Below are 143463 nucleotides of genomic sequence, written 5' to 3'. Positions count from 1 at the left end.
TTACCATCATGGTGATAAGTTAGATGATAGATAGATAGATAGATAGATAGATAGATAGATGATAGAGAGATAGATAGATAGATAGATAGATAGATAGATAGATAGATGATAAATAGATAATAGATAGATAGATGACAGATGATAGATAGATAGATGATAAATAGATAATAGATAGATGATAGATAGATAGATAGATAGATGATAGATAGATAGATAGATGATAAATAGATAATAGATAGATGATTGATAGATAGATAGATAGATAGATAGATAGATAGATGATAGATAGATGATAAATAGATAATAGATAGATGATAGATAGATAGATAGATAGATAGATAGATAGATAGATAGATAGATAGATAGATGATAGATAATAGATTGAGTCTGTCAATTCTGTTTCACTCCATGTGGAATAGATCACCACCAACAGATCTACTGTGTGAAAGTTGACTGAAGTGTGCAGTGTCTCAGCAATGGAAAGCTTTCTTTCCTCTGCACGCTAATTAGCTCCAATTCTCTATGACTACCTCATTTGCTGCTTCAGGGCACTGTATACGACTGGAAAAGAGCCAGCAACTGTCAGTTTACCAATAGCTTTTAGTTCTCTGTGTAAGACATGTCTCATATACGCCTAGCTTTGGGGGCTTGCCATTTGCCCCAGCACTGACCAATGCATGGACACTACTCTGTGGCGGGTCTTAACTAGCACTGTTGTCTTGGCAGTCATCCTCTTGGATGGGATTCTACAGATTCTCATCTTTCGCTTCAGTCCATGTCATCCTACTAAAGGGTCAGCCTTTGGGGTCCCCTATGTCTCTAAGGCAGAGGAACACGCGTATTCTCACCTCTTACGGCTGTGCCTACCCAAGCAGCCAGCTGGCACCCAATCCCAGGAATAACCTGATGCCATGGCAACCTACAGTAGCAATGGACAGCCGACTTTGTTGCTTCCTACCACAGTGAAAGGTTTTTAAGACCACCCACAAAGACAGCTTGGAGATGGATACCCAGCTGGGAGGCAAAGAGCAAGATGTTGTCCGAGAAATCTGCCATGAAAAATGAGAAAGGATATTTTCCTGACCTTCCCCCAGCCTCTGTCCACTGTTTTGGAGAAGTTCCACGCTTTCAGTCTCTGGACAAATAGGAGGCACTGGACCCACACCTGCTCTGCACGCTTCAGAAGTCCTTAAAACTGTCCACGTTTTACAGCTCCATGGCAGAGTGGTTGGGCACAGGAGTGGAGCTTCAGGGGGCTGAAAGCAATGAGTGATGAGCCAAGGAGGAGGGGAGAGGAAAATGGGAACTTTAATCAGGCTAAGATAGAGCCTAGATCATGCTAGCCTCACCCACAGGCTGTGAGGGCAAGGGAAACGTGGGCATAAACGCAGGCCTTTCAAAGGGGAACAACAAAGCAGGATCAGTGCTTCTTATTTTTACCCAAGTCCCACCAGGATAGCAGCCAGGACATTCGGAGAGATTTGAAAACCTGCTCTCCACATCCAATTCCAAGAGACAATTTCAATCTATAGTTGGAAAGGTCACAGAAGAAAGAATTTTCCTTCTTTTTTTTTCTTTTTTTTACAAAAGAGGTTTCCCAAATCTCTGACTGAAGCAAAAGTCTTGAGGCAGGGGATAATGAATAGGTTGCTATGAAACCGGACCAGCAGACTTGCTGTCTGCATTGCTGCAGCTCAGCAGAGAGTGTGCCCGTGTCTCTGTAGATGCATATGTATGTACATGTGTGTGCATATGTGTGTATCTTCCTGGTTGCATGCATATAATGTCGGGTGACAGAGGAAAGGGTGTTTTGAAGGGTTAAATGAGATTATTCTCTAATATGGTTTTCAGAGTTAGAGAGAATTTTTGTTTCATATTTGGGTGATTGTCTTGCTTTCCTAAATGTGGGATGCCAGCGACTTGATTCCTGAATCTCTGCATGGATTGGACTGCAGGTCAGGGATATGTCCTCTGGAGGCTGTGATCCCTCAGCTCACGACTCCCCCAGTCAGTGCCCAACAATTCTGTGATTGGGTAATCTTGGCCATATCACAGCACTTTCTTCTCTAAGGCCCTGTGCACATCCTAACAGTCCAGTCCCTAGGGAGAGTGCAAGAGCTGCTGTTTGCCACTAACAGCTCTGCTGTGCTTTAAATCTGGAACGTTTGCCCAGAGACTCTAGCACATGGTACTACTGGGAGGTAAGGGAGGAGCCTTAAAGAGGTTAGTTGGATGAAATTTGGTCATGGGGACATTCCCTGGATGGGAACAGACCCCTGAACACTTCCTCTCACTCTTTCTTTCTCTCTCTCTCTCTCTCTCTCTCTCTCTCTCTCTCTCTCTCTCTCTCTCTTTTGGCAATTGTCCTCTTGGATAGGATTCTACAGATTCTCATCTTTCACTTCAGCCCATGTCATCCTGCTAAAGGGTCAGCCTTTGGGGTCCCCTATGTCTCTAAGGCAGAGGAACACGCATATTCTCACCTTTTACGGCTGTGCCTGCCCAAGCAACCACCGTGAACCAAGCAATTTTGTGTTATTCTCCACGATGCTCTTCCTCAAACAATGAATCCAGATGACCATGGACTGAAGCCGCCGAAACCATAGAACAAAACAAATCTTTCCTCCCTATAGATTGATACCAGGCCTGTGCTAGGGCAGCAGAAAGCTGACTAACAGACCATTTCAACTCCTTCTAATGTTCATCCACAGTCAGTTCCCAATGGTCCCAGACAGAAGGGTTCTGAAATCCTTATCTTGTTACCCAGCATGAGCACCACCAGCTTCCTGTTGGATCATCCTGCTCACACAGCCAGATGCTGTGTGGTCCCCACAACGTGGTTCCAGAGACCTCTAATTCTCGGGTACAAACACCTGTGCAAGTCACTTCTCTTCTTTTAGTTTCCATTTCCTCAACTGCATAGTGAGAGGGTCACACAGAAGAGTCTGTGAAGGCCCCAATTGCTGCAGAATTCTAAATTGCAGCAATAATTTCTGGTCCATTTTCACACTGTATTTTTAACAGGCATGAAGGGGCACAACTCTAAGGCATATTACCTTCAGAGTTAGGGGGTAGACATGGAGCCACGGTCCAAATTCACCCTATCATAAAATCGTATCTTTTGATCATGAAAGAGTTTTATAAAGAACTGATGGAAGCAGATTGAACGGCCATGGTTTAGCATCGCCGAGGGAGAAGACAAAATGAAGCGTGAAGAAGCTAATTACGGAGCACTCTTAGAGCCCGCAGACTGACTGTAATTTCCTTGATAACACTGGAAATGGGCAAGTACGCTACAAAATCCCGGTCTGACAATTGAGAATGTGAAACCCATCAAAGGATTAGTCCATCAATTTGGCTTAAGACTCTGTGTCCCACTTGTCTGTAAAAACAGTATCCTGCACACACTGAAAGGAGTGTTGGACGAAATTCCTGGGTGTTCCTCAATCTAATCAACCAAGGTGACAATCATGACTAAAGACTACAAACCACACCCAGTCCCAGACTTCCAAGAAGGTTGAGGAGCTCTACTTCTACCACCAAGTTATGTACAAATTCAGATGATTCTTCAAGGACACTGAGGAGTCACTCTGGCCTCTGCAATTCACCCTCTGTGGGTGAAGTAGTATAAAAACAGACTGTGAGTTCATTTCCAATTTGTCTAGACCAAATAACCACACAGAACTATATTAATTACAACATTGTTTGGCCATTGACTAAGACATATTTCTAGCTAGCGCTTACATTTTAAACCCATTTCTATTATCTTATATTTTACCACAAGGTTCGTGGTTTGTTACCTCTTGCTTCTTGGGTGGCTAAAAGGTGTCTGCCTCCTTTGGCCATTACATGGTATCTCCCTGACTCCTCCTTCTTTCTCCCTGCATTCATTTTAGTTTTCCCATCTACCTATATTCTGCCCTGCCATAAGTCAAAATTAGCTTCTTTATTGACTAATGATAATAAAACAACATATTCACAACATGCAGAGGGGAATCCCACATCAATGTAGTATCCATAAGTCCTAAGCATCATCCCTCCCCTGCTCTAAGCCCTGAGAGGCAAAGACCACAATACTGAGTCCTTTCAGTTGTTAAAAATCACCCAGACAAGAGAGAGTGTCACATAAATATTAATAAAATAAAAGAATACATGTGCATAAGGATCATTACCTGTATTAGTCAGGGTTTTTTAGAGTAACAGGTCTTATAGAATAAATCTGTTTTCCTCCTCTCTCATGTATCTTTAATATATTAATATATCTTTAATATATTATTACATAAAATATTTAATATATTGTCACATTAGCCAATTATGATTTAACTTATGTTATATGTAAATATAGAACACGCTTTGATGTCAGTAAGAGCATAGTAGTAAGAGGAAATAAAGAAAGTTTTTTGTGTATATATGTATGTGTATATGTGTGTGTGTGTGTGTGTGTGTGTGTGTGATTTATTAGAATGACTTACAGGCTATGGTCCAACGCATTCAAAAATGTCTGACTATGAATGGAAAGTCCAGAAATTCAGTAATTGCTCATTCCACAAGGCTGGATGTCTCAGCTGGCCTTCAGTATATAAGTCAGAATCTCTCCAAAAATAGACTCCAAGGCTAGCGATGGAATGAACTTGGTAACAAGTCGAGAGCAAGCAGGGAGAAAAAGTTTCTTTCTTCCATTCTAGCATATTAAGTTTGGATTAAAGATCTGGATTAAAGGTGTGTCTTCCCACCTCAAAGATCTGGATTAGAAGTAGATCTTCCGACTTCTAATTAAGCAGAAACCTTTCACAGGTGGGTCCTCTATTTTTTGAGCTTTAGTTAATTATAGATGTAGCCAAATTGACAACCAAGAATTGCCATCACACTATCTTCCTGCCCCTGATTCCTAAAGAGATCTTCAAGTCATGACTCTGAAATACACTATTCTTTCTTTTTAATCCCAGAACCATAAGAGCCTGTCAGTCCAGTCTGTAAGCAGATAATGCAGGGTGGATAGATGAAATGATGAAGAGAGGAAGAATATGAGGGAGATAAGGAAGAAAGAAGGAAGGGAAGGAGGGAGGAAGGAAGGAGATGAGGGAAAGAAGGAGGAAACAAGGGAGGGGGAGAGGGAGGGAGGGAAGGATAGAGGAACGGACAGAGGGAAAGAGGGATATGGCTGAAGGAGAAAACAATGGAAGATTCATGTGGAAATAAGATAGGACCTAGAATAGGAGGCACAGGGTCAGATGGGTCTCCCAGATCCTGATGTGGATAGATGGGTAGAAGATTGGAACCCATCAAGGGTTTAGCAGGTACCTCTGCAACCGTCTTTCCTCAGATTCCTGTTAGATGCCATCACATGTATCATTCACGCATATCACTGTGCCACAGCTGCACCTCCCTCCAGCAGAGCACATGGAAAGAAGTCTGTGCACACGTGCACCTCTGAGTATGCCTTGGGAGTGCTGAGAGAAGCTGCTGATTCTGGAATGACCCTTTGGTCATGTGGGGTGGGAGGTGAAGAGTCAAGTGAAGCCATGTGCCACGGAGAGGGGCAGTGTGACCTATCACCTGGCCCCTTTTGTATGATGCTCACTCCGCCCTCAACCTGATTCTCCCCAGTCCTCCTACTCTTTGGACTTTGGAAAATGAGTACATCTACGCCAACAATGAAAAAAAGGAAAAAAAAATAATATTGGAAGCAAAAGGATAAATAGAGGGGAGGTAGAATGGAAAGACAAAGAATGAGAGACCACTCTCTGCAGCCATGTGTGCATCTCTGGGTGTGGTTTAGAACCCTGGTGCTCACAGATCATAGCACCTGTTCACCCACACCCACTTCCAAATACTGCAAGTACAGCAATGGGGGTCAGAGAAGAGTGAAACTGCAAAACAATGTGACACATGTATGCACAGAGCCTCCTCTGCACACCGCGTTCCTCTTTTTGTATGCACAGAGCCACATCTGCACACCGTGTACCTCTTAGTATGCACAGAGCCACCTCTACACACCATGACCCTCTTAGTACACACAGAGCCTCTTCTGCACACCGTGTGCCTCTTAGTACACACAGAACCACCTCTGCACACCATGTCCCTTTTAGTACACACAGAGTCTCCTCTGCACACCATGTGCCTCTTAGTAACCGAAAGCTGTGTTGCCAAGTTGCTCCCCCAGTGCCACAGCACACAGCTTTCAAGGCAGCTGCAAACTCTCTTCCTCAGTCCTAAATAAGCAGATCATTGTGCCATCCCATGAAGCTTGGACGAAGACATAAATATATAAGCGATTCTCTACTAATGTGAGTCGCAGTTGGCAAAACCTTAGCACAACACTGGAAATCACAAATGGGATTGTGTGTTGTCTTCCTCCAATCTGAGCAACTGAGGATCATACATAATGGAAGAGGGTAGATTGCAGCTGGTAGCCACAGGCTGGATCACAGGAGATGATTTCAACTCATTTTTATGATCATGAAGAGCTACCTCTTAATCAGGCTGTCAAAGCAAACACTACCCCTCAGTCGGAGGATGCAGGGGAGGGGGGTATGCAGATCACACTATAGAACAGTAAATAACAAGCTCCCTCAGAGGCCCCAGAGCCGGACTCTTTATTTATGTTCTGTGCATATTTTTAGAGTCTAAAAGGAATGCAGGCAGTGGAAGCAAAATGAAGCAGGAGCCAGCTGACCAGATGGGAAGTTTGCAGAGAAGCTGAGAACCTGCATGCACCTGGATTGGCCGGATTGTGGCTGGTTGGTCAGGAATGCCATCCTGAATATTCCAGTTCTTAATCTCAAATTAAGTCCTGCCTGGACTCGGGAAAGAGGTACTGCCTACAGCAATGCCTATTCATGGTTTCAGTCATGTGATGTCAGAGCCTCATCAGTAGATTAGGAAAAAGAGACATGGGGAAATCCCACTTGGCACCCCAGTTTAGCCTACCATTCTCCATCACCTGGCTGTGCTCAGCTATAATTTGGGTTTTTTTTTAACTCTATTGAGGCAGAATTCAGTGAACACATAATTCAAAATGTAGGCCTATAAATCAATAGTCCCTAGTATATTGCAGTATTACCTGTTAATTGTGTTAGGATATATAGAACAAAATATACCATTTTAGCCCTTTTGATGGGAATATATATATGTATGTATGTCTAGGGAGACCTATAGAGAGAGAGAACTCAGTCTATATATAACGTATGTTAACTATGTGCCGTGCAAGCATGAGGACTTGAACTCAAATCCCCAGCACCTGTGCAAAAGCCGGGAGTGACAGCACACGTCTGCAACTCCAACACTGGAAATGCAGAGATCGATTGAGCCTTGAACTTGATGGACAGCTGGTGGAGGAGGTTTTTCTGTTCCTGTGTTGCTCTCATTGGCTAACAAATAAAGAAACTGCTTTGGGCCCGACAGGGCAGAACTTAGGTAGGTGGAGAAGACAGAACTGAATGCTGGGAAGGACAGAGTGGAAGACGCCATGGATCTTCAGCCTGAGATGGACGCTGGTTAGAATCTTGCCGGTAAGCCACAGTCACGTGGCGATACACAGATGAATAGAAATGGGTTAAATTAAGATGTAAGAATTAGCCACTAAAAAACTAGAGCTAATGGGCTAAGCAGTGTTTGAATGAATATAGTTTCTGTGTGGTTATTTCGGGTGTAAGCTAGCCAGGCGGCTGGGACAAGCAAAGGGCCCCTCTCTATGTAACAGACAGCCATTCAAGTCAGTAAGCTCCAAGTCCAGTGAGAGACACTGTCTCAAGACCTGAGGTCTTGAGATGCAGTGAAGAGCAACTGAGAAAGATACCCAGCATCAATCTCCAGCGTCCATACACATAAATACATATATACCCTCCCACACTACCCCATCACAGTGTGTGTGTGTGTGTGTGTGTGAGAGAGAGAGAGAGAGAGAGAGAGAGAGAGAGAGAGAGAGAGAGAATTCATAATCAACTATTTTCAAGCATATCTTTCTGTGATGTTAAGAACATTCATACTAGCTAGGTGGTGGTGGTGGTGACATGCACCTTTAATCCCCGCACTCAGGAGGCAGAGGCAAGCAGATCCCTGTGAGTTCAAGGCCAGTCTGGTCTACAGAATGAGTTCCAGAAAAGTCAGAGATACACAACAAAACCCCGTCTCAAAAAGAAATGATATTATGCAGCCCATAGCTGCATATAGCACCGAACATCTCCAGAACATTTTCATCTTCTCAAACTCTGTGCATATTAAACAACTCCCCATGTCTTCTCCCTCAAACTTCAGGGAATTTTTGACCTACATCCATTCTCTACAAATTTTCATATTCTAGGAATATCACCTAAGTGGAGTTGCAGACCGTCTATCTTCTGCATAGTTTATTTCAGTTTAGCATCATGTCTTCAAGGCTTGTCTTGTATTAGAACTTCATTGTCATGCATAGAAGAGATTTATCCTTAAACTGCTTACTGTGTATCTTTAAAGAATTCTAGGAATAATGGCGTATATCAAAAGTATGGACAAAAAGAATCAATCAAAGCTAGCAGACAACCTGGGCATGATGGTGCATGCCCACAATCCCAGCTACCACCTGACAGGTAAGAAAATTGCAAGTTCAAGGCCCTGCCTGGGCTACAGAGTGAGACTCTGATTTAAATATTAAAATAAGTAAGCAGAAGACTGTGGATATACCTCAGGAGTGGGAATGTCTGTTTCCTTGGCTTCCTGCTTCCAGGACCTGCACGCATTCCATGTGTTCTGCTCCAGGTCCCTCATCTTCAAAGCCAGAGTCACTAACCCTGGCCCCTGCACAGTCATCTTTCTGGTTTTTGTCTCTCCCGTTTATGAAGATTGAAATGATGATATTAGATTCATTTGAGTTTTATCTCAAAGTCAATTGATTAGCAAGTTCATTTTGTTTAAAATTTAGATCCCAAAGCCTTATTTGCCCTTGGCTATGTAACATAACATAACTGCGGGTTGTATACGTTAAAGAATGGGCAACTTTGAGGAGCCAGGGTTTCATTGACCAGAACTATTAAAAAATAATTCTGATAAACTAGATTTTTAAGTTTAATAGTTATAAAAATATTTAATATACTGTTACACTGGCCAATTTACGCTCTAACTAAAGTGATAAGTAGAACACACTTTTCTTTCAGTAAGAGGGATAATATCCAAAGGAAACAAAGAAAAAGTTCAATCAATGTTCATAATCTTATCAAAAGCAATATAGCAGAGGCAATAAAAGCATAAAATGTTATTGTGCTTACATGATAAAATTCTATTGTAGAATAGAATGGAAATTCAAGTCAGAGAAAAAAACAAAATATAAAATTTCACAAGGTTTAGAAAAGGTTGTGTATATACTTATAAAAGGTGATAGAGTTTATCATGTCTTCATATTTATGTTCTACTGAATACATCAAAAAATAAAATTATCAGTATTACTTTGAGATGTTGATACAATTGAATGTCAACAACTAAAGTTGGGCAAAAGAAGCCAGATCATGTGACCCACTTGTATTTGCAAGACAGAGTTCCAAGGATGTTAGAACAACCCAATTCTTCCCTTTTCTTACCAGTATGTCTCAAGAATAATGACAGAACATGCTGGCAATGTAACATCCTGGAATGGATAGCTGCCTATACCAGCCAGGGCTCTATTCTAGAAAAAGAATTTCTTTCAACCCTTTAGTTTATGAAGCCCAAGTGAGCTACCTCTCTGGGTTCCTGAGCTGGAGGGACAGATAAGACTTTATCCACCTGGATAGCTTCCTGACCCTCATGAGCCAGTTCACAAATTCGCACTTTCTGTTGTTCTTTGCTACCTCTTTATAAGTAGAAAGCCCATTTCATGGAATTTGTTGGGTGAGGAGGTTTGAATCCTCGCCACACTCAAACAAGATGGTAAGTATGGTGATTAATCTGGTCAATTTGCTGGGATTTAGAATCACTGTGAAAACAAACCTCCAGGCAAGCCTGGACCAATGAAGTGAAAAACAGAGTTAAGTCACAGTACTCCTGTGTTTCTGCTTTCTGGCTGTGGATGCCATGTGCCCAGTTATCTCAAGCTCCTGTTGCCGTGACATGATGATGAACTACACCTCTGAAATGTGAGCTGAACTAAAATCTTCTTTCTTAAGTTGCTTTTGCCTGACATTGTGCCAAACTGATGCTTGCTGGGGACATGGGCATGGATGTGGGTACAGGGAGGGCATCTTCAGTGGAAGGAACACAGCAAAGGTGCTTAAGGGATCGGGGTACTATAATCCCAAATCCTCTGTTCTTACCCAATAACTGTCAAGAGTCTTCTGATGAAGACTCTTGCCCTTTTTGCCATGACTTGTCATTCTCTTCATGCTCTTTGTGAGTTTATGATCCATCCTGTTTCTTGTTTTATTTTGTCTGAATGTTTTTCTTTATACATGGAAAGCTCAGAGTTCAATTTGTTCTTTCTTGGCTTTCATGACTTTCCTCAGCCTAAAATTTCCAATTTAAAAAAAAAAAAGTCTTCTTTTTTTTTCTTCTATTATAAGGCCTTTGGCTCTTGTTTAAATGGTTGACATGCAGTATTAGACAAGAAACAGGGTCTGCAGACAAATAAATACAAAACATGCATGCATACACAAATGAACACATGAGTAGATGACATAAGATACAGGAACTAGGGAATCAGCTCAGATGGTAAAATGCTTCCCTCAGTCTTCAAACCACTAATTCTCCGTTGGAGGCCTTTTCACCCTTTTGCATTTGTTCTGATCAACATAAACAGTTTCAGGACAGCTAGAGCTACACAGAGAAACCCTGGCTCACTACACAGAGAAACCCTGGCTCAAAAAAAAAAAAAAAAGATTCTTGGTCCCATATACAAACTCTTTCACCAAGACATAAAACATTTTCACAAGCTCCAAGAATCAGGATATAGACTTTTTAAGGGGCATTTCTATCTATCGTCTTCTCTAAGTTTCACTAGTTGCAAAGTACATCCATAAAAGGAGTGTGTGTATGTGTGCGTACATGTGTGTACACACACGAGTGTGTGTGTACGTATTACTCATGCATGCATGTGCTTATATGTGCACCTGTTTACTTGTGCGTGAGTGTACACATGTGCATGTACATGTGGAAGCCAAAGATCAATGTCAGGTGTCTTCTTCAGTTGCTTGTACAATGTAGTTTTTGAGACAGAGTCTCTCACTGAACCTGGAGTACAACCATTGGCTGTACTGGTTAGTGAACAAGTTCCAGGTATCCTCCTATCTTGACTCCCTAGTTCTGGAATTAAGACACCCAGGGCAGTGCCCAGCTTCTTACCTGGATGCTGTGTGTCCAAACTCTAGCCCTTATGTTTGCATACCAAGAATTTTACTGACTGTGCTCTTTCCCTGTCCCAAAGTTATGTCCTTCTACACTGTACTAAGCCATGGAATTATCCTCTCACTGAATCCGTATTGTGATCCATCATCCTTCCAGAAGTTCAGGGCTTCATAATACCTGGGCATTCATCTGAAAAGCCGGTTTCTGCCAGTTCCATCCCCAGGGTCTTGCTACAGGCTAAAGTTTTTTGGCAATCATACAGTTCTCTAAGAACTGACAACCTACACCTCAAGTCCAAGCCAGGTAGACTGACCTCTATCCACCTCAGCCCCAGGATCCTGCATCAAGAATAATCAGAACCATCCCTCTGCCTCTTCTCTCCCTTACAGCAGCCCCCACACTCGGCTAGAGCTGATGGCAAAATAGAAAGGACAAAGAGTGTGAGGGCTGCCCTTTGCCTGTTTAAGCCATGAACGAGGAGGACCAATCTGTCCTTGCCGCTGCCGATGCAGTAAACACTCCTGATCGAGTCACATTTGTGACTCAGAGATGTTAGCAATGTGTGCTCCCCAGCCCTGCTTGTTCTGAAACGTTTCTGCTTGTGAAGAAATATATTCTAGCTCTCTTTTCTCTAAGACCAGAAACATAAACAGCACCAAGAATTTATATAATAAAGATTTAATGCTTCCCAGCCTCCTCATCATTTCAGCTCCTATTCCACGCATTTCCCAAGGGGCGTCTAGCTTCTTACCTGATTTACGTACATAAAACCTTGACACAAAAAGACAACCACAAAATCTATAATAGGAAAATGAGACAGGGAGGGTAAAAATAAAATTTGTTCTCAAATGTGAAACGGCAGGCAGGTTGTGTTGACCCCATCATGCTGACAGCTAGATAGCCAGGTATCTGTTCTGCCTCCCCTACTTGCCCTTCTGTTCCCACCTTCCCGTCTTAAATATTTTCGCCCTTGTAGTCTATCGTGGACTCATACACTGTGTCCAGCAGCCTGACTATTGTCTTTGTTAAGTCCATGTAAGTATCCATCAGTTACAGTTCCCAGCTCAGGTGCACGAGTGCCCCATCCTTTATTTGTGTTTTATTTGGATCCCCTTGCCGGTAATGCCAGGATGGCAGGAAGTTTGTCCTTCACCACCGTCAGAGTTTCTAGACAGCTACATGAGGATGCAGAGGGGGTGCTGTAGCCGTTCCCTTTTCTAATTACTGTGACAAGACACCCAGTAAGAACAGCTTAGGGAAAGAAGGATTTATTTTGACTCACAGCAGGCTACTTCGTGGTCTGGGTTGTAAAGAATAAACTGCCTGAATGGAGTTAGTAGCAGCTAGCCATTTTAGAGAGCAGGCGGTTTCCTTGGCTGGCTGTTGCCGACAAAGTGACGTCCTCTGGAACCGGTGTTGTAGAGTGGGCTCTGAGCTGTTTTTCTGGAGTCAGTTTGCTGGCCTCCCGGCTGGTTGCTGCTGCTTTCCGTGCAACCCTGTGTATTCAGACTTTCTTCTGCTGCTGGTAACTATTTGGATTCATGAATGTAAGATCCTTGAAGACAGGAGCCCAGTCTTTATATTCATATTTCCAATGCACAATGCCTCATCATTGTTTGAGTGGGAGGTTCCATTCCAGCCTCACTCTCCCCCATTCCAAACCCCGCCCCCTCTCAGAAAGCCCACCAAGCGGGGCTCCTCCCCCTGAGCTACTCAGGACCTTGTTTACAGAGTACTTAAACTGCCTTCTAGAGAGTGGCCACGTGGTTTTTGTCAGTCTCCTCTCCGAGTCTCATCTCTGGGGGCCAGGGAAATCACCTGGGAACGCTTTTCCTAACAAACTTGGTATTTTATTTTTAATGTGGCTGAATTCGGCTTACTGCATCGGCCGAGAGACAATATCTGGGGACAGAAACCTTCCAGTCATCCCTGAAAGAAATATTATACCCGTTAGCAATTACTCGTTGTTCCAACATTTAGACATCAGCAGTATATGTTCCCTCTGTGTATGTGTTTAATCTTGGAACTTAATATAAAAGAATCATATAGAATATGACTGACTTTTTCACTTTATGTAATGTTTTCAAGGTCCATCCCTATTACAGCATAATTCATCGTGTTGTACTGTTGGAGCGAATACTATTCCTCATGGATGCACCCCATCTGACTTCCACACTCATCAGGTAATGAACATTTGGGTTGTTTCCATCTTTTGGCTGTTGTGCATCGTATTGCTATGGACAGGACTGTGCAGGTTTTCATACAAATGTCTTTTTAGTTTTCTTGAGCATCATATGGTTGCATGATAATGCTACATTTACCCTTTTGCATAATCTTCTCTAAATGTAAAGCATGCTGTCCAGACGAACATGAAGCTGGACTGGGGAGAAGCGATTGGGCTGTCTGCATTCCAGACCAATCCTCCCTTCCCCCACAGCCTGCCGAGACCCAATTGCCCTCCAGTACACTGTATCAGATGATCTCTTTCTGGCCTTCTTAGCTCTGGCTGGCCCATTAGTCACTCTGTGGCAGAGGCTATGTGTTTCCGGACTTCTTTTTGGTAGCCACAGCGTTGGGTGCTCAGCAGACATCAAATGAGCAGATAAGCAGATAAGTGAGTACAGCCGATGAGAGGGCTCATTCGGTAAAAGTGCTTTCTGTGTTAGGTTAGGGTGATACTGTCACCAAGCCAACTCTTATAAAGAAAACTGCTCACTGAGGTGATGGTTCGCTTACGGTTTCAGAGGTTCAGTCAATTATCATTATGGTAGCAAGCTTGACAGCCATGGCATGCAGCATGACAGCCTGCAGGCAGACATGGTGCTAGAACAGAAAGCCCTACATCTGGACTCAGAGGCAATAGGAAGTCTACTGATTGTCACACTGAGGAAGGCTTGAGCAAAAGAGACCTAAAGCCCCACTCCACAGTGACACACTTCCTCCCACAAGGCCACACCTCCTACTAGTGCCACTCCCTTTGGGGGTCATTTTCTCTCAAACCACCACACTGTGCAAGCCTGGCAATCTAAGTGTCATCTCCAGAGCCCATGGTATAAGGAGAGAACAGACTTTCAAATATTGTCTTCTGACCTGCATATGTATTTTATGGTATACATGTACTCACACATACACACAATCATCATTATTATCATAACCATAATAATGATAATTTTTAAATTAATGATTAAACTAACTAAAGCATCATTCCCTTAGTGTATTGTTGCTTGTTTGACAAGTACACGACTTGTTTCTTACGTAATGTTTGAATATGAAATGCCTCCCCTCTGTAACCATGCTTTCAGGACTTGCTTCCTAGCCAGTGGGGGGTATAGAAAATTGTAGGATCTTTGGGGGTGGAGCCTAGAAGGAGAAAGTAGGTCACTGGAGACAGGTCCATGAGGGCACATATATTATCACTGTTCTTTTCCTGTGGGACTCTCTGCTTCCTGTCTGCGATGATGTGAGCAGGTTCTGCCCCACATTTCAGCCACCATGCTACTCTGCCAAGTGACCATGAGCTGAATGGTCTAAAACCACCTTCCCTGCCTCAAGCCATTTCTTTCAGAAGTTTGGTCAGAGTGATCAATAGCTAATACACTGCAGGCTGCTCACAGGTTGCTGCTGATATGGCAGCTCATGTCACCTGACACAAGATACTCGACACATCTTCAGAAAGCCATAAACCCCACACACCCCGAAAACCACAGTAATCTCTGCTCCACAACACTGCATTTAACTTGTTTGTAAATTCAGTGAACGCCTTTGAATAGGTCCCTGTTCTGAGCACAAAGGTTTATTATCTCAGACAAAATACAAGCTCAGTTATCACTGACAAGTAAAGCTGAGCACCTTGTCTGGATACATGGGTTGTGTTGTGTCTCCATTGTTCAGAGTTCCTGGGTCTGACACTCTCCCAGGCTGCTTCTGTGGAATGATTAGTGTGTCTCAGAATAGAAAAGGAGGGTGCAGTTGAAATCTGAGATGGCTGTGAACTCGGCCCTCCTGTCAAATGCTGTGTGTTCTTCAGTAGTAAGATACTTATGGCTTGAGGCTTTGTTGGCGGCAGGTGTTATCTAAATGGAGGACCACGCCACCAAGAATCTGTTCACAAAGGGATTCAGTGTGCAGCTCCGGGAGCCTCCGTGTCACTGTGCTGAGGAAATCTCTCTTTTTTTTTTTTCTCCCTGTAAATTCTCCCTTGCTGTTCAAAGGCTGAGGATAAACATGCTCAAAAAGCAATTAAGCCATAATGATCTCGGGATCATGTGATGTGGTGACTTGGGAAGCTGGCCTGCTCCTGAACAATAAACTGAGAGGAATGCAAGGGGGGAAACGTACTTTCTGAGCAGGGGAGGTGCCTTGGCTCCATGGGCTGCAACCAGAAATCGAATGCTCAATTCCTTCTAAACCGGTCTTCTCTCTGGACTTCTAACTTTTGCTGACAGTTAACTCGGAAACCTGGGATCGGTAACAGTACATTCCTCTCTCGTACAGTCGGCGTGAGTAACAGTGTCCCGTGCACCAGCACAGCTCCACAAATCTGTTTGTGTGTGTCCCCAAGCCCCTCTCTTCTGCTGACGCTTAGTGAGGCAGTTTTCTAGCTGGCTGCATGCTTCTGTCTTCCTCCCCCTTTAATTTACGCATCACCCTCCTCGCACGGGCTTTAATACTCAGTTCAGAAACGGCAAAGAACATCCCTTCGCGTTTTCCAACCAACACTTTGCCTGACTATGACATGACAGACTTACCTTTCTATGCTACAGCTAAAATGACCTCTTTAGGATCCCCCTCTGTATCAGTTACCTTTGTCATTTCTGCAACCAAATACACAACAAGAAGCCACCGAATGGAGAAGCTTGTGTGGCCTCACAGTCTGAGGGGGACTGTCCATAATCGCATGGCAGGTATGAAGTATGTGACATGTTAGCAAAGCAGGAATGCGGGCTGAAAACAGGGCAGGATTATTAACCTCAAGGCTCGCCCTCCCCACGGCGACCCATTTCCTCCAGCTTGGCTGCCTTCTAAGAGTGTCACAACCTCCTCACCAGGCAGAGCTGCCAGCTGAAGACAATATCGTCAAATATGTGAGCTGTGAGGGACATTTCATATTCCACACGTGACACCCAAACGCACTCCCGCCAGCACCAGTGCATCCCCATGGGCTCTGAGATGAAGATGTGTGAGTAAATAATTCACTGGGGAAACTGAACACAAAGGAAAAGTCCACACAGACTGCAATGTCCCATACGAGAAGAGAAGCGAGCGGCAAAGACCTGAGAGGGCAGAGAAGTCCTAAAACTTGTCCCAGCCCAAGAAACACAGAGCTGATCCCACAGACTTCCCACCAGATAGATATTGCCTGAGAATGGGGTGGGTATGGGGCAGGGAAGGTAGACTATAAACTGTAGCAGCCTGTGGCCTCTGTGTGAAGAGGTAAACTAACTCCTGAGCCCCAAGGAATCCTGGACCATTAAAGGGTCTAGAGATATCAGAAGCAGAACAGTCAAATCTATGCAGAGGATAACTGGATCAGGATGGGGCAGAAGTGCAAAGGAAAAAGGTCCTGGAGGCTTTAGGAGAACGTGGCAGGGCCTGATGCTCTCCCTTCCTGACCCAAAAGTCCGGTGCTGAGGAAAGAACAGGCCCTCGATTACATAGAGGTTTCCCATGGACTGAAATATTCCCTGGGCCCACAAGGCACTTTAAACTCAGACTCAGGGAGTTCACAAAGCTCACAAAATCCCTCCCCATTGTCACACAAGCAATGAGCAATTGCTGGGGGAGAGGAGAGGCTTTGGGAGATCTGCCTGCAAGTTGTGTAGGAACTCCCAGGGATGTGATTTTTGTAAGCCATCACCCATGCTGGGGTGAGGCTTTTTGAAGATACTGCTGCCAGGGTCTCCCATGGTTTTGTGAGTAACCCCAATAAGCCCACTGGATCACTGCGCCAGGCTTGTGTAGAGCTGTCTCCCTCTGTCATCAGGGCCCAACTGGCACACAGAAATGTCTGTTCATTTTTCTTCATGAAAAGTTATGTGACCTTTTCACCAATTGTTCAAATCTTGAGCATCTTTCACAGTCCAGCTCAGAATCGTCAACAAGCTTTTGCTAACCAGCCCATACTCACACACAAAGATGTGGCATCACAGAGATGGGGCCAGCTGACAGGACCAGACATTTTGCAAACTGCCCAGAGCATTTCTAGTCTCGACCATGGAAGACGAGTATTGAAAAATATGGAGGGGTCAGCAAAGCAGAGGGCACAACAGCGTGGATTACTGTGGGTGAGCAACATTGGAGGAAGGCCACTTGTTTGTCCCAGCTGCCCAGAACTAAAATCATCACACAGAAACCATATTCACTAAAATACTGCTTGGTCCATTAGCTCTAGTTTCTTATTGGCTAATTCGTACATCTTAATTTAACCCATCTCCATTAATCTATGCATCACTACAGGGTCATGGCCTACCAGCAAAGCTTCAGCATGTCTATCTCTGGCGATGGCGGGTCCATGGTGTCTCCTGAATCCACCCTTCTTTCTCCCAGCATTCAGTTCCATTTCCCCACCTACCTAAGGTCTTTCTGCCCTATCAACAGGCCGAGGCAGTTTCTTTATTCATTAATGCTAATCACAGCACACAGAGGGGAATTCCACATCATCAGGTTTCTCCATAAGGATGAAATTCCAGCATCTGAATTTCTAGGGAAACGCCAATCAAATTCCTAGAAAGCAATGCAACTACATGAGGCAAAAACGAAATAACCAGAAATACAATCCTGTGAATTTGCACCAAAGGGAGAAGAAAGGACAAGTGAACTCACGTGGCAGCCTGGGAACTGACCAGGAACCAGCAAAACTTAACCAGCTAAGTCAGGTTAGCCCAGCAAATGGTCAGATACTGACCTCCTCCTGAGGCTGGAGGCTAAAGCTGCCTGACCCCAAGCAGAGTCTCTCAGGGATCAAGAGATAGGGATTTTTTCCTCAGGGAAATACTTGGGAAAATATTCTAAAGAGATTTTAATGTAGTCTCCAAGGACGTTAGCTTAGAATAGCCCATCAGAGATACAGATGGTAGAGCTGATAACAGAAGAAGAAATGTTAGAAGTAAGGGGGGAAAAACCTTTAAAACCAGCCAATCACAGCAAAGCAGCTGTTGGGGGTTGTACCTTATACTCCCAACATTCATACATTGAAATTTAACTTCCAACGCCTCAATTAAGACTTGAGGTAGGGCCTTTAAAGAAGTGATTGCATTGAAATGAATGGAGACGTTCCTAACCCATTGTGTCTTTAACTCATTATGTGGAAAGAAAATTGGCATATAAAGAGAAATAACAGGGGCACAGAAAAAAGAGCACATGAAGACAGCATGGAAAGACTGCTAGCTATAAGTCATAAATCACCTTGTTGTCAGGGCCTCTCGTACTTGAGGAAGTACATTTCGGTCTGAGTCCCAGTCTGGGGCATTTTTCCAGAGCAGCCTCAGGAAGCTCAGTCTACAGGAGGTGACCTCATTTCCCCACCTAGGAATCAATGCTGGAACATCCACGGATGCTCTCTTAGAGATAAATAGCAGGCGTGAGGGAGAGGGGTCCTGGAGAGGGGGTTGTCCACAACTGAGATGATACAATTGCAACAATTAGCATCCAATCAAAGCCCACACTAGAGTAAGTGAGGGAAGAGAGGAGGCCTCAGTGGTCTCAGCTCTTGGATATGAGAAGCTGGCTCAGCTTGACAACAGATTCCTCTGCAGTTATGTACAGAGCATCCCTCATGACTGGCTTCATTAAAATTCTTCAAGTCTTCCATATGATGTACTGTCTCGTGAGAAATTCCACTGGAAGGTACAGTTGATGGATTTATTGAAAGGTTTATTGCCAAAGTTTAGAACTGCAATCTTCTCCTACTTATTTAGAAATATATTGCTGCACTTGAGCCAAATATGACAGCATTCTGGCAGGTATTAAGAAAGTAATTAAAAGATCTGGGCTTAATTGGGTTAATTGCCTGCTATAACTGTCTGGAGACCTACTCAACCGGCATCTCCTCCTCTCAGCCTCCACCCCTACTCCAACCACTCTGTGTTTACCTATGGGTAACACAGCCAAGACTTAAGGACACTTAGGGAGTGGGGAAAGAAAACACTTGCTGAGAATTTTGTCACTCTAAATCTGGCCTTAAAGGCTCATTTTCCTCCCTATAAACCTCTCAGATCCTGTTACACCTCAGGGGAATCCAGTGTCACCACTGAGAGAGAAACAGGGTATCAGAGGAGGCTGGTGTGGATTGGGGTGAATGAATGACAGATGTAGATGAGTAGAGAAAATGGGGACAAATTAGAGAACAAGAAGCAGACAAGGGGGCTGGAGAGATGGCTCAGAGGTTAAGTGCACTGGCAGCTCTTCCAGAGGGCTTGAGTTCAATTCCCAGCAACTATATGGTGACTCGCAACCATCTGTAATGAGGCCAGGTGTCTTCTTCTGGCCTGCATTAAGATGAAGTTGTTTAGAGTAAGCACTAACCAGTACTAATTGGTTTCTTCTTCTTCTTCTTCTTCTTCTTCTTCTTCTTCTTCTTCTTCTTCTTCTTCTTCTTCTTCTTCTTCTTCTTCTTCTTCTTCCTCTTCCTTTTCCTCCTCCTCCTCCTCCTCCTCCTCCTCCCCTCCTTCCCTCCTCCTCCTCCTCCTCCTCCTTCTCCCTCTCCTTCTAAACTTCTTATTGATTCTTTGTGGATTTCACATCATGTTTCCAGATTCCATTCATCTCCCCATTCCTTCACATCTGCCCGCCGCACTTGTAACCATCCTTTTCCAAAAAATAAAATTAAATAAAATTTAGAAGAAAAACATCAAGAAAGAAGCAAAACAAACAAAAATCTCATCTTGAAAGCTGTAGTGTGACACAGTGAGTCACGCAGCATACCCTGTAATCTGTACTTCCAAGTGTTTATTGTGTTGAGTCGTTGGTCTGGTTAGAGGCCGCTGGCTTCTGCTACACCTTTGATACTGGCCCTCAGTAGGATCCCTCCCAGATATCCTACTGTTGTCCTATGTCATGGAGGTCCTGAAGCTTTGGATCTACAGATCCGGCCTCTTCACATGTTCCAACAGCTCACAGATGAAGTGGATGTTGGAGTGGGCTAACTCATAGCCCTGGTTCTGGGCCTGAGTGGGTTGGTCAGCCTACCAGCTATCCCTCATTGTCACCACCAGGGTTAGTCCTCCAGCACTGTTTGGGATAACTCAACCAGTGCAGCAGGCAGCAAGAATTGGGGCCAATTCTCCTGCTCTCACACCCTCAAGGCTGTCTCACCTGCACCCTGTCAACAGGGCCAGCTCTATTGTGCTGCCTACCTGAGGTTCAGGGTTTGCTCTCCCTTATGATGCAGCCCAGAGACGGGCAGAATCAGCTCTCTTGCCTGCCACAGGTGGTGAGGAATGGGGAGGGGGCATCTCTTCCTCATCCATTCCACCTCATGGCAGACAAGGGTTGAGACCAGATCTCCCACACAGGTTTGTGAGGACAGCTAACCCACATCCGCACCACCAGGGTCAGTTCTATTGTGCCAACCAGGTGAGGTGCGGGCTTCTTATCCCAAAAACTGGTATCTCTTAAGAGGAGGCGGATTTGGATACATACACGGACACGGAGGCATGATCCTAGAGTGATAACTCCCATTAGCCAAAGAATACCAAAGGCTACCAGAAGCTGGAAGAGCTGGGGAAGGATCCTCTTAGAGAGTTCAGAAGGAGAACGCCCCTTCCAGTATCTTCGGTGTGGACCCCGAGACTCCAGCACCCAGAAAGGATAAGTTTTTCTTTCACCACTTTGTCTCTGGCGCAGGCTATGTGCGGCGCATCACGACCGTCTGCGCCCTATGCGCCACCATACAGTTCATGAACCCGGCAAGGGGCTGGAGTTTGAAATATACACAGACACAGAGACACGGGTCATCCTTGATTCCAGAATGCCCCCTTTATTGTGTCCAGGGGCAGCTTATATAGGGTTAGCCACGCCCCAGCCAAACGCACCAGAAACCATTGCCCTGCCATCAGGAAACTCCTGAGGGTCTCGTGCTCAGAGCAGCTGTAGGCACTCAGATCAGGGGAAAACAAGCTGTTTACAAGAGAGTCAGGATCTGGGGCTTCACAGCTCCCAACAACTATGGTAGTCCAACAAGTAAATACAAGGAGGGTCATAAAGCGTTGAACCCAGCTTCCCACCCCCAGGATACTTCCATTCCAAGTGCCTCACGGGAAACATACCTAAATTCATAGACTAGTTTGACAGTTGCTGCTCTGTCTCTAAGGAGCTGAGACTAAGTGACTGGAAATAAAGTGTGAAGCGATATCATGACAGAGGGCTTTTATTTTTCTTCTCTTGTTGGCTAGCTCATGGCTGAATCAGTGTGTTGATAGACTGATTAATTAGTCTCTAACATTTACATGTGGACTCAGGGTACACACTACCGCAGTGAGATAACTTGCTTTTTGACAATGGAATAGTTGTTGACAAGAAAACTTGAACTAGGCGGTTCATCACTGGCAAGGGAAGATGCAAATGGAGAAAGTAGAAGAAGGGACAGAAAGACATACAAACAAGGAAGAGTACCGTGGTGGTTTGAACGAGAACGGCCCCTGACCTGAAGCTGCAAGAATAAGGGTCCTGAGTGGTGAGGACTGGGCATGGGAAGTAACAGCGAGGACTTCCTTCTCTGAAGAGGAAGAAGGAGTGGATGGGGAAGGGAAGGTTGAGGGAGGGAAGGAAAACTGTGATCAAGCTGGAAAATAATCGATTAATCTTAAAAATCTAAAAATAAAAAACCAACTCATGAAAGCAGTTTAACCGGTTCACTTGAGTATTTGGTTTTAGAAAAGCATCCCTTTTTTCTCCTTTTCTCCTTGATACTTGAGGTATGAACTCAGTCATGTGTGGTATATACAACTGTGGAGCCTGTCTGGTGGAAGATACAACAAATTCCTGTCTCATAAAAAGCCAAGCCTAAAAGTTTCAACTTTTTACTTTGTAGGACATTAATCAGTTTTGTTCCAAACTAATAAATATAAAAATGTCTTTTCTGGTAGAAATAATTCCTGTCCTTTTTTCATTTAAATCTGAATTATCACCATTGTTCTATTTCCTCACTAGAAATTTGAATTAAGCCTTTAGACTGTTTCATTCTATATATGTATGAGAACCACGTCTCTATTCTTTTGAGAATCACACTTTGCCAACACCCTGACCTTCAAGGTCTGCACTTGCTCAGGAGGGTGTCTACATCAACATCCCTTTGAAAGAAGTCAAGTCTTTCCTTCAAACATTCCTCACTGGCAGGGCCTGGCACAGCCTTTGCTTGAGGGGGCATTCAGGGCTGCTTTTGAGATATCTGCTTTGTTGTCAGGCATCTGTCTAGTACAAAAATAACCTCCCATCTCTTGCTTGGTGGTTTGACTTACGATTTCTTGAGAAATAAAAAATCTCACTGACTGCTCTTGGGATATTCTAGTTTCCTGTTGTCCTGTTCAAGTCTCAGCATGGGCTTCTGCTTCTGCACGAATTTAAACAAACTACCGCACATGTGTAATATTTGCTTTCTCACCTGCGTAGCTGATATTCATAACAAACTTCAATGCTGTAGAGCATAGGCTCCTGAGCAAAGCAGCCACCATCCTCATCAGATTGGTGCACCTTCCTGCAAAAGAAACTATCATGATGGGAGATGTTGATATTCCTTCACAGCAAGAGGGTGTGAGGCATGTCAGTGGACCCTTACTGGGGTTTCCGCTGCTCCTTTTAGCCATTTGTAGGCAATTTTACACTAATTGTGTGTGACTTAGAGTAATTGAATGGCCCAGAGTATAAGACTAGGGAGAGTTAACTGAAGGGAGCTTCATCCATGTAGATATAGGGAAGCCATCATCAATACACAGTGAAGACTTTCTAGTGGGGTTACTTTGGGGTCACCCATGCTCTCTTAGGGAAACCCGTAACCAATATTCTGTAAGTAAACCAATAAACTCACAGGTTCCCCGGAGTGAACTGTGGGGGAACTGTACCTTGGTTTGTTGCTGGGCCCTTATAAGGAGAGGTAGGTGTTGTTTCCCTCTCCCAGGGAAAGGAGTTCTCACAACAGGGCATGAAATTCATATAAAATAACCCATACAATTACAGTTCATGTGCCTGACACATGCTGGACGATTGGCAAAGATGAATTTTTATTGTTATTGTCCGTGCAGAATGTAAACAAATGCACAACATAACATCTACTACATTAAAAGGAATAAGAAATCATTGACTCTGAAGTGAAATTTGAGTGTGGTCCATGCATTAGTCAGGGTTCTCTAGAGTAACAGAATTCATAGAAAGAATCTCTCTATATGTATATAGAAAGGAGATTTATTAGAATGACTTACAGGCTGTGGTCCAGCCAAACCAACAATGGTTGCCTGTGAATGGAAGGCCCAAGAGTGCAGTAGTTGCTCAGTCCACAGAGCTGGAAGTCTCAGGTGGTCTTCAGTATTCACCAGAATCCCAAAGAAGTAGGCTCTAATGCCAGTTAAGGAATGGACTTGCTAGTGAGATGAAAGCAAGTAGGCAAATACCAAAATCTACCCTTTTCCAGGTCCTTATATAGGCTTCCAGAAGAAGGCATGGACCAGATTATAGGCAGGTCTTCCCACCTCAAAAAATCTGGATTAAAGATATATCATTCCATTTCAAAGATCTGCAGTAGAAATGTATCTTCCCATTTCAAATCAAGTAAAATCCCTCACAGTTATGCCCTGCCCATTTGGGGGTTCTAGTTAATTCCAGATGTAGCCAAGTGGACAACAAAGAATAGCCTACAGCCCAGAATCCACAGATATAGGTTATTCCAAATTCCATGTTCCAACGTAGATACAGTTTCATGAACTCGTATAGTTTTATTGAACAAAGAAAATCATAAATAAAGGCAAGTTTAAAATATACTAGTTGAGATATCAAAGAAGAAAATGCAGCAAGATGAAAGAAGTGAAGTGTTTACCTAAATTGTTCTATTATCAATAAAAATTTGGGAGTCAAATACCCGGGTGAAAGGCTGTTATATCAAAGAAGCTACAGCAGAGTGACCAGAAGACCATCTCTTCATGCTTCACAGGTGAAAGAGACCATGAAAAATCCAAGTCTCTCCATCCTCTTCCCTGTTTGTTCAACTTCTCTATCCTAATTTTGGATTTCTCTATGGATAATTCTGGTCAGCTAGTGACTGACTCTGTCTCCTGATTCAAAGTTAACTTTATTAACACAGTCTTGTAGTATGACGGTGCAATCAAATATCCTGCAACATTTTCCCTTTTTTTTTTGACTAAATAAAAAGAAAAAGTTTTAACTCTAACAGAGTAAAACTATATACAATGAGGACAGTTATCAGGATTATCTTCATAATGTCCAGTCCCTTTGTATTTGGCAAATTTGGAGAAAAAATGCTCTATTACCTATCCTATCTTGATGAATCCAAAGTTTTATATCTAAAACACTTTCTACAATAATTTGTATTCCCGCCTAAAATATTCTTTTATACCTTAAAACATCTTCTTGGATAAACAACTTAAGCTTTTATGTCTTTTGACCTTATAAACTTTACATCTCTTTTGGAAGTTTCGTTTCTGAATTTGGCAACATAGAATATGGTCTGACTATCTAGTCTTCAGCCTCCATCAGAGACCTGAGAAGGATAAAATATTACAGAAAATAGAGCAAACAGCTTCCAAAACTATAACAATGACAGAGACAGCTGGCTACACAGACAGTCATCCAAGGTTCTTCTGCAACATTGGGGCATCCATATTTGGCCTCCAGGCTTAGAATACCTGACAGACTTTTCTATGAAGCAGAAATTTTGAAGGACTGTCCTTCCTTATCCTGGTAAAGTCCAGCAGTCACCTTCTTTTTTATCCTTTTGTCCAATTTGGACAGAATACTGTCAGCAATCGAGGCAAGGACAGTTTCTTGTGTCGTGGATAACTGTGTTAAAGTGAAAGCAACTCCATATGCAGTATCTTCAAGGCCCATCTATAAACAGAGTCTGTGCTTTCACTTCCCAGCCATCCAGACCCGAATAATCACACAGAAACTGCATTGATTACAACATTGTTTGGCCAATGGCTTACATGTATTCCTAGCTCTTACATCTTAAATTAACCCTTTTCTAGTAGCCTATGTATTGCCATGTGTCCATGGCATTACCTCATTTTCTTCATGTCTTATTTCCTCCGTGACTAGCTGGTGTATTTGAATCTGCCTACTCTATTTATCCCTGTTCAAATTTTCTGCCTGGCTCCACTCTGTTAAGTCAGTGGGCTAAACAACTTTATTTATCAACCAAGAAAAACAACATATATTCAGAAGGACATCGCACATCATCTCCCCTTTTTGTCTAATTAAAAAGGAAGATTTTAACTTTACCATAGTAAAATTACATATACAAAATGATTAGCAAGCAAGAATTATATTTACAATATTTAGTCCATTTACATTTGGCAAATTAAGGAAAATATTCTATCATCTATCCTATCTTTGTAAATCTAACGTCTTACATCTAATTAATCTTTTATCATAACTAAGGAAAACTATAATTATAACTTTCTAGTTTTCAGCTCCATCAAAGATCCCAGAAAGATAAAATATTACCAAAGTAAACAGAAAGTGCTCCCATACCAGCTGTTCTAGTGCCCTGGATTTTTCTAACCAAAAGACATTTTTCCACCCATACAAAGTTATCAGTTAACCATTTTAAAGGTAGGGCTGTTGGTACCCCAAGGCCATTAGCTTTTGTGCCCTGTCTATGCACAATGAAACAGTCTATGACTGTTCTTGATAATATCTTTTAATATCTCTCTGAGAATCATTCTTTATTTTATGGTTTGTTTCTGAGATTGGAGGAATGTTTGTCTGTGCTTTCCATTGCTGTAACAAATCACATCCCCATAAACACATTGCTATGTTAGTCTCTTATGGTTTTAATTTTCCTGTTTGTCCTTCTGGTCATTTACACTCAACCCATGGCTGTAAGTTTTACCAGAGATAAAGTTCTAATCCTTAAAGATGAGTATTTACTGCCTGAAGAGGTCAATCTGGATGCCAAGATTTTGGTGAAATTATTGTTAACACCTGCACCTATGTCAACCAAAACCTCAATTTTAATGCCATTTATATATTTTTAAGCTTTAGTCTCCAATCACATATAATTGTTTGCCAAAAGTTGTTTTCTGGTCTCTCCTGTACTTTTTGTTCTATTTATAGACGTTGTTCTGTCTTTGGTCACATGTAGAGCAGTGTGGTTTTTATCTGCAGATAATAAGTTTTCTAGTTGCTTTGTGGATGAGTTTCTTTGATGCTGACAGGGAATAATTAATGCAAATGTGGTATGGGTGCCTGTAGGAGGCCCCTCAGGGTATATTTCTGATGACAAAGGTTTCTCTTGCCTTTTCCTTGTGGATCTGCATTCATTAGTCCAGTGGCAAACTTTGCCCCACCTTCTGCATACTGCATAGTGCAGAAGGTGGGGGCCTTCTGTTTGGATTATTTGTAGAAAAGAAAAACATTGTTTCTAGTAGCATATTACCTGCCATTCCTTTTCTAGTCACCTTGTTTACCACAATCAAAACATCTGACATTTTGATTATTCTTAAAATTTTCAGAAATTACTTCTCCTATCAAAGCAGCATCATAAGATCCAATATCAACCATATTTCTAATCCATTTATCTATTGGTACCCATCTTGCCTTTAAAAGCCTAATCACCCATTTGCATTCTGAATTAGGATTTCCAAAGTCAAAGATTCTATTAATATTTGTCTAATTTCTGAATCTGATATCATTCTATTTACAGCTGAAGTCAATCTTTGCAAAAAAAATCAGCAAAGGCTTCTTCGGGCCTTGTATAATTTTAGTAAATGACTCAGTCTTTTCTGATTCTTCAGTCCTGTCCCAAGCATTCAGAGCTGCTGTACAACAGAGCTCCGAAGTGTGATTATCAAATCAAGACTATCTTTGCCAATCAGCATACTGGCGTTCACTAAGAAGCTGGTCTTGGGAAATTTCCACACCTCTAGCCCTACCTCAATTGTTCTATGACCCTAGCTTCCTCTCTCCACCATGTTTCCCATTTTAACTCAGGGCTAGCTTCCAGTATTGCTCTAGCTAAATCTTTCCAGTCTTATGGGATAATTCTGTTCTGAGTTGCCCATGCATTTAACATCTGCTTCACATAGGGTGAATGCATACCATATGAAACAACTACTTCTTTAAAAAATCTTAAAATCTAAAACTTCTACAGGATCCCCATCAACTTCTGCAAAACCTCAGGATTCCTATCATTCGGTGGTCAGTCTTGTATGGCAATTGGGTAAGCAGAAGTTTGTTTTCTAATAACCTTGGGCTGCTACTCTGCTCCTCTTCAATTTCATAATGCAATGTTGTGGTAGGTTTTCCTCTAAATTCACTCTCTGTGTCTGAATATTTTTCTTATTTTTGTTAGTAGGTCTTTCTAAGACTTGTATCTTATCAGTCAAATTTTTATTATGTTTATTAATAAATCTTTCTAAGGCTTGTATCTTTTCAGTGGTCTTTCTAAAGTTTGTATCTTATCACTAGTAGGTCTTTGTAATGTTGTATCTTATCAGGCAAATTTTCATATTTGGCACAGTTATCAAATCATTTTTTTCCTTTATTTGAGACAAGGTTTCTCTGTGTAACTTTGGAGCCTGTCCTGGAACTCACTCTGTAGACCAGGTTGGCCTCGAACTCACAGAGATCACCTGCCTCTTCCTCCTAAGTGCTGGGATTAAAGGGGTGGGCCAACATCACCTGGCATCCAACTATTTTTTAATGATTAAAATATGAATTACGAAACTGGTAGTAATTAAAATCTATATTATGTCAACCCTAGATATGTGGTTTAATCCCGTATTTATTTTTCCCATTTGTAAGCCATCCATAGAACATTAAACAACGTTCTAACTTCCTCCATTGTGATATTTCTGATTCTTCACATAGGAAAGCTTCCCCCACCCCTTTTAAAACCTAATTCTCCTTTTAAGACTTCCCCAGTATCCCATCATATCTGACGACTTTTTACTTTCTCCATAAGAACAACTGCAGCGATGACAAAGCTGAGGGGTGGGGGCAGCTGTAGCGGCAGCACTGGGGGCGCGACTGTGCTCAGGCAGGCAGAATAGTGCCTGGCTGCTGGGATGGCACTGGCTGGTGCTGTGGTATGCTCGCTCTCTCGCTACACGGGTCAGCCACACGTGCAACTGTTTGCAACTGGTAGTTACAGCAGCAGTAAAAGCCTGAGCAGGTGTCAAGATCAAGCTGGCCTAGGATGGTGGCTTGTGGAAGGGGTCCAGAGAAAGCCTGCCTGGCAGGAAGTGAGGGCACAGGCTAGTGGTGGGTGGCTAACCCCAGATGTATATTGGGAGAGGGGTTGACAGGCAGCAGCTGGAAGCTGTTGTAGAAATACTTCAGTAGAAAAAAAAACCTAGATTTGTACAGAAGGCCTGCGGAGTGGCGGTAGAGAGGTGGTTTTATGATACCATGCCTTGGACTCCAGATGTAGCATTTACCTAAATTGTTCTAGTAGTAATAAAAACTCAGGGTTAGAGGGAGTCAGAAATTGAGTTTAAAAACCTGATAAATCCAAGGAACAACAGATTGACCCTACTCCCCATGTTTTCCCAGCCCAAACTCACTAGAAATCTCTGATCCCCCCCTGCGATTTCCTCCATCATCTCTATGGTTAATCCCAGTCAGCAAATGGCTGACTCCATCCTTGATTCAAGGTGGCTTTATTGGCACAGCAGACTGGCAATGTGAACAACCCTCCCGCAACAGACTGTAAAAGATTCATCTAGAACACTTCAAAGAGAAGTTTGGCTTCTTCTCTGTTCCTGGGAGATAACCTCTAAGCCTTCAGAACATGCTCTCTGACAAGCCTGTACTTGTTTTGTTGGGTCATGCTCGATCATGCTATCAGTGTAATTGATGGTAGAGGCCTCAGCTTTCATCAGTTTGGCCTCTGGTGGGTAGCTTAGGTGGTTAGTCCTGTCTGTGTGACTAGCCTTTTATATCATCCTTGGGCACTAAGATTTAAAGAGATTCCTAAATTGAAAATAAATTTTATGGTTCCTGTCATGCTTTTTCTGAGAGAATCAAGTGTTGTCTCTACGACTAAGGCAGTGGCAGCTGGAAATTTGTGATTGGTATCCCCTCGGTCCTAACCCTACGCATCATGTCCCCTGTAGATTTTTATCTGTATCTCCAGCTCTGATAAACTAACTAGGAAAGGGAGCTCTGCCCACTTCTGTGAGTTCTTCCAGCAGATCTCTGAGTCTGGGGATAGTCTTGGGAGTACCCAAGTACATTCCCTTGGGGTTCTGGATTAAATGTCTTCTATTGGAAGGGCCCTCCCAGAGTTAAGTTGTCATGTACGTAACTACAGCTTTCCTTGTCTGTTCTTAGATCTGTAACAGCATCAGAATTCTCTCCTGAGATCTCTGGACCAGAGTTACCACGCTCCTTGTTTGTCTCCGTACATCTCATGGGACCCTCAAGCTTTGACAAACCAACAACTTGTCTGTGCCCCCAGGTTGCTTCCTCTTTCTTTATTCCTTGTCTTCTACCCTTTATTCAGCTAAAAACCTGTTTCTTCCCTGAGGCAATGAACTTTTTCAGCTCTGAAATCCAAGCATCCGGCAAAGGGACTCACACATACCTAGCTTTCAACACATTTTTGTAAAAAGAATAAAAGGGTCTACACATAATTATTCTTCCATGTAAGTAAATTTCACTTCATATTGACAAGAGCATGGCTATTTTTTGAATATGCAAACAAGAATTTCACTTTAAAGCTTTAAAATAAAGGGAATCATTAAATAATACACCTACTTTATAGAGGGAAGAGATACAATTTGCCATAAATGGAGATTAAATTGAAGTTTATTCATAGGAAAAGATGGTTGTGCCTATTATAGTTTACTGAAGAGTGTGGAGAGGTCAACATAAAAAAATACACTGTTGTTCGAATAAGGTGAAGGAAAAGAATCAGTATACAAAATGTCTGAGTACCTGTACGTTCCAAGCTGTGACACCCCAGGATTCAATTCCATGATTAGCAGGCTATGAAAAGAGCTCACTTGCTGACAAGTACTTTCCCTGCCCACTTGTCAGGGGGTCCTCTGTCCTACTTACCTTAAAATCCTGTCGTTGACTTTTTGTGGGCCCTTTTCCTTGTGCTACAATCACTGGCTCTTAGAATCCTCCACCTGAATATATTAACTTCTCCACGGTCTGGGTCCTGAGCACCACCCTGCTGGTCTGCACCATGAACAAAAGAATTCAGAAGCCTGGGCCACCCTGACTATTTACTTATGATTCTGCTCAGACAACCAACATGAAAAAATATGGCAGGAGGAGAGAAGTGGAGATAAAATTCACATCAGAGGTATGCTGTTGATGCTAACTCGATTCGTGAAATAACCAGGATAGCTAAAAGATAAAACAATTATATTTTTGTTTATTATAAGGGGCAAACTCACAAAACAGGAACAAGAAGTCCAAGCTCAGCTGTGCTGCGAGGGAACCACACAGAGAGAGCACCTGCTTGTGTGCACCTGCTGTTTTTCTCTGGGTCCCAGAAAGCCACATCCTAACTTGGTCCCACCTCTTAAAGATAACTGGTTGACAAAGATTCCCCATCAGTATGTGGTACCTTGCCTGATACAAATAAGATTTTCTGTCACCTTTATCTTAATCAAAGTTTCTTTATCTAATCGGAAGTAAAAGCTACTTGAGTTAATTCAAGAAAAAGTAAAAATACATTGGAAGGAAATGGGGGTGGTACAGATTTGATATGGTTTGATTGATACAGTTTGAAATTTGATTACCATATGGTAGTGGTGTTGGGAGGCGAGGACTTTAGGATGTGAAAAGTTCTTCACTAAGGGATTGGGTTAATTTTCACAGGACTAGATTAATTATTCTTAGGAGTGGGTTGCTAAAAGGAGACTGCCTCTTGCCTTTTAGGCACCTCTCTGGTTTCTGGAACTAAGTCTTTCTAAATAAATGCCTTTTTTTGTCTTTTTTTTCCAGCAAAATATTTTGCTCATTTCAGAAAAACAAATTACAGCCTTGTCCTTATTTCATCTCACTCTGTATAGTTTCTGGTAATTAATCTCTGTAAATATGACTTGACTAACTCATTCACCGTAGAAAACTTAGGGGACCATCTACTGCCTATAAACTCCTAATTCCTTATTATAACATTCCAGGTGCTTCAATTTAGAAGCTTGAAGCCTTTCCAGTCCATTTTCTACATGTGTCTAAGCAGCCCCACTTGCTACAATGTTGCCCCTACCCTACGGGTCTCTCCAGTTGGATCACAAACCTCTGAAATCATTTGTTTCTGGTCACAGGTATAAACTGTATCCTCTTGCCCAATTGCAATACTGCTGTTTTCTCAAATGAATGAGAATGCATGTCACTCTCAGGCCTACCCGTCTTCATTGAACAGTGTGAAGGAACTAGGAAGCCATAACTTGAAGGCAAAGACAGAAGCCACATCATGGGTAGAAGAACCTGAGTGTTATGATTGCTATGCTGGCCTGCCCAGTCACCTGGGTACCCTGCCCCTTTAATAGACAAGCTCTGCCCATTCCCAGTCTCTCTCTCTCTCTCTCTCTCTCTCTCTCTCTCTCTCTCTCTCTCTCTCTCTCTCTCTCTCTCTTCCCATTACTTCCCTCTCTCCTCTGCTCCTCTGTTTCCCCCTCCTGCTGTTCTTTGGAAGAGGCAACTTTCTGTCTCTCTTCCTCTTCCCTTCTCTCTCCTCTCCTCTCCATTTCTCTCCCTCTCTCTTTCTCTCTCTCTCTCTCCATTTCTCTCTCTCTCTCTCTCTCTCTCTCTCTCTCTCTCTCTCTCTCTCCTCCCCATACCCTTCTACCCTTCTACCCTCCCAATACCCACTAAATAAATTTTCAATATCCAAGCTCTCTCTGTATGGTATAGCTGTCTGTCCCTAACCTGCCACAGTCCCCCACATCAGCAGTGGGGTCTGCCAGGGTCAATGGCCTGTAAATCATAATGCTGAGTCCATGAATGACTTTGTGGAGCAGACTACACACCTATGGCATAAGGGAAGGAAAAGTTTTATTGGGTTATGTCTCTGAGAGCATGGCTCATTACAGTATTGAACCTTCTCCAATGTTACAGCACTTCTGAGATGGCTCCATTTTATGGCACTTTCAGAACATAGTCCCTCTGTCATCTGAACCTCCCGCCCTCACACTGTCTGTAGTACTCACCATTTAATTGTTCAGCCTCATGGGCTACAAGTATGTGTTTTGTCTCCTGTTTGGGGCTGTAAATTTTTGAGAACAGCTATGCAGGGGTTTTGCTGCACTTCGTTCTTTGCTAGGTGGACTTCAAGACGCCTACCCATTCTAAGTGGAACTGTTATCTAGTGAGCTAGGGTGAACAGAGCAAAGGAAACCTGACAGGCTGCAGAGGTGGCTCAGAGGTTAAGAGCCAGGACTGCTTTTGCAGAGGATGCAGGTTGAGTTCCCGACCCATGTCAAATGCCTGAAATTCCAGCTCCAGGGGATTCAATGCCCTCTTCTGCACTCTGTGGACACCTCCGTCTATACAGAGAAATACTTTTCCAGAAGAGAAACAACACACACACACACACACACACACACACACACACACACACAATTAGAAATCAAAGCTTTCTGGGCTTTTGTTTGTTTTTTGTAGAAGAGAAACTGAGTTCCTTATCTTCTTCTTTGGGTCAAGAAGATCTCAAGAGTCAGTGCTACCTGACTTAAAACATTTCTAGTCACACTAACTGAAATGTACCTCGACTGTAAATATTTATGAGCCCAAAGTCGCCTTAAATACCAAACATTATAACCACTCCTCCAAACTATAATCAAATCATTTCAGTCCCAAAGGTTCCAAAACTCAAAATTGATGATTTATTAGGTTTTAGAGTATTTTAAATTCTATATTTTCAAATATAGTGGTTTACTCAACTTGTACTTGTACCAGTGTGAAGGGCACGGTCTGTAGGCTGTAAAGCGCTCAGCAGTGAATATGATGCCCACACCAGATTGTCTTTCATATGCTTGGTTTAATCACTCAAACATTCCTTGTAATATCAGGCTAATATTAAAGCTAAACAGACATCTCGCCGGGCAGGGAACAATTGTCTGGTTCAGAAATGCTGCTGCAGGTTCCACCAGGGAATCTTCTCCAGTGAGGACTCTCTGGAAGCTTGCAGGGGTGACTCTCATCTGTCACGAAGTCCTTCAGCTGTGGCAGGCTAGGAGGATAGCATTTGATGGACGTCCGTGGGAGCACAGGCCAGTGACTGTCAGTCACTGGTGGGCCTATGTGGGTCTGGTGACAGGCAGTGCCAGAAGTCCCAAGGTCACCGAGGCCAGGGCCATACATAGCCAATCTCAAGCCTTCTTGCCGGTGGATATCCACACAGAGGCTAGAGAAGCTGAGTCTCTGGGTATGGCAGTGTGATCCTAGAGCCCATTCACAGTCTCCCAATTTTCCATTCCATTGGGTGGTAGTTTTGTGATATCAGTACTCACAGTTTGGGGCTAGCTCACCAGAATTTTAACTAACCATCTTGGGGGTAGTTCATTAGCATATTAAGGCCTGTCCTGGGCTTGGGTTGTAATTGAGCTGGCAGGAGGCCTGCCTGGAGCTTGTTTCTGTAGTCTAGTGACAGCTAATTTCTATCTCAGATGCACCTCGTTATTCCAAGTCACACAAAGTGCTTACTAAGTTACACAAAAGGTTAAAAATAAAAGCTTATGTTCCTAATACCAGCCAATTGGAGGTGAGCAAGGGTGGAGCCACTTAGGAATCAGGATCATGGTGGTTTTGTTGGATGCCAGGACTGAGGCAGACTTGGGAAATACTAACAAGAAGGCAGTGCCCTGGGCATCACAGACCAGTAGAAGGAAAGCAGAGAAAGTGTGTGTTGCATGCTCTGACATTTGAGATGTGGTAACATATACCAGGGGAGAAGCTAAAAAGGGAACTAGATAAATGGGTTTGAACTCAGATACCAAGGAGCAGAAGTGTAAATCTGAAATATATTGACTGGAGTGTCAGCAGAAGATTAAACCATACTGGGAAATTGGTGGAGTAAAAGGATGAGATCTTTAAAACTCATAGGGCTCATTCTGGGCAGGCAAGCCTGCTAAGCAGACCAGGTAAAACAGGAGAGTGGTAGGTCCAGGGAAGAGGGTATTTTAAGGAGGAAGAAGAAATCTTAGGATGAGCTAGCATTGGGAAGCAAAATGTCCTCTGGCCTTCCTAAGGGCAGAAAGCAGCAGGGTTGACACGCAAACGCAGTTTCACTGAATGAGAGCCAAGTGAACGGAGTTGGAGAGAGCTGCGGGTAGGGGAGACAACACTCCACTTCAGAGATGAAGGGCAGGGGGAGGCAGCAGGACACAGAGCAAAGGAAAGCTTCGAGGTGACTTGATGCAGATGGTGTCGACTCCCGCCCAAAGAGGGGGCCAGATCAGAGACTGACACTTTTAAGGAGGGTCGGAAGGAGGGCGTCCTTGGTCATTAGAGGGTTGACAGGGGTAAGTACACTACTTTTCTCTTCCTTGAAGGTGGCAGCAAAGATAAGTACTGAGAGTGGGAAGTGAGTAGGTGGCCTTCCCATCAGAAGGGAGGTGTAGCATCTTGTGGTCGTGACTGGAGTGTGGAAGCACGCTGCACGGCTCTGCAACGAGGAGGTGGTGCGGTCCTGAGGCTGCAGGGCCTAGGGACGAAGAACTCACTCTGCGTTTCAAGAGAGAGAAAGTAGAGACACATCTTCAACAACTCCTCCCAGACAGGAAGAAGAGTGGAGATGGGGGTTTTCTGCACGGATAAACACGCTCTCCGCGGAGCGCGCGGGACAGGTCGGGCACAGGTTCAGAGCGCGCGGAATCCCCGGGGAGCAGAAACCAGGCCTGGGCCGCGCCGCCCCTTTGCATCCCAGCGGCGCTTTTTCCTCCCTAGCGAAGCCCGTCCGCCCCTGCGCCTCCTTCGCCCAGAGCTTCCCAGTTCCGACGTCAGCCCCACATGTACCAATAAGCTGAAGAGCAGCGTGTGAGTGACGGGAAGGACAACCGATGGGAGCACGGTGGACGGCGGGACTAGGCATCCGCGGGCGGTCGCGAGTGGGGAGCGGCGCGGCGGGGGGCGGGACGCGGCGGGATGGGAGGGGGACGGGAGGCCCCTCCCTTGGTGGCGGCGGCGGGTTTGCGGAGCCGCAGGAGTTTAAGCACGCGGGAGGGAGATGCGACCGCCGCTTGGGCTCCTTGCAGGTAACGCGCCGGGCAGCTCGGTGAGGGCCGAGCGCAGCTGCGGGGCGAGCGCAGTTGGGCGCGGAGCGGGCGCGGGCTCCCGGGCTCTCAGCAGAATTCCCAGCCCAGCGCGGCCCGGGGGCCTGGGGGCGGCGCCCGAACACTGCACCTCTACTGGAGGAGTTAGCTACGGGACCCGAGCTGCCACCGGCGGACGCGGGCCCCGGGCACTGTGCGCCCCGATAGAAGCCGCACCCCGGACAAAGAGCGCGCGGTAAGGGGTGCGCGCCCCGGGCTCAGGCTCCGGTCCTGCCCTGCCACGGCCGAGGTCACCGCACCATTCCCGTGCCTGTCACTGTCTGACCCAGCCGCGCAACAGCTTCGTGACCCGGGAGTGCACCCGGTGCAGCGGCCACCTGGCCGCGGGGTCCCGGTGCCTGGTCGCCAGCTGGCCAAGGCACGGGCGACGGCTGGACACAGCCAGTAGCTTGGCCGCCTGCCCAGGGTTAGGCGGCGAGTCACCCTGCCGCGTTTAGAGTGTCAGCTACTCCGCTCTCCGCTGTGGAGCAAAGCCGGCACCACTGGCCTGGGAGCCTGGAGCGACCGAGCTGCCACGAGTTGGGGAAACCAACCGAGCAGGTGGTGCAGCTACCGCCTCACCTCCGGCGAACTCCACGGGGAGCCTGGGTTGTTGATATTGTGGCTGTGGGCTGTTTGTGTTTTCTTTCTGTTTTTAACTACACACAAAAGAAAGGAAGAGTTAGAGGAAAGATCTAGCCACTGAGTCATCCACACTTTGCTCTCTCCCCGGGAACAGATGGATGGGGAGAGTTCCTTGGGAAACAATTATAGTCAGGATTGATAAAATCCCCTCATTGTCCCGTGTACCTGCACCCCCAATAAGCTGTGCATCCTAGGTGGGGTGGGGTGAGGGGGGACGGCCCCGCCTAGGTGGGAAAATGACTACAAGCTAAGTGGAAACTTTCTGAGGCAGAAATTCTGTGAAATTGTGTGAATCCTCCCAGGGCAGTCACTTGAGTATTCTTGAGTTAAGGTGGGTCACAACAGGGTGCACCTCTCTCCGCCTTTGGCTCAGCCTTGCAGAGGATGGTTGGCATCCTTTGCCTTGGGCACTCAGGGTGTTAGCTCTCCCTGCATTGTTCTGGTCAGAAACCATCACATCGTTTTATTTGATTTCCAGAGGCAAAGTCATGCCCCTCCATATTGGAGGACAACTGGCCCTAGATACATTGCCCTTAATGTAGGGAACAAGAGCCTTTCCAGGCCTGAGGTAAATTCTTCTGTTAGGTGGCTGCTGCTGGTTTTCCAGGGCGAATCATCCAGGTTGGGTATCCCTGCTGTATTGAAGCCTGGGCTGGGCTGTTGTGCCCAAAGTTATTAGGGGTTTATGGTACACAGTTCCGTGAAATTTAGCCTTTGGGGAGACCCTGTTTGACCATTTGATTGACAGATGGATTTGTTTTAAAGTCCTGAAAGTCGAGGCTTAATATTAGGAGTTTTAGAATCAGGGATAAAGACTACTGGTTTGTTCCATATTGAACCACTCTTAGGGAGCGAGTTCAAATAGGAGTTCAGTAGTCACTAGAACACCAGCTTTGTTAGGGTAACTGTCTCTGTTCAGACTACTCATAGTAGGTTCTGTGTAGGTGGGTCATTACTGAAACTGAAGCCACAGTAGGTATCTTGTTTGGCCCCTCCATAGAGTGAGCTACCATCCAAGGTGTGGCTGAGGAGCCAGGGCTCCCAGGCAGGGTTTTACCTGGAGAAGACCGGTAAGACAGGTTGCTTAATCAAAACCAGAAAGTCCTTTCCTAGACGGCAATGTGGATATAAAGGTCTCCTTCTCTGCCTCATTTACCCTTGCACCACGCCTTGTTGCAGAACAAGGGTCATTATTTCCTGGTGGAGGATGGGGAGTTGGGATCAGGGTCGTTGTGCAGTATACAGTTAGTATAAAGCACAAAGTTGCTTCACCAGGGATGCCCAAAAGAAGGGTTCCCTTTTTGGGAGTACATCCTGTCACCTGATGGGTTCTGCTGGTCGTAAAGATAGCAACATAAACATTAAGACAGGGATCAGTGGGGACTAAGAACTGATCAAAACAATATGGATATGGAGACTAGCTGTTTATACTACCTTACTCAGTCCTTACCTAAGAACACAGTGGTAGCCGGGCGACCGTGGCGCACCCCTTTAATCCCAGCCCTCGGGAGGCAGAGGCAGGTGGATCTCTGTGAGTTCCAGGCCAGCCTGGTCTACTACAAGAGCTACTTCCAGAACAGGCCCCAAAGCTACAGAGAAACCCTGTATCAAAAAACCAAAAGGTAACTTATTCTACAGATGAAGAAACTGATCTTTAGGAAAACAATGTAGCTCAGGGAAATGTAGCCACCAGTTCATGCTCCTCTGTCTCCGGGACCTTTGCTATGGACTGCTGTAGTGGATTCTGAGAACATCACGTAGGTTTCTAATGTGTTGTAACCTTTCTTGGCGTTTGCTGATAAAAGGCATAGTCTGGACTGTTCTATGTTTGTGAGCACATATCGGTTAAACATATGGGAGCGTCTGAATATTTTCACTGCAGAGCAGAGACGCTTCCATGAAATGGCAAGAGCCAGGGAGGACTATATTAGGGTAAAGGACACAGTGCCTGCACAGTAGGTCCTATGCTTTTGCTCCCCACCGGGAAAGAGAAGATTGTTTGACATCAACTCATCCTTTCACTTGACTTCCCAAAAGTGGGGACCTGGCCCACCAAGGCACCCCAAATGTTGGGGTCCGTGGCCCACCCTACATATGTGTGGGCTGTTGCTTGAATGATGGTTGACGTGGGCTGTGAATATGAATAGCCAGGAAAAGCATAGCAGCTAATTTAGAAACATAATTTCATCAGTCAGTGAACATAAGCCCATTTGAACTTCATACTAAACTGTGATTTCATATTTAAATGTTTAGGGCTCAACCCAAGAATATCAGAACCAGGTCTATGACCTTTTGTGGCTTCCACACAGTCTGTGGAAGTTTTTATGCCTTTAAAGTTGGTTTAAACCATTTGTTTTCTTGCACACTGATTTTCTATATAGAGAAACACATTTATTCTTTCCATTTTCAACGCCATCGTGTCTTCCTGAGTACTCGGTCTTGTTTTAATTTTGAAGCGGCAGGAGTAATTTCTTCAGCTAGAATGTAAAACAGCAATCAGGGTCTTCATGATGACCTGGCTGCAATTAGGATTTAAAGAGTGGTTTACCTTTTCAGTGGAAAGAAAAGAAAGCTGCAGAAAGTAGGTGACTATTCCCCCAGTGCTGGCTAAGAGCAAGCCTTACATCAGGCAATGATGCTCAGGGGACAAGCAGAGAAAGAGTTGCAGGTTTTTCTGGCTGGGTTGTAAGTGGGACTCTGCCTCTGGGAAGGGTCAGTGCTGCCACTGAAAGGAGTGCCCTGCTGCCCATCAGTCTGTCTACTTTTATTCAGACAAAAGACTCAAAGAAAAGAAAAAAAGAGAGATGTCTGTGGCCTGAGATTCTGAGACTTCTGTTTGCCTGACTTCCTGTGGATCTAGGTATTTACTTGGAGATCTAGAACCAAATATACCTAAGCTGCAGCCCGGCCCAGGGGGCAAGAATTTTCTTTCATTGGCTTAAAAGCAGAATGGAGGCTATTCTCTTAGCAGGGTGGACCAGAGCCTTTACACCAAAAAGCCAGTACTAAGGGAGATTTTGCAAAGACTGTCAAACTCATGGAAAGTATAATGATAGCTTGCCTTCTCCAAAAACCCATTAAAACCCCAGGGACTCTATTCAAAAGATGTCTCTATCACCTTGGCCTGTGGGGGCATTTTCTTGATTGATGACTGATGTCGGAGGGTCCAGACTACTGGGTAGTGCTCCCCCTGGACAGATGAGCCTGGGCTGAGTAAGAGAGCAGGCTGAGCAAGCTAGTAAGTAACATTCCTCTATGTCCTCTACAGCTAGGTTCCTGCTTTGAGTTCCTTCCCCAGCTTCCTTCAGCCATGGGCCTACGAGCCAAATAACACCTGCCCCCACCAAAAAAAACCAAAAGTACCCAGTGACAGCTTCAAGGTAGGCAGTGCCGTTTCCATTTCATAGTGAGGAAGTAGTTTCGGAGAGTTTTATTACCTCTCTAAACGTACAAGATTGGACCTGAGCATCCTGGCCAGAAGGTAGCACTTGTAGAAGATGTGGTGGGAATAAGAACAGATCACCTGATTTGCAGATGGTTTCATGTTTGAGTCTTGGAATTGGCCCTGGCTGACACACAAGTCCTCTCATGGTTTGCCTTGTTCCACAGGAAATGGAACATACAAGGCCGCCAGCTAATAAATGGCAAGGCTGTGGCAAAACCACTTTGTCTGTTTGGAAGTTTGTATTTCTGACATGGCTCTTCCCGGTATTCGCAGTCAGCTCTTTGGACAGAATTGAGGCAGTTTAGTTCTTTCTGGGACCTTCCAAAGAAATTGGTTATTCTCTCTCTATGTAAACCCCAGTTCAATCAATCACTGTCATACGCCCTCACCTCGCGAGTCCCCTCTCTAAGATTTTCAACTGACTGGCATCTGCCCTTGTGTCTACACACATACTATAAGGTCTGTCAGAGTCGGGGTCACAGTCGTATTTCATAAGCACACTCCCCTGCTCCCCAGTGTGCCAACAGTGAACAGTTACTGATTTTTTTGGGTTGATGAAGTTGACTGTTAACTTTTTCTTAAAGCCATGTAAGCTGGCTCTGAGAATTAAAAATGACTTGCTTTATGGGCCTAGTAAGTACAGGATTCTGTTAAATCAGAATTTCTGAAAGGAAGCATCAGAAACCCAAGGGCTTTAGATTTCATAGGTCATGTCAGGGTTGGGAAATCTGCCCGAATCTCAGATCACTTCTCTGCCCACTGAAGTTTCTGCCTGGCTTAACATGTCTAGCGATCACCTATAAAATCACAACTGATGTGGCTCTTGATTACGGTAAAGGTATTCACTGCAGAAGTGTGCTTAAAGGTATTTACGTGATGTTATTTCCCTTGCAGATTCCTCAGCATAATGCTGCAGCCGGAGGCTGACAGCCAGCAGTTTGCACGATGGCCGAGCTGGACGCTGACTTGGGCCACATCATCCCGTCTTCTGTCCTTCCCCCTTTCTGGGCTAAGCTAGTAGTCGGATTTGCTTCCCTCGCGTGCTTTGCCAGGAGCTATGATGGAGATTTTGTCTTCGATGACTCTGAAGCTATTGTTAACAATAAGGTTGGTGCCTTAATCTTCTAAGGAACTTAAACATGCAGTTTGCTTATGTCTTAGTAATCATCCGAGTTGGTGTTCTCTGATAAGCTTGGGGTTGACTCTTGATCTGGGTCTCCCTTAAGATACAGAGTTCCCATTTCATTTTATGTATTAGCTTCTAAATTTATTGCCTCGGGTGTGCAGCCCCTGCCTGTGCTGAGGAGATATCATCCACACATGTATCAGAGAAGTCATTCTGCTGAGATTGCAAGACCAGGGGTGTTGCAGAGCAAAGCAGATTGAGTACTTCAGGTTTTATGAAACTTTTCAGAACTATGAGAGGAAAGAAAGACATCACCATTTGTTCTAGTGATGGATGGGTCTAATCACCTATGGAAGTGTGAGGCTGTGACTCTGTCCTCCACTGTGTGAGGGCAGCTGGCTGACAGCTGCTGAACGGAAGCCATGTGCTGCTGAGGGGTACAGGGTTCCCACTCATTTCATGTTTGGAGACTCAAGTTTGCTGACCATGCAAAATCCTAGTCCACCTTGTTTATCAGTTGCTGCTTTATAAGTTTAGGAGAGTAGTCACCCTTTCTTATTGTAAAATGGAAAGGCAAAGATTCAGATGGGCCCAAAGACAGTGAGAGTAAGAAACTTGGAGGCAGGCAGAACAGGTGCTCAGAAGTGGTATGAGGTAGAGCCTGTGTGATCGTCTTACTCAGCACACAGGTTGCAATGCTTATCCTTGGCTGGGACTTGAAGGAATGCACCTACCTGTCTCTCTGGGGCATGTCATTGAAGGAGCTTTTGCAGCACCATTGCTGCATGCTCATAAGAAATGAAGGTCACTGAGATGACCCAGCAGGGTAAGGCATCTGCCACCAAGCCCAATGACCCCCCCCCTTGCGTTCACCTGCCACCCATGATAGGTGCCTCCTTAAAAGAGGCAAGTCTCTGAACAGCTGTGCCACCTTGATGACTTGCTAGACACAGAATAACTTTTCCAACAAGGGTTCACCTCTTTAAGTTCTGTGATTGTGGTGACTTTCATCACACCTCTACCTGGGTTAATTCAGAACCTGTGCTGGAAAGTTCCATTGCGCTGGGAAAATGGAAGCCTGGCTGTGGTGTGTAGGGTGTTCTGATGGTTACTGCGGTTATCCTCAGGTGGGAGGTGGACAAGCATCCTGTGCCTTTGCCCAGTGTGGTTTGAGCAGTATTTTCTGTAATAGCACCTCTTGCCAGCCCCCCATTCTCCTTCTTTGTTGAGTGGAATGCACACCTCCACTCCTGGAGCTGGGTCTTCATGATGTAAGCAGGCGGTTGCTGGGGCAGGGAGTTGGCTTCTATCTGCTAGATGGCTCCTTGGGCTGAGTTGCCATTTTTTTGTTCCACAAGAGGATCTCTGAGTCAGTGCTGTTAGGAGAGATTTCAGATACAGCCTAGTGTTCCCATAAATCATTAGAAGAAAAACTTGACCTTTCCCTTGCACACTCTGCTTCGTGTAGGCTGTACCTTGTTAAATATTTAGAGCTTCTTTGGTGTTGGTTTCTGTTTGGAGGGAGGATGAGACGCTGCTCCCAGCCACCTCACAACTGAACAAGCCCTTCTGTGGCTAAACACCAGGCCTTGGGCTCCTGTTTTTGTCGCTGAGTTAGCAGATGGATCCTGTAGTCTTTGCAAAACATCCAGCTGTCTTGTTGGGTGGATGATCTACATTTTTTAAGGCCACTAAAGCTGGTAGAAGGGAAAGTCACATGAGAATCAAGTGATCGACTTTGCGTCTGTTCCTCCTCTTGAGGCCTTCCCTGTGAGTCGGCAAGCACTTCATTCAGTAGCAAGTACTAAAGTCCATATTGCAACGTGGGTATTTATTCTTTGAGGCCATCTGTCATTTAACCAACTCTTCTGTGTGAGAAAGAAACTATAAAGTGTGTGTGTGTGTGTGTGTGTGTGTGTGTGTGTGCGCGCGCGTGCATGCATGCCACATGTATGCAAATGCCTGAGGTGACAGAGGCCATTGAATCCTCTGGAAATGGAGTTGCAGATGGTTGTGAGCCCCAAATGGATGCTGAGAATCAAACTCAAGTCCTCTGAGAGAGCAGTATGCGTTTTTAGCCACTTAGCCATTTCTTCTGAGTTTGAGCATCCTTCTGTGCTCAGAAGACAATTTTTTAGAAAGCCAGTAATGATGTAGTTTCTCCAATTAGGTGCACCCACCTGCTGGAGTTCAGGACTAGAAGGAGTCGTGAGCCACCCAACATGGGTGCTGAACTGAACTCAGGTCCTCTGAAAGAGCAGAACATGCTTTTAGCTGCTGAGCCAACTCTCCAGCCCCCTTGTTGAATTTTTACAGCCTTTAGTTTCATATTTTAAATGTAAGGAAAAAACGCATGTGAGCATGCTTGGTATAATATAAGGCCAAATTATCTCAGCAGAAAGAAAGAGTTTTGTTTAATATTTAGTGATTTCATATTTTAAAATTGTATGAAAGGTTTTTTTCCTCTAGTTTTACAATCTGCTTAACTCATGACCAAAAGTGGAAGTTTTAAGAATTATATTTGCCCATACTAGTTTAAACTGGATGCTTTTCTGATACTTCACCTTATTTAATTGACCACGAAAGGCTAGTAGTGGCCATATGTCTGTCCTTTCAGCATGTTTTAAGCACCTTTTGTACTTCAGCTCATGTGGTCCAGGCCTTGTGGAGCGCCAGTCTAGTGATAGAGATAATTAAGCCATAGCTGTGAGTAACCAGTGAGCCAGGTGTTATGGGTACAGATATGAGATGCCATGGAATCCACAAAAAAGGATTGAAGTCCACTTGGGATGTCAGAGGGTTGAAGATGACTGTCTAGGGCAGATTTGCCTATGCAAAGCCTCTGGGAAGGGCACTCAGGAGAGTTGGGCAGAAACATGGAGTCAGACAGATGTGTGCAGAGGCTATAGCAGCCCTAAGAGAACATGGACTTTGACCCAGGAAGGTGAGCCACTATTGAAAGGCTTGTAACCAACTGGAAGGTTAATGTGCAATTAGAAGTACTTTGTGTAGAAAGTGGGAGGATATGGTGGCTCTTTTAAGAAGCTTGCCCATATCCTGGAGAAGAGATAGTGGGGGTGGGGAGAGCTGGGCCTGTGGCTAGTAGGAAGAGGAGGGGAGGGTCTTGACTCCTTGTCCAGACGTCCCTTTGTGTTCCTGCAGGACCTTCAGTCAGACACACCCCTGGGAGACCTGTGGCATCATGACTTCTGGGGCAGTAGACTAAGCAGCAATACCAGCCATAAGTCCTACCGGCCACTTACCGTCCTGACTTTCAGGTAAGGTGTAACAGTAGAAACAGGAACTTCATTGGAGGTTTCCACATGACATCATATATGGGGGTTCAGTTGTTAGTTTTTAGGTAGGTGGAGTCCATTTGTATTGTAAGATTCTGTACTTATTTAAGGTCTTAGGAAGTGTGCCACAGGAAGGTTAAGAGGCTGTGCCTGAGGAATCTCCATATCAGCTACACAAACTAAAACTGGAATTATGCAGATATTAGCCTGGTCCCTGTGCAAGGATGATGCTCAGACCAGCAAAACGTCTACGTCTCTCTGGTTCTCAGAGAGCCCACCCTTTACTGTTTGGGTAGCAAAGCACCAAGGGACAGTACGATACTTATCAAAGCAACACAGGCATCCCATAAAATCATGGGTTTTTTTTAATGACAAAATTAAGCTCTTAATTGTCCTACCATTACCAAGTCAATATGTAAAATGAAAATGAAGTTTAAAGATGACCTCTAGTCCCCATTAACTAGAGTTACTAGTCACATAACAGTTCTTATACCTGTTTGTGGGATACATTTAAATTCTTGTGTATAGCTCTTGCAGAGAAGCATTTAAAAACAATTAGAACCACCAGCAATTGAGTAGTCAAAAGACTCACACTAACAGTGGAAAGCTATCCTGCAGATGAAGGCTGGGGATACATAATGTTAAGGCTCTTTTTGTGTGTGTATGGAGAGGGTTATGTGGCTAGCTTAAATCTAGCCCCCTTTGGGGTAGCCTTGAAGGATTTGTGATTTATCTTGTCCTTGGGAAATAATCCCTTAAACTTAAAATGAAAAGGTCTAGTTCTCCTTTTGATTTTCCTCTCTCTGTATTTTCGGTGCCTTCCCCTGTGACATGGCCATTTCTCCTACTCTCCTCTATGGATAATTGTTTACATGGTTTCTTCAGGCTTCTTAGCTGGACAGGTGTTACTGCCTTGATGCTCTTTTCACGAAGGAGGCACCAAGATCCTTCCACAGCCCCCATTCTGTGTGTGTGTATTTCATGCATCCGCTGTGAGCAACCACCGTCTGTTGCAGGATCAACTACTACCTGTCAGGAGGCTTCCACCCTGTGGGTTTCCACGTGGTCAACATCCTCCTGCATGGTGGCATCTCCATCCTCACGCTGGACGTCTTCTCGGTGCTGTTTGGTGGTCTGCAGTACACCAGTAAGGGCCGGAGGGTACACCTGGCGCCCAGAGCTTCCCTGCTGGCGGCTCTGCTGTTTGCTGTCCATCCCGTGCACACTGAGTGTGTGAGTATCCCCCATGTGCGACAGTCTGCGTGTGTGTGGGACGTGTGTGTGCCATCTGGTGTTCCGAAATGGGCTCTTCGTATGTTCCTCGTGGTGACAGAGCACACATCACAGTGTTTTCAGGGAATACATGATACTTTCCCTGTCAGATATTTGACACAGTGGGTTTCTGGGTCAGAGAACCCTCTCTTTATGGGCAAATAACGGCTACCAAACTGAAAGACTGTCTCATCAGAGTGTGCTGTGGTCTTGGGTGGCACTGTCTGTCAAGCCTGTGGATAACTTCAAGGGCAAAAATATTAATATTGCCTCATTTTGCAGCCTAAAGACCAGCAGTTAAGAATCCTTCCTTGGTCCTGAGACTGGGTGGGGCAATTTTTCTTTTTATTTATTTTATTTGTTTTTGGAGGGAGATAGGATCTTATTTTGTAGGCCCTGACTGGCATAGAGCTCCCTATGTACACCCCAGAGATCCATCTGCCTCTGCCTTCTGAGTGCTAGGGTTAAAAGCATGCACCACCACACCTGGTCTGAGGCAGTTTTTCTATGGTAGCTGACTGTATGATTTGCAAAACACTTTCTTAATTTAATTAGCATAAAAGCAGTATGACATCAGATGGTCTGGTACAACTTTATAGGCTGTGAGATCCCAGGAGGATAAAGAAAAGTGAGTTTGGGGTATACTGAAACTCAGAGGTTCCATGACCCAGGCAGGTGTTGGGGAGCTGCTCCTGAAGTTTCCCTCCTCCCTCCCTAGGTGTCTTCCCCTTAACACCCTTGGCCAGGTAATGTACAGCAGTGACAGGAGCCTAGCCTGCTGCCCTGTGGCCGTGTCTCTGTGCCTAGTACATGAAGAGTATGCTGTAGACATAGACTGTTGAGATTTAACTGGACACGTGTGGGGTCGCCAGAAAACCTGTGTGCACACATGAGATTTAACTGGACACGTGTGGGATCACCAGGAAACCTGTGTGCACACCCGAGCACTTGGAAAACGTGAGGCGCGTGGTGCTGAAGTAAAAGATTGGGTTTAGTCATTCTGGGAGCACAAACACCTGGGTTAGAAGCTTCCTAGGCTGTTCCTCTCACCGTGGGCCTTGGCCTCCAACAGACATTTAAATGCCTATGTATAACTGGTTACCCTATTGAGGGCCTTAGAGTCAACTCTAAAATGTTAATCAGAATTCTTGGTTTTAGAAATTATGACTTGTCATAATATCTGTTCTTTGGTTTCAAGAATGCCTTGGAATTTTTATTCTTGTCTCCTGTATCTTTTGTGAAAGGTTGTGGCTGATGCTGCCGGAGCCCACTTTTAAACCCTTTTGTCTCTTATTTGTGCACAACCATGGCCAAGTTAGAATTGGTTGCAGCCTCACTTCTCTGGTCGATGCGGTGTGTGCATCTGACACAAACAGGGCTTTCTGGGAAAACCTGATTGACTGTTTGCTTCTTGTCTTATTGGACATAGTTGTAAAACCAAAATAAAATCGAATGATTAGCCAAAGGTTTTCCAAAGTTAAGATTTTACATATTGAGAACTTGATTTATAAAAAGGTTTCAGGCCCTGGGTATGCTTACACATGTTTGTGTTTGTGCATGTACGAACACACACAGACACACATTGCAGATCAATGCAGTTTATCTGGTAATCTTTAGAGGCCATGTTTCAGATCTTTGGAAGGAATTGAGGGGAATGGAGAGAAAGCACAGCTCGTAGAGTCCTTGCTGTACAAGCAATGGAGACCTGAGTTTGGCCACCAGCACCCACAGAATACCCGGCATAGGGTGTGTGCCTGTAGTCCTAGTGATGGGGAAGGAGGGACTGACTGTACTCAGGGCTGCCAGCCTAGCCTAATTATCTCATTATGGACCCATGAGAGACCCGGACTCAACCAAGATGGTCCACCACTGGGAAATAATACCCAGGATTGGCATCTGGGTTTCACATGTGCACACACATACACACACACACACAAATATAGAGGGGGTGGCTACTCATGGGGAGAAAAGAATATTTGAAAATTCTCTTCCTCTCTGTCACTCCATAACAGCCATTTAAACCCAGATTTTGGAAAATAAGGGATAATTAAAAATTAGCATTCACAGACAGATATTCCGCATGTTTACCTTTCATTATTTTGACACACTATCCAATTCCCTCTTATCAGCTTTTCCCTGTTAATCGCTCACTCCACATTTTTTAAATGCCAGCTTTAAACACATGCAAAGAGCAAGACACCTGGAGCTTATCTTCAGGAGGCAGGGGAAGCCTCGTGGGTGTCCTGCCAGGATGGGAGAGAGCTGCTGGGGTGTGGCCATGACGGTCCCACCTTGCATGTGGCTCCCTATGGCATGAGGACAGGGCAGATTGGAGTAGATGTGTGTCTGTTTATATGTTTTAAGAGGATGGATTAGCAGCATGAGCCCTACCAGGTTTTAATGACATGCATTTCTTTTAATTAATATGAATGTATATTGTGCCTTTACTCTACCTCCTGCCTTAATACTGAAGATATTGTTGCACACAGTTAATAAATACTTTTATTTTCTCTTTTATGTTATTACTGGGGGTTTTGTTTTGTCTTTCTTTTCCCCCCTTGAGACAGGGTGTCACATAGCCATGGCTAACCTTGAATGCCTGATCCTCCTGCCTCCTTCCAAGTGCTGGAATGAAAGAGGTGTTCCACCATAACCAACTTAAGCACCTAATATTTCCTAGCCATCCAGTGTGCAGGGGTAGAGGGTTCTGACTAAAACCAAGGTGGCCCCAGGCAGCGTGGGATCAACCGGTCACCCTTCAGGCTGAGTCCTATCTGCATTCTGATTGGTAGGGAAATCTTTACAACCAGGTTTACTTTTCCTCAGATGATATAAACCAAAATCAATCAACACCCCCTCCCTCAAATATGCCATCTCAAATCACTCTGGGTTGTTGGCAGGCACACGAGGCCACTGACAGGGTACTGATTCCTATGAAGGGAGAGGAGCAAGAACAGATATTGTAGGCCTGGATCTGGTTTTGGCTCATCTGTCAGGATCAGATACTCCCCAAGGACTGCTTGAGGGCATGAGGTCCCATTGTGCTCAAAGTGTGGCTAAAGATGACAAGTTGCCTGGGTTCTGGTCTCTTCAAGGCTTCTACCCACCCATTACTGAACCCAGATGTTTTGCCAAGGATGAGACAGGGGCCAGATACAGTCTTTCCATCCCAGGGTGGTCTCAGATTCACCTGTAGCTATTTAGATGAGGCTGACTTTGAACTCTTGTCCTCCACCTGCCTCCACCTTCAAGTGCTGGGATTGTAGGCACAAACCATCATACCCAGCTTCGAACACTTAGCCTTCAGCACAAAGGGTATTAGTAAGGGAACCCTTGCCCACCTCCTTCCGACCCCCAAATCCTTAATTCTTGTCTGTAGTAAGGAAACTTAGATACCAGCTGTCTAATTGATTGAGGATCGGTATGTTGATTTTTTTTTCCCAGAAAAATCTTGACAGGAGTGTTTGAGGTACCCTGAAAGAAACAAAAACTGTTGGAGAGTTTACCTGAAAATACATATTTTGCAAATATCAATAAAAAAAGGAGAGAAAAAGAAAGGAAGAAAACAAGAAAGGAAGGAAGCCTTGTCCTTATTTCTATTCTCCAACGGTTAGAGATAGCCTATTCTCGAATATATCCTTTGACATTCTATTCTGTGAGTTCTCTCTTTAGTTACTCTTGACAAACACTCACTGAAGTGCTGAATCCTTCCTAAAACACTTTCCATGGGTTTGGTTTTTCATTTGTTTTTTATGTCAGGTAGTATAACCTTCATCACTCAAAAACTGAGGTTGTCTTTAATATTTACCAGAGTAGGGTTGGAGAGATGGCTCAGCTGTTAAACACAGAGCTCACAACCAGAAAGTACAGCAGTTTACCAAAAGAAAAGCTAAAGGAATTTAGAAAATAAGTTCATTTGTTTCAAGTTTGTTTCCTGGCGGTTCTTTGCGTGCACCTTTAGCACCCTGGTAGAAGAGGCTTCAACAGTCTGGTCCTTTTGGCTCTGTCCTTGGTTGGCTCTTGCCCAAACTACCCCTTCCCCTTCAAGTCCTGGTTCTCTTCCCTGCCTCTTCTTGGCTTGCTGGTCAGCATTAGGTTTGGGGTTCGGTCTGTCCAAAGCCACAGCTCTAACAAAGCTCCTTTCCTTGTATCCCAGCTGGAGGCCCACAAATTCCTTACTTGCCACCATGCCACAGAAGCAGCACCCTAGCCCCAAGGTGTCCTTGTTCCTTTTCCTGCCTGCCACTTTGTCCTACGTCTAGAAGCTCTCTGGAATTCATGAATGGAACTAACAGGGAGCCACACTTACCATGTTCCAGGCTTTGTCTGTAGCTGCATCTCTGATTACTTAGTGTGCCCTTGATGGAATCAACTTCCCTCTGAGCATCCATAACTCAGTATGTATCCATTTAGCCCTCCATGAACGCCATGTTCTCTTCAGGCCCAAACTTGCTTCCTGTGCTGGTTGGTTGTTATTTTTGTGACAGAAGCAGCTTAAGGAAGGAAGGGGTGACTGTGGCTCACAGTTTGAGGGCACCGTCCATCTTGGAAGGGAAAGCCTGGCAGTAGATCATAAGCTAGTCGGACACATCCAATGAACGATAGTGCTTAGCTTACTCTCTCCTCTTTATTTAATTAAAGTCACCAGCCCCCTAAAGTGGTGCTGCCCATATTAAGAGCAAGTTTACCTTAGCTAACTAGTTTATGAATTCCTTTACAGACATGCCAAGAGGGTTGTCTCCTGGCTGACTCTGGATTCAGGATTAACCATCACACCTGCCTCTCTGTACATCTCCTCTCACACAGACACTTGCTAAGATAGACTCATCAACTCATTCTGTCCTCTTAGCCCTGCATGACACCATAGATTTCCCAAGACACCTCCCCTAGGCGATTGATTCCAGCTACAGTGGACAGTACACCTCAGCCTTCTATGTGAAAGGAAGACAATTAAAGGCATTCTTGTTTAGCTGTTGACCATACAAGCCCTTACAAAACATATGTATGTGTGCTAATTTCCACAGGCATGATATTTTGTCTGTCCTTTGAGAAGCGATTGGTCTTCCATCCATTAAAGGGATTTGCCACATTTGGGTGCCAGTTAGTAAAGGATACCCCGTAAACTAGAGCCGTCCTCATGAGTAGAATTCTGTGTTTTTCCTTATATTTGGAAAACAGCTACTGGGGTAATCAGCCTGCAAGAAGTGAACACACACTTTATACAGCTTCGTTCTCACTAGCTGGGACTGAGAGAGAAATAATGGGCACTGTGCTCTGTTTCATCTCACTGGTCACTTCAGAAGCATCCTTCCTTTGCAGAGTGAGGGGGCGGGATGGAGGAAAAGATGGCAGAGGCAGCTCAGGGCGTTAAGCCTTTTCTTTCTGCCTAAACTTTTAACATATTTTGTACTTCTATGCCCTTTGTGTTTCCAATCAGATTTAAATTTTTTTATTAAAAATTCCCACCTCCTCCCCTCCTCCATTTGCCTTCCCTTCCCCCCCTCCCCCTCCCTCTCCAGTTCAAAGAGCAGTCAGGGTTCCCTGCCCTGTGGGAAGTCCAAGGTCCCCCCCTCCCCGCTCCATCCAGGTCTATAAAGGTGAGCATCCAAACAGACTAGGCTCCCACAAAGCCAGTATATGCAGTAGAATCAGAACCCAGTGCCATTGCCCTTGGCTTCTCAGTCAGCCCTCATTGTCAGCCACATTCAGAGAGTCCGGTTTGATCATATGCTCCATCAGTCCCAGTCCAGCTAGCCTTGGTGAGCTCCCATTAGATCAGTCCCACCGTCTCAATGGGTCGGCGCACCCCTCGCAATCCTGACTTCCTTGCTCATATTCTCCCTCCTCTGCTTCTCATTTGGACCTGGGAGCTCAGTCTAGTACTCCAATGTGAGTCTCTGTCTCTATCTCCATACATCGCCAGATGAAGGTTCTATGGTGATATGCAAGATATTCATCAGTGTGCAGATTTAAATTTTTTAATTAGTCAATTAATTAGCTATTTTATTATTTGTGTATGTGTGCACGAGCATGCATGCTTGTTGATGTATGTGCATGCCTGATATTGGGGGATGAGGCATGGATGCTATAATACATACGCATAGAGGACTCCCTGAAGTTTGTTCTCTCCTTTCCCCTTTGTGTGGGTTTTGGAATTGAACTCAGGTCTCCAGTCTTGGGCAGCAAGTACCTGTACCTACTCTTCCATCTTGCTGGCCCCAGGATATATTTTTTAAATACTGTGCACTCTGAGCTTGTAACACTTTCCACTGAACATCTCCTATAGAACATGAGAATCCTGGGTTGCTGGTGTTCTTGAGCATAGTGTGTTAAATAACACCACTTTTGCTAGATATGGGCCGTGCCCAGAACAATCTGTTCAAACAGCCTGGTTTTTCTTAAAGCAATGAAGTGAAGTCCTGCTCCGAGAAGGGTGCAGAGAACAAACCAGCTGTAAGATAACACGGCCAGATCTGTTCAGCACTGCCAACATGATGTCATAGGTGGTGGGGTAGAGTAAGTCACTTGTTTTGTGTCTGAAGGATGTTTTGTATATCCAAAAGTTAGGAATGCTGTAATGTGTTTTATGTAAATCTTTCTCCCCTCCTTCTTTTAAGGTCGCTGGCGTTGTTGGCCGTGCAGATCTCCTGTGTGCCCTGTTCTTTTTGTTATCCTTCCTTGGCTACTGTCAAGCATTTAAAGAAAGTAAGCATCATGTTTGCCTTCCTCCTTTGCTACCTTCTTCTTATTTCTGTCCTTTGGAGCAGTGTTTTAACAGATGGTGAATTAGTCTGTTCATATCGGGTTATCATTTGAGGCACAGTAGGTCAAAGGTTTAGACTCTTCGTACGTGTGTTTATTTCATCACCCCTTTGATGATACTGCATTTACATCAGTGATACAGAGTTCCCATACCAGTGTCCTGGTGAGTAACAAAGCTTCAGCAGAACTACTAAAGCACTTGTGTTAGGGAGGGAGTCTGTTTGATTTCCTGCAAAATTACACAATAGCGCACTGCCTTGGAACTCTGTAGAGATCATATGTGTTTATGGCCAAGCTGCCCCATCATAATTCCCAAGGGTGGACTAAACCCGTCCTGTAAGAGTCTTTACTCCACTGTCCCTCCCCCTTCCTTGTGTGTAGGCTAAACCTGAGCTCTGGTTGTGTCTCTGCTTCTCAGACCTGCAGCTCCATTGTGACATAGGAGAAGGGGGACTCTGCCCCCGTGCTGGTGACGTCTGCGTTGGGTAGGCATGGCCATGCCCCACACCCTTGTGCCGTTTTTTTTTTTTTTAATCATGCCAAGAGAAAGAAATACTGAATATCAGTGCATTTATCAGAGTTGGGAACAAGTGAGTGGAATAGCTTCAGGTGCAGAGAAGAGCAAAGGACCGCTTCTCTTCTTGAGACCATAGGTGAACCCAGCAGAAAGACATACCTCCATCAGTTCCTCGCACAGGGTCTCCCATTGTGACAACTCATGGGTATATGGTCTGGGGAGGTTGTACCTGCCCCAGTCTCACAGCAAAGCAGATAGAGATGGCGCCACTAGTCACGTTTTTGGTAAGATTATGAATTGGGAATGGTACGGGGTCTCCCCCTCACGGACATGGTTATTACAGATAATGTCACTGCATGTTCTAACATTGGCAGTCAGAATCTGCAGGAACACAGGGTAGGAGCTTCTCAAGTATTCACACTTTTTCCCCAAGGAAATTAGAACTTCAGACTTACAGGCTTTTTTTTTCAGAAATGTCGCTTTAAGTCATCATTTATTAATTTTAACCTAACCTTATTAAAGCAACTAATTGCAATTAAGAATGGATTTGAGTCATCAGAAGTGCTTTTTGAAGAAAGTATATTAAATATTAATTATTGAATATTAAACATCGATAGATTTAACATGTAGGATGCACCATATAGAACCTCCCACTGCTTTTAAAGATTGCTCTTGTGACGTCATAGGGAAAAATCACAGCACTAAAACACCTTCTAATGAGTGTATTGATAAATTTGTCAGGCTTTTGAATGAAGTGTTTTTTCAGAGTGTTGAGAAAAAAACTAAAGCTACTTTGTATTCGCTTCCTGGATTCTTCACTCTCCTGTGTTCCAATTTATGAATTTATGTATTAATATTTATATAGTATATGTGTATCTGTTTTGAGTTCCTTTATATTCATAAAATTATTTCTAAGGGCCATCCATACAAAAAGTAATTGGTTTGTGAAGCATTTGGAACTGAGAGTTTAGCTTGGTGGTGGATCACTTTCTGAGCATTGGCGTGGCCCCAGGTTCTATTCCTAGTGTTGAAAAGGCAAAATAAATACCCATGGAATCTTTAGAAACTGATAGTGAGGGTGAAGGGACTTTGGTGTGATGGATTTTCAGTTAATTCATACTTTGATTCCTAGGAAGTTGGTAAAGAACTACTGGCCATATACTTTTCTTTTTTGGTCCAATGACACTATCGTTTATACTATATTTGCTTTAGCATGAGAAAGAGGCGACTATATATTTTCAATAAAGTTAACCTGGACTTGTTTCATGTTTGTAGATCAGTAGCAGCGGTGGCGCTGGTTCATGTGGAACCCTGCTAGGATTATGAGTAGATATTGATTTGTTTGACTTTCCTCCAACAGAGAGAAGACAGGATGGGTGTGGGAGCCTTTACAGAAGCCCTCTTTACTGATTAACTTGAACTCATTTTAAGACAGGAAAGAGTAGATCAGATAGAGCCTTTGGAGTTGCTTATACTTTGTGGTTACTTGGTCTTTGGGGAGTCTGAAGCTGAGTAGTTGGTGTACTCTTTTCAGGCCTCAGTGCCTTGATCCTGAAAGTTACTCTCAGCCTTGGATCTCTGCATCCTTTCTGCCCCTAACTGTTCACTCGCCTTGGCATGCTTGAGTTGGAGATACCATAGTTACTGCAGAGTTTAAAGTGAGTAGTTGAAATCCCCATCTCTAGAGTCTTCATCATTGTGAATTAATTCCGCTGCTGTTTGTCTGTGTCTGGTTTTCCTGTCTATATAAGGATGGAATTCTGCCTCACATTTCAATGTCAAGTCTAGAGGTTCCAAGTAGTCTGAGAGGGTCTCACACTGATTAGTTTCCTTGCAGGGAAGCCCTTCTCTCTGTTGAGCTAGGTCGTAGACCTGACCCCCGCTGTAGTCACCTAAGGACTTTATGTCCTGATGAGCAACCTTCCTTACTCCTCCGGACCAGTGGGATAATCCTCTTCTGCACCAGCCACTGGGTCTCCTCCTTATCACACTGCCCCTCTATCCCTTGTGTACCAAGTGTTCCCTTGTCTCTTGACGAAGGTCCCTTGTTTCCAGTAACTTTTCTTTATTTATGATTTCTTGACTCTTTTTCAAACATGTCAAGAATAGAATGTTCTGTTGGAGTAACTACCAGTTCCTTGGAAATACCCTTAAACACCTTAAGAACTGATGTTCAGGTCAGCATATGTCTTACCTAAGACCTGTCTCTTGTAAGAGGCGTGCAGAGTTCATAAACGTTCTCAGAGGAAGAACAGGAAGTTCCCTCTGCCTGAAAGATGTTAGTGAAACATGCTTGTGGTCTCTGATACTGTTCAAAAGTATCACAGGGGTTCATCAATTTAGATCATTCATTTCCTCACCAATCAGTCACATTTTAAAACCTTTTCTTGTACCAGAAATCTAATGCTGCATCTAATGCTGGGATTACAAAACCTAGGAAGACCAAGTCTGTACTCCCCTCGTGGTGGGATATAGCCACATGTATTATATGTAAAAATACTTTTGTTTTACATGCTGGAGATCATTCCTAGGGAATTTACATAGGTCAGTCAAGTGTTCTACGACTGACTTATGCTAGCCCCAGTCCAGCTTGTTCTGATTAGAATAAAGCTGGCATTATTTAGAATGCCCAAGTTGCTGAGCGATCCCCTTCTCCACTCTTCCTGAACTGGTCCTCCCTCTCTGTACCTCACATGTGCTTGAGAAAAGATACCTTTTTGTGGCATTTGCAGAATAGATGGGGGTGGCATTTGCACCCCTAATACTTTAGCATGTTCTTGGGTTTCCATCAGTCCATAGCTTTTCCTGTGAAGAGGCATTAGAGCATCTATATTTCCATGTGTCTTAAATCATCACAGTATTCTTTCCCCTTGTCAGTTCAGATGAACCCAGGCCACGTGGTCCCTATGGCCTCACACCATAGCAAGATGCTTTGCCTGTGTTTGTAAGTACAGCAGAGACGTAAAACTCTTTTTGTAGTAGAAGTGCAGTTTTTATTGGAATGAAAATAATCATGCTGTTTAATGTTGAGGCTTAATGTTTACAGCAACCAGCTTAAGGACCTGGTCTTTGTACTTTTGAGAATTTGAATATATAAAGTCAATAAAAAGGAGGTCCGGTTTTAGTTACATGTAAATTTAACATCCAAGAGAAGTTTTTTACGTTGGAGCTGAGTTAATAGTATTTTATAAGGGAACAGAAATTAAGTGCTCTGAGTTGGTTTAACTCGTTAGAAGGCTCTCTGAGAGGCTATAGCTCCTTTTGGTAACCTCATTAGCTTTTTTTATAGGCGCAGTCTGTATTATTGTAAAGTCCGAACAATGTTTAGCTGCCTGAGTTTATTAGGAGGTAACTCTGCTAGGCTCTGACATCCTGGCAATTTCAGAAAATGGAGAGAAATCTCCTCACTGTCATTCCCAGGGCCCTGCCTGGTTTTCTTTTCTTCTTCCTTGTGCTTTCATCATACAAGCTCTTTTGAAAATGATTTTTTTTAAATGAAAATGGTCTTATAAAGGCAAGAGACATTTACTTTAAAAAAAAATCACTAAATCACATGAATTAAAGGTACATTTTTTTTTAAATGCCATACTAAGAAAGTACTGTTCTCGTGAGATGTTTTGTCAATACCAAAAGCTCTCTTAAAGCCTGTTTGTGCAGACGGGACACAGGTATGCACTGTACAGTAAGCTAGAATGGTGTAAACAGTTCCATCCTTTAGCCAGTGCCTTACATGAGGACTGGACGTCTCATTCACATTGGGAGGGGGGCTCTTGCTCTTCCAGAGAGGGGTGGTCTTGCTACATTGCTATAGCACATATTCAGCTCAGCCAGACGCCAACAAGATCTCAGAGCTTGTTTCATTTTAATCGTTAAGCCTTTTTTACTCTGCTGCTGTCCAATTGTAGCTCAGCCAGGAACCCAGAGTTTTCATTCCCTTTCATTTCATTTAAGATACATCTTTTTTTCTTTGACTTAGAATCATGATGCTTAAAACAAAAAACTAAGCCCCCAGCCACTTGGGTGACCCGCACCTGTCACCTTGTACTCTGAGGCTGAGGCAGGGCATTACAAGTTTGAGGCCAATAGTTAACTGCCCAACTGTGTCATGGATATATGGAAACCTGTTTTTAGGTCTGAGGTCATTGCCAGTAGACTCTTAGGAGTGGTGTCCTACATGTATTTTCCCTGTCTGCCTTCATTCTCCCCGGTTCCTCCACATCGTCCCCTGTCTGAGGACAGTGAGTCCGACTCTCTATGCATGGACGCAGGCTTGGTTGGTTCCACACTTGGAACGTGAGTCTGATGCTCATTGTGTAGCGCTGGCAGCCACAGAGTTGTGACCACCTGTCGTGGTGGCACGGTTCCCACACACACCATGATGTGCCAGTTTCGCTCGGCGGAGCTGCCAGGCAGAGGGTGGTGACGAGGGCGAGCTCGTACAATGTGCTGCTTTTGCTGAAAGGAGAGCTTCCCTCTGGAAGGAGTGCCAAGTCGGAGGCACATGCTTCATTAAATTGGTCACATCTGTTGGCACTTGTGGGTGTTAGTGCTGACAAGTGTCTTTCTGCTGGTTGGAGTTTTTCCTCACTCCTTCAGCATTTGCCTCCGTTAACCTAAGGGACCGCAGCCTCTTAGATAACAGAGACACGGGCCGAGGCAGGGGGAGCGGGGTGAGGCACACCTCCCACGTTCTGAATCTTAGCTGTCGATGTTGGTTGTGCAGGGTAATTGTCCTGGAGAGGGATCTTACTCGAGGTGAAAGGCACAGGATAGCTACGAATGGTTCTGTCACACTCTCCTGCAGTCTTCCGAGCTTAAAGTCTAGTAATCTGGACAAAGTTGGGGCAGTGAACTCCAGTAAAGGAACTTGTATAGAGCTGTGTACAGGTTAGAATTACCTGTCTTAGGGAGACCTTATTCCTGCACAAAGATATTCATAAATGTCAATGTATTAGAGGTAACATTTGCTTCAAGATTCATTTTTACTGTTTCCCACAGCTGCTTCAAAATTTAAAATTAATCTGTTTTTCCTTATAATGTATTTTTAAAAAATCAAATGGCCTCTTATATGTTAGGAATACTTCCGTCCTGAAGATGTTTCAAGGCTAACTTAAGTTTCAAGTCTTAATGAAAAGACTTGAGTTCCAATTGTATTTGTTTACACTGAGAAGATTACTGATCTTTTGGTATTATTGCATAATACATAAGAAATGTATCAATATAAAAGATTTCTGATAAACATGAACCTAAAAGAAACAGTTAACGCAGTGTTATGTGCAGAGTGGCCTAGTGTTTCTGTCCCTGTTCTGAGATGTTCATACTTGGGATGAGAGTTGGTAACGTTGGCTGCCTGGTTAAGAACAGCCTCGGAAACAGGAAGTCCAAATTCACCTAGGTTATGTTGCCTCTTGGCCATCATTAGTGGTAGTTGCTTTGACAAAGGAAGATTAGTAAATCTTAGTTTGGGGGATTGTGTGGATAAAACTACACTAGATAGGAGTTGTCCCAGAACTCAGAACCAGTTTCCCAGTTTAGGTTTTTACCCACCACTGCTGGGTAAATAGAAGCATTTTGCTAATGCTGTGTAAGTTGCTTGACCTTGGTTTATAATGTACAGAGACACTCCGTGTTTGTAAAGAAGACTCCTTGACTTAAATGATATGATTTTAAAGATTTATTTGTTTATTATTTTGTGTATGTGTCTGAGTGTATGTATATGCAATGCATGTAGGCAGGTACCTTGTGCAAAACCCAGAGGGTGTGGAGTCTTTCAGAACAGGAATTGCAGGTGATTGTGAAATGCCTCATAAGGGTGCTGGAAATGAAACTTGAGTCCTCTGAAAGAGAAGCAAGTGTTCTTAACCACTGAGCCATCTCTCCAGCCCCAGACAATGGTGTTTTCAAAGATTAGGCTTTCTAGTTTAGATTCCGGAAGACACCCTAGCACATGAGCTTGCTTAGTTATATGGCTCCAGATAAAATACAGGTAACTCTGTAGCAAAGCATAGATGAGAAAAAAAGTTGTATTTAAATCAGCAGATTCGTTTCATACTTTGCAAGATTTCAGAGGTTTGGTTGGAAGACAGGCATAGTAGTGTGCGGGTCTTCTCATCTGTGAGCTGAGACTCCCTGATCCTGGGGTCTGCAGACACTGCCATATAGTGGAGCGAGAACCGGAGTCCGCTTATCCTTTTCAGTTTCCTATGTTACAGACAGAGGCAAGTGGTCTGGAGGTGTAGCTTAGTTGGTAGGGTGCTTGTGTATCACTCACAAAGCCCTGAGTCCAGTCCCCAGTTCTACGTGAGCCAGCCCTGCCATCTCGGCACTGAAGAGGTGGAGGCAAGAAGATCAGAAATTCACAATCACCCTCTGCTACGTAGTGAGTTTGAGGCCAGGCTGGGATATGCATCCCTGAGTGGAAAAAAAAAAAGTGAGATGAATTTTAGTCTATCAAAAATATAATGTTATATAGATTCAGTATAAAACGTGAAATATTTTATTTTAGTTTTTCATCTAGAGTCCTCAGAATCTCAGCTGGGACTAGATACATTTCAAGTGCTTATTAGCATTAATTGACTTGCTTCTAGGTAGTGGCGAGTCTGGAGTGTGGCTCTCCGCAGGTGAAGTTGTCTCTGGGTTAATAACTGACCGTGGAAGGGTTGCCTTTGATCTGAAATTGCCACTAATTTCAGAGGCGATGCCTAACGGTGAATGGCGAATGGCGTGTCTGTACCGCAGAGGTTTTGTCCAGGGTGTGTTATGTCAGAAGCCCTTTAGGCTCAGGAGGATGCAGTGAAGGAAGTGGGGGGGGCGGGGGGGGGGGGCTTGCAGGGCTTTCTCCCGCTGTGATGAAGCATGGCCAAAGCAAGTTGGAGAGAGGGAAGGGTTTGTTTCAGTTTACACTTTTACCTCACAGTCCGTCCTTGTAAGAAGTCAGGGCAGGAGTTCAAGACAGGAACCTAGAGAGAGGAGTTGAAGCAGAGGTAGTGAAAAACACAGCTTTGTGGCATGTTCCTCCTTGGTTACTCAGCCTGCTTTTTCATATGAGCCGTGACAGTGACGCTGCTTAGAATGTGCTGGCCCTCCCACATCGACCATTAATCTAAATAATACACAGCCGACTTGCCTTCAGACCCAGGTGATGGCAGCATTCTCTCAAATCATATTCCCTCCTCCCAGATAGGTCAGATTTGTACCAAACTGACAAAAACCAACCCAGCCCAGGGCATGAGAGGTATAGTACAATCGTGGACTGACTCTGGGGGAAAAAACGTGATGAAGCCACAGGCTATGTTTTCTGTTGTTTTTATACATTCCATTAAGGCTGTGTTAGCCAGCCATGGAGGTGGCTGTTTGGAATTCTAGACTAGATGAATAGAACATGATTCCTTCATTTTTACAAGCCCGTAGTATTTAGCTTTGTGTTCACAGGGTGCCTTCAAGGGTCAGCCTTTGCATGTGGGAGGAAAATTCATCCATATTATATTTAAGTAAAACCCAAAGTAATTCTGTTTTTCTAGGAAGATATGTAAAATGATCAGGGGGTGTGCTTTTAAAATTAAGAGTTTGGGAGGTCATATATGTTTTGGGGAGAAGTATGAGGAAGACAGAATTGGGGGTGAAAGGCGAAGCTCCTCAGTTTCAGGGTGGCTGTGCTAACTGTTTAAGTTCATCGAGACACACAGACTTTGGGTCTGACTAATCTCACTGTATAATGCGTTTCATTGCAAGTTCTTTACATGGAGTTTTAATAATTAAAAAGAATTGAAATCCAGGTCACATGTTGAGGTAGAACAGAAATAGGTGTATTGGCAGTTCTAACTGTATAGGACAGTTAGGCTTAGAGGGTAGTGGACACAGTTTCAGTGGACTGAGGCCGGACTGCAGCCCCCCATGCTGGGCCTGGAACACACAAAGCCACAAATTGGGATCCTTCTTAGCGTAGTAGCTTTTGGTAATGGTGGTGGTTCTAATTGTGATCTTTTGGCACTGTATACACATAAGTCATTTTTTGTAAGGAAAGCCATCCTTCATTTGTTTGCTAGAACTAGGTAAATATGTAGTGGATTTTTACTGGAGAAATGTTGAGTTCTAGGCCCTCTGCAGTCTGAACAGCCTGGAGCTTAAGCCATGAAATTCAGAAAGGCAAGCTTGCTGCTCAGTGTAAAGAGTAATATTCCTGATGGACCAGCTTCAGTGAAATGGGCTGTGTTATGTAGGAGACGCTCGCTCATGCCTCTGCTGGAGTTACTCAAGTCTAGGCCAGGTGGCCCCCTGCTGGAAGCATCCTGGAAAGGATCCTCCTTCATCCACCCGACATGTGTTACCACTCAGAATCAGCTGGGTACCGCGGCTGTCTGCTCAGTACAGTTCTCTAAGCCAGGCAGGGTGCCGGCAATGTAGCTGAATGCAAGCTTGCTGCCAGGGGTGATGGTATGGGTCCGTATTGTGTCCAGAAGATCTGGGAAGCGTGTTAAAAGGGCTCATGACTTGCTAGTTGCCATCCTTAGGATTTTGGACTCAGTAGGCCTGGAGGGGTTGTAATTCTACATTTTTAGCAATGTCTAAACTGTCTAAATGTCAGGCCCTCAACCTGAGTAACTCCCAACTGTGGTTCCGCCCACCAAGGCCATTTGGCAATATCTGTAACACATTTGGTTAGAGATGCTTCTATTGTCTAATGAGTAGATGTGCACACAAATTTCCTGTGATATGTAGCATTGTCCCTGCAGCAAACCATCGACCAACCAAATGTCTAATTTTGAGAAATTCTCGTTTGGGGCAATAACAAAAAACCCAGTCTCCATAAAATGCTGAAGAATGTCCTGATGGGTTGGGGGTTATGATTATGCAGTTTATAGGCTATGGCTCCTCCTAACTTCATCCGGAGTGTCAGTTAAAGACACCTACCCACAGGCAATCGGACAGGCGGGCCACTTGCTGTTGTAACTGCAGCAAAGCAAGTGAATTTGCGAGGGAGACTGTCTGGGAGAGCGGGGGTGTGGCTTCACAGCTTAAGTGACATTTGACAGCTTCATAAGGGTAGGATTTTGCCAGAGGCGTACTAGCCCAGGGGAGCGGGTAAAGCAAAGCTGAGTGGGAATCTGTTGAGTTGGCTACTGTGCCTGGGATTGAATATAGACCAAGGAAGCCAGAGGGGTGCCAGGTGCTGACAGTAGCCAGGCCACTAATGAAAGCCATGCTCACAAGGGTTACCCTTAGCTTGAAGGCAACAGCAGGTGTCAGTCCTGGCAGAAAATGGTGCTGCTCATGCTTTTGTGAGCTTCCAAAGGGTTCAGCTAGCTGTAGCCTTCATCATCTAGAAGGGTATCTTAGCCCACACGCAGAGGGTGTAAGGCTGAGGTCACCTCTGGCGCATTTCGGGTCCTGGTGATTATTGGCAGGACGTGAAAGACTTCCATCCTGGGGCTTTGCCAATCAGTCCTTAATAAATCACAAGGCTTATATCCAGTCAGGGTATGCACATGCACGTACACACATATGCGCTCACACATACTCACGTGTGTGCGCGTGCGCGCGCGCACACACACACACACACACACACACACACACTGCTGGTTTCTGCAGTGAGCACTTTAATGAGAACCATGGTGTACCTTAGTCTGGGTATGCACACACACACACACACACACACACTGCCAGTTTCTGCAGTGAGCACTTTACTGAGAACCATGGTGTACCTTAGTCAGGGTGTGCACACACACACACACACACACACACACACACACACACACTGCCGGTTTCTGCAGTGAGCACTTTACTGAGAACCATGGTGTACCCTAGAAACTGCTCTCTCTGCTCCACACATTTTGTGTCAGGAGAATTCACCAGCCACTCCCCTTGACTATTGCATTGGAGCCCCATAGAAATCCCATCGCGCTGACCTGAGGAAATTGTGGTTTACATACAGCATTTACCAGCTGCCCCTGTGGTTTCCATACTGTATCAAGTGATTTTTTTAAATGTTTCGTGTTTGATCTGGTTTTTATAGATACATATGGCCAAGAACTTGGTTCTATAGTGAAAAGTATGACTTCTTGACTCTATTTTTTCCTTGCTCACTAATTACTATAGTCAGTTTCTTACGTATGTCGAGAGATATGTTTTGCCTTCACGTTATTTATAGCATAGTGGCACGTCATTCCCCTGTAGGTTTTCTGTCTCTCCTGAGATAGGTTCATTACCCTATCTTAGTAGATGGGGGGAGTAAGTGGAAGTAGCTTGCGAGGTGCTGTGTGTTAGTAGTGAATGGCAGAGCAGAAGTTAGATGTAAGGTCCTTGTTGTGGTATTCGATACGCAAATGATTGATTCTCCCAAGAAGATGTGGTGTGGTTGTTTCTTCACTTCGGTGAGGACTGAGGGCTTCAGAGACGGGTCAGGGATGACACCTGCTTGTGACACCCGGTCTTCCTCAAGATGTTCAGCACTGACCACTAGATTGTGTTTTCTGTTGACCACAGACAGCAATGGCCGTACACCTGCCTCCTCAGAAATCCATTTGGTGGTCACTGGCCACCATCCCTGACCTGGGTTTCTCATTAGTTTACATATTGAGTGGTCTTTTGATTTGCTCTTGAATGCTAAGCCTCCATAAGAGTTGTAGCCCACACGTACCCACGACCTTTACCAGACCAGAGTGCTAGGAAAACAAGCCATCCAGCAGTAGCTACGCACCCTTCAGTCAGAGCCATTGCTCACAGAGAGCCCAGCTTGAGCCCTCTGGTGTCCGCAGCCCAGTCCTCATTCCTGACATAAGAGGCTGGGAGATGTGTGGGCATTCCGAACTCATTTGTTGTGATGGCAGTGGAGACCGTTGAGTCATTCTGCAATCAGGTGGATTGTTTGCAGTGTCAGAGTTCTCAGTACCACTTGTTAGAATGACCCTGTAGCGGTGAGCAAGTAGGGAAGAAGAAACTTACTCCATGGGGACTCTGGGTTGTGGCCAGAGCTTACTTACAGTGCTTCTTGATGCCCTAAGATGGGACATGTGTCCTCTCTCGAGAGTATTGTCCAGTCATAGTGTAGAAACACACATTCGTTCATCAAGGGACCACACTCAGGTTAGTGGCTCTGTGAGGTGCATGCTTAGAATTTTACTTGCTGGCAAGATGGAACGTATTATTACATAACTTTTGTGTTTGTCTGTTACTGGCAGGTAACAAGGAGGGAACATACTCTTCTACCTTCTGGGTGTTGCTGAGTATCTTTCTGGGAGCAGTGGCCATGCTGTGCAAAGAGCAAGGAATCACTGTGCTGGTAAGAGGTCAGACACTGGCCTGTGTTTTGTACACATCCGTTCCCTCCAAGAGAGACACTGAACATCTCACTCCTGGGGCCTCATCACCAACCTATCTTAGTCCTCTCTGGACTAACGATCTTGGCTGCCACGATGCCAGCATTTCAGATGGGGAATTAACTGGTTCTTCTGACCATGACTAGTGAGTGGCAGGAACTGGTCTGTGGAAGGTTCTTAGGGAGAGGGAGTATGGTTCCTCCTTGTGGAGTGGTCCCTTAGAAAAAGATAAAGGTGTGCTTTGAGTTTCCTGAGACACTCTCATCCTTAGCAGTCCTGTATATAACAAGGAACTTTGCCAGCCACCAAAACCTTCTAGACAGCCACACCCTTGGCTCTTCTTCTCACCCCAAAGAGACTTGAGTCAACACCTGAGACACCTTGACCTGATTAAGCCCAGTTCAGGGCTTGTTTTCCTTTTGTGGGTCCAGCAAGCAACCCAGGCAAGGCAGGCACTATATCACCAAAGGGAATCCTTAGTCCCTGGTTTCTTTAATATTGAGCATTCACAGCCCATTTCCACCAGGGACATTTTTACACAACCCCAGGTATATAATATTGGCGTACATGCATTTACTGATAATAAATCATAATTTATTTTAGAGCAATTCTTTGGTATATCACAGTTTTACCATCTGTTAATTAAGAAGGGTATATTTGCATGCTGTGAGGTGGGTGTGTTGGTCTAACAAAATCCAACCTAACAAAACACTATTTTGATACTTTAATGCTTTTGAATGATGGTGGGGAGAGATTAGAAGTGTTTATTTTCCATAATTAAACCATTGTGTTTCTATAACAGCAGAGAACTTGGTATGTTCATGTCATGCAGAAGTCCAGAATCTTAACCATGGTGTTTTGGACATTGTGTGGTGTGATGGAGCGCACAGTTGTGAGAATGCATTTTGTGTGTTCAGAACCCAGGCGTCATTGAAGTTGCATAATGGACCCTGGGCAAGGCCTCTATAAACACATTGGATTCATTATGTGTTTTGATTTTGAATTAATTTTTGGTTATTGTGTTTTCAGAAACTTTTGACATTGCCAGTTTTTTGTTTGGTTGGTTTTTTTTTTTTCAGTTAATTATACAGCCTCACATAGGATCATGACCGCAGTTTAAGAAGCTTTGGCCTAGTTACTGTAGTATTTAAAGAGGTGTGTACAGCAAGTGAGATGGCTCAGTGGGTAAGGGTGACTGCTACCAAGGCTAGTGATCTGAGTTTGATCCTTGGGGCCCACATGGTGGAAGAAGCGAACTGGCTCTTACAAGTTGTTCTCCCACTACACACAGACTGCAAGGAGTACATGCCTATCCACGCCCACATAAACTTCTTCTATGCAGCTGTGCCTCGTTACACATTTTACAGTTCTGAGAATTGACACTTCCGTGTGTATGTGTAGTACGTGTATCATATTCACTGTGCTTATATTGTGGGGTGCATTCTACTTAGTAAAACACAAGAAAAGCCATATTCATAGAGCAAATTCTCAGTGGCGGAGAAAACCGGTCTTAAATGACACCTCTTATGGATGTTAAGTATTGAGTGTGTTATTCTGTGTCCAGCCTCAACTGCCAACGCAAAGTAGGCAGGACAGGGCTCCCTAAGCAGGTGGGCACATGTTAAAGAGCCCCCATCCTCCTCCTCCCATATAGCCTCTCATGGCCTTGTATCACACAGGAAAGCTTAGAAACCAAGGGTGTGAGCGAAGAAATGAAAAGTAAAATGTGATAGTTGAGTGGCCACATAGAAATAGGTTGGGAGAGAAAGAGCAGTCAGAATCTGGGGCTTGATACAAGTCAGAGCAAAGATTGGTTCTTTTATCCAGCTCTGTCTGCAAGGTAGAGGTTTGCAAGTAAAGGGTGTGGCTAAGAATGACTGCGTGAAGATACTTAAGTCTCGAGCTGGAGACAGCTCCGTGATGGAAAACACTTCTTACAGAAGACTCGGGTTCAGTGCCCAGCACCTGTGTCTGGCACCTCACAGCTGCCTGCTTTAGACCCAAGGGAGCCTCTGTGGACAGCAGGCATCAGAGTGGTACATATATACACATGTAGGCAAATACTCATACACACAAAACAAATAAGTATGGTTTTGTTGTTTTTATTGGGGGTGGGGGTGGTTTGGGTTTGATTTGGTGTTTTGAGACCGGGTTTTTCTGTGTAGCCCTGAATGTACTGGAACTCACTCTGTAGACCAAACTGGCCTCGAACACAGAGATCTCGAGCGTTGGAATCTTTTAAAGGCTTGCATCACCACTGCCTGGCAGTTTTGTTTTTGTTTCTGGTTTTTTGTTTGTTTGTTTGTTTTTAAGATACTTAAGTCTTCTGAGTTAGTTTTTGTTATTGTTGTTGTTTTTGTTGTTTTTTAATTTAAAGTTTACTTTAGAAATGAGGCATAGGGATTCAAGCCTATAGTTCTAGTCCTCAGGAGATTGGGTTGGAATGGTAGTTTGTCTGGAACTAGTCTGGGCTGTATACTAAGTTCCAAATCAGCGTGAGCTGTAGCATGAGTTCCTGCCTTCAGCTGTTTTTCTTAACCTTTTCTCTGTGGGTATTTTGATAAGCGGATTGCTTCTTGTGGCAGCCCAGTCCTATGCATCGGAAGTCACTTGGCAGCATTCTCACCCGTAGCCAGCAGAAGCCAGTAAGACTCCCTTAGCTGTCCTGAGATGCCTGTGGAGGCTGCTAGGCCCTCCTGTGCAGAGACATCCTAGCAAAGACAGCTGCTCTGAAACCTGATGCTAATACCAAGTGTGGCTCCAGGACCAGTGGCCTCCACAGCCACAGCGGCATCCCCAAGCCGCTGTTCAGGGTCTCTGCCCCCTCTGCAGTCCTGCTGAGCAGGGATCCCACTTAGCTAGGTCTGCAGCTTGCTCCAGAATGTATTCACACATTAGAAGTGCTGATGATTAGGTTGAATTTAAATTAACTATGAGATTTCGACACTGCCTTTAACTTGGATGAAGAAGTGAGTGCCAATCTTGTGTTTGGCTCAGCCCTCCTGGTCACATGATTCCGTCACCCCTCAGCGGCAGTCCCACAGCCTTGGGTAGAGAAGTCAACAGTGCCAGAAGGTAGTTGTAGCAGACCGGGAGTTCCTGTGTTCTGGAAAGCAGTCGAAATGGTCTTCTGTGACCCATGATGATCGCGTGTCACGTTAGTGAGCAAAATCAGTATTCTTTGAAATGTTTAACCCGGCAGTGGCCTGTGGAATAGATAATTAGTGACTCCTAGCATTTGTGGGAGAGGGTTAAGCAGCCATGTCATCCTTGCTCTGAAAACCACAAATTACCACTGACTTATGATGATTTCTGATCTTCTGTGCCACAAAACCCCATATTAAAAGGAGCCCAATCCACAAGGGCAGCTTTTACCAGACACACTGTGGATATTCCAACCCCATTATGCAGATGGGGCAGGGGGTTCCTTCCAGTAGATGATGCTGCCTTCTGAAGTCATCTACGCAGGAAAGACTAGATCCGAGGCATAAGCAAACTTTGAGTAGCTGTCAAAGCAGCCTGACCATCATGGTGTCATGGGAGCCGTGAGTGTAGGCGGAGCCATGGGAGCTCTAGTGGTTTCACACAAGCCATTTGTTGCTCACCCAACAATAGTGAGCAGTCCTGCACAGTGTCTGAAGAGGCTTGCTTGTGCACACATGCGCGTCTTTTATGCGTGGTGTCCAGAGTTGCTCTAGCAGCTGTATCACAGCCAGAAGAAAGGGGACATTACAGAGAAGAGAGTCCAGCTTTTAAACTAAGTGTAATTCCTTTCTTCCCAAGCTCCGTATGCCACCCACATGACCTGACCTTTCCTTGGAGTCTCTCTTCTGTAGGGCAGACTTGGGGTAGAATCCAGCCCTGTGCCCAGGGAGCAGAAAGCACTACTGAACAATTAGAGCTGTCCTTCAGAGAGTGATGTTTGTCTGCCCTGTTCATCTGACCTCGCTCAGCCAGTTGGAGTTTGTGTACAAGGCTGGGTTGGCGAGATTGATAGCTCATTATTCTCTTTTTATGCCTAGTTATTGCCCAGGTAGCTAACCGCTCTTATAGACAGGGAGGGAGCAAAGACTTCTGGGGAATTTCTCACAAGAGCCCCCACGTATAAGCTATTCTGAATCTTATAGTGTTCCTAAATGTAGGCCATGGACTCATTACTGCCAAGGACTCATTAGATTCTCACTGGTGGAGTCCACACTATGGGTTAGGGTCATCCAAATGTGCAGCTGTTTGTCTTAAGTACCTGGGAGTTTGTCCATGGCCATCTTCAGGTTTCTTGTCTGGGTTAAATAATGAAAATGTGACTATAATTCTGCCCCATCAGAGCCAGACTCTGCAGACTAACTGAGACTTTGATTCTTAGGGCCTGAATGCTGTGTTTGATATACTGGTGATAGGAAAACTCAACATTCTGGAAACTTTCCAGAAGGTACTACATAAGGACAAGTCATTAGAGGTGAGTTACATGCTTTTATCTCAAGCCTCGACATGAAAAATGTCAAGTACCAGCAAATTTCAAATGCTGCTTTCCAAGTATTTCTCGTGATTTGAATTCTAAAGTAGGGAGCTTTTTAATGTACTGTGTCAAATGGCTTACACAGAATAATCATACTTGGGGTTGGTATTTTTATTTATTTTTACAGTGCTGATGATTAAAGCCAGGGCCTCCATCATTCTGGGCAAGTGCCCAATGATTAGCCTATATCTCCAGCCCTTTTTTTCTAGTTTTTATTTTGAACCAGTCTTACTAAGTTGCCTAGACTAGACTCTGTAGCCTCCAGGCAGACCGTATGGACCAGGGTGGCTACACGCCTGTCTCAGACTCCTAAATACTTGGGATTGCATGCTATGCTTTAGTTGGAAGTCTTCAACAACAGAAACTTTGTGGTGTCCTTTCAGAATGTTGGTGTGCTCAGGAATGGAGGCCTCCTCTTCCGAATGGCCCTACTCACGTTAGGAGGCACTGGCATGCTTTATGTACGCTGGAAAATCATGGGTACAGGTCCTCCGGCATTTACTGAGGTGGACAACCCAGCCTCCTTTGCAGACAGCATGTTGGTTAGGGTAAGTATTGAGCCCGGACTTCTTTTCGGTTACAGTCGTTCTCAACCTGTGGGTCTCAGCCCCATTCACAGAGGTCACATATCAGATAGTTCCATTGTGATTCATAACAGTAGCATGAAGTAGCAACGAAAATAATTGTATGGTTGGGGATCACCACAGTATGAGGAACTGTATGAAAGGGCCGCAGAGTTAGGAAGGTTGAGTACCACTGCCGTAGATCCTTCATCCTCCCCCATCTTCATCCCTGCCCACCACCACATTCCCAGGTCCCTAATAAACAGATCCATCCTGTGCTGCTGTTATCAAGATAAAACCAACTTTTTAATTATGCTGTTGGGAAAGATATGTATTGGGTCTTTGGGCGGTTATCTTTTGGTATCCATGAGGAATTAGTTTCAAGAGCCCTCTTTCCCCACCTAGTTCCAAAACCCAGGGGTGCTGGAGTCTCTTTGATAAGCCAAGAGTGTTTACATACAGCATATACTCATCTCCCTATGCTCAGACTGTCCCCAGCTTCTGCACTGTAGCTAACGCAATGCCTGCTCTCTTTCCTTCTGTAATCAGTGAAGCCCTCACTGCTCAGCATATTTAAGCTTTGGATTTTCGAACTTTCTGAATTTTTTTTTCTTCCATGATGGGGAACCTCAGCCAATCACATTCTGCTTAGGGTGTGTCCCCCTGGGGCCACACAAAACAAATAAAAGATCGAAGTACTCTTGCCACTTCCTCTCTTTGCCCCTGCATTCTCGGACCGTTGGGACCCTGGTGTAAGTTTTCTTTTCTTCTGTTTATTAAAGTTATATCTTTTATATTAAGCTAGTCTGGTTGATTTTTAATTACCGATCAACCTCGTCCCTTCACTTCCAAATCTTTTCAACCTATAGTTAAATTCTAGGTCTCTGGGATCTGTGGATTCCAGGGGAGATAGGGCCGACCATGATCCCTTTCTTGAAAATCAGGAAAAGCGGCCCCCACGTGATGATGCCCATCTTACTGGTGTCCTTTCTGACCCCGCCTCTGTGGCTTCACGGAAACAGGCATGACTGAGTGAGGACAAAGTGCAATAGCACAACGCTATTGCAGGAGTCTGCAAAATATAGTAACTGTTGCAGGAGTCTGACAGCATCAAAATGGTTCACTCAGGCTCGCCTGTTTTTCTAAAGATCTCAAGCCAGATTGCTAGCTGCACACTTTACAGAGCGAAGTCAAGAGAATACCCAGGGCCGAGGTCCATTTTTAAATTGTTAGGTAGGTGCGCTGTTGACACTCGGGCCTTACGTTGACTGTGCCAGACGCTTTAGGTAATGCTATGTAAATGAGCCCTAACCTGGGCAGAAATACAACACCTGCACTGCCTGGCCCAGTGACTTGCTCTGTTTCTAAAGTATAAAAATCTGGATGCATTTAATAAATTACAGATTACAGTCCTGTGCTCAGAATACAAATGGGCAGTATTTCATTTTTACACAACTGCTCCCTGGAACAGGAGCTTATGAATGCCTCGGAAGGGAAGTTAGGATAAGCGTGCTCTTTCAAGTTCAGCGTCAAGTAAGTGTTTGTTTTTCTTTTGACTGACAGGCCATAAACTATAATTACTACTATTCACTGAATGCCTGGCTGCTGCTGTGTCCCTGGTGGCTGTGTTTTGATTGGTCAATGGGCTGCATCCCCCTCATTAAGTCAGTTGGTGACTGGAGGGTAATTGCTCTAGCCGCACTTTGGCTCTGCCTAATTGGCCTAATATTCCAAGCTCTGTGTTCTGAAGATAGCTGCAAGAGAAGGTAAGAGGCAGCATGGCATTTTAACTTAGACCCAGAAGCACTTTGCTGGATCCAGTGCCCATCACTTCTAACTGCTCTGTACATAGGATGTCTAAGGGCATGTTTTTGAATGTATGGTTACAACAAGATGGGAATCTGAGTGCCTTCAGTTTGTAGGAAGGGAAGTTGGAAGAGCAGAAGCAGTAGATATGACTGCCAGGTGCCCCCCCCCCTTAAGTAGCACTTGGAGATCTCGCCGTAGGGGTTGAAGTGTAGTTTATGGTCAGAACAGAGAGTGTAATTGACGTGTAGAAGCCCTTGCAAATCCTGTGCTGATCCATTCTGTTGTCAGGCACAAAATAATTGCTGCCCCAAAGAGATACTAGACTTCAACAGAAAAAAAAGATCTTTTGCAAAGGGTTATTGAGGAAATCATTGGAGAAAACAAACATATTCCATGCGAATGAAGACTGTTTACAATGATTTCCATAAAGCCTAAGTGCACGTGATATTAAATGAGTAATTTCTCCAAATAAATGCATGTTTTCTGTTAATTGTGTGCCAAAATTGGTTGGTGATTCTAAAGAGCAACAAACTTTAGTCCCAGTCAGTGAAACAAAATACTGTAAATCATGGAAGGAGCCACCAAATGTGACCTCATTTCTTCACTTACACCTTTGCATCATATGAGACAGAGAGACATAGAGAATGGTCTGCAGGTAGATGCTAGGTATATTTCACGGAATCCTATGTTTGTGCTTTCATGGTTGTAACATAGTAGCAAGAAAAAAATGATACTTGTTTCTTTCAAAGTTTAATCTATTTCTGTTTTGTTCTGATTGGTCGGGGAGTCCCATTAAAAACTACATGGATTTATTTGGGACTAGAGTTCACTAGTCAAGGAATAGATTAAATGTAATCTTTCTGACTTTATTGATACAAACATGGTGTGGATGTTTTCCCCATGTTCTGGCTGCTGAGGACCTTGCTCTTTGCCGTCGACTAACTCCCTCTACTGATGCCTTTTTCCTTGCTAATGTCTTTTCTAAATTGATAACAAGAAGCCAAGAACAGTATTGTTAATATGTCAAGTAAGGAGCGTTTCATGAGAAGTCTAAAACTAGCTGTTTATATAAATACTTTTCCTCTTCCAGAATCCTTACTCTGGGTCTGGGGTTTCTTGTGATTCCCTTCCTTCCTGCAAGCAACTTGTTTTTCCGAGTGGGCTTCGTGGTTGCAGAACGTGTCCTTTACCTCCCCAGCGCTGGGTACTGCATGTTGCTGACCTTTGGATTTGGAGCCCTAAGCAGACATACTAAGAGAAAGGTAACGTGGGGCTGGGGAGACGATCCAGTGGGTAAGGAGTTCGAACCACAGCGTTGGTGTAAAACGCCTGGCATGGCTCTGCATGCCTGTAATCCCAAGCTTAAGAGCTTTAAGCCGGGCAGATCCTGGGAACAGCCAGCCTAGAGGAAATAGCCAGCCTTTGGTTCTGTGAGTGACCCTGTCTTGAAGAAGAAAGGTGAAGAGCAATGAAGGAAGACACTTCATAGCCTCCTGTGGCCTCTACGTGGGCACAGGTGGATGCTCACAGCTGCTTACCCATGTACATGCTCCCTACATATGTAGACACCAAAAAGAAAAGAAAAATGTACCAACCCAGAATGCTGCCACCAGGAAATGCAACCACCGCATGTGACTTACTAATGGCATCTGCCAACTCTGTTCAGAAAGCAGTTGCTGCCGTTATCCTGGGCATCCTGCTCATCAACACCCTGAGGTGTGTGGTCCGCAGTGGCGAGTGGCGGAGCGAGGACCGGCTCTTTCGGAGTGCCCTGTCGGTGTGTCCCCTCAATGCTAAGGTACCTTGCCCGCCAGGTTCCTCTTCAGTACACCTCACTGGAAGACGTAAGTCCTCCAGCAGAGTAAGAGCGTTCAACGTGGAGCAGGCCCTACTGTTAACCATCATCAGACAGTTGCTGGGGGGGTATTGTTTTTTTTTTTTTTTCAGTGAGTTTATTATGATGCATTGTACTCAGCTAAAAGAAATTCTTATATCCAAAAGGAATCGTTAAGACCACACAGTATCAATAGATTGATTTAAAGTGGTGCCCATCCTCCAGCTGTCTGACTTTGAGGAGGCTGGGAGTGGGAGGATGTCTCGTCTGCAGGCTGGGGCTGCCGACAGCTCCCGCCCTAATCATTCAGAGCAAACCTTTCGGAATCCGCATGCTGGTGATAGGAGCTGGCCTCTGTGAAGCTACAGTGTGAAGGTGGGAGTACCTGTGCATAGGCTTGGAAGTTTAAAGTGGACGGGTGCACACCGGTGCACATCACCCCGTTCTCTGCTTGGTGATGCCTCTTGGCAGGTTAAATAAGCGTGGATGTATGTGCTTTTAAAATTGGCAGTGTTTTTGTTGGAGAGACCTAGAGGGGATTTATCTCGCTTGTATTTTTGGTTAAAGCTAAGCTTTCTACTTATCCAGCTGTGCAAACTCTCAGTGTTCTTTATTTTATTTTGTTTTATTTTTATTACCATTTTTTTTGTAAGGAATAATGCCTGCCTGCTAGGTTTCTTGTGGGGGTGGAATGAGTGATGGCACCATACACAGTGGTCAGCACATAGCAGGCGCTCTGGAAATGTCAGCTTTTTAGATTTCGTGTTCATTTGGCTTCATGGATCAGTAATAAGAGAATTCCATTTGCTGAAGTTGGGCCAAGACTTTAGGGTAGAAGTTCTCCTGTTAGTATAGAGATTATTGTGTCTTAGCTCATTTGATGGGAATTGCCTAGAATGTGTGAATGGAATCCTGAATGGGGGGCGTTTTCTCAAGTTCTCCCGTTCACATTCTATATTAAGGAAAGCAGTGATTTCAGACAAAGTTCTATAAATAAAACTAAGGAGCACCTCACGTCTCACTGTAATCACAAAGTGAAGGCCAGCCTATAAAAGCTGGGACTCTGTACCTTTCCTTTTTCTTATCTTTTCTTTTCTTTTTCTTTTTTTCTTTTTTTTGGGGGGGTCATTCATTTTATAGTTAAAAGTCTTAGAAAAAGTGATTTACCTCCAGCTTTTATCTTTATTTTGCTGAGCAATCACTATCTTTTGTAAATGAATCTTTCATAGCAGTTGAATTTCATAGATGTAAGATTCCCTTTGCATTTTCTTCCCTGCACGGACAGCAGTAATTGCCTGTTCTGTTTATGTAGTTCCTCGCTGTGGGGAACTCCAGTCTCTGCACAGGGCATTATAATTAATCCCATTGTCCTCCTGCTAAGGACTTTGATAGAGGCCATTGCTTTCTTTATTTTCCCAGATGGGAGAAACTGAGGCATAGAAAGGGGTAGCTGGTACTGTTTAGGTTAGTAATTTGAGTGGCTGGGTAGAGATCCAGCGTCGTGTTTTGCTGTGCCCAGGTGACCGTGGTAAACAAGGGACGTGGGATGTATTTGCTATCTTGGTCTGAAAATCTTCCCAGTGTGTGAATTCAGCCATAACAGACTGGAAGACAGAGAGTGCACACAGGGGCATTACGTGGTCATGAGTATGTGTGCTTCTCATTTTAACTAGGCTGTACAGAAAGACCTCAGCTTCAAGCCAGTACTATGATATCCTTTTCCAGGGCTTTTCTCGATGTCATTTAATGGAAGCAGGACAGAGTTTCTGTTCCTTTATGTACTGAAGTGTCTAATTGTCTTCCTTTTATTTTTATTTTTTTATCCAAAAAAGCTATGTTGATCTCGGGGAAGAATGCTCCTCTGGAAACTGTTAGATCCTTTCAATCCTTTTCCAGGGGATTCGTTTTCTGTTCTGGTCTCCACTTGAAAACCTCTGAGAATTAAGTCAACGCTTGGCACCTGGCTGTTGTTCAGACCCAGATTTATAAACTGAGACTTGCCTTCTTTTTTGACTTTGAAAGATTGAGATATCAGTATAGGTGGTGCTGGTCCCCGGCCTGCACTGAAATTACCCACAGTGCCTTGCATGTGGTAAGTGCCTAATATTAGTTATTGAATTGGGCCAAATGGAAATTGTGTTCATCAAGCCTACCGTGTGTGAGATTCCAAGTACTGAGTTTATTGGCAGTCATTTTAGTTTTTAAGACTTAAACATATGTTGCATTTAATATCAACCCCATGATACAGCTCTAAATTATTTTAACAATGAAAGGACCATATACCACCCCCAAGGGATTTCCTTAAAGATGATTACTGAATTCTTTTTGTGTGTTTAAACATTTTAGGCTTAGCAATTTTCAACATCGGCAGAATATTTGAAACAGCCAGTTTCTAAAGCAACGGTCTTAAAAGTGCCTTTCGTGGTGGGTGCTGTTACTTTTCCCCCATGTGTTTGTCATTTGATGGCGATGACTGTTTTAATCTGGCTTCGCTGTCTCAGCATATGAGGTAGAGAGACTGGAGGGAAAGGTGGATAAATGGCCTCTTCCAGTCTTTATATACCACAGTAATGAAAATCACTCATTCTTAAACACTGTCAACAGTAGCCTGGTCGTCAGGTCTGTTTTCTGCGTTCTTTGGCCCAGTGTAGGCAGCCATTTTCTTTTCACAGAATTCTCTGTCGAATCCATAGACTGAGAATGTCTTCTTAATTTTGGACTGGCTTCTAGGCCTGAATCAGATTTCTAACTCATTCTGTTTAAATAGCTGCTCTCCAATTTTTCACAGTGGCCTGTGAATCCCTCCTGGGATTCTGGCCTGGTGTTCTAAGTGTCTGGCAGAACCCCGGCCGTGCTGCAGAGGGCAGCTGAACTCTTCTTGAGGGCTGCTTAGGGCGAGAACAAAGAAAAGCAGCAGGAGCTGTGAGTAGAAGAGGCCGGAGCCGTACTGACATCTGGGTAGAAGCTGTAGTTGTGTCCTGGTGACCAGGAGGACGGTCCTCTTGCTTTCTGTTCTTTTGTGCATGGAATGGGACGAGACCACAAATACCGTGACCTGCTCTGGCAGTAGTGCGCACAGAACTGCTTCTGAGCTGCCACGTAAGAATGAAAATACCTATGAGTGGACAGTACTGTGGTCCAGGAAGTCTCTGTCGTGTGTGTGTGTGTGTGTGTGTGTGTGTGTGTGTGTGTGTGTGTGTAGGGTATTACATCACCCTAACATTTCTCTGCTTCCCCGTGGAGCTAGGTACATACAAGTGTAGCTACTTGAAAACTGACTTCATGAAAGGAGTTGGTCGCACATGTGCTCATAGGATGGCACACTGCCCTGGACCCTTCCAGAAGCCCAAGCCTGTCTGAGGCAGTGCTGTAACTGGGTTGAGACTAACAGCGCGGGGCAGGTTCATTTTCAGAGTGTAGTGCTCCACCCCTGCTTGAATGCTGTTTCAGGATCCATCTGTTTCCTTGAGTCACCACTGCCTACTGTCTGAGACCAGGAGCCTTCAGCGGCAGAGATTAGTTCTAAAGGCTAGACGTCCAAGACGAAGGTGCCGGAAGGGCTGCTTTCTGCAGAGGCTTCTCCCTCTGTGTGTCCTTGTGTGGCTGTTCCTGTGCATGGCCTTCATTTCTGTCTCTATCCAGTCAGGTTGGGTTGGGGCCCCTGTGTGGTCACTGCTGTAGGAGGCTGCTAGTTCATTTCCCGGCCACCCAGACTCCCGAAATAATCATACAGAAACCATATTATTTGCAATACTGTTTGGCCAATAGCTTAAGCATATTTCTGGCTAACTAATATCTTTAAATTAACCCATCTCCATTAATCTGTGTATTGCCACGAGGTTGTGGCTTACCAGGTAAAGTTCCACCGTCTGTCTCTGGCAGGGCTACATGGCTTCTCTCTGACTCCACCTTCTTTCTCACAGATTTCAGTTTAGTTTTCCCTGCCTAGCTCGGCTCTACCCTGTCACAGGCCCAAAACAGCTTTTTTATTAACCAATGGTATTCACGGCATACAGAGGGGAATCCTACTACTTTCCCTTTCCCATTTAAATGAAAAGAAAGGTTTTAACTTTAACACAGAAAAATTACATATAACAAAACAGGTACAATTACAGATTCAATATTTATATCTACTTTATCTTTTATTATAACTAAGGAAAACTATAACTATATATTCTCCAACTCCTTCAAAGACTCCAGAAGGATATAATATTTCCTAAGTAAACAGAAAATGCATTGTAAGCAACTTCCAAAACTCTAGAATTGACAGACACTTCTCGCTGCCTGGACAGTCACCCAAAGTTCTTCTGTACCGTTGGGGCATCCATCTTCAGCCTACAGGCCCATAGTATTCATCAGACTTTTCCACAAAGCAGGAAATTTCAAAGACAGTTCCACCTATATTGGCAGTTTGTCAGTCACTTTCTTCTGTGTCCTGCAGAATGTCTTGCAGACTCTTAGCAGGAACCCTGAAGGACTGTCTCACCTTTAGGCAAGTTCAGCAGTCATCTCTCTATGGGTCCTGCATGTCCAGTTCATACAGCAAACCATCAAGCAGTTCAGGCAAGAACAGTTTCTTGCCCAAATGGCTAACAAACTCCATATGGAATCTCTTCCATGCCCTTCATCCTCTTGAAGTAGATTCAAGCTGCCAGGAGCAGATGTGTCTCATAAAAGTCCTAAGTTCTTAAACATTTTAAATGCCATATTCTGAAGTCTTTGAAAGGTTTGAGGAATGCCTATACATCTGAAATACATCTCTGTACTTCTAGAAAATCTAACTAGCATGACTACAAGCTTGACTATTATGGATGATTATCTACTAACCTATATTTCTTAATTATACATTACATTTTTAAATGAGCTGCACAAACACAATACCTTAATCGAGAGCAGAAATACACATATAATAACATTGACCTTAAATTTGTATCAATAAACGAAGATTCATACCAATGCAAATCTCAATAGCATATCCCCCTTTAAATATAAACAAACATTTATAAACAATCATTTAAGGAATTTGGGTGTAGTTCTCTCCAAACTGCTTCCTGCTTTTTGTTGGGTGAAGTAATTTTCCCCATCTAGCTCTGCTCTACCCTATCATGGGCCCAAATCAATTTCTTTATTAACCAGCGATATTCACGGCACACAGAGGGGAGTCCCACATCACCACTTCTCCTTTATGACACCTTAAAGGCCAGGTCTCTACAATCACAGTGAAAGGTCCTGGCCTTTCTGTATGAACACTGAGGGAACTCTGTTCTGTGACACAGAGAAGACAGTAGTTGGTTTCAAGAAGAAAAACAGGCAGTGAGGTGAGGCATCCAAGCAGCCTAGAGCAGCCAGCCGTCTTTACCCAGAGCCTGGGAAGTAGGTGGACTGTGGTCAGATCAGGGCTTAGGAACTGGGGTTTAGACTCAGCCTCACAGTTTCTAATAAGATGCTTAACACAGAAGCGGCTTATCTACTCCAAAGAGAAGGCAACTCCCTCAGCTCAGAGCTGCTGTGGGGAGAAGATATTGGCAAGGAGCATGTCAAATCTTGGTGGCCCTCAGTATGAGGTGATAACTATGGTCTGTCATTTGCCCTGAGTCTTTCTCTCTAAACAATGTGTGGTATCCCTTCCTGGGCTTACCGCTGACTTTTATAGTTCTGGGAAGAGCTTTTAATTGCCAGCAGAGACCTCTGATGATCTTCTCAGGAGCAAAGCCATCTGTTTTTCAAGTCCAGGTCCCAGCTCCCTTTTATTTTTTATTATTATTATTATTATTGTTGTTGTTGTTATTATTATCATTATTATTATTATTAAATGATGTTTTTAAGATAAGGTCTCAAGTAGCCGTGACTGGCTTTGAACTTTCTGTTTAGCCAAAGATGTTGTTAATCTGATCCTTCTGCCTCTGCTTTCCAAGTGCTAGCATTGCAGGCATTCACCATCACATCTGACATTTCTCTGTAATATATTCTGAGCCCATACATAACTGAGAACGTACTTTGCATTGCCCCCAGGTGTCCTCATTCTAAGATGGTTAAGAATGTCTCATTGATTTTCAACTAAGAGTCCTGTCTCTTCAATCTTCTTTGTTCATTAATGATTATCTCATGTTCTCTTTCATTCTTGTTTGTTTGCTTTTGGTTTTTCAAGACTGGGTTTCTCTGCATAACCCTGGCTATCCTGGAACTCGCTTTGTAGACCGGGCTAGCCTCAGATTCTCAGAGATCCTCCTGCCTCTGCCTCCTGAGTGCTGGGATTAAAGGTATGCACCACCACTGCCTGGCTTCTCTTTCATTCTTAATGAACATAGAACTTCCATCATATAAATTAACCTTTGTAAGACATGTTAACCTTTGTAAGACCAACAAGATGTGTTAGTAGGTAAAGGGTGTTTGCTGCCAGGTCTCAAGTGAGGCTTGATGGTAGACATGAGGCTATGACTTCATAAGGTGAGAGACTTGGTCTGCACACGGTTAGAGTAAACCAGAAGTGGCCTTCTCTGAAGGAAACTCCAGGACACACACCACACGCACTGTCTTATCATATGATACCTTCCACTGTGTTCTGAGTTATCCTCCAGGCCAGCTCCCACCCCATGTCCTGAGTTATCATCAAGGACAGCCCTCCACCCCTTAGACTTCACAACTTCTCTCTTAAACTGAGTAACACACATTTCTGTACTAAAAACGGGCAGCCTGTGTTATATCAAAGGGAAGCAGGAAGGCAGGGCTTACTTACATCAGGGTAGAGGAGAGACATGGAGACAGGGAAGTTGGATGTGGTGAGAACAGCAGTAGGGAGGTATCTGGTTACGGATAAACACCAAAGACAGGAGCCAGGCTGGAAGAGCTCCTCTCTCAGGCTTGGACTTTAGAACTGAGACTACCACTGCTATGTGGGACTGGATTGGTGGCCTTTTGTCGTGACAGCCCAAGGGCACTGACCTGGTTGCTCCCAAGCAGTGCCTCAACAACCTGCTGCTGCCTAGCTGCTGCTGGCGGATGGAAGTCCTGCCCTCAGCACGCCAGCAGCGCTGAGCCTCCTGTCCCAACACTAGCTTCCGCTCATCCCTGCACTCTGGACTGCCTCTTCTTCCTCTGTGGCAAACCCTCCCTAGTAGCTAGGTTCAGATCCCAGCCAGGACATAACCTTGCCTGCACAGCCCCTGTAGTCTGTGCAGTGACTCAGGTACTGAGGTGGTTTAGTCATTAGCTAGGAGTGCTGTGAGGACTTTGGACTTTTGCCTCCGTGCTGTGCCCAGCTGCTTGTACAGCGCCTTTCTCAATCATCATCAGTCACTGCCTGAAGGATGCGGGATGGTGGATGTTATTTGGCACCTTCTTAGTTTAGGCTGCCATAAAAGAACCCTGTGGACTGTGGTTTAAATAGTAGATATTTACTCTCAACATTCTGGAGGCTAGGGAACGCACAGTGAAGGCACCTGTGGGTTAGTGGTGGCCTGGGAAAGACCTTCTTCTGGTTTGGGGACGGCCATCTTTTCAGTGAGACCCTAACATAGTAAAGAAAGTGAGAGGGTCACCTCTGTGACCTTGTCACCTTCCAAAGTCCCCACCTTCTAACTCCTTAAAGTAGGAGTTAGGTCGCCATTGTATTAATTTGAGGATGGGAAACAAAAACATCCCACTCGTGATGCAGGGAGAAAAATGTTTGCAGATGCTACCAGAAGAATATGCCAGATAGAAAGGACCGGACTTAGAGAAGTGACAGCTGTCACCTCTGTCGCAGGTCTGTAGGTGACTGGCCTGGGATCTCACTCTAAGGTTTGTAAGAGAGGAGGGCATGGGGCTTTCCGGACAGCATAGTTTTGTGACTTTCTGGTTTTCTCTGGGGGTGATGTAGACATTTTCCTTCCTGTCATATTTACAGCTGTCTGCTTGTTACCCCCTGACTCATAGTCATAAACCTGTAACCTCCCCCTCATAGGGCCTTTTGGTTCTGGAAGGTGGTTTTTTATTGGTTTTGTTTTGTTTTAAATCCCTTCCCTTTCTCTCTTCAGTTAGAAGATCCAATAGATTTCCAGCTTTGACAAAGAAGTCTGTGTGCTGATAGCCAAATTGTTACCTGTGCTTTCAGGTTCACTACAACATTGGCAAAAACCTGGCTGATCAAGGCAACCAAACAGCAGCCATCAGATACTACCGGGAAGCAGTCAGGTACGCACGTGTATGCTTGCAGCCTTGCTCTCCAAGATGCTGGCTCTTCCCCGAAAGACTCTTCAGTCTTCACTGGTTTCTGAGCGTTGGGAGAAAATAATAGAGCGGTAACAGTCTGTTTGGCTTTTCTCTCCATTTCCAGATTAAATCCCAAGTACGTTCATGCCATGAATAACCTCGGGAATATCTTAAAAGAAAGGAATGAGTTACAAGAAGCCGAAGAGCTGCTCTCATTGGCTGTCCAAATACAGTAAGCATTTTTTTTTCTTTTCTTAGCTTTCTGCCAAGGACAAAGAATGGATCTCTGGATTAGGGCAGTCATCTGATCTTCTCTTTTTTTTTTTGTTTATCTTTTGGTTTTGTTTTTTTTTTTTTTTTAAAAAAAAATGCTTTTCCAGGCCAGACTTTGCAGCTGCGTGGATGAATTTGGGCATAGTTCAGAATAGCCTGAAACGGTTCGAGGCGGCAGAGCAAAGCTACCGGACAGCAATTAAACACAGGCGGAAATACCCAGACTGCTACTACAACCTCGGGCGGCTGGTAAGGACGGGCAGGCTGCTCCAGTTTCCCATCACCTAAAACAGAACCCTCCACATTAGAAAAGCCCTCTCTGTATGTTTATCTCATTTGAAAGAAGCAATTTTATTTCCTTGAATATACTGCTGAAGTCCTAATGAATGAGTCTAACTTATAAAATCACAAAGGCAGTAGAATAAATGAAAACTCTGTGCATCCCTTCTGCCCTGGAAATCGTACTCCAAGTACCCACTTCCTGATAAATATTGTTTTGTTTTGTTTTTAAAACATGAACTGAATTGAAACTAGGATTTAAAAAACAAGCCTGTAACTGATTTCTGAGCTTCCTTGTTCTCTTTCCCCAAGGGAGCAGATTTCTTCTTTTGCAAGGGGACGTTCTTCCCAAAACGAATGCTTTATCTGACAGGGCCTTGAAGTTACTTAATGGAAATAGAAAGTAACATATTTGAACTAACCTATATTTCTGGTCGCTGACAGAATATTTGAGGCAATCTGATTGCTCTTAATTTTCTTGACAAAGAAAATTATGACCCAATTCTTTAAACAGGAGTCATTAGATTTACCAGATGAAATTGATAAGGGATTGCTAAGGGAAATGCTTTTTGTTCATCTGTGCTGAACTGGACCGTATACAGAGCAATGGGACATCTGAGAAAAAGAGAGTGTACGACTTCACAAGTAGGTAGCATCCACAGGTTCTTTAAAAAATAAGATAAAATTAAAAAGAAAAAGGAAGAAAAAAGCTCGTGTATCCTCATTTGCAATACCCGAAGCATTGTCATTGTAGGCAGTCTTTGTGTAGAAATCAGTGGTTCCCCCCACATTAGTTACTCATCCAAATAACCATCTCATATTTGATCATTAAGAGGTTCCATATAACATTTGTATTTTCCTTGAGAGATAATAAATATCCTCCTTCCTCTGGGAAGCATCCCTCTCTGAACGCTGAACTTTGACCTAAAGACCATGTCAAAGCAGAAGGGAAACTCAGAAAACATTAGATGTGTGGGTTTTTTAATAGGAAGAATAGGCTTCCGTTTTTGCTGTGATATAAATAACTGTGGCCTTCAATGTGTTTGTCTCTGGAATGGTGTGTAGTGATTTTGGGAACTGCACAGGTAGAATGGACTAAGAAAATAAAATGGCGAGACCCAGGGCAGTGAGCAGTAGGACTGATCTCCTGATGGACAGAGGGGGGTCCCTGCAGGCATCACACAGGAAAGCAAACCTGGGAAAGATGAGAACGGAAACCCAGTGCAGACTGACTTCGTCAACCTGGACCAGACTTCCAGGAGTCAGATGCCAGCATATTTAAAACACAGTATAATTTGGGAAAAGGTTTCCAGGCAACAGTCAGTCCAGTTCTGGGTGCCCAATAAAGCTTAAAGTGTGACTATATAGAGACTATAGAGACTCCTTTACAAAGTACTTGTGACCTTGAGGGTGGGTTCCTTAGTTGAAAGGCCTTGTGTGGTCTCTGAACCTTAGCAGAGAGGCCAGCAGGCCATGAAGTACAAGTGACTGACGTCTCCTCTACGGATGGGTAATGGACTAGGGAGGGGAGAGTCTGGGATAATCATTCTGGGGCATTTGGGTGAGATCTGCTTCTGTCGCAAAAGGTGATTGAGGCCTGCTTCCACAGATAGCAAAAAGGTCACCAGGTCATAAACAACATCCACTCCCAGCCTTCTGGGTAGGAAAACAGGTGTTTTATCTCCTCCCTTGAGAAGAGGCCCCTGTGTGTTACATTCCTGGTTTCCCTAGTGATCTGTGGGCACAAGGACCTCCGTGTCCCCAACACTGGTCAAGTCACTTTCAGTGAGCAGATAATGTTTGTATTATAAGCTTCAGAGTGATGTGGCTGCCGTGTTTTTATTTAAAAAAAAAAACTCTAAACTTGTTTTAGTTGTTAAGTGAATACAATAGGAAGATGCCATCTCTAGAAGTCTACCTTCCTCCAGGGCACGTGACTGTCAGGAGACATTTGGACAGTGGTCGAGCAGTGTGAGCTCTCTTGCCTTCATCAGCTGTCTTCAGGACTGCTGGGCCCTGTGAGCTTTGCATTTCAAAACACGCGTCTTAAAGCTCCTCTAGGGATATGTGGGGGCAGAGGACACTTTAAAACCTCGTGATAATGGACCAAAACCTCAGTCCTGTGCAAAACAGGGCAAGTCCTCAGAGTTGACAAAGGAAGAAAGTGTTGCTCAGAGGGAGCAGATGTATTACCCTAAACCTGCTTGGAGGTGGAGTTACTGTCTGTTGCTGGGATTTGGTCCCTATGAAGTCCTCAGTGTTTCCCCTCATAGAGAGTAGTTCCACATTAAAGCTCCGGTCTACAGTTCTTGCTTCCTCCCCACTCACTCCCTGTCGCTGCTCCAGAAAGCAGGATTTATGTTAAATGAGCCCCCGTAGAAGTAAAGAAAAGAACACAGAACATAAAGTACACACGTGGAAGGTGAGTTCTAGTCTTGCCCTCCGCGTGCTTTCGCTGGGGTGATCGGTCATAGCCCTGAAACAAGTACCTAGATAGTGTTTGCCTGTTGTGCTGCCCTGAAATGGCGTTGCCGCGGGCCTGTTGTCTAAGCCCCACATGCTCTCCAGTGTGGTTCAATTACCCAGCTCTTGCTCTTGACAGCTTAAAAGCATTAAGGTTTAATCTTTAACAGCTCGACCGGCCCATTTATAGATCCGCAAATAAGAGGAACTTAATGACTTCAGGGTGTCTGTTTTAGAAGCTGTTTTTATAACGGGAGACAGATACTTGCTTTGATTTGTGGACTCTGGTAAGAAGAGGATACAATGCAATTAGAGGAGCTAGGAAGTGCCTGGTTATTTGGGGCGTGGTGCTGATCCTTGAGGGTGGTGATGATGGAGGAATGCTGGGGACTCTTCTCTGTACAGTTTTCTGTCAGTCACGGACTTTAGAAAAGAGAAAACATGCTAAGTGTTTTAAACCAGGACGCCTTAGCAGAAGGACATGGTCAGACAGTTGTGGGAAGAACAAAAATGGAAATATATTGATGCAGAGGAAACTCCCAGGTTTGGGGGAGCATGTGGATGGAGTGAGACCTGAATTCAGGGGAAACTGCCATGTGGAGGAAAGACCGCTGCTTCCAGACCTGGGACAGTGGAGGAGAGGAGAGGGTGGGGGAGGAGAAGGGCAGGATGAGAGTTGGGTGAAAAGCATGGTTCTCTGTCCTTGTCCTTCTGAGACTGGCAAAAATATGTCAAGGAGTCAGGTGGTAAAGGACCCAGAGCAGAGTATGGGGCACACAAAGGACTGGTAGGCAAGTATTAAGCCACCATGTTTCTCTGTCCTTTCTATCTGTCTGTCTGTCTGTCTATCTATCTATCTATCTATCTATCTATGTGTCTTCTATATTATATACCCTGATCCCATTCATTACCCCGTTCCTTCACAACCACCCTCCACCTTGTAACCCCCAAATAAAACAAAATTTAAGAGGAAAAAAATTAAAAGGGGGAAAATTAATAATTTTGTCTTGGAAGTTGCAGTGTGACATGGTGAGTCACTCAGTAAACCCCTTTGTCTGTATATCTATACTTGCAAGTGTTCATTGCAGAGTCAATGGTCTGGTGTGAGGCCTCTGGTTTCTACTGTACCACAGATGCTGGGCCCTCACTAGGACTCTTTCTGGATGTCCTGTTGTTTCCCTGTGTTGTGGAGATCCTGCAGCTTTGGGTCTGTAGGTCAGGTCTCTTTACATGCGTCAGCAGATCGTAGATGCGTGGATGTTGGGGCAGAACAAATCATTACCCTGGATGTGGACCTGGGCAGCGGTAGGGTTGGTCTGCCAGCCAGTTCTCCCCTGTCTTCACCACTAGGGTGAGCTCTCCAGCATTGCCCCCTGGCTAATTCACCCTTGCAGTGGTGAGGGGTGGGACCAATTGTGTGTAGAGGAACTATAGCTAAGGGAACGAAACAAAAACCTGTTACCTGATGCAGCCTTCACCAAACAGTAATAACAGTCGGAGTGATGGTGGGAGTAAGTTGGAAACAGGAGGACTGGTGTTGTATGAAGGATTTACGGTGTTGCCTCCGACTCTGTCCAGTGACTCACGTGTGTGTTACACACTACAGAGAACTGAGTTGACACACCCAATCCAAAAACCGTGTTTAATGTTTAGTATATTTAAAGAGCCCTATTTATTTGAATCTTATGCCATTTTCTAATGGTTTTAAAGGATGAAATCTTTCAGCCTGATATTCTAAGCCTCATGAGAAATTTGAGAAATTCTGACATCTTTAACAAAAAAAAGATATTTGTGAATGTTTTCATAATTCATTAGCCTTTTCTCGCCTGTTTGTTGTGTGGGCCATAGGACAAGTCAGAATATTTCTGCTGTCCAGTGGGAAACGTGTTTAGGAAGTGGGAAAGAAATGATGTCTGTCATCTGAACTTGGGGAGAGTTCCAGGGAAGCCGTCCATCCAAATGACATGTACTTGGGCCCCCACGTGCAGGTGCTCACGTGTGCAAAGACAGTTCTCTGTAGTGAGGAGCTGCGGGCAGGCCTGCTTTTCATCCCACACGGCTCCCACACGACTAGCTTAGCCCAAGAAATAATAACACATAAGTTGTATTCATTTAAATACTGCCTGGCCCATTATCTCTAGAGAGTTAGTTACTGGCTAACTCTCACATCTTGATTAACCCATTTCTAATAATCTGTATAGCACCACGAGGTGGTGGCTTACCGGGAAAGATTCAGCATGTCTGACCTGGTGGCTGGCTCCATGGCGTCTGCCTCATAGCCCTCTTCCCAGCATTCTATTCTGTTTACTCCGCCTACCTAATTTTCTGTCCTATCAAGGGGCCAAGGCAGTCTCTTTATTAACCAATGAAAATAACACATAACAGAAGGCCCACCTATATCATTTCCCCTTTTTCTATTTAAACAGAAAGAAAGGCTTTCACTTTAACATAGTAAAATTACATATAACAAAACAGTTATCAAGTAAGAATTACAGTTACAATATTTATATCTATTTTACCTTTATCATAATTAAGGAAAACTATAACTATAACTAACCATTCTTCAACTCCATCAAAGACTCCAGAAGATATAATATTACCTAAGTAAACAAGAAGTAAGCAACTTCCAAAACTCTAGAAATGACAGAGACATCTCGCTGCCTGGACAGTCACCCAAAGTTCCTCTGTATCGTTGGGGGATCCATCTTCACCCTACAGGCCCATAGTATCCAGCAGACTTTTCCATGAAGCAGGAAATTTCAAAGGCAGTTCAGTCACTATCTGCTGTGTCCTGTAGAATGTCTTGCAGACTCTTTCATGAATCAGGAACCCCGAAAGATCATCTCACCTTTAGGCAAGTTCAACAGTCCTCTCTCTGCGGGTTCTCTGTGTCCAATTTATACAACAGTCCAGGCAAGAGCAGTTTCTTGCCCAAATGGCTAACCAGCTCCATAAGGAGCCTCTTTGATGCCCATCTTCCTCTTGAAGTAGATTGGTGCTGCCAGGAATAGACGTGTCTCATTGTCATGAAAAGCCCTAAGTTTTTAAAACATTAAATGCCATGTTCTGTATTCTTTGAAAGATATGAAGAATGCCTATCTGAAATATATCTATGCACATCTAGAAAATCAAACTAACATTACTACAAGCTTGACTATTATTGATAATTATCCATTAATAACCTGTATTTTCTAATTATACATTGCATTTTTAAATGAACTACACAATCACAATACCTCAATCAAGATCAGAAATATATATATATATATACATAAAACAAAATTGACCTTAAAATCCATAACAAAGAAAATTATTCATATCTATACCATATCCCCCTTTAAATGTAAAAGAACATTTATAAACAATATCTGGAAATATGGACGTAGTTATTTCTCTCCAAACTTCTTCCTGCTGAATAGGGGCACTGTTAATCAGGTCTTTCACAGTAAACCTGTTTGCTAGCTTCATCTCAGTTGACAGTTGAATGAAGTAATTTTTCGAGGGTGTTCACAGCAACCTTTCAGGAGGACGTGGTCTATCATACCATATTGGGATAGAAGCAATCCACAGGGTCTCATCCTCTGTGAAAACAAAAGAAGAACTTTTCCAAAGCATCATAACCTTAGATCCAAATTTTGAAGTCAAGGTATTTTTAAAATACCTATGTTGGGTTAGTTCAGCAGCATTTATAAACAAAAGTCCTTTAACAGCTGTTGCTCCTTCCTCAGCATTCAAACAATTTAAAGAGAGCATAATAGCATACAGTATCAAGATTCTCTGTGTATTTTCCATCTTTATGTGGCTTTATTTCAACCTCTATTTCTTTTATTTTTACTTTTAACTTTTGGCTTTTTGAGACAGGTTCTCTGTATATATTTTTGTCCTGGAATAACTCTGTAGACCAGGCTGTCCTTGAACTCACAGAGATCCACTTGTCTCTGCCTCCCAAGTGCTGGGATTAAAGGCATGTGCTACCACACCTTGAACTCAGAGATGCTTCTGTCTCTGCCTCCCAGGCATTGGGATTAAAGGTGTGTGCTACCACACCTTGAAGTCACAGAGGTCAATCTACTTCTGCCTCCCTTGTGTTGGGATTAAAGGTGTGTACCACCACACCCAACTACTCTCTTTCTTCCTTTTTTACCCTAAGAACTTTAACCTTTAGCCTACATATATTTTTAACTCATAGTAAGCCATTTAGAGGTTTTCTTCCTCTTTGACTCTCTTTTTACTGTATATCTCTCTTTTTCTGACCACATGAGTCTAAAACCGTGGCTTTGACGGCTAGATCCAGTCCATTCCTTAGCTTTCCAGACTCATGGCTGAGATACCAGCCAGAGCTGTGTTCACTGCCACAACTCTATGGTGTTTCAAGGTCCTTGCCAGCAAGCTGCAGCATTCTGTTCACAGACCACACTCAGTCGGACTGCCTGCCTGAAAGAGTCAGAGTTTGCCCTGGCAGGGCAGCCCAGAAAGCTGGCATTTTAAAACGGCACAGCTTTTTTCCTGCTACAGCTGAAAACCGAAAAGCATGCGTTCAGCTTTTTGTCAACACCATGTAAGTGTTTTGTAACAGGACCTTTTAAAAGAGCTGCAAGGTTTTGCAGCTGAAGCTGAGTCAGGAAGCCTCCATTAGATGAGAGTGCTTGCTTGCCTCTAGCAAACAGAGAGGACCTGAGAAATTGCTGCTACCAACAAAACATGCTTTACTCTATTCTTTCCCAAGCTTTCTCAAGCTTTCTGTGGATTCAGTTATCCACGTTGGGTGCCATCTGTAGTGAGGGGCTGCGAGCAGGCCTGCTTTTCATCCTGCCCAGCTCCTGCACGGCTAGCTTAGTCCCAGAAATAACAATACACTAATTGTATTCATTTAAGCACTGCCTGGCCCATTATCTCTAGAGAGTTAGTTACTGACTAACTCTCATATCTTGATATTAACCCATTTCTAATAATCTGTGTAGCACCACGAGGTGGTGGCTTACCGGGAAAGATTCAGCATGTCTGGCCTGGTGGCTGGCTCCATGGCTTCTGCCTCATAGCCCTCTTCCCAGCATTCTGTTCTGTTTACTCCGCCTACCTAATTTTCTGTCCTATCAAGGGGCCAAGGCAGTCTCTTTATTGACCAATGAAAATAACACAGTAGACAGATAACCCTCCTCCATCAGTTCTCTTCTTCCCAAACAGGAAAAGAGGATCCAAACTGCTGAAGGAGTTTACATTGTTATGTGGTTCTTTTCCAAGGAGTTTACAGAACATATCTGAATGGCTCATATTTTATCTTGAGTTTAGATGTTCATAAGAGGTTTCTAACCCTTCCTCACAAGCTGATTAGGCATGTACGTCGCATTTGCACTCTTGTCCCCCACATCTGCCACTTCTGTAGGGTGGGGAGAACTCCTGTCTCCCCCATCTGCCATTTCTGCGGAGAGGGGGTGTGTGAGAGAGAGGCGGGTGGGGGGGGAGAGAATGTGTATGGGAGAGAGAAAAGGTGAAGGAGATGGAAGGAGAGAGAGAAGGGAAGGATAGAGGAATAGAGAGGGAGGGAGGAGAGTTTAGGTGGGGGAGAGAGAAGGAGAGGGGAGAGAGAGAAGAGGAGAGGAGCAGAGAGGAAAGAGAAATGAACCTGTGTGTCTATATATGGAGGCCAAAGATCGATTTTGGATATCTTCCTCTGTGGCTTTCCTCCTTATTTTTGAGGCAGGGTCTCTGACTATTTCAGACCTTGCCATTTCAACTAGATGAGCTGGCTGGTAACCTCCCGGGGTCTGTCTTTCTCTGTCCCCTGCCTTGTTCTGGAATTGCATGTGTGCCCACAGGCTTGGTTTTGATATGAGTGCTGAGGATGTAAGCACCTGACCCATGGGGCCATCTCCCCAGCCCACTACAACTTTCTAGTTACATAAAATACTCGTTTACTATTCTAAATAATACTTTATCAAAGACAGACTATAGGGGCCTTCCAGGAAAAGAAGAATAGCAGAATTTCCCAGTAGCTTGAAATGTGACTTCATAACTGTAATCAGCAAATACTGGGTTCTACAGTTAGGCTTCTTGGCTCGGGACCCAGTTCACCTGGTTCTAACCCCTGGCCTTCCATCTCTATATGTGTGGCTAAGCAAGTCTCTCGATTCCCTGTTATCTCAGTTGTTGCATCTGTAAAGGGGGTTGTAACAGTGTCTACTTTGTTGGGATGGGTTTTTCTTTTTTTAAGTACATGGGTTGATAGAAAAGACGAGAAGTTCTGTGAGTGAAGATAAAGCGGGGGCTCCTGTTCGTTCTGTGGGGCTCTGTTGATAATATCATAGAAGGGAAAGGAGACAGAAGAGTCGGAGTATTGACTTTGGGGGACATTTTGTTTTCAGTATGCAGACCTAAATCGCCACGTGGATGCATTGAACGCATGGAGAAATGCCACTGTGCTGAAGCCGGAGCACAGCTTGGCGTGGAACAACATGATCATACTCCTGGACAACACAGGTGCAGAGGGGAGCGGTGATGGGTGTCCCAGTCTTGTGGGCTGATCAAGGGCCAGCACCAAACACACGGGCTGCTCGGGGCACGTAAGCCAGTGTCAAGCATACGGGCTGCTTGGGGCACGTAAACCAGTGTCAAACACACGGGCTGCTCAGGGCACATAAGCCTATGTCCCCTCCACAGGCTAATGGCACGTAGACTAGTGCTATTCCTTCAGCTTAAAAAATAAATAAAATGGGGCTGGAGAGACGACTCAGTGGTTAAGAGCACTGACTGCTCTTCTAGAGGATAAGGGTTCAATTTCCAGCGCCCACCTGGCAGCTCTCAACTGTCTGTAAATCTGCCTTTATACCAATGCACATAAAGTAAAGTTAAATTAGACCATTTAAAAATTCTCAAATAAGTAACTAGATGGGTGTGGTGGGATCCACCTTTAATCCTAGCAATTGGGAGGCAGAGGCAGGCAGATCTCTGAGTTTAAGGCCAGCCAGGATGACATTGTGAGACTCTAAGCAAGGAAAGAAGGGAGGAAGAAGAGGAAGAAAATCAATCTGGTGTTATAAAAATGTCTGGTTTTATGGGGGCAAGTGAAATAGCTCAATCAGTAAAATGTTTGCTCTGCAAGCATAAGGACCTAAGTTCTACCCTGTGCACCCACACAAAAAGTCTAGGCATGATGACAGATACCTGTAACCCCAGCACGGGGGCGGTGGAGACAGGAGGATCCCTGAGGACTCACTAACCAGCTAGACTAACCTAATTAGCTCCAGGTTCAGTGAGAGACCCTGTCCCTGTCTCAGAAAGTGAGGGGGGGAGCTTGAAGACACCTGATACTGACTTCTGACCACATGCATCAACACCCTGACACAATAATACTAACATCCATCTTTCTAGAAAATGCCGTTTCTTCTGACATAATCTGAACACGATGTGATGAAAATCACTGTATAACTGATATCTGGGGAGAAAATGTAAACATCGCTTTCTGGAATGTCCCAGAAAGGCATTTGCCTCTTCTGTCAGATTTGTGCTGAGTTGCCAGGGCTCTTCCACTCACTAGGTGGTGGTGCATCTTCACATGCTGTGCTTGGGTCTTTGCGGGTAGCGTTTTTCGTGATCACATATAATGCATGTAAGAGATGAAGACACAAATATTGTATATCAGTGTGGTTTTCATTTCTCCTCTCAGGTAATTTGGCCCAGGCTGAAGCAGTCGGGAGAGAGGCACTGGAATTAATTCCTAATGACCACTCTCTTATGTTCTCCTTGGCAAACGTGCTGGGGAAATCCCAGAAATACAAGGTGCGTAAACCACAGCCCTGGATATCCTGCAGCTGACAGGAGCTGGCTGTGTTTCTTATACCCAGTTCCATCAGGAGTTAGGCTAGAGGAGCATCAGGGGAGCTCTTGGTCAGATTAGTTGCCCAACAGACAGACATGGGGTCAAACCCAGTGCCCTTTCTCATCAGAAACAGGCCTGTTCCTTGTGGAGAGGGAACAGATCTTACCTAGGATGAGCTGCTGGTCTGTCCTGTACTATATGGCTGTTTGGTGACCCCTCCCCCTTTGCATGGAGAGTTTGGCCCTGTCCCCTGCAGTAGAAAGGGGTAGTAGGGGTGTCTATGGGTACTACCTTTTGTATTTTATGTAGCCAGTTCCCACTGCTGCCAAGCTTTCTCCTCTTCTGAATTACATCTCAGCAGCAAGGTCCTAACTTTTTGGCCAATGAAAACCACAAGGTCTTGAGTCTGGCACCGAGAGGTAGCTCTGTGGTAGAGGACTTGCCTAGGAGGTATGAGATCCTGGACTTGATCTCCAGCCCCACAAACACACAGTCAACTTGCATGTACATGTGTGCATACACACACATCTCTTCCACTCAGGTTTACAAGAGTGGCAAATGGTTGGCTAGACCTCACTCCTTGTGTACGTCAGGGAACTGTGGGTCCATTACCTGCTGACCCCATACCCTTTATGCGTCAGAATCATTGAGGGAGCTTGTTAACGCAGATTCCTCCCCAGGAGAATCAGCCTGTAGTGGGTCAAGTCGGGATATTTATTTCTAACTGGCATCCTGGGCACCCCACACAGAAAGCCTTGGAAGTACTTTGAGAAGCATACGACTTTTGGTGGGAGAATTATTTTAGGATTTTTGGGCTGATAGATATTTGAGTTACTACTTAAAATACTTTAATATTTTGTTAGTATTTTATATTAATATTTTATTCTGAATTATGTTATACTGAGGCCATGGATATGATTCAAGGCCCAACAGTAGCAATTAATTTTCCTTTTGAGAACCCTACTAATGCATTAATTAATACCCCTCTATTGTCATTAGGCATCATTAATGGTTTAAATTTTTGTAAACTGTTTCATGTGTTCTATCCTTTTTGAATGTTGGTGAATTTAGGTTTCACTATACATTTTTAGTTCTAGGTTTTGTCCTAAGAATTGGCTTTTGGAGATGCTCTATTTTATATTTTGTACCTCTCTGTGGCAGAAGGGGTGTGGTTGTCAGCAGGGACAAATCGGGACACTCAGTCCTCCACTGACCCAGCGACAGCGAGCCTTCTCGGGATGCCAGTTCTATAACTATTGTATTGACTTTTTTCCTATTATCCTACAGTCTGTAAAGTACAATTTCTATTATGGTATGAGAAGCTATGTGAGTGCTTGGAATCCAACCTGGGTTCTCTACAAAAGCAGCTAGTGATAGAAAACAGTAATGCTGGAAGATAAGGTGATTTTTTTTTTTGCTTTGTGCATAATACCTTCTGTGTATGTTTCATTTTTTTAGGAGTCTGAAGCTTTATTCCTCAAGGCAATTAAAGCAAATCCAAATGTTGCAAGTTACCATGGTAATTTGGGTAAGAAAGTTTTCCATTTGAATTGTATTTAAATTCTGTTATTTTATATGTTTAGCTACAAGATCTTTCTTTTTTTCAAAAGTAATTTTTGTAACTTAACCTGTATTGACCCAGTCTCAAAATGAATTTTTATTAAATGGGCTGGTGATGGAGGTCCGCGTAGAGGCTTGCCTGGCATGCTGGGAGCCCTGCATTCATGCTCCTGTACCTCACGAGAAGCATTCCTTATACCTGCAATCAGGTTTAGGATCCTGAAGATTCGATCTATTGTAACATCACCTTACAGTCTGATTCTGATATGGGAGCCCCGATTTCCACCTAAAAACAAGTATTATTTCATGAAAAGGTGTATGGGAATCTCGACTTAAAATAAAAGTCTGGGATTATAGAGACAGCTCAGCAGTTAAGCACACTGGCTACTCGTGCAGAGGACTCAGATTTGGTTCCTAGCACCCATGTGGGGGCTCATAACCATCTGTAACTCCTGTTCCAGAGAACCTGATATTTTCTGGTTTCCATAGGCACCAGGCACCCAATGCATGTGGTACACTTACGTCCATGCAGGCAAAATACTCATACCCACAAAATAAAAATAAATAAACCTAAGAAACCATAAACTGTGGGTTTCTTTATAGAGAATGAAATAATAAAAGACTTTGATATGGCCCAAACTCGGCGCAGTGCTGACGAGTTAGATGCTTCATGGCAGCACTGAGACCGTCATGGCCCTTCTTTTTGTAATAACATCTCTGGAAGCACGTGAATCCCATCTAACAATAAGACGAGCCCCATGAGTAACAGGCGGGTGCTCAGGGGCTGCTCCCCAGGGCGTGTGATTACAATAAATAAAGCTTACAGTACAAACAATATTTTTTAAACACTGCTTTCTGTAAAGGCTCCACAATAGCTCTTTGTGCGTGTGTTTGGGAATCCTGCAAGTCAGTCAGAAGCGCTTCCAACCAAATTCATCTCCTGCTATTTCAGCTGTGCTCTATCATCGCTGGGGACATCTCAGCTCGGCCAAGAAACACTATGAGATCTCCTTGCAGCTTGACCCCGTGGCAGCAGGCACCAAGGAGAATTACAATCTTCTGAGAAGAAAGCTCGAACAAATGCAGAAGAAAGATGTGTAATCTTCCCCCATATTTTGAGTGTGTGTGTGTGTGTGTGTGTGTGTGTGTGTGCGCGCGCGCGCGTATGCGTGTGCATGTGCGTGCATGAGGCCTCGGTTCAGATTGTACGTTTGTGTTTAGCCATTTAAAATTCTCAGACGTTCTGTTTACTGTTATTTTTTCTATATAAACGAATACATGCAAAAGATTATAGCACCAGCAGTATACTCCCGAATGCTTGATAGCATTTTTGCATTGAAAATGTATTTTTTCAGACCACCCAAATGTAATTCTAAAATCCCCAAAAATGAAGCCTTTTTTTTTCTTTTTAAACTAAACAGAAAAAGAGAAAAAGTTATCTTGAGCAACTTTTGTTCGTGTTAAACCAGCATTTGGGGTATATGACGCTCATGATGAGGGGGTGTGACCTAGACATGGCTGACTCCCACAACTTACACAAGCATCAAATGTATCTGTATATTAGCATGTTTATTTAATGACAAGGAAGAGTAAATTAAGATTTAGGGTTTTTTTTTAAGTCTCTTGCAACAGTATAACTTGGAGTTTGTAAAAATCATTCACTTTTTTGTGTTGAACAGGATAAATAATTGAATGAAGAAGGGAAATGTTTAACATCTGGTATATCTGTATATTTTTTTCTTTCATAGGAAGATATTGTCACTTGGGGGGTATTGTTCCAACATGTATGATGTTAGCACATAGGATAATATTCTACAGAAAACTACCATTGGGTAGAGTGCTCCTGCCGTGCTTAGGCAAAGGCAGATACCCTGACATCTTGGTTTCTGTTCTGTCCAATGTTCAGAGGGCTATGTGTTTATGTACATTGTGTTTTCATGTTTTTAGCTGTGAAGTGGGTTTCCATTTCACGTAATGTACCTACAGACATTACTATATCCAGAAAATGCAAAAAGGGTAAATTTTCTTACAAAAGAAGTCATAGTTCTGGATTGTGTGGTAGTCTTAAAATCTGAGTTGTTTTTCGTTGTCTTATCAGATCTCAACAATTTGTTTACTTGGTTTGTTCTTTATATACTGTTGACCTAATAATTTATGCAATCTCTGTAATTTCTACTACAGTAAAGTTATCACACAAACTGGCCTGCAGCTGTCATAGTTTCTTCTTAGTGATGAATGTTTTGTTCCCCTCTCCTTAGGTGGAGTCAGGTCTTTCCTGACTGGTGTATAGTTCTAGAGCCCATTGTTCCTCCTCTCCTTATGGTGGAGTCGGGTCTCTCCTGTGTATAACTGGTGTATAGTTTTAGGGCCCACTGTTCCCCTCTCCTTATGGTGGAGTCGGGTCTCTCCTGTGTATAACTGGTGTATAGTTCTAGGGCCCACTGTTCCCCTCTCCTTACAGTGGAGTCGGGTCTCTCCTGTGCATAACTGGTGTATAGTTCTAGGACCCACTGTTCCCCTCTCCTTACAGTGGAGTCGGGTCTCTCCTGTGTATAACTGGTGTATAGTTTTAGGGCCCACTGTTCCCCTCTCCTTACAGTGGAGTCGGGTCTCTCCTGTGCATAACTGGTGTATAGTTTTAGGGCCCACTGTTTCCCTCTCCTTACAGTGGAGTCGGGTCTCTCCTGTGTATAACTGGTGTATAGTTCTAGGGCCCACTGTTCACTCCTCACCCACTACTGTGACAAGACAACAACAGTGTAAGTGTGGAAGCGCTTATTTCAGCTAACAGTTTCAAGGCTCAGTCCACTGTGGCAGGGAAGGCATGGCAGGCTGCACCACAGACAGAGTGATGCATGTCATGTTGCTTCTCTGCTTACCTTCTTTATCTGCTGCAGGTCCCCTGCCTGGGGTGCTGCGTCTGTGGGCTGCTGCCATTCATGTCTATGCTGGGTCTACCACCTCCACTAAACCTCCGAAAACACCCTTCCTGGCACAAAGGTTTTACTCCAGGTAGCTCAGAATTTAGTCAAGTTTACAATCAAAATTAACCATCACAGGCCGGTTTTATAGATTTATATTATGAAGTTGCTGAGGTTCAGATAATGGATGCATACATCCATAATGATAGATTTTATTCTCTATACTCACTTCTAAAATACAGATCTCATTTTAATTAAAAGCAAGTGGAAGAATCAGTGTGCAGACAGCAGCCATGCCTGGTGGTGCATACCTATAATCCCATCTCCTCAGGAGGATCACAAATGCAAGGCCTGCGTAGGTTACAGAATAAATTCAGGACCACATTGGGTAACTTGGTGAGACCCTGTCTCAAAGCTTTAAAAATAAAAATGGCAGGTCTTTTAGTCAGGGGTTCTCCAGAGGGACAGAACTAGTGTGTGTGTGTGTGTCTGTGTGTCTGTGTGTCTGTGTGTGTGTGTGTTTATAAAAACTGTTACTAGATTTGTTTACACAGTATTTTTTATGTTGTCCAAGAATGGCTGTCTTTACAATAGAGAGGTTCAGAACTGTTGCTATTTGGTCCACAACGCTGATCCTCAGCAGTCCCAATCTTACACTGAAGGCCAGGAGAGTTCCTTAGAGAGCCACTGATCTAAATCCCACATTATAAAACTAACGAAACTGGGTTCTAGTGTCAGCGAAGGAAGGCAGCAGCAGTGGCAGTGACAGAGTAGTTGAACTCACCAGTGATGTGCAAAACAAGCAAACAAAAAGCTTTTCCTTTGGACCTCCTTGCACCTGGGCTGCTGCAGGTCCACTTGTCCCACATTTAGGATGGGTCATCCCACCTCATGTAGCCTAATCAAGGAGATACTCACTGGTATACTCAGAGGTTTGCCCCTTAGCTGGTTTCAGAGCTACTCAAGTTAATGACCAAATGGGAGTATAGTAATTGTGTGTACTGTAGACCACAGCCAGCAGGGATGGCTTCCTTCTGGGGACAGCTGCGTAGACTTTTAGACCAGCAGTTGTACTTTGTCGTAGTTGAGCTTTATCAGCAAAGACGGTGTTACGTTCAGACACTGCTTTAAATGGCCCAAAACAACACTAACAGTTATAGATTATAGATTGGAGGTGTATTATTTATCTTCTTATAGGGCCTAGCTTGGCAGAAAAAAAATTATGCTACATAGCTTTTTTTTTTAAGCTACTTGGTTTTTTGCTGTTTGTTTGCTTGAGAGTGAAGAATATTTCTTCCAAAAAGCTCCTTTAGGAACCTTTTTTTCCCTCCCTACAGATAAACTCTCATGTCCAATAAAGATGTATGCATCCAGTCCCCTGCCTACAGAACAAATCCCCTAAACTCTTGTTGCTCTGGATTCCCTCCGCAGCTGTTTTTAGGTCATTTGGTTGACTAATACTTCAGGAAGCATTTCGTGATTGCAGAATTTGGAAGTCCATTCTATAGGTTCTTCTTTTCTTCCTGTCTTAAGAGAGCTGTAGTAGATTATCCTAAGACTGAAGTAGAAGGCTGGCTTCCTGTAACTCCTCTACTTACCTAGTAGTACTTATGTATGTGTGTCTGTTTTAAGACAGGGTCTTGCTACAGAGCCCAGCTGGCCTCACACTTATGGTCCTCTGCCTCAGCTTCCCAAGTAGCTGGAATTATAGACATTCACCACCACACCTGGATAATGGCTTTTTTTTATTTTAATGTTTGGATTGTTAATGACAGATGGGGGCAGCATTTAAACAGAGGAAATTGGATCACAGCCCTTCACTTCCTTGGGTATACTTGTGTCTCAGTTCAGTCTGTGCTACTGTGGGGGTTTCTGCCTGGTCTTTCACTCACTCAGATTTGTTTCAGCTTTGATGCAGACTTAATATTTTTTCTTTTAAATTCCATCCCATTAGACACAGCCTCACATCCATAACACTTACAGGGGCCTCTGGCTGTGAGTATCATGTTACCTAGTGTGTTCATTTCAAGTTACTGAATTGAAATGTCATAGAGAAGACTGAGCCCAGTATCAAAGCATTAGACATCTGTGTCCATATTCCTCTTCAACCTGTTTGGATCTGGAGGTGACAGACCCAGATATATGTCTTGGTTCTCCCAATGTAGCATCCTAGACAATTCATTTACATTATTCTACCCACTTCTCAAATTAAAGTGGGCCATAAGATTTGTTTTATAAGAAGACAAGAAGCTCAGTGGACCCAGAGTGTGGGTTTTTGAAAACAGCAGAGCTAGCATTAAATACATCTATTCCCTTACTTACTCAGTAAAAAGTTAAGTGCCACTTATGAGTGAGTACATACCATATTCATCTTTTTGGGTCTGAGTTACCTCACTCAGGATAGTGTTTTCTAATACCATCTATTTGCATGCAAAATTCAAGATGTCATTGTTTTTCACTGCTGAGTAGTACTCTAATGTGCTGCATTTTCTTGATCCAGCTGCTTGGGGTTAACTAACAGTGATTAGTTTCCCATTTTTACTTTTTAAGTGTGACTTCTAAATTTTTTGTATCTGTGTGGACTGTGAGTAGCCTCAATGACAGAATGCCAACCTACCATGCACAAGGCCCTAGGATTGAGCCCCAGCATCATAAGAACTAACATTTTCAAAGTTGTAGCTATGTTCACGGTACATTTCTTATGGTAAGTGTGCCTCTAGAATATAAGAAGACATAAATATATGTGCCAGTGTGGAAATTTAGCTAGCTTTTAAAAATTATTTGTTGCATCTAATTGTTGCAGTCAGGTTAACTTTTAACACTGTTGGATACCACAGGGCTGTGTTTCTCACTGCTCTCCTAAGCCTTTCCAGAGTGGTCAACTCAGGCATCTGTCTGAAAATCAGATGCCTCTCAAGATCTCAGGATTAGCAAACAGCCAGAGCAGATGAGGCTTCCTGATGGGTTGATCAGAGCTATTCATAATGAATGTTGGAAGAATGTTGATTAGAAACCCTAACAAATTAATTGACTCAAGGAATGATCAGCAATGAATAAAATCATTAGCTGGGAGGTGACGGGGAGCTTGCCAGTGGAGACCATGGAGTCCCGAAAGCTGAGCTCACTGGTGACAGCATCAATGAGTGACTCTCCCACTGTGAGGCCATGTGAGTGACATGGAGTCACCTGGGAAGAATTCTAAAATAGGGCTCCACCTGAGTCTAAGCATGCTGTCTCAAGCCCCGATTTTAAGTGTAAAATCTTAAAATGGTAAATTGTGACATTATGTGAGAACATGTAGATTTTTTTTAAGGTACATGTACAAAGTTGGGTGTTGATACACAACTGAAATCCCATGACTTGGGAGACTGAGGCAGGAGGATGGCAAGTTTGAGATCATACTGTACTACATAGCAAGTTTTAAGCCATCCTAAGCTACTTAGTGACACCCTGTCAAAAGGAAAGGAGTGAAGGTGGCTTAGTTAGTAAAGTGTTTGCTGAGGAAGCATGAGGACCTGAGTTCAATCCCCAGTACTCATAAAAAAAAAAAAAAGCTAGAAGCACCCACCCATACCTATAATCCCTGTCCTGGAGAGATGGAGACCAGGGGGATTGCTAGCTAACTCGTTTAGCAAGCAGGCAAGCTCCAAGTTCATTGAGGAACACCATCTCAAAGCATAGGGAGAATAATGGGGAAGACACTGAATAACAGCCTTTGGACTTCACAGGCGCGTGTGTGTGGCACACGCCCACACACACACATACACACAGAAAAGAGAAAGGGGGAAGGAGTAATGAACCGGAGATGGGAAGGACCTATCCCATCTCCTTGGTGCATTAGCTTAGGCTCACTTCTTACTAGCTCTTATAAATTAACCTGCCTCTCTAGCTATGGTTGCCTTGGTTGGTTGTTATTGTTTTTAACCTTTCTTTCCTCCTGATATCTTACTTCCCTGCTTTCTCTATGGGCGACTGGCGACTGCCTGGCTTCTGTCCCTGGTCATATTTCTCTCTTTCTCCCTCATCCTCTCCTGTCTCCCATTCTCTATCTATTCTCTCTGCCTGGAAGCCCCACCTATCCTCTACCGTGTAGCTATTGGCCGTTCAACTTTTTATTAATCAGGTGCCTTCCACAGGCAAGGCAAAAACAGCAACACATCTTTACATAATTAAATTCTGCATAAACAAATGTAACACACCTTTACACAGTTAAAGTAATAGTCTGTAGCATAAATAAATGTAACACATCTTTGCCTAATTAAAGTAAGTAATATTCTACAACAGGTATTTGCTGCCAGGTTCAGCAACCTGAGTTTGGTCCTGGAAATCTCCCAGGTAGGAGGGGAGAACTGACCACCACAAGATGTCCTTACCCTCCACATGTGTGCTATGGTACACACACATCCACATACGTACACATAGTAAAAATATGTATTTTAAAACTTTTTAAAGTGACTCTGATACTGTCCTGGGGTAAGTCATATTTTTGTCCTTTGGACTCATTGGTCTTATTGCAAGCCTTATGTGCCTCCACAGCTTTTCTTTCCCTGCAATCCAAGTTACATATTTAAGAACTGAAAGCCTCCTTATCCATTTGAGCTGTTTACTTCTTTAGAAGTAAGCTCTCTTAAATCTTTCAGCCCAAATCCAGTTATGCTTGCACCAAGTAAAATATTTTCCAGCTAACTTCTAAATGTTGATTAGAAATGGGTTGTTTCAGTCGCCTGTTAACTTCAAAACTTAATGCTTTAAGTAATGTAAGTTATTTGCTAATTATGATGGTTAATAATTCATTTATTGCCAGATTGTCGAGGATAGAGTACTCAGGTAATGGTTGTACTGGTTGATGCAATAAATACCTGACAAAAACACCTTAAGTATGGTTTGTTTGGGATCATAGTTCAAGGTACAGATCCATCACGGTGTCATGGCAGCAGGAGCTTGAGGAAACATCTGGAGACATTGAGTCTGCAGTCAGGAAGCAAAGAATGACAGATGCCACTATTCAGCCCCTTTTCCACTCACTACAGGACCCCATCCCTGGGATGGTGCCACCATCATTTAAGGTAGATCCTCCCACCTCAGTTGATCTAATCTAGAAAATCCCTAATAGACAAGTGCAGAGGAGTATTTCCATTAATATTCTAAATCCCATCAAGATGATTAAGAGTAACCATCACAGTGGTCAAACTTCATTGTTCTGACATTCTGCAAACCGGGCTGGATAGTGCCTGGCAGTTCCTGTCTTACTCTGTTTAATCACGAGCCAGGTTGGTAAAAAGGCTGGAGCCCAGAATCATCTGAAATCTTATTAACTCACAGGTCTGGCAGGTGATGCTGGGTGGTGGCTGTGACTCATCAGGAGTTGAGACCTGGAATAAGAGACCTGACGTGTCCATGTATCTGTTTGAATTTCCTTAACCATGGCAGCTGAGTGCTTGGCAGCGTCGGTCAGGCAAATGCTGCATCCCCTTTCAGACCTTAGTGTCTCCTGCCCATGTTGCAGCTCCATTCAGGGTCAGAGGAAGGAGTTGTGTTGGCATCACTTTAAAAAAAGATTGTGTCCCAGCTTCTTTAAGAACAAAATGATGAGTGATGGGCTCATGATCGTTATCTGTGAACTTCAGCTTCCCTCCATCACCTCTTCCCACACTTTGTGTCCCACAGCCCTTTGTACTTTCAGTCCCTCTTCAGTAAATGAAGAATTTAATCCCAAAAGCTGTCAAAGAGTGGAGCATGGTGATGATGGGGCTCTTGTAGCCCAGGGCTCCAAACTGGGGCTTTGGGAACAGAGGAAAGGATACAGATCTTCCTGAAAAGAAGATCCTGCAGCCTCATACTCCTCTGGTTGGGAATAGTCGGTGCTTGATTGTTCTTGATTCTGGTGAAGATTACAGAACACATACAGAACCAGCTAGGATCACATCCTTCTCCAACCCAAGATGCTTGGTGATGATGTTGATCTGCAAGGTCTTTGGACACCGCAGAAATCATTTTCAGGTTTCCCCTCACATGGTTCTCAGTACTCATCTGATTTCTCTCCACACCTGCAGAATGGGCTCTACTTTGCATATCTTCTGAAAGTTCTCCTTGTTGGCTTCTTCCACCCATTTCTCCCACAGGGGCTGCAGCTTACATGTGTTCTTGAAGCTGAGCTGCAGGTCCCCAAAGCAGCAAGTGGTTGTCTGGTTGAATACCTTTTTAAAAGGAATGCCCAGGGTGAGCACCGTTGTCAGCCTGAGTGTATCCCAGGGTGACCTTTTGCTTCAGCTGTTTGACAAAATGATCTAGTTCTTTCTCCAGGGCCATCATGTCCTGTGATTCCTCAGGATTTTGTTCTACCTTCATGGCACTGTGGTTTACACAGTACATGGACCACGAGAGGCCCCCTCCACGATGCTCTCCACTCTGACTCCTGTATGGCCTTCAAGCTGCAAAGTCTCTGGGCCAACTTGGGGCATTAGGCCCACTCCAACCTGAGATCCATAATAGGCTGTCCCTCCACAGAACTCATATGCAGCAGACATGGGGATACCTCAATACCTCTGAGCCTGGCCCAATTCCAGGCCCAGCTAGCAGCCCTTGGGAACTTAGCCAAGTCCAAGGGTCCACTCAGTCTTGGCTCCTGCCCTCCTGAATGATTACCCCCACCTAGTGGGGATGCGAAGACAAAGTCTGACTGTGATGAGGAATGAGAATGATTGTTGGGTCTACCTTCAGAAATGTAATCTGTCATACTCATCTGCAATAGTTTTACCCACTTCTAGGTAAACCACACTTTGGGGGCTGAATTGTCAGAATCTTGACAGAGGTTATACCAAATACTCTGCCTACACCTGGAACATTCCCTCACAGCTACCCCCGCATCATCTGTGTGATGACATGAGGAGACATCATTCTCCACTCGGAGTCATACACAGCGCTAAACTTTTGCAATGCTATCAAGATTTCTACTTTAACAGTTTATGTTCTGGTTACCTTCAGCTTTAAATGTTTACATTTCCAACCCATTTGTGGTAACCCTGGAATAGCAGCTCTATAAAGGTAGTGTAGTAAGAAATTTCATCTCTCAGTAAGTGCTGTGAGAACCATTTTTCCTGTCAAATGTAGTTCATTCTGTGATGAGGGTGTTTCTGAACCTTTCCCTTCTAGCAGATTAGCCAGTCATGTCAGAGTGAGTCTTCCCTTCCACCAATGGGAAGGGACTTCCCTTTCACCAATGGGATGAGACTTCCCTCCCACCAATGGGATGAGAATTCCCTTCCACCAATGGGATGAGAATTCCCTTCCACCAATGGGATGAGAATTCCCTTCCACCAACGGGAAGGGACTTCCCTCCCATCCGTGGGATGAGACTCAATCACCACTTATGTCTGAAATAAAGGATGGGAGCCATATTGGTCCTGGTGTGCTTGCTAGCCTACCCTGAGTTTGGGTCCACCCTTTTACAAAAAAAGAATGGCCTTGTTGAGCTACCTAAACTTAGTTTGCATGTTTCTTTGTGAGATGCTGAGGTTGGTCTTTGTTTCTGCCCAGCTTCAGCAGTAAAATGGGAAATAATATCTTCCACAGAAACATGAGGTGGTTTAGGCGTGTGTAGACATACAAGCAACACCCATATGCATTTTTTAAAAATCTAAAATCATCTGATAAAGTATTTTCATGGCAGCTTTTATTCCTCAGCAAACAATATGATGTAGCATGACGGCCGGCTTGTTGGGGTTTCTGTCCCGCCCAGTACCCCACAACCGGCAAGCCCAAAGAAAAATCACACACAGGACTCCATAAGGTTATAAACTGATTGGCCCATTAGGTCAGGTTTCTTGGTAACTCTTATAACATGTATTACCCCATTATCCTTATCTATGTTAGCCACATGGGCTCAGTACCTTTCTCACTGTGACAGCTTACATGTTGCCTCTTCGGTGGTCTGCGCAGGAATGGCTGAGGAACCTCCCTACTTCCCAGAATTCTCCTGTTCTCATTGCTCCACCCCTACTTCCTGTCTGGCTTTCCCACCTATACTGCCTGCCTGGCCAATCAGCGTTTTATTAAAATATGATTGACAGATACAGACAATTCTCCCACACCAATATAAGGTTGGAAGAATTTGGGAACAAGACCATAGATCTCAGGGTCCCTTTCTTGCCATGAGTCATTATTTTCAAGGCTCAGTGACTCTATAGAGACAGATGCATCCAATGTCACCATATTACCTGGAACCTGGACAGTTGCTTAATTACTCTGTGCCCCAGTGATTTCCAATAAATACAATACGATCATTTTTGGTTTTATTAATTTCTCCACAGTGAAATGAGAAGTTTCATTAAACCAGTGACTTCAAGCATCCTTAGACCCTTTTTATCAACTTTTTAAAATTCATTTTGTAAATAGGCATACCATGTAATAGGCTTCCTCATGAGACTTTCATATAAACTGTTTTTACTGATCCTCTTGTCCACTCTTCGCTTCCATACCCTGCCCATTTTCTACTTTTATGTCATGTGTACCCGATTACTATCCTTTTCTCACCTTCTCAGGTTCTCCCTTATGACTCCCTTTCCTCTCGTGATCCTCTGTAGGAAGAGTTTGTGGTTGATGAATCTGATCAGATAGATTTCTCCTACCTAGACTTGGATCTATTTAAAATACAACTACTTCAGCATCATTGAGTATATATGAAAACCAAGACTATGAAATGATCTCAAGTACTCCACTTACACGAAAAAGTCAAAGGGACAGGAAGTGATTAGAGGAAAACAGTTACCTTATACTTAATTTGTGTGTCTTGGAGGAGAGCGACCTCTCACCATCGTTGGCATTGCTTTCACCTGGACTACACCTTCCAGGAGAAAAATCTCTAGAGAAAAAGTTGCCCTCAGCTTTTATGGCTCTCGCTTAGTGCTAGAGATAAGATGCAGGTGAAAGTCAGTCCTTCCACTAGCTTCTAAGTAAGTTTTATTTCAAAAAGAGTTGGTAGGTGGGCAAAATGGCCACATTACCTGTAACCAGTAGGAGTATGTATGAGCAGGTGTAAGACCTTGGTGATTCATCAATCTGTCTTGTGGAGTCTCCCTCAGATCTGAGTTTAGCGTCATCTCGGGGTTTATGGAAGGAGGTGAATCTTTAATTTTGTGTTTATGAGTCTTTCTGAAGTAGTAGGTCTCAGGTATGTTTGGGTCCAACCCAGGCATGTGTAATGTAGAGTCTACTCCCGTGGAAGCGGTTGTACCTGTGTCTGGTGTCGGGGGGGAGGGGCTCTTTCTTTCAGTTCGGAGGAAGGTGGCCTTCAATAGGTAAGTGCGTGGTCCTGGCCGCGTGGGAAGAGGTGCAGGCGGCCAGGTGTGCTAGCAGCGGGCATCAAGGCGACCGCGCCGCAGGGGGATAGAGGAGCCGCGTGCGGCCCGCAGGGGGCGCCGCCCGGGGCGGTTTGGTTGCAGCGCCTGCCCAGCAGGGCATTTCCGCTCCGCCGCCCGGCGCGCTCCCCGCGGTCCTCTTGACCGGGTGCAGGTGAGACGCTGAGCGGGCTGGGACTGGGAGCCTGGGGCGGCTTAGATTCAGTCACCAGCCAGCGGAGCATGGGCCGCTAGCGTCCCTGAAGGTGCGGGGCCGGACGGGCGGAACCCGCGGGGCGGGGAACACGTTTGACCCCGGAACCCCGCCGGGGACGGCCCACGCGGTGGACGCGATGACCACGGCGGGAGACGCAGACCGAGACGCTGGCCTCAGCGGAGCGGCTGCTCGCTCCTGGTGGGACGCACGGCTCCAGCAGGTAGCTTAAGAGCCTAAGTGGAATGAGGCTGTTTTCAAAAGTTCTGCTTTTTAATTTTAGGTGTTTCTTATGCGTGTGGAGACCAAAACTTGCAAAAGAATCCAAAACCAACTTCTGTGGGTCACTTTCTGGTCTTAGATTCTTTTGGAGACGTTAATAACACATCTGGATCTTTGGAGATTTTTGCCTTTGAATTCTCGTCGTTGTTTTCAGTGCTGTTCACTCTATTAGCCAGTTATAACGGCATACATAGCCTTGCTCAAAACCCATCAGAGGTGTGTATGTGTTTTAACTTAGCTTCTTAACTCCAAGCTCAGTTTATTCGTGTTGAAAGAATAAGGAAACACATTAGAATAGGAGCCACTTTTTTTTTTTAAAGAGTAGGCTGAAGGTCCCAGTAAGAAATCATGAGTTAAAAATAAATGCTATCATTGAATCAATTGGAATTACCTCTGAGAGGTAAGTCTTGTGCACACGTGTACTTATTTTCTGCTAGTTGAAGGCTTTTTCCTGCCCTGGTTCCTGTAATTGAAGTGCTAACGTGAGGAGCCCTGCAGTTTGGCCTTCTTTTCCTGACCCTGCTCCCAGGAGAAGCCAGAAAGAAGTCCCTGAGTAAGGAGACCAGTCTTCTCCAGTGGAGAACATTTGTCTTTAAAAGCTTAGTTTGCAAAGTTAATGGGTGGCTTTTTGTACCGAACTTTTTTTTTTAACTAGTAAACTTTACTAACCATAACCTTAAGCATACAAAAAGTCCAAGGTTGGATCTCCAGCACTGGAAAACAAAGTTGGGATTGGATCTGTAGCTCAGTTGTAAACTGCCACCTTGCTATGTGTGAGAGGGTGAGATGGAATCTTACTAATGGCTGTTTGTGATCTTGAATAGTGGGTGGCCATGTGTAGTACAGAACCACAACCCTGCAATAGTTAATTTTTAAGGTGATATGTTCAAGCCAAGTGTGGCAGCTTGTGCCTGTAATCCTAACACTCAGAAGACTGAAGCAAGCCATCCTCAGCTATGAAAGACCTTATGTCAAGAAATAACAGCCCCCCCACACACACACATGTGTTGTTTTCCCCTTATCGAGTGAGAGCTTTTGAGAGCTCCAGTTCTGGCAGTGCTTGAAAAGGACTCATTGCATAGCTTGTTATTGTACCCTCCACCCTCTAAACCAGTGCCGTCATGTTTGGAGAGGGGTATGGCCCATGGGAAGGTAGCAATAGGAGGACCGCACCAAAGATCTTAGCCGTCTTCTCTAGAACATTCCCCACCTGGATCCAATAGATATTAGAAATTTTATTCAGGGAGCCTAAGCTAATCATGACTACCCAGCATCTTGACCAACAAATTCATCTCTGTATTGTTGATGGAACAGCTCTGGGAAGGACAGCCTTGCTTAGGCTGCAGGCCTAACCCCTGGAACCCAGAGCTGTGTAGGCACTGGTTACTTTGTGAGGTGTTGTTATGCTCCCTCGGCTGAGTTCACTGAAAAGACTAGTTGTTCAAAGTCTCTGGGTTTTTATGACATTATGAGTCAATAGATATTATCACTAATATGGGAAGGATGAAGGACAAGGCCATGTGCTATTGGAGTGAATGCTGAAGGTCTTTTGGGGCTAAACCTTGAGCAGAGGGTGACTTTTTTTTGGAGGAATGGGATAATGACATTGCTGATTTTAGATACCATGAGCAAAAGACAGGATAGAAATATGAAACTTCAGAAAGAGTAAGGGAGCCAACAGGTGTGTTGAGACTGCCAGGATCTAGAGACATCTGAATCAGATGGTACTGAGGAAGGAAAAGTTCTCTGATGTTAAGTTCTATTTTTTATTAAGGTTCTAATTTTTTTAGTTGGAAAAATTTTAACCAAACATGAAAGCATAGAAGTAATCTAATAAACTTCTAGATAACCACTAAATACATGTCATGATTCTGTTCAGCCTGATATACATACTTCTTCCCAGTGTGTGTTCATTTAAGACTGGAGCTATAGCTCAGTGGTAGAGCACCTGTGTGGCATTTGCAGGGTCCTTCCTGGGTTTTACCCTCAACACTGCAAGATAAAAAAACAAAACAAAACAAAAAACTGATTTAAAGCAGTTTTAGGTTTGTACCTCCAAAGAAGGAACTTTCTCTTCTGGGACCACAAAGTTATCATCACCTCTTAGCAGATTACCTCAAAATGCTCAAATTTTTATGTGAGTTTGTTTAAAATATTGTGCAAATAAATGATATCTGTTGATTGACCCTTTCAGGCTGGCAGGGATTTAGCAACCTTTCCCTGTAAAGGGGCAAATACAAACTCAGAGTTTGTAGGCCCTGAAGTCTTTATACAAATGCCTACCTCTGGAGCTGCCATATAAAAGTAGTCATGGTTTATACATATTAAATGTGCATAACTATACTCAAATAATGTTTAATTTTCTGGGTTGTTTGTTTGTGTGTGTGTGTGTGTGTGTGCTGTTTAAAATTCCCTGCAAGGTTCAACTTACAAACCCTGGTCATCTGACTTTGATCTGGAGCAGCTCATGAGTTCCTTCTTTCCTTTTTTCTTTATAAAAAAATTATTTATTATGTGTATGTGTGTGAAAGTCAGGGGAAAGCTTATGGGAGTCAGTTCTCCCTTCCACAACACGTTTCCAGGGCTTGAACTCAGGCTGTCATGCTTGGTGGCAAGTGCCTTTACCCTCTGAGCTGTTTCTGACTTTCTGTGGTTTTCATTCATGTCAGTGATTTATTGGTATTACTTGACTGGTACCACTTTCTGAGCTTGGGGGCCATTTTTGCTCAAGTCTAATTAGACAGCTTGGTTACTGCCAAGATATGAGTGCCACTATTGCACCCTTAGGACTCTCTTGCCTGTTGTAATCTCAATCTGTTGGTCATTGTTGGGGTTATAGGTGTCACAGCGATGTAAGATTTTTGGTTGCCTCCCCCCTCCCCCACTTTGGCAGGTTGTATAGCATATTCAGGCACTGTGAAAGCTAGTCCTCAGAGAGGAGGCTTTCAGGTCACATCCAGCTCAGATTCTCTGATTTCTGTGTCTAAAGTAGGTGGTGTCTTTAGCAATAAGGACTTGCCTTCAACCTCTCGGGGGCAACCAAGGGCAACAGAAACAGCTTGTGTTGTTTTGGGAGTCCCTTGGACTCTCCTGACTCAAAAGGGACTTCCCGATGCTGAGTACTAGAAATTCTGCTAGAAATCTGTGGATCCTGATGATGTTGGATTCCCCTCTGTATGCTATGAATATGTTTTATTGGTTAATAAAGAATCTGCTTCAGCCTGTAGCAGGGCAGAATATAGCCAGTCTGGAAGAGATAGATCCTTACCAGTAAGCCACAGCCTGTGCCGATACATAGATTAATAGAAATGGATAATTCAAGTTGTAGGAAATATGCCTAGCTAGAAATATGCCTGAATCATTGGCCAAACAGTGTTGTAATTAATATAGTTTCTATGTTATTATTTGGGTCTGGGCATCTGTGAAATGAACGAGCAACCTCTGCCTACATCCTGAAAGAAGTATTGTCAGCCCAAGTGGCATAACTTCTTTTAAATTATATAAAATTAGTGTTATTTTTTTCCTCCTCCCTCCTTCCCTCTCCTACTATACTGATGTGATGAGGGAGAATTGTCTGTATTCTGTCAATCATATTTTAATAAAATGCTGATTGACCAGGCAGGCAGTATAGGTGGGAAAGCCAGACAGGAAGTAGGGGTGGAGCAACAAGACTGGGAGTATTCTGAGAAAACAGGAAGCTCCCTCCGCCATTTCTGTGTAGACCACCGAAGAGGCAAGATGTAAGCTGTCACACTGAGAAAGGTACTGAGCCGTGTGGCTAACATAGATAACGATAATGGATTAATATAAGTTACAAGGACTAATAAGAAGCCTGACCTAATGAGCCAATCAGTTTATAATCTTATTGAGTCTTGTGTGTGATTTTCTTTGGGAATTGCCGGTTGTGGGGTACTGGGCGGGAACAGATACCCCAACAAGCCGGCCCTCGCGCTACACTGATCTGTACCTCTGTGCATGTACACAAGAGACCAAAGAGGGCAGAAGATGGCAACATGTCCTGGCTCTGTAGTTGCTGGCAGCCGTAAGAAGCAGGCCGACTCTGGTGCTGGGAACCAAACGCAGGTCCTCTGGAAGAATAGCAAGTGCTCTTGCTGCTGTGTCGTCTCTCCAGCCCAGGGGAAGGGCAGGGGAAAGAGAAAAAGAAGGCGTCAATGTGTTTATCAGAGGAACTCTCTTCTGATACATTAATCCATTGATGTGGGCAGACCCCATGAATCACCTCTAAAGTTCCTCTCCCAACACCTATATTGGGGATTAACTTTCTAGCACATGAATTTTGGGGACACCATCATAGCAGAGGAAACATTTAAATGACAGCAATCTGGGTCCACCTTTACAACTTGTTAGCATTCTAGGAAACAGGTAGTAGCTGTTGATTCTGTCATGTCCCCACAGTGTCTTCCCTTTTGTCCTGGTGGTATAATTGCTGGGTGTCTGTATGACTCGATTAAATTCCACATTATTTGGAATACAATACATTGTTCATTATGTATTTTTGACCCTCTGCTGGACCTCAGATTCCAGTTAGATAAGAATAACTACACTTTCTTCATTCCTTTTGGCCCTAGTACCTTCCACATAACAAAGAGTAGGAAAAGGTGAAATTTCAAATAGGTCTGAGGAGAGTAGAAGTACCAGACATTGTCCATTTGTTCAAATCATCACATCTGCTTTTAAAAGTTAATGACCCTTTCATCTTACTGATATAACAATAGAAGTGTGTGTGTGTGTGGGGGGGTTATCTTAGGTATTTTTCTATTGTTGTGATAAGACACCAGGACCAAGGCAACTTATTTAAAAAATGGTTTATTTGAGGCTTACAGTTTCTACGATCATCATGGCAGAGAACATGGTAGCAGGAAGGCAGGCGTGGTGCTGGAACAGTAGCTGAGGGCTCACATCTTGATCCACAAGCAGAAGGCAGAGTGCTCAGAATAGGAATGGCATGGGCTTTTGAAACCTCAAAGCCTGCCTCCTCCTGACACATCTCTTTCAAAATGGCTATACCTCCTAATCCTTCCCAAATAATCCTACCAACTGGGGACTAAGTATTTAAGCATATGAACCTGTGAGGACCTTTCTCAAACCACCATGTGGAAGGGGAGTTTTTATAACTCTATCCTTGGGAATCTGATACCTGCTTCTTGCTCCTGAAAGTTTCTATACCCATGTACTGCCCCAAGTCCACTCTGTGCACATAACTCAAGACACAAATCTAAAGAAAGAAAGTATAGACCACTAACTCTCAATACTACTTACTATTATGAAAATTGCTTTATAAAGTCATGTGTGATAGTGCATTCCTCCAGTCCCACCCTCGGGAGGCAGAGGCAGAAGGATCTCTTGAGTTTGAAGCAAGCCTGGTCTGCATAGCAAGCTCCAGGACAGCCAGGACTATGTAAAAATACCTTGTCTTTTAAAAAAAGAAAAATGGTTTATGGACTTGTGTGGATAGACACCACCTTTGGCAGCAGAGTTTGTAGGCCCTCTTGCTGCCTAGAGACCAGTGAGAAGCATATTTCAAACACTGTTAAGTTGTAAAATATCAGGTCCTTTTTCCAGTACAAGGTGACTTACAATGTGGTGGCTAAATGTCCTTATGAAACTGTTAACACTGTCAGGAAGGTTGACTATGACAGGCTTCAAATTCTGTTCTCGGGAATCATTGCTCTGAAGAATGTTATTTTCATAGGATTTTTTTCCTGTTTTATAGTCTTTTATTGATTTTTATTGAGACCAACATTTTTCTCTGCTCCCCTCCCTGCCTTTCCCCTCCCCTTCATCCTTCCCCCAAGGTCCCCATGCTCCCAATTTACTCAGGAGATCTTGTCTTTTTCTACTTCTCATGTAGATTAGGTCTATGTAAGCCTCTCTTATTGTCCTCATTGTTGTCTAGGTTCTCTGCAGTTGTCTTCTTGGCTGGTCTTCTTGGCTAGTCTTGCTTGTCTCTGCAGGCTGGTCTTCTTGACTTTATATTTAAAAACCACTTATGAGTGAGTACATGTGATAATTGTCTTTCTGTGTCTAGTTTACCTCACTCAAAATGATGTTTTCAAGCTCCATCCATTTGCCTGCAAAATTCAAGATGTCGTTATTTTTTCTGCTGTGTAGTACTCCATTGTGTAAATGTGCCATATTTTCCTTATCCATTTTTTGGTCGAGGGGCATTTAGGTTGTTTCCAGGTTCTGGCTATGACAAACAAAGCTGCTATGAACATAGTTGAGCACATGTCCTTGTGGCATGATTGAGCATCCTTTCGATATATACCCAAAAGTGGTATTGCTGGGTCTTGAGGAAGGTTGTTTCCTAATTTTCTGAGAAATCGCCATACTGACATCCAAAGGGGCTTACCAGCTTGCATTCCCCCAAGCAATGCAGAAGTGTTCCCCTTTCCTCACAACCTCTCCAGCATAAGTTGTCATCAGTGTTTTTGATCTTGGCCATTCTTACTGGTGTAAGATGGAATCTCAGAGTTGTTTTGATTTGCATTTCTTTGATGACTAAGGATTTCATAGGGATTTGAGATTTCTAATTTTCTTAACGTTTCTGCTCAGCATTATTCTTTGATTAATCTCATGATGATCAAAATAATGATAAGTTGGAAAGGCAAATATATACTAAACTTGAAAATCTGTGATTTGAATTTTGTGCTTTAATTGTTGGGGTAATACAAGCACTGATAAAATTTGAATACTTTTGGGGAAAGTAGTTAGGAGAAAACAGGTTTAATTTTGAGTTCTGTGCTTTTGTTTTAGTTTAGTTTCTTCTTTTTACTTTTTTCTTTTATTGAAAATAGATTTTTTTTCTTGCCCAGTATATCCTGATTACAATTTCTCCTTTTTACTCTTCCCAGTTCCTCCCCATCTCCCTTCCCCTCTGGATCCACTCTCTTTCTGTCTCTTATTAGAAAAGAACAGACTTCTAAGAGATAACAACTTAACATCAAGATAAATAAGATAAAGCAAACACTATCACATTGAGGCTGGACAAGGCAAACCAACAGAAGGAAAAGAACCCTACTAGTAGCTGCAGGATCAGAGGCCCACTTATTCACACACCCAGGAGTCTTATAAAAACACTAAACTGAAAGCTATAATATATACACAGTGTTATATATTATACCTGGTTCAGACCCACGTAGACTGTGTACTTGATGCTTCAGTCTCTCTGAGCTCATATGCACCTTAATCGATTCAGAGGGCCTTCTTCTCTGGGTGCCCTCCATCCCCTCTGGCTCTTACATTCTTTTGACCCCTCTTCTGAGCTCTGAAAGGAGAAATTTGATGGAGATCTCCCATTTAAAGACTTTTCATGTAAGGTCTGGCTGTGGGTCTCTGGATCTGTTCCTATCTACTGCTGGAGGAACCTTCCCTGCTTCCCTGATGATGACTAAACAAGGCAGTGATCTATGAGTATAACAGAACATCATTGAGAATCAGAGTAGTATTTGTTTTTACCCTAGGTCTCTAGTTCTTGGTCACACAAGCAGTATTGATATGGGATCTGTCTTGTGGAGTGGACCCTAAGTCAAAACAGATATGGGTTGTGTTCTCCCACAAGTTCTGTGCCACAGTTACCCTAGCATATATTGCAGGCAGGTCAGAGATTTTGTGGCTGGGTTGGTGTTTATGTTTCTCTTTTGACAGCCTGAAGAGTACTTGCTACACCAAAGGCATTACAGAATGTAGGGGTGAAGGTTCACTCCATGGAGGCACCAACTCTACTTCTCTATATTCAGTGAGTTGTGAAGGTGTTGTCTTCGACGATGGAAATCCACTGTCAGCTTGTAGAGAACAAACAACTGGCTTAGCAACATCCTGTGTCATTTGGGGGATTTCTTTGGGACCCCTTTGGCCAATAACTCATTGAATGCAACCCAGTCCTAGCACTGGACGCCTCATTTGGTGACAAGAGATGGCCAGTTGAGACTCAGTATCCCCCATTATTAGGAGACCTCGTTAGGATCACATTCATATATTTTAGGAAGTTTCCACTGTACTAGGTTTCCATATCATCCCTCAAATGCCTCTCAATTCCACCTGTCATCTCCCCTCCCCCCCCCCGTTCAGATCCTCCCATTCCCATTCCCATCTACTCCTAATCCACCTGTACAATCTATTCTATTTCCTCCAGGGAAATCTATGTGTCCCCCTTAAGCCCTTCCTCTATACCTAAGCTCTCTGGGACTGTGGATACTCCTAGTGTGGCTATCATATTACTCACATATAAGCAAATATATACCATACTTATCTCTGGGTCTGGGTTACCTCACTCAGGATGACATTTTTCTAGTTCTGGTTTCCTAAATATTTCGTGATGTCATTTTTTTTTTGAACAATTGAGTAAATGTCCCGCGCTACCGTCTCGCCAGCAAGAACCACACGGAACACTAGGATCCTTCTGCAGAATAGCTTTATGTCTCTTGGGAGCAGAGCATAAGCCAACACGGCCGTGGGGACCCAGATAAGATGGAACCCATCCCTTATAAAGGAAACAGACCCTGCCCTGGACGTGTCATTCCCGGATTGGCTGACTGCTCCCAGTCCCAGGTGAAACCTCGGGAGTAGGCAGGGACGCAGCGGTAGAGAGTTACAAAGCACGTGCGCTGAGATTAAAGGCGTGTGCCGCCACACCTTGGGGTCACAGAGGTCAATCTCTACCTTTGTTCCTAGAAGCAATGGAGAATGTGGTCCGGCCCTCCACATATCCCCCTTTTTTTACTTCTTTGCAGAAAGGCAACTCCCTAGGAAGGTAAAGATAGAGGTCGCACTTCCCAAAATGAAAACATAAAAATGGGCTTACACGGAATCTGTCCCTAGGCTCATGACACCTGGAACCTATCCGGCCTGCCCTCTGCCATTTTTCTGGGAAAGGGAATATACAGCAGAAAACCCTTAAGCAGAGCGACTTATCTCTCAGAGAGGGCCATTCTCTGTGCGATGCTCTTCAGCTCGACAACCTTCAGGGCTAGCTAAGCCAAGCACTCCACCCTGTGCAATGGACCACAGTCCTAGGGGTGCAGGAGCTGGTTGGCTTAAACCCTACTGCTTTAGATAACCACACATCAGTAGAGGCCCCCTGTTTCAGGGCAGCCAGCGCTTGTGCAATAACCACTTTGTCCCTACAATTTTAGGATTTGAGTCAGCAGACCATCCATAGGAAAAACACTAATCCATAGCATAGGACTGTTCCAAAACATTTCCACCCCCACCCATTCTTTGAAGTAGGGGAATGAGAGACACGGCCCAGGACTGAAGTCCTACGGCCAAGCTTATAAATCATCTCTAGGACAGTAGGGAGGGGGCCCAAAATCTTATTGGTTGTAAAAAATCGGGGAGACACAGCCATCCTATGGTTGACTGGTAACAACTTCAGGAAGGCTGAGAGTGTCCTCCATCGGTGCTCTGTCATCCATCCGCAAAATGGCAGGAGGAACAGCAGCCAGGTCCTCAGGCGAATCCGTGTGTTGTGGATCACTCTTCACTGTTCGGGTCAATCGCTCTGGCAGCCAGAATGGGCTTTCTTGATCCTGTGGGAAAACACAAACAGCTCCCCTGGATCTCAATAAGATGGGATCCGGGCCTTTCCATTCATTAGAAAGCACATCTTTCCACTTAACCAAATCTTTGGGCATGCTCTTACAGCTGTATCGGCTATCTGGCGGTAGGCGCCGTAATGGTAGTTTGTCTGGGCAGCGGCATAGTGCCCTCGCCCAGTCAGGAGGTCAAATGTCCATTGCTGTTGTTCTGGAATTAAGGCCTGAGCGTTAGCTCTGGCCTGTTCCTGGGCTGCCTCGTGCCACAGCGCTTTCCATTCCAAATATTGACCTATGCTGATGAGCGATGCTTTTGCAACTGTTTCCCAGTCCGCTGGAGTCATGGCAGACAAGGCCAATCTATCCAACTGGGCTAAGGTAAAATTAGCAGTCACTCCATACTTTCTGACTGACTCTGCTAACTCTTTGATTTGGTTGTACTCCACAGGTGCATGTAATCGCCCGTTTTCCCCTTCATAAACGGGGAAAGCCAAGTGTAGCTTTCTCTTGACCTTATCAGGGATAAATGAAAAGGTCTTTGGCCCAAGGCTTTCCTCATAAGGAGGCGCCGAAGGGGCAATTGAGGGAAGGTGTAGCCTATAATGAGGCGGATGGACCGTTTGGGATAACCTCATGGCCCTGCCGTTGGCTAATTCTACTTCCTCCTCTGTATCCATTTCTCCTTCCTCTTCTCCTGCAGAAGACTTTTGGCCTTGTGGGCCAATATTCTCCCCCATTTCTACTTCCTTAGAATTCCTGGAGGGTCCTTTTTCCTTAATTTTTTCTTTCACGCGCGCGTCTAACCTCCCACTGCATTCAGTTTCTGATATTCTGTCCTGAATTTCCTCCGCCCTTGCAACAACCGCTTGGCAAGGTTCATCTTTTAAGCAATTTTTGATGGAAAATAAGAGAATTGCTAAGATAAGCATCAAGGCCTGTATGAAACCTTCCCAATGCGGAGACAAGTCGAGCTCAAAACCGAAAAATCCAGGAACAGACATTACCTCTCTGATATGCAGACCCTGCAGTTCTGAATCCTTCCTGAATCCAAAGTGAATCCAAGAGATCCCCGTCGGTGCGGTGGTCAAGATTCCTCGGCGTCCCGAGGGCTTCGGCACCAGATGTCCCGCGCTACCGTCTCGCCAGCAAGAACCACACGGAACACTAGGATCCTTCTGCAGAATAGCTTTATGTCTCTTGGGAGCAGAGCATAAGCCAACACGGCCGTGGGGACCCAGATAAGATGGAACCCATCCCTTATAAAGGAAACAGACCCTGCCCTGGACGTGTCATTCCCGGATTGGCTGACTGCTCCCAGTCCCAGGTGAAACCTCGGGAGTAGGCAGGGACGCAGCGGTAGAGAGTTACAAAGCACGTGCGCTGAGATTAAAGGCGTGTGCCGCCACACCTTGGGGTCACAGAGGTCAATCTCTACCTTTGTTCCTAGAAGCAATGGAGAATGTGGTCCGGCCCTCCACAAGTAAATACTTCATTGTGTAAATGCACCACATTTTCTTTATCCATTCTTCTGTTAAGGGACTTCTAGGTTGTTTCCAATTTCTGGATACTAGGCATAGAGCAGCCATGAATATGGTTGAGCAAGTGTTGTTGTGGTAGGAGGGAGCATCTTTTGGGTATATGCCCAAGAATGGTGTAGCTGAGTCTTTAGGTGGATCAATTCCCAATTTTCCAAGGAACCACTATATTGATTTCCATAGTGGCTGTTCAAGTTTGCCCTCCCACCAGTAATGGATGAGTGTTTCCTTCATTCCACATTCTGGCCAGCATGAGCTGTCACTTGTGTGATTGAGCTTAGCCATTCTGTAAGATGTAATCTCAAAGGGGTTTTGATTTGCATTTCTCTGATGGCAAAGGATGTTGAACATTCTATAAGGGTTTTTCAACCATTTGAATTTCCTCTATTGAGAATTCTCTGTACCCTATTTTTTAAATGGATTATTTGGGTTTTTTTAATACCTAGTTTCTTGAGTTCTTTATATATTTTAGATATTAGCCCTCTGTCAGATGTGGAGTTGGTAAAAATCTTTTCCAATTCTATAGGGTGCCACTTTGTCCTATTGATAGTGTGGTGTCCCTTTGACTCACAGAAGCTTTTTAGTTTCATGAGGTCTCATTTATTAATTGTTGATCTTAGCATCTGTGGTATAGGTGTTCTGTTCTGAAAGTATTTTCCTGTGCCAGTGAGTCCAAGGCTAGTCTCTTCTATTAGGTTCAGTGTATCTGGTTTTATGTTGAGGTCTTTGATCCACTTCGACTTAAGTCTTGTGCTGGATGGTAATTATGGATCTATTTGCATTCTTCTACATGTAGACATCCAGTTACACCAGCACCATTTGTTGAAGATTCTTTCTTTTCTTTTTTTTTTTTCCAGTGTGTATGTCCGGCTCCTTTATCAAAAAGTAGGTGTACGTAGGTGTATGCATTTATGTCTGGGCCTTCATTTTGATTCCATCAACCAACATTTTTTTATGCCAGTACCATGTGGTTTTTATTACTATAGCTCTGTTGTACAACTTGAAATTGGGAATGGTGAGACCTCCAGCAGTTATTTTATTGTTCAGGATTGTTTTAGTTATCCTGGGTTTCTTGGGTTTTTAAGTTTTGTTTTGTTTTGTTTTTCATATGAAGTTGAGAATAGTCATTTCAAGGTGTGCGAAAAATTGTGTTGGAATTTTAATGGGGATTGCATTGAATCTGTAGATTTCTTTTGGTAGGATGGCCATTTTTTACTATATTAATCCTACCAATCCATGAGCATGAAAGATCTTTTCATCTTCTGGTATTTTCTTCATTTCTTTCACTTGCTTGGTTAGAGTTACCCCAAGATATTTTTATATTATTTGAAGCAATTGTGAATAGTATTGTTTCCCTGATTTCTTTCTCAGTCTGTCATTTGTATACAGGAGGGCTACTGATTTTTTTGAGTTAATTTTGTATGCAGTTACTTTGCTTAAAGTGTTTATCAGCTATAGGACTTCCCTGGTGGAATTTTTAGGGTGACTTATGTATGATAATATCATCTGCAAATAATGATACTTTGATTTCTTCCTAATTTGTATCCCTTGATCTCTTCAGTTGTCGTATTGCATTAGCTACAACTTCAAGTACTATGTTGAGTAAATATGGAGAGAGTGGACAACCTTATCTTGTTTCTGATTTTAGTGGAATTGCTTTGAGTTTCTCTCCATTTAATTTGATGTTGGCTATTGGGTTGCTATAAACTGCCTTTATTATGTTGTGGTATGTCCCCTGTACCCCTAATCTCTCCAGGATTTTTATTATAAAGTGCTGTTGGATTTTGTTAAAGATCTTTTCTGCATCTAATAAGGTCAATTTTTTTCCAGTTTGTTTATATGATGGATTGTATTTATTGATTTTTGTGTATTGAACCATCCTTGTATCTCTGGGATGAAGCCTACTTGATCATGATGGTTGATCTTTTTGATGTGTTCTTAGATTTGGTTTGCAAATATTTCTTTGAGTGCTTTTGCATGTATGTTCATAAAGGAAAATTGCCTGTAATTCTCTTTGTTGGGTCTTTATGTGGTTTGGGTATCAGAATGACTGACTATGAGTAATGTTCCTTCTGTTTCCATTTTGTGAGGTAATTTAAAGAGTATTGGTGTGTTAACTCTTCTTTGAAAATCTGGTAGAATTCTGCAATAAAATCATCTAGCCCTGGGCCTTTCTTTGGGAGAATTTTAGTGACTGCTTCTATTTCACTAGGAGTTATAGGTCTGTTTAAATTGTTTATTTGATTTTGATTTAACTTTTGTAAGTGGTACCTATCGAGAAAATTAGCCATTTCTTTTAAATTTTCCAGTTTGGTGGAGTACAGGTTTTTAAAGCGTGTCCTTATGATCTCTGGATTTCAACGATCAGTGATGGTTGTTATTTCCCCCTTTTTGTTTCTGATTTTGTTAATATTGACATTCTCTTTTCATCATTAAGTTAGTTTGGATAAAGGTTTACCTATCTTGTTTGTTTTCTCAAAGAACCAACTCTTTGTTTCATTGATTCTTTGTATCGTTCTCTATTTTATTGATTTCAACCCTGAGTTTATTTCTTGCCATCTGCTCCTCTTGGGTGTGATGACTTCTTTTTGTTATAGACCTTTCAGGTGTGCTGTTAAATTGCTAGTCTGAGATCCTCTCTAGTTTTTTATGTAGGTACTTAGTACTGTGAACTTGTGTAAATGGAAGTTTCTTGTCCCAACCACACAGTCCCAGATATCCAGCAGCAATGTCCCAAATTACCACACAGAGGCTTATACTAATCATAAATGCTCATCTGATAGCTCAGGCTTATTACTAGCTAACTCTTACACTTCAATTAAGCCATTTTTCTTATCTATGATTTGCCACATGACTCATGGCTTGTTTTCTCATTTTCTATATGTCCTGTTTTCTCAGAAGCTAGCTGGCTGGTGTCTCCTGACTCTGCCCTTCCTCATCCGTCATTGTCATTCTCAGTTTAGTTTTACTGCCTAGCCTTATCCTTTTTAGCTATTGGCCAATCAGCTTGTTTATTAAATCAATCATAGTGACATATATTCACACAGTGTACAGAAGAATTTTCCATAGCAAAGTTGCCTCTTAGAACCCCTTTCATTGTATCCCATAAATTCGGGTTTGCTATAAATTCATTTTTATTGAGTTCTAGAAAGTCTTTAATTTCTTATCTCTGTCTTGACTCATTTTTATTCAATAGAGAGTTGTTCAGTTTCCATGAGTTTGTAAGCTTTCTGTTGTTGATATCTACCTTTATTCTGTGCCTTTAGTCTATGGTGGTCTGACAGAATGCAGGGAGTTATTTCAGGTTTCTTGTAACTGTTGAGACTTGCCTTATGTCCAAATATGTAGTCAGTTTTGGAGAAAGTTCCATGCAGTGTAGAGAAAAAGGTATATTGTTTTTGTGTTTGGGTGAAATGTTCTGTAAGTACATTTAGTTTATAATGTTCTGTGGGGCCATTTAGTTTATAATGTCTGTTAGTTCCAGTACTTTCGTTTAGCTTTTGCCTGGGTAACCTGTCCATTGGTGAGAATCTAGTATTAAAGTCCCTCACTCTCAGTGCGTGAGGGTCAATATGTGGTTTAAGTTGTACTACCATTTCTTTTACAAACATGGTGCCCTTGTATTTGGGGCATAGATGTTAAGAATTGAAACGTCAATTTTGTGGATTTTTCCTTTGATACATATAAAGTGTCCTTCCCTATTGCTTTTGACTAGTTTTGATTTGAAATTGATTTTATTAGATATTAAAATGACTACACCAACTTACTTCTTAGGTCCATTTGCTTGAAATATCTCTTTCCAACCCTTGATCCTGAGGTAATGTCTATGCATGATGTTGAGGTGTGTTTCTTGAATGCAGCAGAAAAAATGGATTTTGTTTTTGTATCCATTCTGATAGTGTGTGTCTTTTTTTTAGGGGATTGAGACCTTTGATATTGAGAGATATCAATGACTGATTGTTGATTTTTGTTATTTTGTTGTTGATAGTGGTGTGTGTGTGTGTGTGTGTGTGTGTGCTCACGCATGTGTAAGCATATATGCATGCACACACAAGCTTCCCTTCTTTTGATTTTTTGACTGAGAGTATGCCCTGTGTTTTCATGGGTGTAGTTTGTTGGAGTTTTCCTTCTTGTACCTTCTGTAGAGCTAGATTTGTATATAGATATTGTTTAAATTTGACTTTATCAGAGAATATCTTATTTTTTTCCATATAAGGTGATTGAAAGTTTTGCTGGGTGTAGTAGTTTGAATTGGCATCTGTGGTCTCTCAGAGTCTGTAGGACATTTGCCCAGACCCCTCTGGCTTTTAGAGTCTCTATTGAGAAGTTGAGCATAATTCTAATAGGTCTGCCTTTATATATTACATGTCTTTTTACCTTGCAGCTTTTAATATTCTTTGTATGTTTAGTGTTTTTATTATTATGTGCTGAGGAGACTTTCTGGAACTTGCCCTGTATACCAGGCTGGCTTTGAACTCACAGAGACCCACCTGCCTCAGCCTCCTGAGTGCTGAGATTAAAGACATGTACCACCACCACACAGTTTTCCTGTATTTCTTTAAGGGATTTATTCATTTCTTCTTTAAGATCTCTATCACCTTCATATAGTCAGTTGTAAGGTCTTTTTTTTCCTTGTGTTTCAGTTATGTTGGACTATTCAGGGCATGCAGTGGTGAGGAGCTGGGCTTAGTGGAGACATATTCCCCTGACAGTTCTCGTGTTTTTATGCTGGCATCTGGTCGTCTGGGTTTGGGATGACTATAGGTCTAGGTGCTGATTTCTGAATTTGTCTCTGTTGGGTGGGTGTTTTGTTCCTTAGTTTCTGTTTCTCTCTGGATTTGCAGAGTGTGTGATGGCTGTTGCCTAGTAGAGTGCCTCTGGGCTGTGTGACCTGGAAATGACAGCCAGCGACAGGCCTGAGACAGGGTGGTACTTGGTGATTTGTTCTTAGATGGATGAACAGGCATGGCTACCTAGTGTGAGGTTCTAGGTTGTATTCAATATGCCTTTAGTAGTGCAAGTGAAGTTTCAAGTTTGATATCTTTTGATTGTATTTGGTGCTTGTTATGTTTCAAATATGACCTCCATAGAATAGGTTCATGTATTTGAACACCTTGTCTTCATTACTGTTTTGGGAGGTTGCAGAACCTTTAAAGGGGGCGTAGATGGAAGAAGTGAGTGGCTTGGGAGTAGGGAATGAGCCTTGAGGCCTCTTCCTGGATGTAGTCAAGCAACTTCACACTCTTACCTGTCAAAAATGACTACTGCCTTCCCCCACTGTGATGCACTGTACCCGTCAAACTATCAGCCACAATGAATGTTTCCTACCTTAATATGCTCCGTCAGGTGTTTGTTCACCGCAGCGAGTTACTAACATGGTGATTATCTTCTAAGTGTTCCTGTTGATTGTCCTGTGTTGAGTCTAGCTAGCTACTATAGTTCCCACGTTCCCTCCCATTGAGCCTTGCCTTTTCTTGGCCAGGACCACCCATTCCTGCCCGTAACCAAGAGCTTGGTCTTGAGCTTGAACTCCATGAAGTTATTTGGCTCTCTGTCCTAAAGAAATTGACTGGTAAGCTCCTAAATAGAGATCACATTTGGCAGCCTACCCAGGAGCTTTGCTTGTGTTTTTCATGTCTTCACTTTGAGTAGGTCATACTTGTAAGTAGAAGAGTTGTTTAAGTGGGTTAAATTCTTATCTTTCTCAGGTATTTTGGTAATAAACTACCTAGAGGTGTAGAGAGTGACCTATGCGATGTTTTAGGTAATAAACTACCTAGAGGTGTAGAGAATGACCTTGTGCAATACTTTAAGTTGTTCCCCCAGGTTTCTTCTGACTTTGTTTTTCTGTTGACAATGCAAAGTTTGTTTGATTGAGCTGGTAAAATGGCTCACCAGTAGCACATGCCTACCCTTGAAGGCTGGAGTTTGAGCCCCAGAACACACACATTCACAGTGTTACCATAGCTTGAGCTGCCCTTGAAAAATAGAACAGTGTTGTAGTGTAGATATTCCTATTTCAAAAGCTGGAGTACTTCTAACAAAAAGTTCCAGAATTCAAAGGAGTCATGCTGTGGGAAAATGAAAGAGGGAGAGAACAGTCTGGGCAAGGACCACCTTCCTGCCCGAGTTGGCCCAGAGAAAACAGAAGAGCCCTGCGGGCAGAGGCAGGCTGGAAATGACCTACCTGCAGTCAGACCTCGATGCCCGTTTCCCTGTATCTTCCACTAACAGAGGGTGAGTTAGAACAAGACCTGGATTGTTAGCTAACCCCATGACCCCCGCCTTTGACCAGAGTGTTGTGCCAGGCAGAGTAAACACATTCTGACTCATTGCCAAGTGTAAGTTAAACGCATGCTCCCCTCGAGTAGCCTGGAAAATAGTCCAAAAGCCAGATCCTCTGCTGTGTTTCTTAGCCAAGTGTGGGCAGTCACTACTTAGTCAGCAGTTAGCATGGGTGGGGTCCTGGGTGAGTGAAGAAAGCATGGCACCCATGCACCTGCATTCGTAGCTCCTCTCCTGCTGGCCTAGACTCGGCCTCCTTTCCTGGAGCCTACATAGCAGCTGCAGAGGAACATGTCTTACTCTGTTTCATTGAGAGTCAGGTTCAGAAAGTGATTGAGTTTAACAGGGCAGCATAAGTCCATTTCAGAAAGACTGTAGGAACTCGCTGCTTGTGGGAACTCTGAAGGTAAGATCAGGAACCTCTGCTTCTGATTAGGGATTAGGAGGCATGTTGAATTCCCTGATACATTGGCAAAGGCACAGGGCCTGCAAGCTCCCTCCCCTTTCTTGTGCCCATTAGTTTTTATTTTTTAAATAAGGTGGTTATAGTCCATGATGGTCTTGAATTTGCAGTCTTTCTTTATGAGCCAGAGTTCTAGAGTTAAAGGTGTGTACCACTATCCCTGACTCGCTGGTGGTTTTCTGTATCAACTGTTTATTAATTTGCACACAAAGTGGTTTTCACAAATAGCTGCCACTGTGGAATCACCTGGATCAAGTTGGAGAGTGTCCCTGTGCTCTCCTCCAGGGAGTAGTATCCTTCCCTGAGCCGCTCCCCACCTTGCTGAGATGCAGCTTGCAAATTCTAGATCTCATTTCAGGCTCAGCTGTCTGAACATGCCTGCCTGGGTAACTGGCCCGTACCTGACTCGCCCACCTTCTAGGATCTTGTGTGCTTAGCTCTCTTTTGTTTGGCCTCTGGTGGGTGTTGACCAGCAGTGATGCCAGAGACTATCAAAAAACGGAGTGAGATGCCTGTAGGTTTACACTTAGACTGTGTTGCACACTTGTGTGGCCTGGACAATGAACCGGAGAGTGGAACTGAAGCATTGAAGCCTGGAATCTGGCCAAGACCAGCAGTCTCAAAGTGGCCACCCTGTTGGATTTAGGTAGAGCTGCAGGTGGCGCCAGTGGGTTATTACTTTCCGAGGTCTGGAGCTGCCTGCTCAGCCTGTTGACAGGAGTCTGGCTGCCGAACCACCTGCTGGAACAGCAGGAGCCAGCATGTTTCCATTCCAATGTACCTGGCTTGTATGCACAAGGCTCCTTCCAGGGTCAGTGTTTGGCGATTTTTCCAGTCACTTTCATACTCAGAATGAGCAAAAGTGAAGAGAAGACTGTCTGCTCTGTTGGTCTCTGTACTTTGAAGATGGTATATAACTGCCTTAAATTTTTAAAATTATACACACACACACACACAGCGGAGGGAGCATGTGTGCCACAACATGCATGTAGAGGTCAGGATTTGGTTCTGTCCTTCTACCATATGGTTCCCAGGCACCAAATTCTGGTCATTAGGTTTGGTGTCAGGGACTTTTCTTTACCTTTACTTGCTGAGTCTTTAACACCGCATGAAAAACATTTTTGTTTTGACAAAAGCATTAAAAATTCACAGGATGGTTGCCAAGGCCATATTTGTGTAGGCTATTGTGACATCGGGGCCATAAAGGTTTGTTTTCCCAGACCCCCAAGTGTCTGGAGCTTTGAACACACCAGCAGGTCAAAGGCAAGCAGTACTACCAATGTAAGGACAGTGTTTGGCGGTCTCCTTTCCGGGGCAGTGGTAAAGTTGGTGAGGCTGGCTGCAGCAGGAAGGTCTTGTCTTTACTATAAAGAACCAAGCAAGCAACCAAATGAGAGCATCAAAGCAGATTGCAGGATGTGTCCAGCCCTCCCTGGCACGATGCCCAGGACCTCAGTGCCTGCTCCTAGGCCAGGGCCAAGTTTAAAGTTCACAACATCTTGTTTTTTCACCTGTTTCCTACAGTTCTAAGAGATTTGTTAATAATTAATGAGTAACTATATTGGGTACCCATCCTTTTCTCCAAGATAAATAGGGTTACTGTGGGTGTATTTGTGTGTGCCCCAGGCCACTGGAGGGTAGCATTGGTATTTAATAGAGTTGGTAAAGACAAAGCAAAGGCTGTGGTTGGCATTGTTGAGTTGTGATCGCTGTGCCTGCCTTTTGTGAACTTGGTGCAGCCGACGTTGACACAGATGGTGGATAATAAAAGTGAGTGAAGACACTATTTACAATGGCTTTGCTGCGGGTCTGCAGCACAGGAGTTCCGGGTTCTGGAAAGACTCCCGCAGCAGTGCTGAGTGGTAGACACATCAGACACTTGTTCTTAGCACAGTCTTCATTTGACAGCTGACAAATTGCTGGTGGCTCCATTTGTCCCGTGAAGAAACTGCAGTGCTGACATCCAGAGTGCACTAGCGCTTCTTTGTGTCACTAAAGTTTGATACAAACAGCATGGGTATTTTATTGAAGGTTCTTCTTATGCTAGAGGGTGACATCCATTTAAAATCCTTTAGAAAATTAATGTTAGAAGACTTTAAGCCTTAGTCCTTGTCTTATTTGGCTCACTGCTGAGTGTTTTATGTGTGGACTGAACATGTGCAATAGTCATGATGTGGACAATACCTTAATAAAGTCCAAATCCTGCCTTTTATACTCTGTGCCACCAGGCGGCTAGTGAAAAATATCACTCAGGACAACAGTTATGCAAAGGCCTTAGAATCACTTTAAATTCTGCTTCAATGATGAAATATGAAACTCGATGGATTGTTCTACAGGAAAGCAAACTGCTGAGTGACAGCATTTCAGACAGTGCCGGGCCAGATGGACATTTCTATGGTGTTTTTGGTTTTTAAATATTAATAATGTTAACTAGCCAGGTTTTGCTGAGCTAAAGCATTTGGAGACACTGAGCCTACTCTTCCTTTGGGCTGACTTCTGGATAGACATATTATTCCAGGCTCTAACAAAGTTTGAGACAAAGGTTCTGCTTTGGGCTCAATTCTCAGTCCTGACACTGCAGGCCTACTACTTGGTCCTTACTATGTCTGTGACATAATCCACAGAGACACTGCACAAATCTACTCAGTACAGGCTCTGGAGCTTCCAGCCATGTGTGGCCGTCTAGACTGCACGTGTATAAGATCTGGGAGTTGGGCTTACTTCATAGGACACATCTGTGAGAATGAAGACAGCAGCATATGGCACAAAACCTGCTTCCCTCAGAGTTTGCAAAGAGGAAGGCAGTCCTTCCTCAGACATGAAGCCTTACCCATCCCCTGGCCAATGTCATGTGTCTACCTAGCCCCTCTTGTGCATCTAGCAGTTCTTTGGGTCTTTAATTTATTCACTTTGACAAATAACCTCTTGGTCATAACAACAGTTCACTCTCAACTTGCTACTCTGATTCAAAGTGAACATGAGTGCCTTAATCCTCTAATGGGAATTAATTGCTTATTTCAGTGCTTAACTCTGATCCTTTTCCAATCCCCACAGGGACAAGTTGCTTCCTGAAGGATCTGTGTGTATTGTTCAAAACATAATCAGAAAAGGTAATGTTTTTCTTATGAAAGAAGCCAGAAATGCAAAACATCCATTTTGTACCCTAGCGTTCTCAAACTGATTTTATATTAGAAAGGATTCATTTACCAAATGCTTGTAAGAAAAGCTAGCCTCTCTTGTGTAGTTATTTTTTACAGATATAACTTATTTTCTTTAGAAAGAAATTGCAGAGTTGTTTAAAGTAGAAAACCACTGTCCATATCATGATTCCATGGTATAGTGTCCCCTTCCTGAGATTGCTTCTTGGTTCGGAAACCACTACTTGATAAGGCTTGAAACCCTCTCCCACCAAAAACATTTACCATAACACTCTCAGGAGCTTAGTTGAGAACCCAACAGTAGTAAGCCTTTGAGGGAAGGAGGAGCTGGGGTGGAGACCTGGGGAAATGAGAGGTCAAAGCCAGGGGGAAGAGGAATCCAAGGTCATTGGATTCTTACAACTAGCAGTCAGTGGTCAGTAAGACTAACTCTTGGGAAACACGATGAACCCCATTTTTTAAAAAAGGAGAAAATAGAAGCTCAAAGACTTAAAATGATTTTCTCAAAAATCTACATTTGCTGCGTGCAGGTTGTAACCTGGCTCTGTATCTTGAACTGCCCCGCTATGGGTGTCCTGGCTGATGCTCCCTAGGGAACCTAGGTCCACATTGTCTGATACAGCAGAGTTCTTGTCCTTGAGTGTTGTGGTTCTGGCTAACTTGGGGCTGTCTACTTACCATTCACCAAGACAAACAGCCATCTTTGTTCTATGCTTTCCGCCCCTTATTAAACCAAGTTCTTGCATTTTTACACAGGACTAACTTAATCCAGTATCATGGAAAGAGCTAGCACAGCAGTGTCTGAGAGGGGCAATTTGAAGACATTAGGCATGACTCTCAGAAAGCAGCATCCTTGTTCACTGTGGCATCCCTAGGGGCCAGAAACATCAGCACAGGGCTCTCCTGTCCCTGCTAGCGACTGTAAATTTTTCTTTCCTTTTTCCTTCATTTGAGAACTCTCTGTTCAGATCCCAGTCCCATTTTTTGAATTTGTCATTTTTGAATTCTTTACATATTAATGGATATTAATTCTCTGTTAGATATATAGGTGGCAAAGATTCTCTCCCATTCTGTGGGCTTTCTCTGTTTGTTTCTTTAGCTGTGCACAGTTTTTAGTTTTGTAAAGTCCCACTTGTCAGTTGTTGGCCTTTTCCTTGGGCAAATTTCCTACACCTCCATCATGAGGGCACTGCCTGTGTTTCTTTTAGCAGCTTCACTGTTTCCACTTTCATATTTGGGTCCTTGATCCTCGTGGGGTTAGTGTTCATGCAAGGTTATATCTGTACGGACATTAGTTTTTCCAGCACCATTTGTTGAAGATACTTTCTTTTCTCAAGTCTAAGTTTTTGGCATATTTGTCAAATATTAAATGGCTGAAGTTACATATACTCACTTTCAGGTTTTCAATTTTGTTCCATTGACTCTTTTTATACAAGTACCATGTTTTTATTACTATGGCTCTGTAATATAGCTTCAAATCTGGACCGTCAGTTCCTCTAGCATTGTTATTTTTGCTGTGGATTCTTTTGGCTGAGGCCTTTTGTGGTTTCATACGAATTGTAGGACTTTTCTATTTCTGTGAATAATGAAATGATTTTTATTTGTATTGAATTTTTGTTAAAATGGTCATTTTCTACTAATTCATGAGCAAGAACTGTCTTTCCATTTTCTAGTGTCTATCTTTTTCTTCAGAGGTTTAAAACGTTCACTGTAGAGGTTCTTCATTTCCTTTGTGAGTTTTATTTCTAGATATTTTAATTTCTTTAATGATACTGTGAATAGGCACGTGTCCATGATTTCTCTGCATGTTTGTTGTTAGTGAATAGAAAAGTGTGTGTGTGTGTGTGCGTGCGCAAGCAAGTTGATTCTGTAGTCTCACATTGCTGAATTTATTGTTTCTAGTTTTCTGGTAGAATTTTGGTGATCTAATAATGTATAGTATTAGTTCATCTGCAAACAGGGATAGTTTGGCATCTTTCCCCATTTGTATTTTTTGGATTCCTTCTGTTTTTTTCCTCTTTGTTCCAGCCAGCACTTTGAGCTCAATATGGAAAGGAAGTGAAGGTGCTGGACTTCACCGCCTCTTTTCTAACCTCAGTGAGGTTGCTTTACGCTTTTCTCCATTTAGATAAGTCGACTGTGGATTTCTCATTATAACTTCTATTGTGCTAAGATATTTCCTCTAGTCATACATTCTCTAGGACTTTTATAATAAAACCCTTTTCTGCATTATTCTGCATTGAGATAACCATGTAATTTTTTTCTTTTAAGTCCACTTATGTGGTTTGTTGCATTCATTCACTTATATATGTATATTTCAGGGAAAAAGCAAAGTTGGCCATGGTGTATGATCTTTTCATATATGTCGAGATTCTGTTCATAAGTATTGAACTTTTTAGAGTCTGTGTTTATCAGATCTATTGGCCTTATAGTTTTCTTTTGTTTCTGTTTTTGGGAGTGATAGGAGGATTTGGACTTGGGAGTACTCTGCTTTCTTTTCTTCTTTTTTCTCTTTTTCTTAATAATTTGAGGATTGGCTATAGGTCTTCTTTGAAAGTTTGGTAGAATTCTGCTGTGCATAGGTCTGGAAGGATACTTATTACTATTTCAATATCCTTGTATTTCAATATCCTTGTTTGATATAGATCTCTTTAGGTTGTTACTTCTTTATTTAATTTTGGTGGTTTGGCTAAATCTAGACATTCATCCATTTCTTTTAGGGTTTGCAGGCTACTGAAATACAGGTTTTTAAGGTATTCCTTTATAACACTCTGAGTTTTTTTAGTATTTATTTATTATGCATACAATATTCTGTCTGCATGCAGGCCAGAAGAGGGCACCAGACCTCATTACAGATGATTGAGAGCCACCATGTGGTTGCCGGGAATTGAACTCAGGACTTCAGGACCTTTGGAAGAGCAGGCAATGTTCTTAACTGCTGTGCCATCTCTTCAGCCCCAACTCTGAGTTTCTTTAGTGTCTGTGATAATGTTTCCCTGCTCATTTCTGATTCTGTTTATTTGGATTCTCTTATTTCTTTTGATATATTGAACTTTGATTTATCTTCTGAAAGAACCAGCTTTTAATTTGTTGATTTTTTTCTTTGTTTCTATGTCATTGATTCCTGCTCTTATTTTTATTCTTGTGAGTGAGTTTGGATTAGGTTTGTTCTTATTTTCCAGCTTTTGTAGTTGCGTCACAAAGCTACTTTTTTGCGCTTTTTCTGATTTTTTTTTTTTTTTTTTGAGGGGCGGCAGTGAGACAAGGTCTCACTACATAGCCCTGGCTGTTTTGGAACTCGCTACATAGATTAGGCTAACTAATAATTAGGCATAGTCCACCATGCCTTTAATTTTAATGCAGACATTTATAGGAGTTATACATTTCCCTTGTAGGAATGTTTTCAGGGTATTATAGAGGTTTTGTTGTATTTTCATTTTCATTTAGTTCCAGTAAATTATTTCTTTCTTGATTTCCTCTCTGACCCATTCATCATTCAGTAATGAGTTTTTAATCTCCATTAGTGTGTGTACTTACTAGAGATTTTTTTTTTTTTTGCTTTTTTGCTGTCAGTTTTAAGTTGTGTTGCTTTGTGGTTGGATAGGATACAAGGATTGATTTCAATCTTCTTGAATTTATAAAGGATTTTTTGTCCCAGGATGTGGTCCATTTTAGAAAAGCTTCCATGTACTATTAAGTAGAATGTATATTTTTTGGTGTTTGGGTAGAATATTTTTTATATATATATAATTTGTTAAGTCCATTTGGTATGTGCTGGCAATTCTAATGATTCACTGTATTTGTTCAGATGACCTGTTGTAGTGGTGGTTTGAATGAGAATGGCCTCCCAGAGACTCATACATTTGAATGTTTGGTCCCTACTTGGGGGAACTATTTGGGGAAAGATTAGGAGGTATGTCCTTTTGTTTGAGGAAGCCTGTCACTGGAAGTGGGGCTTTGAGTTTTCAAAAGCCCAAGTCAGATTCTCTCTTTGCCTCCAACCTGTGGATAAGATGTAAATTCTCAGCTACTATTCCAGCCAGGGCCATACCTACCTGCCTGCCACCAGGTTCCCCACAATGATGGTCTTGAACTAACTCTCTGAAATGCCTTCTTTTATAAGCTGTCTTGGCCATGGTGTTTCTTCACAGCAATAGAATAGTAACTTAGATGCCTGTCTATTAGAAAAATTGCTATATTGAAATCATCTACTATTAATGGGTTCATATAAATCTGTCTTTAAATCCCACTAGTAGAAATGAAATTTTATGAAATTAGGCACCCCAGAATTTTGTGCATCCTAAATATGTGTTTAGAATGGTAATGTCATCTTAGCTGTTTCTTGATAAGAATGAAGCGTTCCTCTTTCTCTTCTGATTAGTATGTTGTGGCAGTATTAGGACAGCAACAGATGCTTGCTTCCAGGTCTAATCTGATGGGAGCACTTTTGTCCATCCTCTAACACAGTGCCTATCTTTAAAAATGAGTTGTGTTTCTTGTAGACAATTGATGGATTTTTGTTTCTTAATCCATTCAGTTAGCTTGTATCTTTTGATTGAGGCATTCATAAAGTTACTTTTAAAATATGTGTGGTAATTGCAGTCATTGTGTTATTTTTGTGTTGTTTTCTCATTGATGATCTGTGTTTTAATAATAGTCGCTTTGCATTTCTTTCCAGTCTCTTCAGCTATGCTCATTCCTTTCTTCAGCCCAAAGTATTGCTCCATTTTCTTTACATATAATTTTTTAGGCTGCTTATATTGTGAAAAAAATTTCTTTCTCCTTCTATTATGGCAGACAGTTTTGCTGGGTATAACATTCTATGCTGGCCATCATGGTCTTTTAGGAATTGGAATGCATTGCTTTAGGCTCTTCTGGCTTTCAGATTTTCCATTGAGGAAGTCAGCTGTTACTCTAATGGGTTTTTCTCTTGTAGCTTTCAATACATGTTCTTTGTATGTATATTTAGTACTTTAACTATGATATGCTCTGGATATTTTCTTTTCTCATCTTGTCTATTTGGTGTTCTGTATATGTCTTGTATCTCTAAGGATGTTTCTTTCCTTAGTTTAGGAAGACTTTTTTCTATAATCTTGTTGAAGATTTGGTCTATGCCATTGACTTGGGAATCTTCTCCCTCATTTGTGCCTAAAATTCAAAGTTGTTTTTTATGGTGTCCAACATTTCCTATATATTTCCCTTTCTTGTGTTTTTAATTTTTCCCTCCCTTATTTTGTCTAGGTCCTCCACTTTATCTCTGTTTTCTGCTCATTCACTCTACTTGAGTTTTCTAGGTGAGTTACTGGGTTTTACAGTTTCACCCTCATTTCATCTCCGGTGTTCATGTCTCCTAATTAAATTCCATTCCCAAAAGCCCTGGGATGTCTTTATCATTTCCATCAGCCTTAAGTTTGTGCTTTCTTGGACTCCACTCAGGCTTATTCTTCTCAATTTCACTGAGCTGTTTGGATCTTTAAAGTCTTTGAGTTATTTGATGTAATTTATGATTGTCCTTTTAAATTCTGTGTCCTGGATTCATCTTCGTGATTCTCACTGCAATCATTGGCACATACCTCTTTCACATTGTTTATAGTTTTTGCGATATCTGGGCACATGGATTTCTTTTATTCTGAGTCTGATAGGGACAGAGCAGGTTGGGGCAGAAGAAAGGATGTGTGGTTGGATTTGGCCTAGACTTTGGAAATGGCTTCAGATGGACAGAGAGGGCTGAGCTAGTGTACAAGAATTGCCTCTTGGACTTCCCCTAGAGTATAAGGGTGGATCTGCCTGAGTGGAAAGGTTGACTGTGGTATGGGAGGGAACTTTGGTTTATGTAGTATGAAGATATAGATAGGGTGGTTCTGGGCAGAACCCTAGAAATTGATAGCAGGAGAAGGGGTGGCCAGACAGAGCCTGAATACTGGTGGATGTGGGACCTGGGCTGGATCTGGCAGGTTGGGTAGGATCATGGCAACTCACCTAGCTACACCCTAGAGAGGGATGTTGAAGATCTAGCTGCGTGAAGGGGTTGGAAGTGGAGATGGAGATGGAGGGACCTGTAGTTGGTGACAAACAGGGTTGTTCTGATAGGAGATAGGTTGTAGTGCAGGTATGGATGACCAGACTAAGTCAGGGAACTGGATGTGGAACCTGGACTAGATGTGGTGGGTTGTGCAGAGGGCTCATGGACAGGAGAGTAGAGAGGCCCAGTGGGTTAGACTCTGGAGAAGCATGTGGGAAAGCTTACTGGGTGGACAGGTTGGATGTGCTGCAGAAGAAGTCTATGTGTGGTAGCAGTAAGGTAAGTCTGGACTAGACCCTCAACACTGTCTTTAAAATAGATATATCAAATAGAAAATCTGCAAAGTTGTGACAACCAAAATTGTGTGCTAATAACCTGAAAATAAACCTAATAAGGAAATGCAATAGGAGAGGGGTCCTAGGAGTAGATTATTGGAAGTATAGTTTTTAAAAAAATCAGCAGGAAATTCCAAGACCATTTCACGTAAGCAGGCAGCTCTCTCAACAAATAATACTGTATATCTATATGCAAATTAATGAAGTTAGACTTTTACATAAAAGCAAAAAGTAAAGTCAAAATCGATCAAAGACCTAAATGTAAGAACTTAAGTTAGAAAAGCCATATGACTAGCTGAGCATGGTGGTGCACACCTTTTATCCCAGCACTCAGGAGGCAGAGGCAAGAGGATCCCTGTGAATTCAAGGCCAGTCTAGTCTACAAAGTGAATTCCAGGACAGCCAGGGCTGTTACACAAAGAAACCGTGCCTGGAAAAAGAAAAAAAGAAAGAAAAGCCACATAGGCCACATGACATTGGGTTTGAGAATGGTTTCTTGGATATGACACCAAAATTATAGGAACAAAATTAAAAATAAATTGGAATACATTAAAATGAAAAATTCCTGTGCTTTAGTAGATATAATTAACAGAATGATGAGAGAAGGTGAATGTAGGTAATGTGTTCAAAGAGGATGATCATCTATGCTGTAAAGCTTGGCACAGCAGTATAGTTGAAATACTGGGCAAAGACTCTGAAAAGCCAGTCCTCACATATACAAATGGCCAATAAAGGGCATACAAAGATGCTGAAGGTCAGTAACCATTGAAAACACCAAATCAGACCCACAGTGCGGAGGTGGCTACCACTGAGAAGCAACCAGTGCTGACACAGAAGTAAGGCTGTGACCTGTATTCTTTGGGTAGTAATTTGAAGGTACAGTAGCCACAGAAAACAATCACCATGTGAACCAACTGCTTCTGGGTAACTATACATAAACTTAATGATAGCAGGATCTCAAAGAGGTAACCAGCACATCCATGTTCACAGAAGCATTGTTAATAGCAGTCAATCCAAGTATCCATCAACAGATAACGATATCTATATGGTGGAATATTTCTCAGTTTTAGAAAGTCAATCTGAAACATTATATGAATGAACCCTGAGGACATGGCAGGAAGTGAAATAAGCCAACCATAAAGGCAGTCCACTTTCACTTATGCAAGGTGGATAAGATAGCACACCTCTAGGAGGTAGGCAGTAAAAGTAGTGGTTAAGGGGAAATTTAATGGATAGAATTTGCCTAAGATTTCTTTATCAGTGTGATTCCATGATAACCCACTACAACATGTAAAAGCAGGAGGAAAAAGTTTAAGAAGAAAAATGAAAGGTTTTCTGTTGGGACTAGTCTGATTCAAAACATTTTTTCTTTTTAATTTTATTTATTTTGCAGTGTTCTTCTTGCATGTATGCCTATAAGCCAGAAGAGGGCATCAGATCTCATTCCAGATGGTTGTGAGCCACCATGTGGTTGCTGGGAATTGAACTCAGGACCTCTGAAAGAATAGCCAGTGCTCTTAACCTTTAGCTACCTCTCCTGCCCCTCAAAACATTACATATTTCTAAAATGCTGTTCTTGCTTCTTGTGGAGGGAAGTAGGATATTAACATATCAAAGAGCAGAAGAGACCAATACATCTTTGGGTTCCTTGCTCTAGGGGCTAGTGCTGGCCAGAATTCTATGTCACTGTTTCCTCCCCAAAGTCCCACACAGGCTGGCGTGGGGAGTCAGCACCTGGGGTGGGAGAGGACTTGCTCCTGTGTTTGCATTCTCAAGCCATATTTTACACAGATCACTTTGTTACATAGGTCAGTATCCCAGACTTAAGGGAATGTTAGTTTTACATGGAGCCAAGGAATTGTCTTTGCCTTCTAAGACAGTGGTTCTCAACCTATGGGTCGCAACCCCTCTGGGGTCATATATCAGATATTTGCATTGTGATTCATGATAGTACCAAATTTACAGTTATGAAGTAGCAATGAAATAATTTTGTAGCTGGGGGTCACCATAATATGACAATATGTAATATGTATTAGAACCACTGTTCTAAGACTTTGAAAAGGAAAGCTATGGGCCCACAGGTTTTGCTGGGTCTTAAGTTTCAGGACCAGAATGTAACTGTGTTCTTGAGGCCTTGGTTCCCCCAGAAGCTGGGATCCAGGTTCTTATTTATATTTGTTTCTCCTTATTCATAATATTGCTGTGGGGACTTCAAAGCTAATGATGTAAGAAAGTGGCCATCCTTCAGGAGTTGGTCCCTAACTGAGCTGTTCCTGTCTGACAAAACAACTTCTCGGCTGAACACCTTCCAGTCAGTAGTGACAGTGTGTGGCTGGTCTCACCTGGGATCTCAGTGCCACCAAAGTGAGGGGTCCAGGGTAGCTGCTCATTCAGGCATGCATGCTTTCACAAGTCACCACAGCAGCCTGGCCAAGGTCTTTTTCTGGTGGTGACTTGGCTTCCACTAGGTGGGGCAGGGCCTGTGTTCTGAAAGACCAGTGTCACAGAGACCTGAGTGGGCCACTTGTGCTCCCTAGTCAACGGAAGAAAGGCTTTCTTTTCTTTTTTTTCCAGCCCCACCCGACATGCTCAGGGCTGCCTGCATACATATGCGGGCTGTGCTTGAGATCTTTTTAAGACCTGGATCAGTCTACCTGATGGTACAGAGTGACTGACATGCCTGCTCTTTCTACCTTAGCATTGCTATGGGTGCTGTTTGCCAGATGTAGTGGTAATCTAATACCAGCTATTCAGAATGCTGAGGCAGGAGGATCACTTTAGCTCCAAATGCTTAAAAACACATGGAAGATCTCCCTGCCAGACACATATCATGGTGCTTAGTGAGTATTCTTCCTCTAAGTCACACCCCTAGCTCAGATTTTGTGTCTCACCAGATAGCCTTGGCTGACCTAGAGCTTGCTATGTGACCAGACCAGCCTGGAACTCACAGAGATCTACCCGAGTTAAAGGTGTGTGCCACACCATGCCTTGCCCCCTGCCCAGATTTTTAAAGTCAGTAATATTTGCTCCTCTTTCTAGGTTCAGGATTGCAAACTCCAGGGCAGACTGGCCCAATGCCTCTTTCAGGTCTTTTAAATAACTAGAGAAAGCATGTCATGACACAGGCACTTTACCCAGGAAACTGGCTTCTCTTCCTGACAAGCTGGGCCAGAGAGTGGAGTGAATGTGGTGGTGCTGCCGTAAATCTGGAGGATGCCGTGAGATAGCTCTTCACCTGCTGACATAGTGCCTGCTTGCTCTCTCCTTCATAGTGCCTGCAGCTAGATGGCTCACATCTTCGTGTATGGCACCCTGAAACGAGGCCAACCCAACCACAAAGTTATGCTGGACCAGTCACATGGCTCAGCAGCCTTCCAAGGCCGGGGCTGCACAGTTGAGTCCTTCCCACTGGTGATCGCTGGCGAGCATAACATACCATGGCTGTTACACCTGCCGGGCAAGGGCCACTGTGTGGCAGGTGAGATCTACAAGGTGGATGAACAGATGCTGAGCTTCCTGGATGACTTCGAAGGTTGCCCCAACATGTACCAGCGCACAGCCCTCCGGGTGCAGGTGCTTGAGTGGGAGGGTGCCGATGACCCTGGGGACAGCCTCCGGTGCTTTGTGTACAGTGCAGCCACCTACGCACCTGAGTGGCTGCATCTCCCCTACCATAAAAGCTATGATTCCGAGGGCCCACACGGGCTGCGCTACAACCCCCGGGAAAACAGATGAGGGCCCAGTGGCTGCCCAGCACAAGCAGAGCTTTCCTGGCTCAATATCTGTCTATAAAACACGTCGACAAAAGGTCTTTGACACAAATTTTGCAAATGCTCTATAATCTGGTGTTACTATTGCTTGCTATTCAAGGGAGCTCTTGGGCTTGCAGCTAGCAACTAGATGAGAGACACTCTGGGCTGAAGTCCCCTAAATGTCAGTTACAGGGCACCTAGTACTCCTTTTTTGCTTTGCTTTGCTTTGCTCTAATCTAAAGATGGAATCCCCTGTGACTAAAGACGTGGCTGCAGTTGGATCTCAGAAACTGAATGTATTGATTCCCACATATGAAATCTAGAAGGAAGTGGTGGAAAAATACCTTCAAGAAAAGCACCTAGACTGTGTACTCCACCACCCCATACAGTTTCCAGATCACACACAAACTATTAAAACAGCCATTAAAATAGAAGTATGCTGTTTTGTCCTTTTTATGTACTTACTTGATAGAAGGTGTTTTTCATTCTAATTCAGTAAAGTCAGGAGTAGTGACTTGCTGGGAGACAGCTGAGCCCTCGAACTTTATATTGTTGATGGGTGCCTCGCTCTCGGCAGCCTAGCCCATCTCTGCCACCTGAAGGTGCAGCCTTTGGGGGTAGGCCTTTCAGAAGAACCAACACATTAGTAATTTGTTCCTCAGGCCCTGACAGAAGACTTTGCTCCCAAATACAAACAACACTTAAAATAATGTTAGGAAGATGCGAAGTACCAATTACCATCCACCTCCATCTGATAATCTGTCAGCAGAGATGCAAGTTGCACATGATTCTGCTTCTGCCTCCTAGTGAAGTAGAAAATGGATTCCAAGAATTGCAGGACGAAATGCAGCTGCTGGCTGAGCACCCTGGCACTCCGCTAAGAGCTCACTCGCTCTTCAACATAATGGGTGGACGGATCACTAGCTGCAACTGCACAGAAACACAACTGTTATTTTTAGCCTCTTTTTCTTAATTGGAAACTTGCTTCACAAAACAGAAAGGCAAAGATGGGTATCAGCTGATGGGCTGGCGGCCTGGCCCACAACGTTGAGGGGAGGCATCCTAGCCATAGAGAGAGGGAAAGGGACCTGGACAGCATGCTTGTCACTGGATCAGTGCAGGCAGCACCCTCTGTCAGTCATCCAGGGACCCTCACAGAGGGGGGCATCCAGACCCTTCATCTGTGCTACCTGGTCTGAGGTAGTCGTGAATAATGAGCCCCAGGAATCCATCCTGAACCATGGAAGAAGGGAGGTAATCAGATTACAAAACTGGGATTTATATAAATTTTTAAAGGATCATAAGGAAATGCTAGTATTTACAGTCAGTTGGCACAGCCTGTCGCCTCTGTGTATATTGTCTTCATTCAGAAAAAAAGGGCAAACTAATATTTAGACAAGTGCTTGGTTTTATTGATTTAATTTTGACACTAGGAAATCTCAGCAGAAGTACAAATCATATGTACAAGTATTTATATCAATAAAAATTTCCATTGGTGATTTTTTGGCAGAATGTCAGTTTTGCCTCTTCTGAGGAATAAATACGATGTGTAGAACCTGCTGCACAGGAGCTCCTGTAAACGCTTGAACAAATTGAGGGTTAGCGAATAATAGAAATGCTAATTAAAGCCGTGATGACTGAAAGGCTAGAAATACTTCATTCCAGCTCCACGAGCAGATCTCCTTCGCCAACTGTGTCTCCAGCTTTGCAATGCACCGATTTCACCTTCAATTAAAATGGTTGAGGAAGAGTGAGAAACAAATGGGAACGAGAGGACCAGTCATCTCAATTCCTTTTGAGAAATAAGTGGCCTTAGAACACCTGCTTACATCTAAGGGAACCAGAGTGCGGGAGTGTCCTACAGAAGCCTGTGCTTCACGCCTCCTCCTGTCACTCAGCCCAGGTGATCCTCAGAGAATGGAAACTGCATGGACCAGGCAACAGCGTCCTCAGTCCTGAGATGTCCATGCTGGTGACTGACACATCCCATCCCAGCTTCAGCTATAGTTTTGAGACTAGAGTTTGTATTTAGTGTCATGGTAAAAACCAAACAACTACACCACAATCCAAATAGGTACCAATTAAAAGGAGAGATCTTCTTAGCCTGACCGTTTCCCTTCCTTTGAAAGAAATTAAATAATTTAATACCCCACTTCAGTTGAGTGGCATAGAATGTGGAATTATGTTTCATTCTTCTGATTTCTGCTGAACATAAAATCCTGCCTTGCTTCTCTAGATTTGTGTAGGCAGAAGACTGGAGTGCGTAAGAGGTCATCATTTCCCTCCTTGGAAATGGTTGCTGAAGCCATGAACTAAAAGTGGGTTTGACCTAACTGGCCATATTGGAGATAAGCAAATAAAAATGCCAGGAGTTACCCAGGCTGCTGCACAGGCCTGTGCCCTGTCCCTCCACTGTGAGCAGAGGAGGCAGGCTCTTTTCTGAAACTTGAGTGGCCCAGAGGTCCTAAGCAGTATAAAGTTGTGTTAAGCAGTGCAAATGCTCAAAGGCCTCGATGGGCAGATCTCTCTGGAGTGAAACGGATGGTGATGTGTTTAATGATGGCATGTTGATTAGGCTGGAGTAGATTCACATTGTGGCTCTGTTTGCACCCTAAATCTTTTCTCAGAGGGAAAAAAGTGATAATTTTGGGAGCTTATGATTTAACTGCCACCACACTCAGTTTAGAAAGGATTGTTAAAACCTGCAGATCCTGTCTACACCGTCTAAGCCTATAGACATTATGTGGCTTTCTTAACCTGCTCTAGCCTGGGGCCACTGAATCTGCAGGGGGCCCTGTTATTCCCCTGAGGGGCAGGTAGAATAATTCTAGGCCTTCTTCTGAGAATCCGTCTCATTGCCTTTTGGGATAACAGACCACAAGACAGACAGAAGCTGAGTGGTGCAGACTTGGTTGTAACTGACATCTCTCTCTGAACCCAATGTCCCAAAGTTTGGCCATGTTGCAGGCCACAGCCTAGGACACGGCCAGACTGTGACTCTATGTAGATTCTTCCAAACCCAAGCGTCCTTTGGGAAAGTGGCTCTTCTGAATGACTGCATCTCTTCAGTCACTGGGAAGAACAGCAAAACCACTGCTTTCACCAGGACTTTTCCTTCAAGTTTCGCTCTTAACTATTCCAGTGCTGACACCTCTCTCTCTTTTTCTCCCTGAATCATTAAGCCTCTCATGTGTACATGGGCTTCAGCTCCTCCATCTACAATTGAACTATTCCCTTTAAGGGGAAATTATCCTGAGTTACATTAATTTTTACAATCTGTAAAACCATTTCCTGCTGTGTCACCTAAGTCTCAGATAACTAACTGCCTCCGAGACAGATGTAAACATTAAAAATTAAAAACCCCTTCATCTGAAAGACATTAATGTGGAGGACAATTGTGCTTTGACTACATGAACGAAACACATAGACCCCCTTCCTGCCTCCCCAGGAGGCTGGGACACACTGACAGAGTGGAGCTCCTGAGTCCTGCCCTGATATCCTCCCCAGGAAAGGGCCAGGTATTAGAGATCACCTCTGCGTTCTATTTAAGGAGACCAGCCCATGTCTCTAAGGTGGAGGTGCATCTGTCATGGCTAGAGCAGGCCAGTAGGAGCTTGAGAACATACCTTGCCCATTTTCCCAGCTGTCATACTGTTCTGCATTTTCATAGCTTCAATCACACAGATTTCCTGACCTTCTGCTACCTGGAAAATAGGTTAAAAATAGGTGTTATAAGAACATTCTAATTTTGTAGTAACATTCAAGAGTGAAGCCATTCAATTCTTTGTCAAATGTGCTGATTGGTCATGGACACACCAGCGACTTCTGACGGCTCCCACTGTAGTACATGAGGAGACAGTTGTCAAGTTCTTAGAAAAGTCTGAACTGGAAGACGTGAGTGCAGCATACGGGACCTTCCCCAGGGCCCTAGAAGTCTGCCACAGATTCTACAAAACCAGTGCTTCCCCCTCCCCGCCATGTCTGCAACAGGCAGATACCTAAGGACCAAGGGACTCATTAGTGCCTGTCTAAATTTGCTGGACTAGGAGTATGGCTACAAAAGGGTAAAGCTTTCTTTACAGGGTGACAAAAATAAAGTTCTGTAGCTGACTGTGGTGATTATCAGCAACTTGTCTGCCTTACAGGGATGACCCGTACCACATGGAAATCAGAATTCAGCAGTGTCTTACCAAAAGGTGCGTGTTTGCCTCTATGCTGGGAGCTGAAGATAACAGCCTAGCACAAGGGCCAATAAACTGCTGTCCACCTATAAGATGTGCAAGTACTAACATTGAGGTGGCTTCTCCAGCCACACCCAGTCCCTACCAAAAGGCCTGAGTGTGCCGCAGGTGCTTGTTCAAGCCCGTGTTCTGATGCTTGGCTTTCCAATGCCTATGAGAGAGACCCAGACTGAGCAGGCACATACCCACAGGGTTAATCTGGGATGTCCGTCCAGGAGTCGGTTGTGACTAAAAGCCACAGTACTTACTCCCTTTTCTCTGGCCTTAATGATTAAGCACCAAGGATCTGGGTCAGGAATTCTTTCTCTGCCTTGTGGAAAAGGGTCTCTTGCTCTGTGAAGTGGTAGGCTGAAGGCTTCACAGAGTGCCGCTGGGTATGCTGGCTGGGGCTCCTGGATAGCCACAGTACTGTGGTTGTGCTGGCCAATGCCGCAGAAGGACCTGGAGAATGTTCTTTCCTGCCATCCCCAAATGATCTCCAAGTCCCCTCCTGGCTCCCTGTGTGGCACAAGCTGTCTTGCTGGCAGTGTGAGCACTGAAGCCCTGTGCGTTCTTTCCTCTGCTGTTCAGGTGGTGGGCTGTGTTTTTCTGGCACGAGAATATAGGAAGAAAGGAGATGCCAAGACTTTGGTGCTGGCACGGAGGAGAGGCACTGCTGACAAGCAGGCTTAGAGCACAGCGCTCACTGCCGCTTTTGATTCATTTCACCTGGCGTCTGCAGTACAGGCACAGAGAAGCAACACCTCCAAAGGGCTGTTCTTCAAAATGTGGGGGACGGGAAGGCAGCGCCAAGATGACGCAGATACCCCGGCCGGAGGTGTCAGAACAGCTATTCCTTCATACCATCTTGTTGGAGCCATTTCTCTCCTCAAAGGCGGGTAGGAGGTCAAGAAAGTCAGGAGAAGGGCAGGTGTCACTGAGCCACACAGCAACAAAGCTGAGAGCTATTCCAGCAGCCAGGCTGAAATGTCCCTGACCCTGGCCTGCAGGGAACAGCACAGATGGCTCCTTAGGACACCTTGAAATTCTGTCAAAAATTGGGAATCGAATCTCTACCTCTAGGCTCTCCTGTCAGATGGACGAGTCTTTACCGTGGTATTTACGTGGTAACCTTCCACTACCCACCTGCCCTGGCTTCCTCTGTGAGCAACGGAGCCCAGGGTTGGCTCAGAGTCTCCTCACCCCATCCCATCAGCTTCCTCATGGATGGGCTTCCTCACTCTGCTCTGCCAGCATCTGTGTTACCTGTCACTGCTCATTTCCTCTTGTAACACTGCTCCAGGTCTGCTGGCCAGACAGAAGCAGTGCCCTGACCCTTCACACACACAAACCTTACAGAAGCCTGGAGGTCTCCAGTGGTCATGGTCATGGGCCGACAATACCCACAGCTTCAGCAGACCACAGCTCCCTCCCCACCAGATCGTGCTAGAGCCTGGGGTAAGAAGGATGTGGGCCAGTTTAGGATGCCTTGCCACCATGACAAGACTAGGTCCCAAATGGTTAATGTGATCAGAAATGAGAAGTCTCAAAGCTGGTGTGGCTCCCCCACCCCACCACGACTGTAGAGCTGGTAATGTGATGAGAAGGAAGGGAACCTGCCTGCTGCCTTACTCAGTCCAGGGTCCTCTATCTACCTTCCTTCACCCCATGTACTTCCTAGTTCCTCTCACTGCTCCTCCCGGCATCACTTAGCTATGAGCAGAACCCATGTCTTCTGCCTCTAGCTTGCTCTTTGTCCTTTCAGCCATGTTTAGAGGGCATTATCTTGAGGCAGCTGTACGAAAATGTCCCTTGGCGCCTTACAAAACAGTGCCACATTTGGTCCAACTGGACCATGCTATACACATGCATGGAAAAGCTATGCAGACAAACTTGGTCTAATTTCAACTTATTTCATCCCTTGGAAATCAATGCAGTACAAGCACATGTCAAAAAAAAAAAAAAAAAAAAAAA

General features: G+C 43.8%; 3 protein-coding genes, 2 long non-coding RNA genes and 1 pseudogene across 20 annotated transcripts in view; 2 read left to right on the top strand and 4 right to left on the bottom strand.

Annotated features, from left to right (window-relative positions):
- Positions 1-35564: 35564 nt before the first annotated feature.
- Positions 35565-95612, top strand: Tmtc4 (transmembrane O-mannosyltransferase targeting cadherins 4). Of its 3 annotated transcripts, none has more exons than XM_048421729.3 (18): positions 35565-35672; positions 40714-40926; positions 44108-44223; positions 45258-45474; positions 52131-52218; positions 63970-64070; positions 68471-68563; positions 69007-69171; positions 70750-70952; positions 72086-72257; positions 72662-72793; positions 80922-81001; positions 81144-81251; positions 81400-81541; positions 90397-90511; positions 91698-91810; positions 93309-93378; positions 94363-95612. In XM_048421729.3, the coding sequence occupies exons 2-18, from the start codon at positions 40765-40767 to the stop codon at positions 94509-94511; spliced, it is 2226 nt and encodes a 741-aa protein (XP_048277686.3). In that variant the 5' UTR covers positions 35565-35672; positions 40714-40764; the 3' UTR covers positions 94512-95612. The 3 variants fall into 3 exon arrangements, with proteins under 3 accessions (XP_048277686.3, XP_048277687.3, XP_085554297.2); XM_085698171.2 differs by lacking the exon at positions 35565-35672 and adding an exon at positions 35907-35925; XM_048421730.3 differs by lacking the exon at positions 72662-72793.
- LOC125392029 (uncharacterized) lies at positions 58452-79945 on the bottom strand. Its single transcript, XR_007229372.3, has 3 exons — positions 79566-79945; positions 59702-59751; positions 58452-59203 (listed from the first exon to the last, which is right to left on the bottom strand). It is a non-coding gene; the product is annotated as an uncharacterized LOC125392029 (long non-coding RNA).
- On the bottom strand, positions 86137-90402 carry LOC148120306 (uncharacterized). Its single transcript, XR_015739519.1, has 2 exons — positions 89017-90402; positions 86137-87635 (listed from the first exon to the last, which is right to left on the bottom strand). It is a non-coding gene; the product is annotated as an uncharacterized LOC148120306 (long non-coding RNA).
- Positions 95613-101996: 6384 nt separating the features above from the next.
- On the bottom strand, positions 101997-102943 carry LOC146892145 (POU domain, class 5, transcription factor 1 pseudogene; annotated as a pseudogene).
- Positions 102944-105604: 2661 nt separating this feature from the next.
- On the top strand, positions 105605-137703 carry Ggact (gamma-glutamylamine cyclotransferase). Of its 10 annotated transcripts, none has more exons than XM_048422210.3 (4): positions 105919-106103; positions 127057-127112; positions 132402-132454; positions 136790-137703. In XM_048422210.3, exon 4 carries the CDS (start codon positions 136803-136805, stop codon positions 137250-137252), a length of 450 nt encoding a protein of 149 aa, XP_048278167.1. In that variant the 5' UTR covers positions 105919-106103; positions 127057-127112; positions 132402-132454; positions 136790-136802; the 3' UTR covers positions 137253-137703. The 10 variants fall into 10 exon arrangements, with proteins under 10 accessions (XP_085554300.1, XP_048278171.1, XP_048278164.1 ...); XM_048422212.3 differs by lacking the exon at positions 105919-106103 and adding an exon at positions 106164-106378; XM_085698174.2 differs by lacking the exons at positions 105919-106103; positions 132402-132454 and adding an exon at positions 105605-105627.
- A 956-nt stretch (positions 137704-138659) lies between these two features.
- Pcca (propionyl-CoA carboxylase subunit alpha) overlaps positions 138660-143463 on the bottom strand; it is a 306130-nt gene continuing 301326 nt past the window's right edge. For all 5 annotated transcript variants that reach the window (XM_085698173.2, XM_085698172.2, XM_048422206.3 and 2 more), the window contains 2 exons: positions 140896-140973; positions 138660-138994 (listed from right to left, as the gene is read on the bottom strand). In XM_085698173.2, coding sequence (XP_085554299.1) covers positions 138926-138994; positions 140896-140973 — 147 coding nt within the window. In that variant the 3' untranslated portion in view covers positions 138660-138925. The remainder of the gene's footprint in view (positions 138995-140895; positions 140974-143463) is intronic.

Source organism: Myodes glareolus, chromosome 12 (genome assembly GCF_982192425.1).
Source record: "Myodes glareolus chromosome 12, mMyoGla1.1, whole genome shotgun sequence".
NCBI lineage: Eukaryota > Metazoa > Chordata > Mammalia > Rodentia > Cricetidae > Myodes > Myodes glareolus.
The sequence above is the reverse complement of the archived record's forward strand: the minus strand, read 5'-3'. Positions and strand labels throughout refer to the sequence as shown.

Coding starts and splice junctions, on each gene's coding strand:
- Tmtc4 (XM_048421729.3), top strand. CDS start 40,765: ATGGCCGAGCTGGACGCTGACTTGGGCCACATCATCCCGTCTTCTGTC. Junction 81,002..81,143: donor TACTACCGGGAAGCAGTCAG/GTACGCACGTGT, acceptor CTCCATTTCCAG/ATTAAATCCCAAGTACGTTC. Junction 81,252..81,399: donor TCATTGGCTGTCCAAATACA/GTAAGCATTTTT, acceptor ATGCTTTTCCAG/GCCAGACTTTGCAGCTGCGT.
- Ggact (XM_085698174.2), top strand. CDS start 136,803: ATGGCTCACATCTTCGTGTATGGCACCCTGAAACGAGGCCAACCCAAC.